Source organism: Onychostruthus taczanowskii, unplaced genomic scaffold (assembly GCF_017590055.1).
Source record: "Onychostruthus taczanowskii isolate IOZ18803 unplaced genomic scaffold, ASM1759005v1 scaffold15, whole genome shotgun sequence".
NCBI classification, from domain to species: domain Eukaryota; kingdom Metazoa; phylum Chordata; class Aves; order Passeriformes; family Passeridae; genus Onychostruthus; species Onychostruthus taczanowskii.
Window position 1 is genome coordinate 4,930,367 of NW_024498685.1, and position 140,241 is coordinate 5,070,607.

The 140,241-nt window shown below is 38.9% G+C and overlaps 5 protein-coding genes and 1 long non-coding RNA gene across 17 annotated transcripts; 3 read left to right on the forward strand and 3 right to left on the reverse strand.

Annotated features, from left to right (window-relative positions):
• The first annotated feature begins 1,255 nt into the window (after positions 1 to 1,255).
• Positions 1,256 to 22,088, forward strand: CHPT1 (choline phosphotransferase 1). Of its 3 annotated transcripts, XM_041398481.1 has the most exons (10): positions 1,256 to 1,711; positions 10,208 to 10,355; positions 11,243 to 11,384; positions 14,805 to 14,889; positions 16,447 to 16,578; positions 16,957 to 17,115; positions 17,974 to 18,099; positions 18,589 to 18,699; positions 18,927 to 18,968; positions 21,952 to 22,069. In XM_041398481.1, the coding sequence occupies exons 1-9, from the start codon at positions 1,448 to 1,450 to the stop codon at positions 18,966 to 18,968; spliced, it is 1,209 nt and encodes a 402-aa protein (XP_041254415.1). In that variant the 5' UTR covers positions 1,256 to 1,447; the 3' UTR covers positions 21,952 to 22,069. The 3 variants fall into 3 exon arrangements, 2 of the variants coding, with proteins under 2 accessions (XP_041254415.1, XP_041254414.1); XR_005952192.1 differs by lacking the exon at positions 18,927 to 18,968 and having other exon boundaries at positions 1,257 to 1,711; positions 18,589 to 18,865; positions 21,952 to 22,059; XM_041398480.1 differs by lacking the exon at positions 18,927 to 18,968 and having other exon boundaries at positions 1,258 to 1,711; positions 21,952 to 22,088.
• Positions 21,890 to 30,819, reverse strand: SYCP3 (synaptonemal complex protein 3). Of its 5 annotated transcripts, XM_041398485.1 has the most exons (10): positions 30,498 to 30,819; positions 29,070 to 29,106; positions 28,847 to 28,993; positions 28,195 to 28,270; positions 27,110 to 27,144; positions 25,308 to 25,425; positions 24,272 to 24,371; positions 23,420 to 23,518; positions 22,161 to 22,265; positions 21,890 to 22,031 (listed from the first exon to the last, which is right to left on the reverse strand). In XM_041398485.1, the coding sequence occupies exons 3-10, from the start codon at positions 28,974 to 28,976 to the stop codon at positions 21,978 to 21,980; spliced, it is 717 nt and encodes a 238-aa protein (XP_041254419.1). In that variant the 5' UTR covers positions 28,977 to 28,993; positions 29,070 to 29,106; positions 30,498 to 30,819; the 3' UTR covers positions 21,890 to 21,977. The 5 variants fall into 5 exon arrangements, with proteins under 5 accessions (XP_041254419.1, XP_041254417.1, XP_041254416.1 ...); XM_041398483.1 differs by lacking the exon at positions 21,890 to 22,031 and having other exon boundaries at positions 22,035 to 22,265; positions 28,847 to 28,990; XM_041398482.1 differs by lacking the exon at positions 21,890 to 22,031 and having other exon boundaries at positions 22,035 to 22,265.
• A 116-nt stretch (positions 30,820 to 30,935) lies between these two features.
• On the reverse strand, positions 30,936 to 70,432 carry GNPTAB (N-acetylglucosamine-1-phosphate transferase subunits alpha and beta). 4 transcript variants are annotated; one of them, XM_041398478.1, is made up of 22 exons: positions 70,250 to 70,432; positions 66,156 to 66,241; positions 60,121 to 60,240; positions 58,443 to 58,484; positions 57,493 to 57,698; positions 56,753 to 56,817; positions 56,384 to 56,518; positions 50,222 to 50,383; positions 48,386 to 48,565; positions 47,238 to 47,408; positions 45,417 to 45,540; positions 44,492 to 44,695; positions 42,444 to 43,555; positions 41,263 to 41,462; positions 40,777 to 40,996; positions 39,610 to 39,723; positions 38,804 to 38,889; positions 37,830 to 37,928; positions 34,876 to 35,043; positions 33,278 to 33,368; positions 32,632 to 32,689; positions 30,936 to 32,134 (listed from the first exon to the last, which is right to left on the reverse strand). In XM_041398478.1, exons 1-21 carry the CDS (start codon positions 70,364 to 70,366, stop codon positions 32,642 to 32,644), a joined length of 3,750 nt encoding a protein of 1,249 aa, XP_041254412.1. In that variant the 5' UTR covers positions 70,367 to 70,432; the 3' UTR covers positions 30,936 to 32,134; positions 32,632 to 32,641. The 4 variants fall into 4 exon arrangements, 3 of the variants coding, with proteins under 3 accessions (XP_041254412.1, XP_041254411.1, XP_041254413.1); XM_041398477.1 differs by lacking the exon at positions 32,632 to 32,689; XR_005952191.1 differs by lacking the exons at positions 30,936 to 32,134; positions 32,632 to 32,689; positions 33,278 to 33,368; positions 34,876 to 35,043 and having other exon boundaries at positions 38,804 to 38,902.
• LOC121332749 lies at positions 69,801 to 72,310 on the forward strand. The gene is made up of 3 exons (XR_005952193.1): positions 69,801 to 69,894; positions 70,798 to 70,909; positions 72,061 to 72,310. It is a non-coding gene; the product is annotated as an uncharacterized LOC121332749 (long non-coding RNA).
• A 10,814-nt stretch (positions 72,311 to 83,124) lies between these two features.
• Positions 83,125 to 98,316, forward strand: DRAM1 (DNA damage regulated autophagy modulator 1). The gene is made up of 7 exons (XM_041398865.1): positions 83,125 to 83,540; positions 89,865 to 89,932; positions 91,099 to 91,241; positions 93,022 to 93,199; positions 94,219 to 94,277; positions 95,580 to 95,672; positions 97,008 to 98,316. Exons 1-7 carry the CDS (start codon positions 83,410 to 83,412, stop codon positions 97,050 to 97,052), a joined length of 717 nt encoding a protein of 238 aa, XP_041254799.1. The 5' UTR covers positions 83,125 to 83,409; the 3' UTR covers positions 97,053 to 98,316.
• A 24,377-nt stretch (positions 98,317 to 122,693) lies between these two features.
• On the reverse strand, positions 122,694 to 137,618 carry WASHC3 (WASH complex subunit 3). 3 transcript variants are annotated; one of them, XM_041398821.1, is made up of 7 exons: positions 137,520 to 137,618; positions 136,019 to 136,117; positions 133,713 to 133,778; positions 132,316 to 132,444; positions 130,671 to 130,778; positions 127,364 to 127,428; positions 122,694 to 124,451 (listed from the first exon to the last, which is right to left on the reverse strand). In XM_041398821.1, the coding sequence occupies exons 1-7, from the start codon at positions 137,568 to 137,570 to the stop codon at positions 124,367 to 124,369; spliced, it is 603 nt and encodes a 200-aa protein (XP_041254755.1). In that variant the 5' UTR covers positions 137,571 to 137,618; the 3' UTR covers positions 122,694 to 124,366. The 3 variants fall into 3 exon arrangements, with proteins under 3 accessions (XP_041254755.1, XP_041254754.1, XP_041254756.1); XM_041398820.1 differs by having other exon boundaries at positions 130,671 to 130,781; XM_041398822.1 differs by lacking the exon at positions 122,694 to 124,451 and adding an exon at positions 125,612 to 125,765 and having other exon boundaries at positions 130,671 to 130,781.
• Positions 137,619 to 140,241: the final 2,623 nt, after the last annotated feature.

Sequence of the window (140,241 nt, forward strand, 5' to 3'; positions counted from 1 at the left end):
TTCTACTATGCTCATTGACCACAGTGATGCACAGGGTATTAAATGAAACAGAGTTTTACCTTCTTCCAAATGTAGTGATTCTAGTGAACTGGGGATCTGACTGGTTGTGGATCTGTCAGATTTCCCTTTTGCCATTCTCCAGTTGGCTGTAACTGAACCTATGTTATATGTTACTTTCTCTCTTGCTAACAGTTTCTATCCCCTCTGCTTTCGCCTCTAATGACAATTACTGCATCATACTGTTTTTAGTGATCTGTAAATTAGATCAGCTGATGAATGATGTTGCACTTGGAATGCCCGCAGCACACTGGGATTTGGAAACCACCATTTAATATGTGCCAAGTATTCCTGACTCTTGCAATAAAGAAACCTACTCAAACACATAACTTTATCAGTTGAAGTGAATCAGCTCCCTTTGAATAACAGGAAGCGGCTCTGTCCAGGAAATTGCAGTGTCTGGACAGAAAGCTGCACCCTCTGGCTCACAGCAGAGTAACTTAAAAAAGAGAGTTTCCAACACTAAGAAGATGCCATTGCAGGTTGTATTTTGCACTTTCTACTTCAGCTACACAGCTTTTCCTTGGCCTCACCCAGAAACCACACACCTTCCTGGAGATTCAGGGATGCATCTAAAATCCTTCACATGACCAGTTCAAGTAACTTCATGTGCCACAATTTCTCAAAAGGCACATTTGTTTTGAAGCACCCTCTCTAAGCAAGCCAAGGATGTGAAGTCCTGCGTAACACCGTGTGCAGCTGCTCCATAACACATTAACACCAGAACTCTCCAGGCAATGGGTCCCCTCTGGGTGCTGGAGGGATCCTTGGGTGATGCCGTGGGGCCACCCCCCTGCATGCTCGGCTGCCCCGTCCTGCTGGCAGCAGGGAGGTCACCCGCTGCTCAAACCCTGCCTTTATGCTTTGCTCCAGCAAAAAAATCCTTCTGGCCACCTGCTGCGTGCATCCGCGCTGTGGCCACTATCTGCATGATAAAACTTGCGAAAGGGAAGTAAGCCGAAGGAGGCAAATCCCGGCTGAGAGCGGCACTCTTTCATCCCCCCGAGATGACAGGTGCGCGCACGGCCGCCTCTCCCCGGGGACAGCACCGGCCCTGACCGCCCGCGGCCTGCGGAGGCGGCGGGACGGGCCCTGCCGGCCGCACCCCGCCCCGACCGAGGGCTTCCCCGCCGCCCGGGCATCCCCAGCCCCACACGGCGAGGCGGGGCCGTGCCCGCTCCGGGGCTGGGGCCGTGAGAGCGCCCGGCACTCGGGGCGAAGGAGCCAAATCCGAGCCGGGGGCGAGAGCGTTCGCCGCGCGTCGGCCGAGGCGGGGGCGGCCGTTCCCCTCCGGCCAAGCCGCTGTTGGGCGTCGGCCTCTTCCGCCGCTGCCCCCGGCTCGGCTCAGCCCCGCCCCGAGCGGCGGCGGCGGCTCCTTGACCCCGGTGCCATGCGTCCCGGTGGTGTGGGCATGGCCGTGTCCTGGGTGCTGCCCGCGCCCCTCAGCCCGGCGCAGCTGAAGCGCCTGGAGCAGCACCGCTACAGCGCGGCCGGGCGCTCGCTGCTGGAGCCGTGGCTGCAGCCCTACTGGGGCTGGCTGGTGGAGCAGGTCCCGCGGGGGCTGGCGCCCAACGCCATCACCATGGGCGGCCTCCTGCTGAACTGCCTGACGGCGCTGCCGCTCATCGCCTGCTGCCCCAGCGCCACCGAGCAGGTACCGCCCGACGCGGCTGGAGCCGGGCGCGGGGGCCGCGGCTCGGCCCGGCTGGTGCCTCCCGGCAGTGCCCGGAGCCGGGGGCCGAGCCCGCCCCGGGTGCGGTGCCCTGTCATTCGGGCTCCACCGCAGCGACACGCGTGGCCCGTCCCTTGGCAGGGAGGGTTAAGGCAGGGCTGCGGGCTCTCCTCAGAAATCAGGGGAGCGGTGACGCGCGGCCCACCCTGTGGGGCAGCAGGGGTCAAGCTGGAGATGGGTGTTAAAGTTGGAATGCCAAAACGCTGTAGGGATCAGGTGGAAGGAAGGACGAGGGTCACTGCCCGGAGGGCCCTGTGGGGCCGGGGCTTTGCTGTGGTGGGCACTTGGCCTGCACTGCACGCTGTGCTTCAAAGGGCACGGCCGGGCTCACCTGGGGCTTGGGACCCCCGCCTTCCCCACAGCCCATCCTGCATTCCATATGCATGCCTCTGGTTGGGAAGGGACTGTCCCCCTCCTCGAGAGTGTGGTTGTCACACAGGGCCCGTGGACGTAGAAACAGGTCATGATAGAGGGTGCGGGATGCGCCCAGGAGCAGGGCAGGGCTGGACCAGGAGACGCGGCTGATGCCACTTGGGCATCAGAGCTGCGGCTGGGCTGGGTGGCAGATGCATTAGGTGACAGCTGCTCAAATGTATCCCTCCTTGTGTGGGAAACATTTAATTGCTTTGTCTTCTGGAGGGCAAACAGGTTTGTTAACGTGGGCTGGTGCTACTCTCACTTGACCTGCAGTGCCTACAGTTTCTCAATTTCAGGAGCTCCGTCAGAGCTTCCCAGCCTGTTGCAAATTTCCCATTGCCGAGTCTTTATGGTAGTTAGAGTAGAAGATAGCAGGGGGAAGTTGCTTTATGTGGGTAAAATACCTTGAAAGGTGGCCGTTGTTTTTCTTGTGTTCTGATGGGCTTAAATTCTAACACCAGAGGTTGGCAGTTGGTTGGGACTTTTTTAATACCATAGCTTTACCCTGGTGAGTGTTCTTGTCAGAAGAACATTTCTTTTTCTCTAGTTGCTTTGCCCTTTGTGTTAGCAGAGGTGTTTGTGGCAGACATATCAGGAAACTGATCCAGATCGAAATTAGCTTTGGTCTCACCCTAATCACTCCCCCAATACACATCACCAGCTAGAGGCACTCAGGCAGTAGAAGGGAAGACAGAAATGACAGTGAATGGTTGGAAGCTACAGATGGTCTTCTAGTCCCACTTTCAGAATTAAAATGCTTGTGTAGTGCTACCTTTAGCTTAGTTTTGTGATGAAAATATGAGTTGTGCCAGCTATGTGTCTGAATGCTCATTGTAGCTTTTTCTCTTTGCTATTCAAAACTAAAAGCAGAAAGTAAATTTTACTTATTTTTCCTTTGAGGACTCTTGTACAAAAAGAAAAAAGTTGTGTTGCAGATATCCAGGGAATTATTCCTTCCAAGAAAACTTAGGTTGGGCTTTAGGAACTTTTCCGTTTGAACTGTTTAATTTATTTTTTTTTAATTGTGGAAGCTGGATTTTATAAGAACCTTGTAGTTTGGACTATATATTTGTGTTCAAATATCAGTATATCCTTTGTAAACATGCAGTGTGGATCCAGCCTTATCCTGTTGTTTTGGTTTTGCCTCTGCTCTGTGAGAGTAGCCCTGTTTTTCTCTTGCTGCATCACTTAGAAGCATCATTCTCCCTCCAGCTTGTTTAATGACTCAGCTTGTCTTCTGCCTAAGTTGAGGTCATGTTTCTGGATGGCTTTTTGAAAAAGCTAAAACTGTTGCAACACTGAGAGGTGCTGCATGCACTGTTGTCATATCTCCTCTGTAGTTTTGACTGGGATGTGTAGGCTGGAAGGGATAGGTGGAGCTGACAGTTATGTTAAAGATAGTTGAAATCACAGACTGAACTAATACAGTAGTGCACTTCAACAGCACCTCTTTATATCACGAACATGTCTTGATCACCTGATGGACAAACATGCATTGTTCATAACATTGTTAGAGTCTCATAGGTAGGAACACTGAATAGAAGACTTAGATAAAGTAACAAGCACATTTGGGTTTTGGTGTTGGGAGTTTCTTTTGAGTTGGTTTATGCGGTTGTTTTTTATTCCCTAGCCAATCTTAAGTGGGCCATGTTGGTTAAGCCTTTATTGAAAACACGAAAGTCTTGATGTTTGTACAAACCATCCAAAACAAGTAAGACTGGTAGTTGAAATCCCTCGGAGAGCAGCTGCGAGCAGATGCTTAGAAAGGAGATCTTTCTCCCGTATATCTATACCTTTCCAGCTGCCAGAAGACTGTGGTTTTAGCAGTTTCTTTGCAAGGGATTCTGTTTGGGTTACTTACTAGAAAGCAACTGACAGATCTGATTCCCCACAGACACTTTCCACCTCATGATTTTGCCTTCTGAATTAGTTGTTCTGAACCTGTTTGTACGTTTGTACTTTCCCCTTCCATTTTGTCCTATTGCAGTGATTTCCATGATTTCCTACTGCTTATTCCCTTCCCCAATGAAATTAACGTCTCAAACCACAAAATGCTCTCTTGTTCTCCTAACATGGAGCTATTATTTCCCTATACACTATCCTTTTTATCTTCATCAGTATCAGTAGCTACTAAAAGCCAGTTTGTAACTGACTGGCACAGTATGTTTTGGAATTAGAAAATACTGTCTGCTTCAGTAATGTTTCCTTGCCTAGCAGGAACATGGGTTTTGCAGCACTGTCTCCTCTAAGTGCGTGTTTCGACACAAGCTTTCTTATTTACAGCTAAGCCATTAGCAGGTTGCACCCCTCAGGCATTATTGTAACCATGATTCAGGCACACATTTTTATTTTCCTAATCTCTGTAATTTAGGACAGCGGTCTATAAAAACAATATACAGGTGTGGTGATGGAGAGGACACCACCTGCACATTTCATGTTCTCTGGAGCACTGAAATACTGTTTTTACTTTGTCTGCAGCCTGGGTTGTGTTCCTATTTTCCTTTTTTTTTTTTTTTTTTTTTTTGACACCCAGGAAGTATTTAGGAATGAAAACTCTTGCTGACATTAAGTAAGAACAGTGTATATCTGGTGCATGAGAGTGCAAAAGGAGCACTTTTTAGGTGAGGATTTCTATTTCATCCCCACCATAAGACAGTGAATTGTTTTGCTCTACTGCCAGCAGACCACTGTGAAGCAGCTAGTTAATTCATAAGTCTTTGCAAGGAATCTTGCATATCCTTCCCCTTTCTGGGGAAAACCAGGAAGAAAACTGACTAAACATCATTATATTCTTAAAAAAGAAAAAGGAAACTTTAATCTTCTGCTTTCATGGTTGGTTGTGGAGCGGTCTAGCTTTGGTAATCCATCAAGATTAGCCACAGGTCTCTCTAAAATCATAGAATAGCTGGGTGGAAGAGTCCTTTAAAGGTCATCGTGTCCAGCCTCCTGCCATCAGCAGGGACATCTTCAGCTAGATTGTGTTGCTCAGAGTCCTGTCCATTCTGACCTTGAATGTTTCCAGGGATGGGGTATCCACCACCTCTCTGGGCAACCTGTGCCACTGTTTCATGACCCTCATAATAAAAATAAAAAAAAAAGTCTTCCTTGTATTTAGTCTAAATCTGCCCTGTTTTATAAAGTCATGTAATTGTAGAATGGTTTGAGAAGGTAGAATTTCAGACAGAAGTGCATGCTAACTGTAATTATTAGATTGTATTGAATTATAACTATTTGAAAATTAATCTTGTAGCACTTACAGCATGATCTAAGCAACAGAGGAAGACAGGAAGAGAAAAGATTATGGAATTGCTTTTTGGGCAGTGATGGGAAAAGGGGGCACGGGCCCATGGGTTCTCCTTCAGAGAGCTAAGGGAAGGAAGGGAGGCTTGTGGTGACTAGCTCTGTAGGATTGTTCAAGAAATGGTGTAGTGAGTTTATAAGGGTGTCATACCTTGCTGAAATGTGCTGTTTAGAAAGCCATATATCTAGGGAGACCAAAGAGCAGGAAGGGGCCTGAGTGCCTTCACCTGGCTCTACTATCAGCTGTTTGGAGGGAGAGGAACATTGGTGAGATGCCATCTCTGCCTCTCTCTCTTTTAAAAAAACTTCTGAAAAAACAACATAGCAAACCCAAACAAACAACCAAACCACCTTTAAAATGAAAGAGGCCTGCCAGAGGGCAGAGTGAGAGGAAGATATTGACAGGTATGATATTATGTAAACAGCAGGGACACAGCTGAGCGTTGTGGGGAGAGAGTAGAGAAGCAGAAAAGAAGTTAAACTGGAGGAGCTGGTATGAACAGGGCATTGTGTGCAGGGGGGGTGGGGGGAGAGCATGAAGGAAAAAGCATTACCTGACTTGGCAAATAAATGTGAAGCACTGAGTGGAGTGGGAAATTCAGCCAAAACCCACAAGAGGGGAACAGATCAGTTGTGAATGGGAGAAGGAGGTTATTTGGCATGAAGTAAGAAGGCACAGGAATCCTGACAGAGAAGGATGGGAGCTCTCTCAGACAGGGCTTGTTGGAGAGACGAGGATGCTAAAGGAATGCACAGAGTCCTTGGTATGCATGAAATGCACTCGGACTGTGGTACAAATAATTATTTGATTATTATTTATTTCATCCATGCTGTCTTCCCTGCTGTAGTTCGGGTTTGAACAGCCTCTTCCTTCTTCTTGCTATTGGTACAATTGCACAGTGGTTTGTGCCGAACAGAAGCGTGGGAAATGATCCATGTTTAGGGAGTAGAGGGGGAAGTCCAGTCAGAATGTCTCCCTCTGTTCTGGATCTGATCCAGAGAGGTGCCATGTAAACTAGGGCAGCACTATTAGGTGTGGATTGAGGAAGTGAGATTATGGCTAAACGTGATGAGTAATTAAGGAACTGAATCTTTAAATACTGCAGAAGCTTGGCCTGTTGAATTCTCTGCATTTGAGAGCTGTGCTTGAAACCATTTCTAAGAGGTTTCTCTGACACATGTAGTGTTTTTCAGATGTCCATGCTCTTTTGTGGGGTGGAATCATGGAAGTAGATGAATACCTGCTGTCCATTTTTTTCCTGAGGGAGAGGCATGTCACACATACCTGTCAAACACTTCATGTACATGGCTTTGTTTTGACATGCTCTGGGTTAGCATATGACCAATTCTGCTGTATCGAATCTGTGTGTGCCAGGATTCTGGGGTTGTAGTATCTTCAGACACCCCTTTGAGCATCCCCCTCTCCCTCCCTGCCTGCTCCCCCTCAGGTTTCTGCTCTCTTGTAGTTCTGTGAGAATAGCACCTGGGTCTGGCCAAATAATACATTGGCTTGGGCAGGATATAACTTTGGGCAGAGATAATAAACACCTCATCAGTGAAAAGCTGATGATTATTGGGAGCCTCCTGACCTTTCTGCTTAGCCATGTCAGCATTCTCAGATGCTCCCACTTCCCTAATTTGAAAACTACCTGGGTCCAGTGTGGGAAGCCATGAGGGGACATCCCTGTATGGACAGCCAGGCACGTGAGAAGGCAAAGGAGCTGGCAGCAGGAGCTGTATTAGGAGGGTGGATAGCAGAGAAAATCCACGGTTATTAGGAACCTTTGGTGATTTGGAAAACTGTGTTTTACCAATTAAAACATTAGAGCTGCTAAATGATAGATGATCACAAGTAAATTTTGGTTCTTACCACTCTGTTTTAGGCCTAGGGATGAAATGCTCCAGATAGTGTTTCTAAGCTCTCTGACATATGCTATTCTTACTAGGATCTTTTTCCTTTCTCTTTAACTGTGGGGGATACCAATACATCTGCTACAGATGCTAATGGATACAGATGATCCTTACTGGGAAACAGATGAAAGTGCTCACCCTTTGTCCAGATCAGCAAGGCGCAGACAGAGTGCTTGAGGGACTCTTGCTTTGATTTGTCCCAGTTGGAGCTAATGCAGACTTGGATCAGCCTGAATGATCATAGCTGTACCATAACCTGCAACTGGAAAAAAGTTACTGTTTTGTCAAAAAGCCCTAATAGGAGAAGTTTGAGTTAAAGCTGATGTATTTGTTTGGTTTTGTATATATTTTGTTAATCTTGCTTTGCAAGAAGCTAAATGTAGATCTCAAGCTATCTTTTCATAATTGATGGAAGTGTGTCATCATAAGGACACCTCACACTGCAGATGACCTTTGTGGCACTTCACATAAATATTGCTGATAAAATTGGTTGTGTCTTTCAAACACTCCTTTAAAAGACAGCAGTGCAACCAGTGATTTCTCATGGCCTTTCTGCTCATTGGTCTGGAGCTGCTGTGTTTGAGATTCTCTGTTATTCTCCATATAACAAAGTTATTCTGAAAGCCAGTGTATGTACTGTGATAACTTTAGTATGTGGATTGTATCACAGCTAAAATTATCTCAGCTTCAACAAAGTCCTAACTGGATTTTTATGTTCTGAAGTACCCGAGCAATGACTGACAGCTCTGTTTTTGAAGGGTGGAGAGCAAGTGGAGGTAGCTGCAGTTCCCCTGCACAGTGTGAGACCAAGTGAGCTCATGCCATGAGAGACCCTTGAGTTCTCTGTGCCTCTCTGGGGCTTTTGGTGATCCTCAGCCCTGGGGTAGCTATAGGCACCTCCTGTTCTCCACAGGCTCTATCCTTTTCCTTCATTAGAGGAGCGAAACTTTTTCAAAAGTTGGCTAAAAATTTCTTCCGTTTTTAATCACATCCCCCAAGACAATATTTCTTTGTTTAATTAAACTAAAAGGAAGAATAAACCTAAGAAACTCAACTAATTCCATCACTAAACATCAAACTTGTATTGCTGTCCTCACTTGACCTGGATTTCTGTAGTGTGATCATTTTAGGAGTTATCAAATACCAGTATATTAAATATCCATTGGAATAATAATATTTCCTCATCCTCTTTCACCTGCTTAAGGCTTCCTACATGATCTGTGATAACAATTTTTCTTGGTTTCCTTGGGTTAAGGGAGGAGACAGCCTTGCCAGCTTTGAAGAATGCTTTAAGTTTTCTAGATTTTCATTTGCGTACAAATCCAAAACCTGCACCTAAAGTGAATTCCTGATGCTTTGGCTGTCTTTTCCTTCAAAGCTGGGTGAAGCAGCCAACCAGTTCACTTTGATAACAGTGTATCAGCCAGCCTGAAATACATGACGAAATCTTAAACAACAGCAAAAATACTGTTCTGAACTGGACTTTCCTTAAGCATGTGGCTGCTTAGTGTGTTTTGTGACCAGTCTAACTGGAGGCATAACTTTTTTTCTAGCTCAAGACAATGAGTATAATGATGATGAGACATCAGAATGTCTAGAGGAGCAGCTGCACTTCATCTGCATTCTTACTGCTGCCTTTGAACTGACAGCTGCCATTTCCCCTTCTTCCCCAGCAGTGACACTGGGTTTAGTTGAGTGTGGGCAAATCTCAGCACACTGAGATCTGATCTGTTGGCTAATCTGCTTAATAGCCTTTACTGGTCTTAGGAAACACATGGACACATGTTGGTCAATTTGTGCTGCAGGAGAGGAGTTCCAGAGGTGTAGCAGCCCCAGAGCAGCTGTCCCTAAGCAGAGAGTGAGAAAGGATTCAGCTCTGTGCCTGCCTGTGGGTGTTCTCTTGTTCAACCTGCAAGTTGCATTTCCAGCATTTTTACCTGACTTCATTTTCGTGAACAGTACTTCTGAATTCTAAGGGAAATACTGAAAAATGGAAACTACATGAAGTAAAAATGTTGTCTGTGCTTTGTTTCAAAGATGTTTTAAATAATTTTAAACAAAACCTAATTCCTAGACAAAGGCAGACTGACTGTGCATATGAAAACAGTGCTTTTCAAAGGGATGACTGCAGAACAGTTCCTTTGAACCCAGGAGTGGTGTTAATGTAACACTTTGGTTTGAAACTGATGATGTATATTAAGTACATAGTTTCTCCTTCATATTTAGTGAATTACGTAATTTTTTAAAGCCCTGTCCAAAGTGCCTAGGTAGTCAGTTTTTGTGTGTTGGAAAAAATATCTTCCCCTAAAGGCTGAAGTCTTTATTTAGTAAAAAACTTAGTGGGTTTTTATATCTATATGTTGTAAATATGAGCAAATCATCTAAGTGTCTGTGACACAAACTGCTGAAAGCTTTAGTAAGTGCATTGCTACTAATTTTTTTTTAAAGATTATTTTTATTTTTATAGCATTTTTTAGCACAAAGAATGCAATTAATCACAGAAATACTGAGGGTTTAAGGTAGAAAAGAAGATCAGTTGATGCAAAGTTTTGGGTTTGTTTTTGGTTAGATAACTCTAAGGACCTGTGTTCCACTGATGTATCTGAAATAGTTCATTACAGTAGTACTACAATCCATGTAGCTATTAGTGCAAGGTGTTTGGTTTTCCATTTAGTAAGAAATAGCACAATTTTGTGGTAAAATAAAAACATTATTTTACCTTTAATGAAACAGATTATCACCTAAGAAGTTGGGAACTACCTGGTGACCTTTTATGTGAATCTCTTTCAGGCACCTTTTTGGGCATACATCCTGGGTGCACTAGGACTTTTTATCTACCAGTCTCTGGATGCCATTGACGGGAAGCAAGCCAGAAGAACAAACAGTAGTTCTCCCCTCGGAGAACTCTTTGATCATGGTTGCGACTCTATTTCCACAGGTAGCCTTGATTTACTGTCACCCATCCTAGTTTATAAAAGTTGCCTGTTTTCCGGAGCAGCTGATTAATCACAGAATTGTTGAAGCTGAAAAAGACCTCTGGAGATCATCTAGTCCAAACCCCTACTCAGAACAGGGTTTTTTAGGATAACTTCACCATCTCCTGACGTTTGCATCCCTGGCCAGTAACAGGGGGTATTTTAGAAGTTGCTTTGGCTGATTTTAGGTAAGATGTGTTCTGCTTTTACCCAACTGTGCATCTTCCTGTACTCCACTTTAAGAGTAAGGTGCCAAATATCTCTTTGGTAATAGGGCATCCAGCCTGGCACTTACGAGGAGGGTAATTTATATTCCTTAGAAGAAGTAGTTTTAAAAAAGTTGGGAGTCCTTAAAAAGTAAGCCTTGCTGAGTTTCACTTTCCATAACTGAGCTGCTGGTGGTGCCAATAATGCCTGTAGTTGTGTGAAGCTCAATGGCTGAGACAGTTGCTCTGGGAATTGCTACCTTCTTTATGTGTCACTTCCCAGAAAAGTGCAGCTGCAGTCTCCCTGAGCTTGGCCCTTCAGCTGAAGTTGTTGATGTTGCAAAGAACATGAGAGATGACAAGGCCAGGAGGAGGGAGAACAACCACTATAGGCTAGAGGGCAGGGCCCTGCCTTGGCAGAAAAGGAGTGCTGTGTTTTGGTTTCTCCTGCCAGGACTGCCCCTGAGGGTAAGCTACTCAGTGAAGTATCAGTCATAGCATTGCTTTGTTAGAATGATGTAAAATCTCCTATGTTTTTTATTTATTATTTTTTAAATTCTTATTTTAAAAAATAATATTTTTTTAAAATTCTTAACTTCAAGCAAAGAGCATATATGACTAACATACTCATTTCTGCTTTTCAGTATTCGTTGTCCTTGGATCCTGCATAGCAATCCGACTAGGAACAAATCCTGACTGGTTGTTTTTCTGTTGTTTTGTGGGACTGTTCATGTTCTATTCTGCTCACTGGCAGACATATGTATCAGGCATACTAAGGTTTGGAAAGTAAGTAGGTATCATTAGAACTACATGTGGCTTAATGTCTGAGACTGCTAGCTCCTTGATTTCTGTTTCTTCTTCATTTACACCCTGCTTTCTCTTTTTCTTACCTTCTTTCTCATCCCCCTTCCAATCCTGCAGACTTATGTTTTACTGGCCAAGAACTTGAAACTCTGCATAATACTGAACTGTTCTGCATAATACTGCTGTTCTTTTAGCAGCTGATTTTAGCTCAGTATGCTTTGTTTGCATGCATTTGGCTCTTTTTTCTGCAGATTTGTTGTCAAGCACCGTGCAGGCTCAGGCCAGAGAAGTCTTGTTTACATTGCAGGCAAGTGCCCTGTGTAGGAGTAGGGACAGAGCAAGCATCTGGGTACCTCCCTTTGTAATCTTACAGCCATAGAACAGTTTCAGCCCCAGGGAACCCTAAACCACGTGCATTTTAGAGAAATTCCCCTGCTAATGGGTTTCTCTTTCATAGACATCTTCTCTCTTCCTTGGAATGAACTCTCTGCACCCATAGCATCCTCAAGGAGTTCCACAGATCTGTGGCAATGCTTGAAGAATTACCCTACATTTATGTGAGGGTCTTTTTAAAATCTGGCTCATACTGGCTTTGATGTTCTTTAGGTTTTCTGTTAGGTCAGTTCTAGAGACTGCTGTGATGCTGTTCATGACTTGATAGCAATTTTAGCTGTTTCACTGCAGCATAGGAGGAGAAGTCATGACATTAATGTAGAAGACAATAATTTCAGTTTAACTGCTAATAATTGCTGCACCCTCCTATACTTGGGGTGCTGCCTGGCCATGGCCTTTTGCTGGTTTTAAGGAATGAGCTTTGCTTTAGTATAATTACTTCTGAAAAAGAGGGAAAGGTCTGAGACTTCTGTGGCAGCAGAACTGAAAATAAGGGACACATGAAGGATGTCCTGCAAATGCCAGTCACTTGCTAAATCACCTGTACATAGTCCTACTTAGCTCTGCTCTGCAAGAAGTGCCTTAGCAAATCAGCAGGCACACAGGCTGGTGACCAGCTATCCCTGCACATTGCATCAAATGCAGCAGTCTCTGTGATATTGATAAGAGCTCTTTTTGATTTGCTGGTAATGCATTTTACTACATTATTACATTTACCACTGTAATTCTTCTGCCTGCCTACATATCCTATTGTTTTTAAAAAATGTGTGCTGTAAACAAAAATGGCTGCTTTACAGTGGTGGCTGAAATAGGATGTGTTCTGTCCATGACAGTAGGCTGCTCTGAAGGGAGGTGGACTAGACCATGAGCTCTGGCCTTTTGCAGACAACATGACTGCTTTTTGTGCCTTTTGTGCAAAAAGCATGAGAATGATTTCCCCACATTGGGAAGGCAGTGAGACTCCTTCACCACATAACGATTTTGGTAAAAACTTGGTGACTTCTACTTTAACATAATGATAGTGCATAGTACAAACAGCTCAGAATGGCCTGGTGTTCCATGGTTACTGTTTAAAATTAAACAGACACAACTTTTCCATGAGATAATTTATTTCCGTCCAGTGTGGAAACAGGTCACTTTTTTTCTCAAGGCTCCAAATTTTCTTTCTCTTAAACACAGAGGTGTGAAGAAGGCATTGGTATAGTGCTCTAAATATGATGGTACTTAATAAAATGGATGGAAGTTTTCACTGATGCTATTTCTCAATTAGCAGCACTCAATTTTAGAAATAAATCACAAATGAGATTCCTAGTACTGATGGCCAGGAAGGATCTGAATAATGTCACACTGTCAAGTTGTGGGATACTGTACAGTGTCTGGGTAGAGTCTTTGGACTCTGATTTGGGGTCTGTTGCCACCAACAGTCTGAGCCACTGTAAAATTAAGTATTAAACTTTGGCACAACTTCAAGTTTGAGCCTCCTCTCCCCACCAGCAACAACAAAGGCAATGCAGATTGGAAATCGTGGTGTTAATAGTACAGAGTGCAACCTCTGAACACTTGCACGTGGGTGGTTTTGCATAAGGTAACCAGCAAGTTCAGTGGTGGCAGGGTGGATGTAACACTTCATCCCTGGCACAGAAGGAAGAGCCCACTCCCAGCCCCCCTGTCCTGTGGCACTGTCATTGGACCTCAAGCCCCTTCATTAAATGGGCAGAAGGTGAAAAGCCTACACTGGACTGGCAGGCTGGACTGGTTCACCTTACAGTCCAGTGAGCACTGCAGCAAATAAAACTGAGGGAATGCAACACTTTAGGAAGAAGAGGACTCCCCATTCTCTTGGCTTTAAGAGGTGAAGAGCACCTCAGTTTATCATTTAACTGCAGTCTAAACTCTGGATCCTCTAAGAGTCACAAAATTGTGATGAAATATAGCATATTTTATCACCATCTGTCTGATGAAAGAAGAGAGTTTTTACTGAGATTATCAAGTTCAGATAAATGTTTTCCATTACTCAAAAGATGATTGCTGTCTTCTTCTAAAAATCCACTGCTTCCTGTGCAGATAGGTCATGGGCTAAGTAAGTAGCAATACACATTGGCCATAATACCTTAAAACAGCAAATTTATTCCAACTGCTAAAGGAAATCTTGAACATTCATTACAGTGTTTGCTGGTAACTTTAGTATGAAGATAAGATACCTGTCTCAAAATTTTTGGTTCCATAAAAGGTACCTTTGATATGCACTTTCTTTGGTCATTATTTTAATTATTTGTGTTAAAGCTTAAAAAGTACTGATTTTTTTTTTTTCTTGAGCCTTGGCTTCAAGTGAGGTTTCATCAATTAAATACAAAAACAAAGAGTTGTCTATCTTGTCTGAGAACAAAAAAAAAGGTGAAATATGGAGTCTGGACTTCATATGGTATACAAGGCCATCTTTCCTAAAACAGCTTTTATGGAAGAAAGCAAGATAGCAATTATATGTTCTCAGATATATGGCAAATGCTTACCTTCCACTGACTCAGTCCTCCCTTGTTTTGCAGGCTGGATCTGTCAAGTTTTTATGATAGAAAGCTTAAAGAAATCCCTTCTTTCCCAGCCTGCTTGTTATAGTGTCTGCTTTTATATGCTGTGCTTTCAACAGAAATGTTTGATTGCATTCTCTGTGAGCTTACCTTAAACCTTGATTTGACACTTACACATCAACTTGTCTCTAAATTTGTACAGAATTCTCACAGTTAACAGTGTATTCATTAAAGAGTCCCCCTTTCAAAATTATATTTAGCTTGCTTCAGAAAAGGAGTATAGCTTTCATTTTAAATCTTAGCCAGAGATGTGTGCCTCCCTATTGAGTAGCTTTCTCAGTCAAGGAAAGTAATATTCTATATATATTTATATCATTTGAAGTACAGTTACAGGGGGTTTTATTCTGCTCTCCCTCCACATACACTTTACACTTACAGCAAAAAATCCTTGAACTAAATCACTTCTTTTTTTCCCCTTTCACAGAATTGATGTAACTGAAGTTCAGATCACCATAACAATGCTGCTCTTGATATCTGCCTATGGAGGAGCAGGAATATGGGACTATGAGGTGAGTGTGCTAAGTGCTCAGAGTTCCTGTTGAGTATCTTGTCAAGTGTCCGCAGTTCCTGTGGTATTTGAAGCTGCTCTGTGCAAGTACTATCAATACCTACTAGCTGTGTAATGTTGTTTAGCTTATTGTATAAGTGTAGGTTATTTAATGCCATAGTTAACTTAGATCTATTGGTGTGACTCGCTGTGCACAGATTTATAGCTACATAAGGAAAAAAGACCCCATCTGCCACATACAAACTTCTGATCTGGAACTAGTACTCCACATATACTTAAGCTTTAGCAAGTAGGGTTTTTTTCTGGTTTTATATATTTTGTATATTTTATTATAAGGCATATATTTCAGTTGAACAATTTATCTGAAAATTTAAGGGTTAAATGCTGCAATTTAATGAAACTGTGGGATGAAACCAGGGGGTTTTGTTTAAGTTATCCCTATTTGTATCGATCCAGATGTACTGATTTTTAAGAATTATGTCACAGCCATGTAAATGTAAATATTTACATTGCATTGTTTTCTGTCCCAAAACTTTTTCGTGTCTGTGGCTTTCATTCTGATCTTAAAAGATTCACTTTAGTGGACAGTATCAAAAGATCTTCAACTTTCTAGGGCTTTTATTCAGAAATTTATAGTTCTGATTGGTTATAGTGCAAAGAGCTGAGACTTACCTTTCCATACTATTGATAACCAATAAAAATGAAAACTAGTTCAAAAGTTTACTCAGCAATTAAGGAATGTGTAGCTAAACTTTGTTTCCTTTTCCCAGTTTTTTTTTTTTCTGTTTTCAAAAAGCTTGTCTTCATGTTGGAAAAAAAAGTAGGTGCATTAAACTTAAATTATGATTAATTTTTTCCTCACTATTAGAATCTGTTTTAGTTTCGCCGTATCACAAAAAACTATATATTCAAAAAATGTAGTAAACAGTTTCCATTTCTTACTTCTTTTTAAAATCCTCTGCTGCCTTTGGAAGTTGCCTTGACACTGCAGTTGATTCCAAAAGGTAACTGTTTAATTAAAATTTGTATCTGGAGACTTTCCATAATAGTCTCATGATATGCAAAGATACAGCATACAAATAACACACCAAAGCACACAGCAGGCAGATGGTGTTTGTTTTTCCTGTGGATCAGTGTTGTTTTCTCCAGTGGAATAGAAGGAGCTATCTCTCTTCCTGCTCCCATATCATGGTGATTGATGGCAGTAGTCTGTGTCATGTTTTTGCTTGTGTGGTGAAAATATTTGAAGAATATATTAAGGAGGAGCAGACTAAGATCTAGCTGAATTTCAAGATCAGAACTTAAGTACTCAGTAGTGGAGTTTAAGCATTACAAAAGATACTTGTTTTTTTCTTAGTAAGGAAACAAACTTTAAACACTGTTGTCCTGAGCTTGTTCCCAAGAAAGTGAGGGTTCAAACAAAACATGTGTTTAGTAGGTAAGAGTGGCTGCTTTAATCACTTCTTAAAAAAGGTGTCATGTGCTTATAATATCTTTCTCTTGTTTTGTTGTGATTTGTTTCTTCTTTTTTTTTTTGTTTCTTTTGTGTTCTGCTAAGGTCCCTTTGCTGGGCTTAGAACTGAAGTTCTTTGCAGTTATTGGCATCCTGTGTGGAACAGCACTTTCTTTTTTCAATTACTTCCGTGTCATCTTTGGTGGAGGGGTTGGAAAGAATGGATCTACAATAGCAGTAAGTTGCTCTAAAAATTCAAATGAGGTTTGAATAATTTATGCCTATAATTTATTGTGTTTCAGATGATCCATAAGGGGTTTTTTTTGTTTAAGCTTTCAAGCAGACAGGTATATGAGTGTTAGATGGCTAAAGCAAAGTTTATTATCTGCCTTCTCTCCGTTTGTTACTGGATTTCTTCTGCCAGCAGTGAATTCTTCTAAAAAACTGATTAGTGGTCACTGCAAAGGGTGTTGGGAGCAGTGGCATAATACTAATGGATTTTTACAAGTTTTGACAACTCTGGTTTTGTTTAATGGGATTTGAAATACGTGTAAAACTTGGACTTTACCATATGACTGAAGTTTAAGACAAATTTTCCATCCCTTTATATCTTAGGGAACAAGTGTTCTTTCACCAGGCCTGCATATTGGACTGCTTATCACGCTGGCCATTACAATTTATAAAAAGTCCACAACTCAGCTGTTTGAAAAACATTCTTGCCTGTATGTCTTGACATTTGGGCTTGTGAATGCCAAAATCTCACAGAAGTTGGTGGTAAGTCATTCCTAAACCTCCTAAAACTAATCTGGTTCTTGGCTAAACACTTACTGGATCAGGGGGCACAGTTTTCCCATTTTGCTTTGCTCCTGTATTAACAGATTCATTGTGCTCAATACACTCAACTAGACTCAGGGTTCCACAGAGAGATTATATGTGACACCGATGAAAACATGTATTTGTTGTTGAATGGACTGGTTAGGACTTTCAGTTTTGTTTAACTTATTCCTAGAAATGCACTTACTGTCTGTCGTTAACATGCTGACTGTGCTCTCTTAAGCCTTACTAACAGTGCTGTGACTTCTCCTTTAATTATCTGAAATAGAATTTACTGTGATCATTAAAATGAAGAGAGAAACTTTACTGTCTCTATTCTGTCTTTTTGGTCTTCGTCTTTTTTTGTACATAAAACACTCCTCAATGGAGTAAAAAAGTTGCCTTACTACATATTTCCTTACATCAGTAATCCAGCCAGATGCTTTTATTTTTTCTCCAAGGATGATATTTTTCAAACACTAGAAAATAGGTATTGTACAGACTTTCTTACTAAACAGTGAGAATAAGTGTTGCTACCTAAGGAAAGGTCTGCTTCCTAGTTAACTTTTGGCTAGGGAAAGTCAAAATTAAAAAAAAAAAATCATAGTATTTGTTTTCAGTAATACAATTGCATAGTCTTACTGTTTGAATACAGTGCTGGAAAACTAGAGTTGGGAGCCCCTGCAGATAGCTGAAATGTGTGGGTATAGATGTAACTTCCAAGAGCATACTGCTGGGCAAGAATGTGATGCCTGTTTGTGGTAGTTACACCGATATTGCAGGGATGCACTTTTTAATTTATTTTTTTTTCAAACATAGGTGGCTCACATGACAAAAAGTGAAATTTGTCTTCAGGACTCTGCATTTATTGGGCCAGGACTTCTGTTTTTGGACCAGTACTTCAACAGTTTCATTGATGAATATATTGTTCTGTGGATAGCATTGGTAAGAGTTTTATACTTTTTGTTTGGACCATGGTTTATGGAATGGATTGAGAACTGTTCCTGTCATTCTCTTCTGCCATTTCTGACTTCCTCACATTTCTGCTGTTACTGCAGAGAGAGTACTGGGTACCAAGTAAATGTTTTTGGGAGCTGACTGGCTTGCTTTCCTTGGAACAGAGAAATGAAAGTAAATTTATAAATCTCTCCTGAAATTATGCTTTAGTACATGTGGATTTTTAAAGTTGTTCTGTGAACTGCAGACAAATGTGTTTTTATCAGATCTTGTAAGCGTTTAGTGCTGTCAGGCTGCTGGGGTTTTGTGATGGTTTTATTTCTAATTCTAAACTAGACCACTCTGTAGCTGTGTGTTACAATGATTTATGTTATGATTGTCACTTGGATAAATTCTGATTAAAGTATAGCATATTTATAGTAGGGACAATTTTAAAAAATGAATTTTTTTAATCTGTTCTGTTTTGTTTTTTTGAAGTTCATATCCTTGTTTGATATGCTGAGATATGCCAGTGGTGTGTGCCTACAGATTGCTGCTCATCTTCATATACATGTCTTCAGAATTTCATCTCATCAAGCTCCTGAACAGGTTCAAAACCATAATGACTGATTAAATAGGTCAAGGACAAGAGAAGAAGCAGTTAGGGGAATGAAGCAGCCTCTGTGTTTTTGGGAAGACAGATTAAGCTTTTGAAGAAAAGTTTTATGAGAAAGTTCACTGTGTTTCAGACATTACCAGATGTTAGAATTAGTAGGTAAAAAGTTCTGCAGATGCTGTTGTACTTTTGAACCAGTGTGTATTTCCCTGTGTTTCAGATCACAAATGCCACATTTGAAAATGTTGCCATTTCCTATTAGGTAACTATAATTCTGTACTTATCTTCTGGTGAATGTAGATGCAAACCAAGGTGCTACCAGCCAGAATTCAAAGAGAAATTTCTTGTCTAATCTTGTAGCATTAGGTTCTAAAGTTTTGTTGGAACTGCTCTTTAGTGCTTGTCAGATGTACAATGAATTCAATCCTGCATTATTAACACTGGTAAAATGAGGCAGCCATGGCCTAAAAATCACTCAATCTCTCCTCTGGTACTTCTAAGGAACAAGCTGTTGGACCAGTAGATAAAGGAGGTACACCTCAGGAAAACTTCCTTCTGATTCAAAGTACTGTTACGAGTGCCTTTAGAATTCATGCATTCTCTAGTATCTAAGTACATAACCTACTGCTACCACATGAAAGAAAATGCAAGCTAAAGTTTTAAGGCCAGTTTCTGGTTCTGTGGTCATAGTAAGGTCAGTCTCATTGTATTTCATCCTTAGCTACACGACAGCTAGCTGTGTAAGGAGAGAACTAACTTTAGGCACCCTAACTTGTATCTGTAAGCCTATGCAAGTGAAGGACAAAGTTCATTGATAAACTCCAATGCCTGTAGCTCCAGCACTGCTGCCCACCCTTCTGTATTTCCCTCTCTGGTCTTTTTGCATCCCTATGTTCATTTACCTTACAACTGATCCTATTGTCTCGTAGCTACCACTGTATTTTATCCAAACAAAGGGCACAAAACTGAACCATAACGTAAAACTCTCCAGAACAGGAACTCAGGCCCAATATCTGCTTCTTCCTTTCTTTAAGAACAGACCCACTGGGTAACATAATATATCAAACAAGAGGGCTGTTGCCATTATAGAAGAGCTGAATTAAAAGTAGCTTGTTATCTGTATGAAAAATTGATTACTTGCACACAAACCCCATGCATAAGCTTAAGCTCCTTTCAAGAGGTACTACTTGAATATGGTTTATGTAAAAAGCTGTTGAATGTAAGCGTGCATTATTCCTTCCAGTTGCTGATATGTACCTGAGCTTCTGAGTTAATGAAGTCCTTCCTGAACTGTCCAATAAAGAATGCCATGGTGTGTTTTAAAAATACTACCAACTGCAGCTTCCTACCTGCTTATTAGTTCAAAAATACTTCCTGAGGCATTCAAGGAACTTTTAAAGTGGTGTATTGTCTGCTGGTCTGGAGGAAATAAAATAGCATCCATCACCCTCCTGCCTAAGAAGAATATAATGATCATTTTGAGGCTCTGTAACTGTTAACAGTTACTGCCAAAGGACTACAACTCAAAGTGACTAATATAAAATCAGAATGAATCCTGCTACTCCTGTTTGAGGCTGGAAATGACACAGCATCTGCATGTGAATTTAGCCTGAACCCCGGCCATGGTCAAATAGAAAAGAAGATGGTAATGACCATTTTACTTTGGCTGAATACTGTAAGCAAATTAACCTTCTGATGAAAAGACACAAGCAACATCTTCAAAGTGAAATGAGTGACAATAGTCAAAACTGTGTCCTGGCATAGTAGGTATAAGTAGTTTTGAGGATGTGATTGAGGTATGTGGATAATAGGAAACTAATACAGAAATCACTCAGAAAACCAGAACCATGACTCAATACCTAACAAATAAAACCAGAAGCAGGAGGTAATGCTAACAAATAACCCCCTATTGAAGATCTGAGGTAGAACCTGTCACCTATTTCATAGCCTCCTGTCACTGGCCTTAGAGGGCTGAAACTGGCTAATTACAAACCAGCATTGTTACTGGTTACCCATGAGAGGCCCATATTCTCATGTGTCAGTGTAGCAGTGAAACTCAGATGTTTGCTCCTGTCCTGAATTCTGGCAGGGGCAGAACAAGAAGTTCTATACTCGTTATAACCAAACAGCTGAAGTTACTGCAAGTTTGCCTTCACTAATCTGGCTTCCAGACCTGGAGCACCACCATCAAATGACCTGACTCAAAATGCTTGTAGACTGAGACGAAAATATGGTTTTGAAACACATTGTTGTGACAACATCACATTTGGTGTGCGTGGGTGTGTGGATGTTTATTTTATCTACTGTTGTATTAAATCAAAGCATTAAATCTGTTGGCAACTATCTAATTTTTAGAAGTAGATATTCAGGTGTAATGGTTTTCTGTAAAAACAAACTGCATGTGCACTAAGCCAACTGTTTAGTTTATACTTATTTACTGTAATGCATAAGATAAATGCTTTACCCTTAAAACTCAGGCCTCCCTAAATTGCTAGTCATTTGGAATTGCAAAAAAATAATATTCCATCTCAAAGGCTTGTAGGAGCCTGTACTAAATAAATGACGTCCGTTTCTTCTAGCAGTGGTTCTACAAAAAGTAGACCCCAAAATGCATAATGGTTAATTATCATTACTTGAGTGGATACATTAAGCTCATAATTTAACTAAAAAAGCCCAACTACTTTCTAGACAAATTACAGCAGTTTATAAATCTCATACTAATACAGCGATATTACAATGTGTAGAATAACAAAAGAGTTAACAAAATTTACTTTAATTTGCCATAATACACATCATTAAACAATTCTATCTTAGCTATGTCATACCCTGTGAATTTTTGTAACAGCTAATACATCAGCAGTCTAATTGAAACTGTGACAACGTGCAGCTTGTTAGAAATGCTTCTATTTGCACAATGTACCTAAAGGCCTCAAGTTACTATGTAGAATCTAGGTAATGCACGTTTCATTAATTATTCCCCTTGTTATAATTTCCTATAAAAAAGTGAAACTATTTAAACAGTCCAATGCTATTGGAAGTGGATATGAAATTTTCAAAAATCAACTGAACAGTCAGTGAACAGTTTGGGGTCCATACTGCCCCCCAGTAATAAAAGTTTACTAAGATATGTTCTTACAACATGAACAGACAAGATTAGAACAATTCAGGAAAGAGTTTAATAGGAACCTTGAAACATTTAAATCTCAACATCCTTCTAATGCCTGTACTTGTATCGTGTTACTTAGGTACATGTTGCTCCTCCACTGAGCCATCAGAATAACATGGACTGAAGAGACTTGCGAACAGTTGCCATCTCCTGCTGTTGCTGTCACAAGAAAAGGAGATAATGCTGAACAAATGCTGTATCAATATGATTCCTTTGAATTAAATGAATGTCAAATGACTTGAATGTTCTATTTTTGCATTTAACTAACTTCACAGATCTGATACTTACAGTGTCCATCATAATCTTCTTCTGCAACATCGCCATTTCCTTGCGAAGTTCATTTTGGGCACCAGCCAGAAGATTTTCATTGCTCTTCTCCAGCTCTTCCATGCTCTGAAGTTAAGGATAATATTGGTTCAGAACTCCTCAATGTCAAGCAGTTAATTTAAAACAACCAAACAAACCAATAATTATTCATACTACAGTTTAATTTTTACAGTGATCAAAGATAATTGATGAGTTTATCACAAACGTGGCAGAGGAATCATACAGGACTTCATACTCCAGTCTACATTCCTGTTTAAACAGTGTGTACCCTGGGAAGAAGATAGAGCCCTCCAGTCAGCCTCTGTGAGGTCTCAGCTACTTTTTCTGCATTTCAGTTCTACAAGAGGAGATTGAACAGACATGTGTCAGGAATTCTAGGGGTTCAATATTATGACAACCCTGCTGGACTTGAAGTGAGGAGTATAAACCCCACTGCATTTCTTTGCACACTTCTGCCCAAATAAGCCAAATAAAACTCCCTGGTTATCTGGTAATTACACTTACGTCTGTGTATGTGTCTAGTTGCATTTTCCTTAATTTGTATTTATTTAAGCTTGTTTGAGGTTTAACTTCTACCTTTTGATCTTTTTTGAGGAGAAAAATCAAAGTAATACTTGACCTTCTGTTAAGTTTTTCCTCTTTGATGAAGACATTTTTGACATTTTGGAACAGTTATTATTTATTAATGCTTCTGTAATATACTCAGTAAATTCTGACTATTTTAAACTAAGAGTTGCTCCATTTCAGATTTATTCTTATCAAGTACCAAACTTGGAAAAAAAACCAAACCAAACACCAAGCTTATCATAACTGAAATTTCAAAACCAGCTAGGAAATGACTTGAACTGAAAATAAGGTTTGTCAGAAATTGATGGACTTGAATCTGCCCTGTATACTGGGGGCTATGCAGCTGGTGAAGCCACACCTGGAGTGCTGGGTCCAGTTCAGACTCCTGAGGACACGACAGACATGGACGTACAGGATAGGTTCCAGCAAAGGGTCATGAAAATGATTAAGGAACAGATTTTCTCTTGTGAGGAATGCCTTTAACTAAAAAAGTAAATTTCTTGTGTGGTTGTACTCAAAACAGTTTTTTTGGTTGCTGTCTAGTATGTTAGTTACTTTGTTAAAGAAATACCTAACAACTTGAAACACAGAATTAATATAGCTTTCTTAAGTGATATGATAAGGATCAGCTGCTTTCCAAGAAAAAGATTTACCTTTAAGAATTGCTCATAGAGTTGTTTAATGGTTTTCAGTCTCTGACTTTGAACTATTCTTGCCTGTTGAAAAACCTTTTGTTGCTGACGAAGCATATTCTGAAGCAGAAGCAAAAGAAAAACATAATTCCATCAGTTGTTAAGCAGAGTGCTTGGACAGCACACCAGTTTCATTTTTCAGAATCAGAAAATCTGCCTTTATTGGAAATCTGTGCCTTGTAAGGTGAATCTCTGCCTGGAGAAGTTACCCTGGCTTTTATTAGTGAAAGTAAGATTGAAGACTGGATTAAGCTCCAAGTCACCTCCTGAGGTCTCTTACAGCCTGAATTATCCCTGTAAAATCCCATGAGGAGTGCTATGCCCCACAGCTTCTTAGGGTATCCCAGAGGAATGTGCTACCTAGGGAAAAGCAAACCTTGCAAATGTGTTGGAAGCACAGAGCAACAGCACATGTTTACATTCCATTGTGTAGCTCCTATCCTCTTTCAGTGATCAAATTCTCTTACATTTATTATGTACAGGCATATTTTTAAGGAATGTATGCTAAAAAACAACTACTTTCCTTTATTCCCTGAACACAAAGACTACGGATGGAGAGAAACAGCACATGTCTTTCTTCTCCTTAAATGGTCTTTGCTTTTCTCAAGCCATATGTGCTGGCCTAAGGCATCACTTCACAGTGTTTATAAACTTGTAATAAAGTTTATAAATGCACCTCTCTTCCTAAACTTAAACAACCACATATTTACGTTTAAACTACATAAAGTGTTTCTACATTTCTTGAGTATCAAAACAACAATATTCCTTCCTTGTGGGAAATGCAGTGTAACTCACACCATGCTGGAAACTCACAGCTAGTTTTTCTTCCTGCTCCTCTGCCTTTTGCACATCTACATCCCACTGCTGAAATAAAGTCAGGAACTGCTGGGAGAACTCGTGATTGAGCTTCTGCCTATAAACAGACACTGTCTGTAAGTATGACAAATGCTACAGGGAATTACAAGGAAAGCTAAGGTTCAACATACACATGGACTAGAATAAAAGCTGGCATAGATAAAGAAATAGGCTACTTTGACATCTGGCCCCATTTAAATACTGTATGTTTAAAAACTGAACACACACATACACTGAGTGGATGTGGAATGTCTCTATAGAGAGACAGCACTCCCATAAAATACTCATTAAAAAGAAATTCTAAAAACTCTTCTTCCTAACAGTGTCAGGTTTTCTGAGATTTACCATGTTTTTCTAATTCAAATACAGGTGGCTGCTTAAACACAAGGTGTTTACATTACAAAACTGATAAGCTCATTTCTTAAAATTTCGTCCATACAAGTTTCAAATACAAATAAATGTAGAACAAATCCAAGACAGTTACAACTATTGCTGACTTTTAGTTTTTAGCTCTTTTTTCACTTTGCTCTCTGGTATCAGATGTAGTAATTAAATATGCCTTAAGAGGTGCGAGGAATGTTAAGAAGGTGAAAATTATTTACTATCTTAACCAGAATGATATTAAAGTTTTACTGAACATTTTTCAGTTTTCAGGTAGAAACAGAAAATTCAAAAGTGAGAAAAAAAAAACCCCACATTGTTTTAAAATACATAATAACATCAAAGGTTACTTTCCATAAAGATAAAAGTAAGCCCCACTCTTTAATGTACCTTGCTCTCAGAGTTCCAAATCATAGATCTGTCTGTTCAATAGAGACTGTGCTAAACTTACTGTCAGATGAACACAGTGGACACAACGGAAGGCAGCAGAGGCCCTGGGCAGTTTAACATCAGATACAGTCCTTGCTATTGCAAGGTGACAGACCAGCCATCCATCGTGTGACCCAGAAGGGAATCTAGTTCCACAGGCTTGAAAACCAAGAGTAAAGGTCACCTTTGCTCCTGCTGCGTTTTCCAAACATGTTCAATCTTCTGGTTACTGGTTTTGAGCGAGGCTTTTGTGTACATTTCTAATCTTTTCCTCTTAGCTAAGAGAGCCTTGTTAATGTCAGCTGAAAGCCAAAGAATATTCAGAAATTAGGCATGCTGGATATGCATTAAAAAGGCTGATGTGTTACACTTGGAAGTGTGTTCTAGCAACAAGAAGCTGCTGTGATCTGGCCTGATGTGGTGATGTCCCTCAGCCTGCTGGTGGCACTGGTGTGAACGCTGCTTCCTTATGCCTGTCACACTCTCTAACCAACACCTGTTTCACAGTCATATGCAAATTTCTTGAATTTCAGAAATAAATTAAGGTTAGTATGTGGTTACTATTCCTGTGAACATACTGAATGAATGAATAACTATTTTTATACTTCAGAGAGACAGTACTTTTTCAGTATTAATATAAGTTACTGTGTTTGTTTCCGTTCAATTTACATTTGGAGATTTATCAAGTCACAGCCTAAGATTAATACAGTAATTTATTTCCTTTCTCACTGTAGATTTCAGGAAACATCTGTCAAACTTCTCTAATCTGCTGAGGCATCTGTCTCTGCTAATGCCAAACCCACTATTTTGTGCAGACAGCATCCTCTCTCTGATCCATTCATTCTCCCTCCTTCCATCCTCCCCTCCTTTCCTTTTTTGAGTCTTAAATTACAGACAATCATAACTTTTTAGCATTGAAATCCTGCTTTAATCTGAATTGCCAGATCTCTAATAACATTCTAATATATAATGCAAAATATGTAATTTTGTGACAGCCAAAAGTCCTAATTTGTGGATTAAAGAGTTACTCAAGCTTCTCTTTCACCTTAAATTTGACATGCAAGTAATGACTCTGTACAGGTTTCTTTTATTACATACAATGAAAGTATTATTCAGTTATTGAGTGTGTAATGCTGGCATTAAGATGGTTTCCCTTCCTTCCACGGCTTTTTGATGTTTGCTTACTCTGTGAAGGGTATTGTTCATTCTTTACAAATGTTAAAACTATTTTTTCTCTATCCTGTCACTATGTAGAATTCAGCTGGTAATTGAACTAGGTAAAGCCACCTGAGGATCTGATAATGACTGTAATAAATCCTGCTGAGTGACACACACAAATTGCTCATTACTGGATGACAGGCATTACTGACCCTCGTTATCTGGCTGTTCTGGAAACTCATATTCCTTCTGACTGCTGAAATTCTCTGACCTGCTGATTCCCTGTTCTCTAGATTTCTGGAAGTGCTAAGTACAGACTGCTCTCTCATTCTGTATCACAAACTCTACTTCCAAAATTGCTTGTCTAGAATTAGAACTGTTTGTTCTCTTTTGCTGCTTATATTAACATTTATATTTCCCTTATTTCTCACTCGAGTCTTGCCATCTCCAGTATCCTCTACGCCAGTGTAACAAAAAATTGAGTGAGAACAACAGCAAACTGCTATTGTCCCTTTTCTCTACAATATATTTACTAGCTCTTAAACTTCATCTTAAAATTGATTATCCAAAGCACTCATGCATCTTTCCCTTTGCAATTATCTACACTTACAAGCTGTGACTCATTTATATGCAGATATTCCCTCCTCTTCTTTCCCTTTGCTCTCCTTAGATATAACTCTTCTTTTTTCCTGAAAACTGGCTTTATTCAGAAATGCTGAAAAGTGCTACAGAGACTAGTCATGTTACATAAGTCTTGAAAGTTATTTTAATGGTGAGTTATTACTGCCAACTCTGCAACTATTTTTATTAGAATGTAAATGTACTTACCTCCAAATCTCTCCAACATATTCTGTACTTCACCCCTACAAAACAGTGGTTTAGATTTTTATTTGCCCATTTTCTGACTTCAGACCTGTTGAATATGCTTAGAACTAATTTTATACACATGCCTATTACTTCTAAGCAGTAACAGAACTGCCACTGCCATAAGATAATTTTACTCCTTTTCTTCTCCTGTGAGAGGTTTCTTTTTCAGATTAATTTGCCTTTTTTATTTTTAATAAAATGCTAGAATCTTAGCTAGTCCCCAGTAAAGAAGCACTGTTATATAAAGAGGCATTTATCGTGCCTTGAATAAGGGGAGTCAGTAAGTAAAACTGATTATTCCCTATGACAAAGAAAACAAAATGGGTATTTGGAACAGCAAATGAAAATAAGTCCTTCTCAGTCAGCATAACTGGCACAGTAAAAAATCCCATGGCAAATAATTTCAGGGCTGATTTTACAGCATCTTTAAGATGGTAACGCCAGTGTGTAAGGCAGTGTTACAATACAGTAAAAAGATACAATACAGTATCTTCAACCTAACAGTTATAATCTGCTTGAACACTCTTTTAGCATGTACTTTTTTATTCCATTTACACTGTCCATGAATATTACATTTTATTAATATTTATTCACTGCCCATGAATACTAAATTAAGATTTATCTGTAAAATAATTTCTTTTTCATGCAATATGTGGATCGTTTAAAGTATTGGTAATATCTTCAAGGAACTAAAATGAGAAGAAAAAAATTAATAGGATTTAATGACATTATCAACAATTTAGGATAAAACAAGTAATATTTTAAAATAAACAAATTTTAAGAACACACAAATATGTTAATTGTTTTCTGCATGTTCAAAAGAAACTACAAAGAAATGGAAGAATTACTGTTTTAAAATGCTTTGTTTTAAATTATTTTTTTACCTACAACTACTGTATTATCTGTCACTTGCTTTTTTTAATCAAATACTAAAAAACCCCAAACCAAACCCAAACAAGGCACAAATAAGCACAGTGAATAACTGAAATTGGTCTCTATTTAAGACCTGCTTATTTTGGAAAAAGCCCCCAAACATCTAACCTTACCCCACATCATCTGGAACCACATGAGCAGTCACCAGAGGTCTTTTCTTTCCATGCTTGTCCATTACTGGTATGTCACCTTAAGAAGGAGTATAGAAATATTTACAAAAATACATTTTGTGTTGGTGGTTTGAGTTAGTACAAGTGTAATTACTTTTCTGTAATGCCATTTCCCTGGCCATGTCTCATGGTCAGTTCCCATCAGTAACACAGGCAGCTCCTAACTCTGAGTCTGGAGCTGAAGGATGGTGGTGAATTGCTCTGCAAGGCCAGACTGGAGCTGGCACCACTTTGAGTTTGGTCCCAAACAGTTTTACTTTCTCTGCCCACCACTACACCATTACTCACAGCTCACAATACAGCAATCATCAGAAAGCTAAAAATAACATAAAAATTTATAAAAGTCCAATCTGAATTTACTGTAAAAAAAGTATTGTAATTCTGCATCTTTAAAAAGAAAAATCACAAATAGATATTTATATTCTTTTGAAAATTACCAATCAAAATTACACAGTAGGAGCCTGGTGGTCTTTGGCATTACAAACCACGCTGTGCTCAGTCCCTGGCTGACTCACAAGTTCTTCCCTTCTTTTCATAGTCACAAATGTGATAAAATTCACATTTTACAAATGTCCTAAAAATTTCATATAAGCACCTTCTCTAATATCTTCCTCTGATCCACTCAGTTCTTTTCTTTCCTCCTCAAAGTCAAAAGTAGATATGGTCTGATCTTCCTGTGCTGGTTTACCAGCTTTTCCTCCATGCTTTCTTCCTGATGGTGCCATGGTGAGATCTTTTCCTACTGAAAAACAGTATATTGTATTTGTGACATAACTTCCTCCACAATAAATTGAAAATAAATACGTTTCCATGCTTACCTGCACCTATTATGGGTATCTCTTTAACAGTCTGCACCTGTAAAGATATGCAAGCAGTCAAAGTGGCTTAGTTTTGAGGTATCCCACAGCATTACCCATCAGTGATGCTTTAAAAAACATGTTAAAAAATGCCAGGACTACTAGGAACATACTTGATTCTGCTGGAAAAAAAAAAAATATATATATATAAAGTACCCATTTTCTTAAGATGTCTGCCATTAAGGTTTATTACACATTTTGTCATATCCAGTACTGCATTCCCCAAAAGCTATGCCAATATTTTACTGTCCAAAACAGAGAAATGATAAGCCATAGAGAACAATGTAATCCTACAAGCCATCCCACATGTAAAGTCAAATATACATATGCTTATACCATTTTTTAAAGTCCTGAGCAACTTCCAGGTTCCAATTTAGCTTTCTTTGTAGCTATTACACCTCTGCATTCTATAATGTAGGTAATGCTATTTCTACACTGGCAAACATTTTACACATAGACTACCCTCTTAAAAAAATTATTCATTTATTTACTTTCGAAAACCTCTTGTTCTAGACACAATCCAACACTGCCAGAAATATCAGTAGGTTTTCCACAAGCCAGGGCAGGGACAGACCTAAAAATTAAGTTCACACATGGAAATTGAGAACTCCATTAACAATCTTTTGAATTTCAAGGACTGTGAGGTCCCCCCAACATTATCAACTCTCTCACACACCTCAGTTTCCTATTTCTGTTTTTGTTGGATTTTTTATTTTTAGTTATTTGTCAATCGCTGTGAAAATGGTTTTTTTTAATTGCAAATTCCATGGACCTGTACAAACACGGCCACACTATGCTAAGGAAAGAGTACATTTTAATACCGAGCTTTTTCTGAGGTTGCTGCTTCTCTACGTAGCATGTAGAATTTTAGATTTTACAAGTGTCTTGAAAAACAAGTGTCTTTATTGACTGGAAAATCAAAAGCCTTTGCATTAGCATTATCCTGAAATGAGAGAAAATTGTCAAGACTTAATCTGCTTCTCAGCTGCTGACTGTTGAGTACGTGATGTAAAGCAGGAGAGTGATGGTCCATAATGTCTAGCTGTGCCTGTCAAGGCACTTTAACTTTGAACTGCAAGCATCTGTTTTATCTGACATACTGACACTTTTCTTTGTATTAGAAATCAGTTTACAAAGTAGAACTTCTCAGTCCCCCTCAGCCAGGTGTAAAACAATCCTGCCACCTCACAAGCCCAAGCAGCCCCCACCCATCCCGTGTAGGTACCTGTGTTAGCCCATCTGAGTGTCTTCAATCCACAGCTGAGTATTTTAACAGTGGTTTTTAGAGAAACTCACCTCTTTTTTTTTCCACCCCGCCCCAAAAAGACATCAAACAAACCGGTGCTTGTGTGAATTTCGAGTGAGGGGCTTTTCACCGCGGGGACCCACCTTAGAGCAGCAAGGGAGACTGGGGCCCTCAGCTGCAGCCCGAGGGGACGCACAGGCGGCAGGGACAGCGCTGCTCGCACGTCCCGTCGCAGCGGAGGGAACCCCAAAGCCCCGTGGCCCCTGGCAGCCCTCACGCCGCCGCCGCCTCAGCGCCTCCCGCCGCCGGGAAAGGGCGGGAACGGGAACGGCAGCGGCAGAGCCGCGGCGCTGCCGCCCTCAGGAGCGGGGCCGGGCACGGCCTGCGGATCCTCCCGCTGCTCGACAGCTTCATCCCGCTTTGAGAACGGAGCCGTGCTTCAAATAACTATCGAATCATTAAAGTGCAAGGTTTTTATCGGAAAAAAATAAGAAGTTTTGACGTAAAGATTCATACAGATTCCTGGCTAATTTACCAAGATGTGTGCGCTTTGGTTGACTTTGAAACAGAAACGGCAGACAAAACTTTCATCACGTTTTAGTTAATTTCAAAGCAAGCCAAGTATTTTACAATACATATGCACATACATTTTGTACATCATTCGATTACAAAAATTAATGCTTTTTGAATACTGCTAATACAATTAAGTAAAGATACACGACCAAAAATTTCTGCTTGAAAAGATTCAGTACCCTTTCCCACTTAAAACCACAGTACTCCAGTATCTCGGCAACATACAGGGCCAAACCCTGTGAAATTTAAAAACACCACAGCTCTGTATGTCAGTACAAATATTGTTTTATGAAGTGAAACACTGCTCCCCATACATTTCTACTTTGAAACAGTTTGTTACCCATTCATATAGAGGCACTTTTGCTTTTTGATTTACAATGCTTGTAAAATATTTTACCTTGATCATTTTCCTTTGATTACAACCTCTCTTTGTAATCAAGTCAAGAAATAACACCATTTCTTTGTGTATTCTTTGGACCATAATACACCAGATATAAAACATCTTTCAAACAAACCATTAGATGTTGTTAGTGTGTAATTTTTTAGTAGCATACCTTTCTTTCAAATCCCAATTATATACTACAAATAGGGAGATGAATTGTCACTGTGCTTTAAAGAATGTCAGCAACTATAAATGTATTCTAAATTTAAATGACAAGTTACATAATTCTCAATTTTCCCCAGAAGGCTAAAAAAAGCAGCAATGACAGAGATTTGCAAAATGCTTTGGAATGCAAGATCAAGGACTTCTTAGGCTGATCCCAAACAACTTTTCCAACATTTTATCTAGTTGGCAACATCCACTGCAATAAATGCAGTTACATTTATTTAGGTAACCCTTTTTATAAAAAAGGATAACATGGCCATGAACTAAGAGTTGTAAAGTAAGATCTGTTGAAAACTGCCTATGTACAGGTGTCCTGCAATTATTTATTGTTATTTTGCATTGTCACAGCTCCAGCAGCTTTTATACCATGAAGAGTACTGCAGAGATTCGAATGTAGGTGCATGATTTTTTTTCTTCATATCAACATAGTTAAACAGCAAACCAGAAAAGACACTTATGAAAGAGACATTTAAAATGCTTAATCACAGCTTGAGGTAGACTGATCTCCAAAATAAAGCTCTTCTACACTTTGATTCGTTCATGACCAACTTCTTTTTGGATCCTTCTCCTTGGAAAAATCTTTCGTTTAAGTGCAATTAGCTGAGGAGAGAAAAAAATACAATATGTATTTTATGCTGGGCTAAAGGTCCACAGCTGGTCAGCTTTTCATCCTAGACACTATCAAATCTGTACCACCCATGGTAAATACTCAGTACTGTACTTGTTTTTTCTGATTATACCAGAAAGGCATTTTTTTACTCCAATTCATCTATAAGATGTGCACATTTCCACTAGGCTTCTCAATAATCAGAATACAAGCAGAAAGTGAAAAAATACACCATGCCTTTATTCTGATTATTTTAAAGGTAATTTGTGTATCTAAATTATCACCGGGCTACATTCTATTTTTAAAAGATCAGCACAAAGCTGGCATCTTAAAATGGTATTTAGATTCCTAACTGTACCACTGACTTGAGTATCACCTTCCAAAACCAAGTTACTAATGGAGTTTTCTAATACATAAAAAAGGCTGAAAATCAAGGGAAAGAGTCATGCAAAAGTTACAGGTGGGAAAAAAATAATAATCAAAAGCCAACCTTTCAAGAATTACACCCTCTTCATCAGACCACGGAAAGTGTTACTTAAGGCCCCAACCTGCAAAGAATTACCCATATGATTTGTTCCATTGACTCCCTCTGAGTTTAGCAGGACTAATCATGTTCAAGAAAGCCATTTTAAGCTTGCAGAAGTCAAGGGGTTTTTTTCCCTTTAGTCAGATTCAAAACCTTTTGAATTCAGTAGGAATCTTTGCAATCAATTACTTAGGGAAGAGATTCTGATAAGGCCTTTAAGTAACTTAAGATCCCCTTCTGGACTAATTTTTCTTCCTCTTAACTTATACACTTCTACCAATATCTGTGTTAACTGACCAAGAATTTCAAAAACAATTACTGAATTTGAGCATCCAAATTTAGCACACTGGTGATAGACTTTACTGTCACAAGGCACCTCAGAAGGTGCCACTCTCCTTCTCCCCATATGACTCTCTTTTCAAGGAATCTCAACATGGTGACTTAAATTAAAGCAACCTATTCATGAGTCATGTACCATCGTTACTTCTTTTATAAAGGGAAAATCCTATCTACTCTTCAAAACCTATTTAAAAATCCATCCCATGTTATCCTGAAGATTCCACAATCTGTTAAGTGTTATACATATTTGATAACAACAAATTAACTTTACCTGTTCAGCAAAAAATGAGATGACTGTAAATAGAATAAGTGTTATTAGAACACAGTGGGTCCAGAATTTGAGCTTGTCTCTATATGCCCTCCTGGACAAAGAAAGAAGGAAACAGAAAAACAGCTTCATATATCATAAATGCAAATATTTAAAGAGTTTCCACAATACATGCAAAGAAAGTTTTTTCCAGTTTTTAAAGGGTTACTAAAAAGAGGATGTAGGCTCTCTCCTCACAAAGAGCCACATAGAGAGGACAAGCTACAAGCTGGACTGGGAGAGGTTTTATCTTGATATAAGGAAATCTTCTTTACAGTCAAAACAATCATTTTTGCAGCAGTTTCCCCAGAGACAGGGTAGAGTCTGCACCACTGGAAGCTTCCAAGATATGACTGCTTGGGGTTCTAGATCATGGGGTCTTTTAGGTTAGAAAAGACCTCAAAGATTGAGTCCAATGTTAAGATAACACTGCCAAGTCCAGGCCTAAACTACATCCCCAAGTGCCACATCTACTTGTGGCAACTGTGGATTTGCAGTCACACTTTATCCTTTTTGACCCAACTGCAATTCCCTCACATGCTACAGTAGCCAGGACACTTGAGAGCTGGCAGGAGACAGTCTCATCAAAAGTACCTATTCCCATGAAATGTTGGACCAGATGATCTTTCGAGGTCCCTGCCAACCTAGGCTGTCCTGTGATTCTGAAAACACTTTGATTTCCACCAGCATTTGAACCTGCCTTAACACACCCTGCTAGAATCATCTTTGGCTATAAACAAGACAAAATAAATATCTTTTTGAAACTACAAAAAGACTTGATGGAGGGTCTCTAAAGGGAGCCAACACTGTTTCCTCCTCCAGCACAAATTTTAAAGCTAAAGGGCCCCTGCTCCCTCTGCCATTAATACAGCTGGTCTTGTAGCACTACAGTCACGCCTACAATCCTTCTGATTCCTTCTGGAGTTCCTCCAATGCTTTCTATTTTCTTTTTAACAGCTATTTCTCACGATTTGCTGATCAGCAACAGGTTTACTTATATTAGTCTTGTGTCATTTTTGTCACTGTATCTGTCAATGTTTTGCTTGTCTTCTCAAGTCAACTACTCCAATTTCTTCAGTTGTTATTTATGAAATGGCAAGCGATAAACACACACAAAAATTTCACATATTATACAAAAATGATACACACATATTTCGTTTCTGATTTTTATCCAGATGGTTATTGCTATGTGACAGATTGAAAAAAATCACTTAGTCAGAAATGCAATAGTGGTTTGGGTTTTTTTTTTTTTTAAGTTTAAAGAAAGCTAGAATTCCTATTTTATTTAAAAAAAAAAAAAACCACAAAAAACAAAGGAACAAACCAACAGCTTTTGTTTGCAGTAGGTTAGGAACAATTGATAAAATATTGATGACTATTTAAGCACTGGAAAAACCCAAATCCTGCAGGCCTCATATTTTATTCCATACAAATCTCACCACACTATTTTCACTGTTAACACTTTCATGACAATACTGGGGGAAAACCAGTTTGTTAGTAGCATCTTAGGTAATTATATATTACTGCACTACAGTAACTTGAAAAGAACTTATGGAACATACCATTCTTGGAGTTCATGCATGTGAAGGAAACGATTCCGATATTCTCTTGGCAGTTCAAACTGGGAAGGGATGGGAAACATCGACTCATAAAAATCTCTAAGCACTGCTTTTACTGTTTGTGCATCCTTATGACTGTGATCAATATTGTCATTTAGGCAAACAAATTTTCTAGGAAACAAGATGACATTGTTAGAATATTTCTTTGATAGTATGGGAAAGGTATTACCAAACCAATAACACAAACAATCCTTTAAAACAAAATTGAAACCATACCATTTTAAAAACAAACAGACATATTTTTTATTGTTGCATTATTTAAAATTAATTTAATTCTAAGAGCAGGAGGACTGACAGCAAGTCAAAACCTCAGCAGAACCCAGTGACAGGCCACATTTCTAGTTAGGTAATGCTGCCATCTAATGGGCACTAGAGTGTGCACCATCCCAGAGCCATTGAACACAGCATTACCATCTGGGTAAGGATTTTTATACTTTTGAATTATCTCGAGTAAAGTCTCTTAAATAACAAAGTGAGCTTCATTGTAGGAGGAAAACATACTAAATTATTAATATTTTAGTGTGAATGCTGAATTCTTTAGAGAAAATCAATATAACTATATTAGATTGTATAAGAGAGGGCAAAGCTTGGTCCCTAAGCTTTGGTTTACTGAGAACATTATATAAATTGGTCTGTCAAATCATAGACCCAAAGCTAGACTTGTATGACCAACCAAAATACAAAAAACCAATAATTTGGATAGAATTTACATGGAAATCACTGTGATCAAATAAGCACGCTCCCAATAATGTCTCCTGCAGACAGCTATTTCTCATGTAAAAAACATGGAACTAAATTACTGCAAATAATTGAAACTAAAGCAGCAGCTAGTGTGCTAGACTGCTATGTACTCTTGGCCACTCTGATCTGGTGCTTGACAACAAAAATTCCCCTTCCCACATTTGGCCAAGGCTACGTGCTTTATTTATATTGTGAGATACAAGACGCTACATTTTCCCCAGAGGCAGAAATCATATCTGATGCCATATGCCTTGTCACTGCTAACCTTTGTAAATAAGCAGTTCTGGTCAGCTGTATTCTCTATAGTATGGTGTGCTTCCCCAAAGAGCAAAGTTCAGACTTCTACAGGAATCTGGAAACAAGCAGAGCTCTGGAGCTTGTCTATCAGCCCACACAGGGAGTTAGCACTGAATGGCAAGGTACTGCATCTGGCATAATTGGTAACCTTGCTCTAGACAATTACGTGCAGGGCATAACCAGGCATTCAAATTGCCACATCTGAGAAGATAAAATATGGCTCTCCAAAAGCGAGCAGGCTGTATCCCCTGTATCAAGTAATACTATGCAAAGCAGCTGGTTATGGCAATCATGGCTACACTCTAAGCATTTTGGGAGTTAACTCTGGACTATCCCTGACCTCGTCCCTTGGACTGGCAGCTCATTAGCCCTGGGAATGCAGTAGCTGTATTCCTAGAATGTATATTCCTGTTTAGCTTCATGGAAAAAAAGATACAGACTGAGAGATTGCTACACACAGAAAAGTACAGGATTGATGAGGATATTAGCCCATTTCTAATGCAAGGACTGTTTAAATTCACCCAAAAGGAACCAAACATTACATTTTTTTGGATATTCCAGAATTAACGCCTAGACAATTAATGCTGACTTTACCTTAAGGGTGTAAACCAAACATTCCTGGGAGATCAGTAAGTGAATGACACTTTTAGTCCATTCCAAGACAAGCACTAAAAACCTGCTTTTAGAGACTGGTTATAACTACTGATTTGTATGCAAGTAAAACATGGCAAAGAGAAGGAAATGGCATGCCTACATAACTGTGCCAGCTCTCCTTTGTTAACAAGTGCAGTACTGCACTGTTCTTTGCAGGAACAGGGCCCAGGTAATCGACTCCTCCTCACTTTGTGAACACTGAAGGTGAGAAACTTACATTACTCAGGCCTCTCTGAGCCTAGCAAGATTTGAAATCACCCCTACCTTTAAAAAAAAAACAACTTGTAGCCAGCAGACTAAGAAATAGAGAAGGAAAAGGAAGCAGCAGGATGAGTTAGAGCATTGCCTACTTTTCTTTTAAAATGGATCATTGTGGCTACTGGAATGCAGGAGTTATGTAGCCAGAAGGCACTCTTTGAAAGAACAGCAATAGATACAAACCACCTTCAGCTGTAAAATGCCTCAAGGCTACCATTTCCCTTTCTCAACAAAGAACCCAGCAAAAATGTTGAGAGGAAAGCAGAAATCTACTCTTTATCCACAAATACAAATTATGCTATAGCTTTACAGGCAGCTGAGATTACCTAACAGCTTTCTGTGACCAAAAGAGGAGGCTTCACTTTCCCTGGCCCAGGGTGCCTGGTTCTACTTTCCTCCTTGCACTGCCTTTTGACACTTGTCAGACCTCTTCTTGCAGCCAAACTCATTAAACTGGCAGAAAACTCTGGTTTTCTGAAGACAGAAGCAAGATTCTTTCCATGTAGTAAAAAAGCTTGAAAGCACAATGAATATGCAAAACTGATTTAGTAACAAAAATCTACACCTAATTCCTAGTATAAAATACCTGCATAAAGCAGGCAAAAAAGTTCTTCCTTTAAAATAAAATTCCCTGCAATATAAACTGTATGCCCTCTAGAATGGCAAAAATGAAAGCTTCAAAAATAGCTGAAGTTTTTAAGTTTTCAAACATTTTAGGTAAATAAAAACGTAACAAATTATTGAGATAGCCCCTGGCATAAGAGAGAGACTAGTCAGCTTCAGTCAAACAGAAAAAATCAGAAGTACTTTTGGTTCAAATTTGATTTACCCGTAACACACAGTTTAGAAATACAATAAATTATCTTTTAAATACAAAAAAAAGTTTAAAGAGTCAAATCAGAAAATTAAAATCATCTCAACTTCACACAAATCACAAAACAGGGTACCTGGGATTTTTTCGTATGTCATCCAGCTGACCAACTACGTGAGAAACATTTGTGCGAATCATTTTGAAGGCAATTTCCTCTTCTCCCATGATTTCAAACCTTGTCAAAATAATATTTATACATTAATAAAACAGACTAAAGTCTGGTTCAATAAATATCAATCTTGTATTTAACATTATTGAGCAATATTTCTAACCTGACTGGCCAACCTTCATAAAAATTTGCCATTTGCTTTCTATCAATACATTTAAATTTTTCAGCTAATGCTCTTGCACAGAACCACTTCTCTGTAGATTTATTAGATAGGTGGTTACCTATCAATCAATCATAGATCTGAATTCTAAAAGAAAGCATATAATTTGACTCCAGGTAAACAGTCTTACTAGTGGTAGATACCACACTTATATTTTTCACTTCACTTATCTTAATATAAGAAAGTATCCTGAAGGCTTCTTCAAGTCTCACCTGAGACCTCCTCCACTTAAAAAGCTCATGCCACTGTCACTCCTCCATTTCACAGGAAACATACAAGGTAGTTAAAACTAAAATGCTTTTTTCTGTTCTTTTCTTTTTTTTAAGCTTCAGTAGAAGGAAGGATGAATTAGATTTACAACTTCTAGGTACAGGAAGGCTGTTTCCTTCTTATATGCCACTTGAACTGTATTCACTCTCTAGCCATCCAAACATACTCTGGCTTACTGTTGTACAACAAACATGAGGAAATGGCCCAAGATGACTCAAGTAACATGGAAGTATTTAGTCCACTAAGCAAACTATGAAAAAACCCACATCACTCTGCATGATGAAACATACATAAGTTAACAACAATATGTTTCTTTAGTTACACTGTTAAAATAAGTTGAGCTAAGACTTGTTAGCACACACAAGCAATCTTGGGTTAAGTGTGTATGTATCCCTTCTCCTATGGCTTTACAACACTAAGCATCTGTCTTCACACGACTGCCACAACATACCTGTATTTGTTTTTGTCCTTGTAAGCCTTACGAATCCTGTCAGTCACAGGTTTGCAATTAGTCACTAGGTTTTTGGTTACTGGAGGCTGGAAGAAAACACTGTTTAGATTATGGGTTACTGAAGATAACAGTGTTATAAAGGTGTACTTTGTAAGAAAACTTGTATTACAGCTAGAGTGGCTTGCATACTTGACTCTCCTGGAATCAAAAGCAATAGCTTTTTTATCAACTGTGGAGGGAAAAAACAAAAAAATACTGGTGCATAACATCACAATTTCCTATTTTACAAATTATTTTTGGCAAAAACATTGCAACTTCATTCTTAGTAAAATACTCAAAAATTCTAACTAACTTGACAGCTGTCTGATATTTCTCTGACAAAGGCCACCAGTAAAACTGACCAGGCAATCTCTTTACAACAGAGATTTTTGGATTTTAGTGCTTTTTGAATACATGGGTTATAATTCAGACAAAGACTTATTGGGAAGTTCTAGTCAGAGAGGTATTGGGCTTACTGTCTTTTTGGTTCACAACAGTAAATTTTCTTAACAAGGATGACACTCTTTTTAAATCCCCATTATAACAACATCCTAAATCTCAGCTTTTCTTTGCTTTTAAAGAAAATTAATGGTAGTAAGTAAGGAAGCAGCCTATAAAATTTTCATTTTGTAACACTTACTTAATGTACATACAACGCAGTAATTTCTGTAAATAATTTCCTTCTAGAACTCAAACTAGCTTTTAAAGTAAAGTAAATATATACTCAGTAAAGAAAGTAAGCATATTTTAAGAACAATGTTTCTTACCAGATTTGGATCATAATATGCTTCCTGAGTTGGAGGAATAACATGAATCTGAGTGATGTTGGCAGGGAGAGCCTTAGAGCAATTTATCAGCATTTGTTCTAGACCTGTCAAATCCTAACAGAAAGAAAGAACAGAAAAAAAAACATTTAAAATCCTACTGATTTTCTCACTGACATAGTTCTAAAACTGTAGGGTGCACAAATGCATTTAATGTTAACTACATAAGTTCCCATGCTACTGTCCACAGAAGAAGACCTAATATTCAGCAGACCCCATTTCAGTAACTGCTAAGTCAGTGGGACTCTCTATGAAGTAAAGCAAATGCTCAGTACAGAGTTTCATTGAGACCAGATAAGGTACGACTTCATGTCATTTTCATTTAAAATTAACAGCACACCTTTACTAATAATTTCAGGACAGTACAGAGTTCCCGAATCAACACTGGCACATTAAATCCCAAATCAAGAAAACAAACAGAAGCGTTAACTGCAAGGACAGGAAGACTTTCTGATTAAGGTACAGGCCAGGAATGCACTAAAGCAGGGCTGTGTTCTGACTATGCCATCGATTTTGAGCCCTGCATCACAAACAAACTGTTTCATTGGTTTGTGTAATTGCCTCTGTAAAGAAAAACCAGCACGCTTTCTTCTCTACATGTATGTTTCAGAATGCAAGACCTACAAAAACCATGTCTCTGTTTATGAGGTTGCTAAAAGAACAGAAGCATGAGTCTTTTTACATTATCCATACTATTTACTAGTACGACTTCCTTGCTATCCTTTTTCTCAGTTCTTTCTTTAGGCCACAAGTTCCTCAGGGCAAGAACTATCCTTTACTATGTGCAAAAACTGCAGTAAGCACACATCAGGATCCAACTATTGGCAATGAAATTTTTTTTTGGACAAACTCACACTCTTTTCTTGAACTCAGACAGCAGTGAGCCATTTTCCTGAAACTGCCAGAACTCAGTTTAATCACAGACTCCACAGAAAAAACAACCAAACAATGATAATTAGAACACAATGCTGTATTTTCCAGGTAATATTTTAAAATTGCCAAATGTTACTGATGCTACAAGCAAGGACAAAATTCGACTTGTTTTATTTTAACCATTTTGGACTTTAAAACTGAAGTTGTTCTAAAAGTTAATCAGCAAGGAAAGAGTACCTGCAAACTTAATGGCAGTTCATGGATCCTGGTGGCCAGTGTGCGAATCTCTCGGTCAGACAAGATGCCTGACTGGTCTGTATCAACCTCATCAAAGATCTGAGAAATGTTCAGTGGCTGAACTGCACTCATAAGATAGTAGAAATACGAAAAAGCAAACTGCATATCTTCAGAGTGACGCACTTTGTGAAATGATGTCTTGTCAAACTCCTCAGGAAACCTAGATAAAAATGAAAACTCATTTAGTACCCTAATTTCTTGAAGAAAACGTTCCTTACCTAAAAATAAATTATTATCCAGAATTTTGATAGTGCCTCAAAAATCTTGTTGTATCCCAACTATCATGCTGTAATAAATTTCTTATTTCCTTTTCCAAAATATGATTTTTATGAGTAGCCATTAACACACTGAAAATGACTACAGCAAAGCAACAGAAAGGTAGAATTTCCCACAGTTTTACATTATTCCAAGCAAAACCACACTTACATATCCTGGAGCTCTTGCATAACTGTACGGTCAATCATGTGAGGCATATGAGCAGGGACTTTACGAGATGTAAATCCAAACTTGCTGTTTAACAGCTTATTTACGTATCGAAGAGAATCAGCAAATGTATCTTTCAGCTGCCTTCTGAAATGTTTACCTTCAGTAAAGTATGACATTTGTTTGAGTAATGACTCTTCTTCCTAAAGAGCAGGACAGGCATAAATCTAGGTTACGTTACTGAAAAAGTCAGAAAACACTAGACATGCAGGAAAAATGGTATTTTAGCCAGTTGCCAACTCTTTCCATATCTGAAACTCGGAAGAGAACTTTTTAATATTTTTCTTCATATTTGTTAGACCTTCCTTTGAAAAGAAATAAACTTTTCCTTAAAGCTTTCATACTTTGAGGTAAACTACTCTATAAAGGCTTCCTTAATATTTGTGCTCTGACACCTCACACACACTTAGGGCCCCATTTATCATCAGATTTATTTGCAATACTGCCTTTTTTGCAGATTATTCATCCATATTTGATAAACTGAAATCCTATGAATATAAAGATTCTTCATGCAGAATTCAATCTCAGATGAATAGAAAGAGTCTTTTTAAAACATAGCCCTTTTCCATGTGAAATAGGGCAAAGCAGCTTCTACCAACTGAAGCACAGTATCTTCTAGATCTTTTCACAACTACCAAAATGCTTTGGATGGAAGCAGAGGAAATTTCCTATACATTTTCTTGACACAATATAGATAAGCAGTTTCTTCACAGACTGTCAATTTAATTTTTAGAATTATTTATCATCATACCTATTTTCTGCATTTTTAAAACAAACTGAATCCATAATTGCATAAATCCATAAATTTAACCTTTCTTTATAGTGCTATGTGTCTGAGCAATAGCCCTGTGGCAACATACAGCAAACAAAAAATTAATTTGACCAAGAAAAGGTAGTAGAAAGAGAACAAAAACAGTTATTTGGCTTTCACCACCTAGCTAAGAGAGGCACAGATCATAAACAAGTCACATTTTATGTGAAAAGTATCTTTCAAAAAAAAAAAAAAAAACAGCATTTGGCTCAAAGGCAAAGCACACTTCAAATGTATAAATCATATTAACAATACCCCAATAAATGCAGAAAGATGCAACTATTCCAATAAGGAATGACATTAAGATACTCACATCAAGAAGGTCTTTGAAATACTTCTTTTTCTCCCATGGCAAAAAGCCTTGGTAACTTCCAGCATAAAACTGTAATTTTCTTCCCACTAGTCTCTCCTTCATATTTGCATCCATCTGCTCATGCTCTTTTATTCCTTCCATCCCCCTCTGTGTGTCTTCTCCAGTAACAAAATTCCCAGGATGTTTTGATTTCTGTGTTTCCCTTAATATGAGTGCATTCAGTACTTTTTCTCGAGTTTCATTTTTCTTCCCCATGCTCTGGGAGGGAAGTGTGGCTTTAGGCTGTACTTTATAAATATGTTTATTTGTGCTCATTGTCACAACAGTCCCCTTTGCTCCCATGAGCCTCAAAGGAACTTCTTCCTTTCCTTTTACTCTTTTTATTTTGCCATCATTTACATCTTTATTAGGCTTTTCCCAGCTGCTCTGGGTCTTCTGATCTTCTGAATGATTATGCATGCTCTTTTTTTCCAGGCCTACAATACTCTTTGCTGTGCTTAAAAAGTGGAAAGGTCTCAGGAGAGCAGCCTTGGATAGGTTATATCCTTTCTGAGTTATATCACCATTTAGCAGTTTTAAGTCCAGTTTCTGCAGTGCTAGTTGGACATCTTCAGGAAGAAGAGACACATTTACTGATGGGATTATCAACTCTTCAGATACACTCTCTTTTGTGCCATTTCTACGTCTCCTGACTCTTGGAAAGCGTTTTTCTTCTGGAATATCCTCAAATATCATTTCAGCTTCTGGTACTGAAGTTACACTTTTAAAATCAGAGTCAGATTTTTGCATGGAAGTTGTGTTTTGCTTTGGTTCCTCCCTAGTATCAACTTCAACAGCTATTTGCATTTTAAACTCTTCATCATTTTTATTTAGGAATGTAAGGTTAAAATAGATCACAGTTGTATTCATGCCACTGTGCATGATTAGGTGGATAGTTTTCCATTTGTTAGCAACTGAAGCATGTCGGATAATTGGATTATCACTGTATGAACCATCAATTCCTTTCTTGGCTATTTCACTGAAGCTGAAGTAGGGCAGACATTCACCTTTGGGAATAACATAGTAGGTCTGATTAAGCTGAAGCATCACCTTGTACATCTCTTCAAAGTGATCTGGAAAAGAAAAAAACAAAACCCAAACAAAACAAATTTCTGTCAATTTTCAGCATAACATTTATCTTCCACTCTTTTTTTAACAGTAATATGCCCAGCTACAGTCACGATATTAACAGGGAGACAGCTTTGTGAAAGAACACTTACTCTAGTTTCCAGCTTCTTGCTCACTTATCTTCAGTAATGGATGAATAGAACATACTCAGATATATAATTCTACCAGGCATTCATTCCCATGCTAATTCTAAAAGCCAGTATAATTCATCACTCTTTCAACCTCTACCTGAAGAGCCTAAAGCGTCTTATTATCACATCACTTAAAATTCTGTATCAGTCACAAGCAACTTGCCCCTATTACATTTTTGCCACATTTTAGGACAGTAATGTTACAACAGCTAGAGTTCACTGCTACAGTGCTGCATCTTGATTTGAAATTTTCAAAATCAGATAGGCTGAAAGGAACTTCTCCCTCCCACAGCAGAACACAGATTGTCTGTCACCTCCTAGATGAACAAAACATCACTCCTAGCAATACAATCACCAGGAACACATTTGTCTCAGCTGAAATGCAGGGGAGCCTCTGCTCTTCCAAACAGGAAAAATCTTCTCCTGCATACACCAGACAACACTTTACATCACTTTATTCACTCCTTGCTAATCTTTCATATCCAAATGAACTTCAGACAAGTTCACTTGTGACTGAAAGCAGCCTTTGGCAAGAGCCCAGAGCCAGACTTGAACTCACACTGTCAGCATCAGAGAGGTTCTTGAAACTTCTTAACTGCTACAGGCATCATCAACTCAACTGTCCTTAGTCAGGTAAAGATGCACGTACAGGACATCTCAGCCCAGTCTGAGAGTAATGATGAACCAGGAAAGGTCAGGCAATTCAAGAGAATCCCCACAGGAAGTTGATCAGCAATGCTTTCTACATACCCTGGCCACAGTCACCAGCATCAAATCCACATGAGAGGACATTGCAGGCCTGGTCACAGAATTTGTCTGCTAGCCAGGAATTAGCACAGCCTTGGTTGCAGTATGAAACACCACTTATTCCTGCTCCAAACTGCCATGGTGGGCCATTGCCAACACCTCCAACTGCACCTCCACCAGCAACATAGCGATTACCCCCACTGTTACCTAGAGAAAAGAGAAAAAAACAAACCCACCAGAAGTAAGAATTTCAAATAACTGAAGAAAGGCACATTAAGGCCACCATGTTAAAGCAAGACTGAAGACTAAACAACCATCAATGAAATTAAAAAGGAGCAAGTCCTAACTGGACTTCTGAGAGTTTATGCATCCTATAGATTTTACACTCACTGTAGAAGCTTAGGAATCAAGTGAAAAGGTTATCCAAAGTGTCAACATATTTTGTCATAACTTCAAAAATGCAGGCAGAAAACTGACTTACTACTCCTTGTGCTTATAGTCTTGACTTGGCAGTCTCCTAGAAAGGCATCACTTCCTCAATCCAGAAGTACCACTTTGTTTTATTACACTGCAGTTCTGAAAACTTGATCTAGGAACTAATAGTGCAGCTTCATAATTCATTATATGGATTATGAGTCCAAGTATATAATACTGTATATTAATATATAATAATTTAAATTTCAAAACCCCTTCAATCAGCCAGTCAAACTTGATACCTAAAGAAAGATTATCCTATGCCCTATTATTTCCAGTAATTTTCCATAAAAACTTGTAGTTTGCAAGAAATAAGGTTTTAATGTGTAAGTCAACTTTTTTATTACTAAAGGAGGCAAATTCTGCAGTTATATGAAAAAGACAAATTACAGAATTATTCCTGTACGGAAAAACAAACAGCTCACTTTCCCTAAATTCAACACTGCTGTCTTACCAATGCAATCACCTCCATCCCAATCACATGCTGAGTTATTACAGGCTTTATCACAGTAACCATCTTTAATCCATGAGCCAGGACATCCCTCGGCACAGTTTGGCACAGGCCAAGTCAAGTACACCTGAAACAACATTAGCATTAAACAAGGACTGGCAAATAGAAGTCAACTGAGCTTGTTTCTTTGAATATGGAGACTTTCAATAATGTCTCCCTGTGTGCAGTGCCTTAAGATTTCACAGAGCTCTGTAAATAGAATTTAAACCCCATTGTCCATGAAGTAAATGTTATCCCTTTCAAAGAGAAGGAATAACACCCAAGGCCATACAACAAAGCAGCAACAGGCAGAAATGGAAAATAGGACTTCCCAAATCCACTTCTGCAAACCACACTCCAATTAAAATGAATATCTTCTCTTTTGTCAGATATGAAGGGTGAGCTGAAACTCTAAAATAGCTCTGCAGTTCACTCATTCTCCTGACTCAAAATGTTTCTTCATTACTAACCAGTCATGAGATAAGCAGCACATGTTGAACATAATCCCTGAAGCATCTCATCCTCTATGACTTAAATAATCCTAAGAACTGGCAGGATAAAAAAAAAGTGTGTGTGTGTGTGTTCTTTCAACTGAGGAGGCATTAAAAACCCCACATATTTTCCTTTAGACTTTATTGCTTCAAGATTTTAGCAGCACATTTTCCTACAGTAACACTTGCTGATCGGGTTATCACAAACAACACTGCCCCTAAGCTGACTTCATCATCGTAACTGGGATGGGTGACTAAAGAACAGTATGAATGCTGTAACAACATGGTTTTGCAGCTATATGCCTCTATCCTTAGAGACATAAAACAACTAAAAGCCTCCTAACATCCCCAGGTACTGAAACAGTTATTTTAATGTAGCTTAAACTCATTTTGCCCAACCCTTCTGTATTTGTGTGCAAGTGTGTATCTGCCTGCATAAAATGTTTAATTCATTGGTCTCTGGTGCCTTGTGTACACACTCCTTTAATAGAAAGAATAACACATAAATCCTCAATTCTTTCCTCCATGTCACTTTTGTAGATGAAGCTAATGGACGAAAACCCTGCTGGCAGCCAGAATGTTTATGCATAATTATTGCTAATGTTTCCTCAGCCTGCTTTCCTTGCTTAAATCCCAGTTGTTGACAATGGGTTTGTTGAAAGACTAAATTAGTTTACACTCATAAACCTGGAACAATATCTACTATTTTAGCAAACAACTATATATATTGTGTGTATATATATATATATATATATATATATGATTATATACAAATTGGGCAAAGATATTATGGGTGTATAAACAGAGGCAATTAATGGTAAAGTTTGATATTAGGAATGGTTCAAATGTCATTTGACCTCAGTGTTCCCACAGAAAAGACAATTCTTGCTTGTTTTGAGTATTTCCCACCAAAAAAAAAAAAAAAATTTGCAAGGAAGGAAGTCTGGCAACTGCCAAACACCACATTAGTCTTACCAGTGCTCTGATAGGAAGTAAGAGAATTAGAGAATAACACTGAAACTGAAGTGAATCCTGACAGAGGAACCACTATAACCACCCTAATGTAGGAGTGAACATGAAAAGGTAATCCTACAAACACAGCATACATATGAATACAGAGAACAGCCTTCCACACCCTGAACCTTAGCCAACAGTTCTCTAGTTAAGAACAATGAACCTTTAGAAATAAAAGGGGGAGTTAGTGCTCACCCTTTCAAAGTAGCATTCCTTTGACTTTTATCAACAGAGTAGAAAAAATCTACTTCTGCTAAAATATCTTGTAAAAATGGCTTACCTTTTGACCTTTAGAGTGACTGTAAAAATCATCAGGCCAAACATCCTTCCCAAACATAACATCATCATTGAGATAAATAAACTTCTGAGAAAGGCCACTGATACGATGAATATGACTTTCAATAGCTGGTGAACTGAAGGTAGGCAAGTGACTCACATTCTGAAATATTTCCTAAAACAAGAAAATCCCCAACAACCAAAAACTGTTTCAGTCAGGCACACAAATACTTGATACTTATCTAGTAAAAAAAAAAATAGCAAGCATGAGGATAGACACAAAAGAAAAAAGATATTAAAGCAAAGAAAAAAATACTTTAATATCTCTTTTTTCTCACACAAAAACATTTTCAGTTCTTCTGCCTAACTAAGAAACTGCACCTGATTGCTCACAAAGTCACAAACTTTCACACATTCCTCTTTCAGTGAGCACTGGACCAGGCTCAGAGTACACATTTCTAATTCTCATAATTTCAGGCTGCACAAAATTTCTAGCAAACTGAACCGGTCACAGCATTCAAAAAGTCAGGATTGCTCCATCTTTTGCAAGTAACTTCACCAGCAGACCAAGTTGAATAAATATCTCTTTAGCACTTTTGTTGTGCAGAATTTCTATGGCATGTCCAGATACCAAAATTAATCCTCAATTTGTAATATACTATTAGAGAATTTGGTTTCACTTATTCAGGAAGCTTGACGGATTCCTCTTCTCTTTTCAAATAACATTTTGAGAATGCACAGCTACTTTTTTTTGCAGCCATCTTCCTAGTTCCAGTAATTGTAATCCATCCTGTCTCAACACAAGCTTATTAGGTTATTACTGGTTCTGAGAGACTGTTTATAGATTCTGATTACATTTTCTTTTCCCCAGGTTTTTATAAATAGACTCTGTAAGGAAATTAGACATGGGTATATGTTAGCTGAAGCCTCAATATTTGGAAAAGCGTACTAAATGCAGGGTTGATACGTATTCAGCTATCTGTTCAGCCCAAATATAAGGACATACATAATAAAACCCTGGGTGAGAGAGGGAAGAGGCTGTCACTTCTTCCAAATAAACATAGCCTTTTACTGCAAGAGGATAACTGCACTTCAAATCAAACAGGCTATCTTTGCTGGCCCTTTCACAGTGGTAGTTCTGTTGAATTTTACCTGATGTGTCACTATAGTTATGCGAGGGTTGTCCAGGTTAAGCCAGGAAGGAATCTGCCCGTTGGTGACGATGAAAATGTGCCGCACCCAAGGGGCATGTCTCTCTATCGATCGCAAGGAGTAGCGCAGCTCTTCGTTGTCCTCAAAGCGGCTGGCAGAAACATCCTCATCCTGCTTGGACTACAAAAAGAAAAAACCTTTTCTCAGATTTTAAACAGAACACTAAAGTTCTGATCCAGCTAGGTAAGGACAGTGTGCTTCGGCATATGAGTGCATAAGCACTTCAGGACTTAGAAATTCAGAAATAAAAAGTACGTTGATAATAACTATTATTCTTATAAAGAATCACATTCTTCTAAATTATCACGGTGAACAATACAGTGTTCTGACACCACTGGCTGACCAGCTGGTGCCATGAGGATGTCTGCTGACCATGCTGAAAGAAGTTCTTGAAGAATGAAACAGAAAAAACAACCCCTCCTGCATTTCAAACCAGTAACATCACCTTTCAGAAATCCAGTTTCAACTACATTGCATCATGAGCTGTATATAAATGCCACCTAATATAGATATACTGGAAGTGTCATGATGGAGCCGCTCTTCAATTATCCCCTGCTCTATTATTTTAAAGAATTTAAGCAGGAGAAAATTAATAGAACTTAGCCTAATATTCATTATCAAGTAGCTAAATGTTTCCATATATTTTTATTAAATAGAAAACAGTTCAGTTAAAAACTTATTAGTTAAGTAACAAAATTAGGTTTAGAACACTGGAACATGCTTCTTTTCACTTTTATGAGAGCTTAATGACCTCTCTTAAAACCAACAAGTAAGGCTGCCTAAAAGGAACTTTTCCAAAGCCCAAATGAAACAGAAAACTCAGAAAATAGTTGAATGTTTAATAATTACCATTTTCACTGCAGATTCTACACACTGTACATAAGTTTTCTAGTACGTACAATAATGCAGCTTTCACATTCACAAAAGAGTAATGACTGAAAACATTTTAGCAGCACCAGCAGCTATTGGCTAGGTACCCAATCACAAAATTAATCCTGATTTCAACATGGGGAAATATAAAGTTTCAGCTCAGGGTTGGTATTAACCAGGAAGAACTCCCCAAAAGCTCAGGTCACAGGACACAAAGACAGACTCCAAGCTTTTCAGGAGTGGGCACACTAACCATGCCACTTCATACTTACTGTTAAAAATCAATTCCAGCAGGAGGAAAAACCTAAAGATTACAGAATATCTTCTCTTGAAACAGACACCTTGTTATTTAATTTCCTGTTCTTAAACGAAACATCCTTCATTGTATCAAAAGCATTTAAAGTAAACCTCCTTTCCTTACAGACATCTGTATTTCAGGATTTCAACATTTTTAAAAGAGAATTAGCATTAGCATTTGCTCAGCACAAATGATGATGCAAAGCAAAAAATGTTTAAGAAATAGATTGGGAATGAGGCAATCATGTTTGTTAAAAAAACCCTCTATGTCCCCACACAAGAAGCCTGCTTATCTGCCAGTCAGGATCAGTTAAGCCTTTGAGGACTTTACAACAGTTTTATAAGAATATGTGCAGAGGGCAACATATTTCACTTAGCAGAGAACATGAAAATTTCAATTAAGTATCACACTGTTTGATCCTTCTTTCCCATTGATTTGAGAACTGGACAGTGTTCCTGTGATGTCTTCTTACAAGCTAATAAATATTTGATTCTTCATACTTCCAAGCTTCTGGAAAAAATCCCATGTTCCTTGTCACTGACAAGTTAGCCTCTACTTGCAGTTTTGAAATGTTGTAGCATTTACCTGCTGTAAGAGAATTTACCCACCTGACTGACAGAGCTGAGGTCCCACAGCAAATAAGCAGGATTAAGCGTCAATTCTTTTCCATCTATAGTCATGTTCTTCTTTGCTTGCTTGCTCAGTTCGTGGAAACCCTTGGGATTATTCAGTTGCAAGAGAGCTACACTGGCTTCTGAATAGAGCTGCAACTATACAAGCAAAGAAAACAACTCCAGCAGCACTCTTCCATCTTTTTGTTGTGTTATTTTTACTAGAGTTACTTAGAAGAATGACTAGTAAGCACTGTTTTTAAAGAGCTACAATTTCATAAAAACACAAAAAGAAGTAGTAAAATGGAAACTAAAAACATTAAAAGATACAAAACTGCTTAGTTTTCACTTTGCAAAGTAAATGTCTCTTTACACAATGATCCAGCAACAGTAAACCTTTTCATGTTTTAAATATTCCAGAAGTAAATGAAGAGTAAGTCCCCATCCATTCTCTGTCACTCCAATACCAAAATTCATGTTTTATCAACACTTTCTTATGTGACAGAAAGAATTGTCCTTCCCCCCCCCCCCATCTTAAACAAGGAATGATCTTCCCAGAAAATTAGGGCATTGTCAGAAGTGTGAAACATTCAGAATGGTTTACAAAATTCATGTTTTATCAACACTTTATGTGACAGAATTGTCCTTTTTTTCCCCCCCCCCATCTTAAACAAGGAATGATCTTCCCAGAAAATTAGGGCATTGTCAGAAGTGTGAAACATTCAGAATGGTTTACAGTTAGTTCAACCTACAGCTCCGAAATCTGAGATACAAAGGGCTCCAAAGCTAATCCATGTGGGTCTCCAAGTCCCTAGTGTTGGTTGCCAATTTGCTGCTAAGGTCATTTCTCAGTTGTGGACTGTTTGATCTGTTGGCTGTTTTCATCTCCTGCCACCAGTAAGTCTGTGTATCAGATCTCATAATGCACAGGATCAGGGGCTTGCACTACACACCCTAACAGCGAGTTTAGTTTACAGATCACAGGGACTCAAAGCAGCTCCCTAGGAATATGGCATAACCCAATAAATGCTGTGTTTACCCTACAAAGTAAGATGAGCAGACCCAATCAAGCTAAAAGCAGGACTGCACTTTGATTTTCCAAGTGCATGCATTCACCAGTCTAATTAAGAATAAACACAGTTAATCATTAATATTTATTTGATGCTATGCTTAATTTTTGTTCCTTAAGGCAATATAAGACAACCACATCTACCAAATTTTCAGTGTAAATGCAATTCATAAGCGATCAAATTTGAATAATCATGTTCAAAAAAAGCAAAACCATCACAGTTCCCATTGTAACAACCCTAAGTGGTTTTAATTTTTTATTAAATTTGATCCTTTCTGCTCATTTTAAAACAACACTTGTCCCAGAGTTAGCAGCCCTTCCCTCAGCAAGACCAGCTGTTGCACTTGTGACATTTTAAAGCTGTTGATGCTTTGACTCATATGCTATTTGAGATCTTTCAATCTGACTTATGAGGCCTGTCATTAGAAAAATCTGATAAATCTCAGACCTTCCAGGGAATCATCTGAACTTATGGGTGGAAAGGACGGCTTCAGTAGCTGAATGGCTGAGGTATAGTTACGGACTGCAGGCAGCAACCTCCAAAAATATCAGCATTGAAATGCTGCAGATTGCAAAGCTGCCAGCACTGGCCATGTGCTTTATTTAGCAATACAACAGTGTCACACAGTCCCCTTAGAATCTCTCTCGTAAATCATACATACAACAAACCAAAAATATTACCGTGTTAGAGCTTTGAAAGCATGTGAGAACATTTAGATTCTCTTGAACTTGTTCCCAAAGTTGGCAAAATAAGTACCTGTACTACCAACTCCTACTTAGATTTATTACAAACGCTTACTCCCCACTAACATAGCATATATGCCATAGTTTTAGTAGTATCCAAGCATATACAGGAAGCAGTGGAAAAACATGTTCCATTTCTCAGCATCAGAGTTTAGCTAACCCCCGCACTCAATAGATCATTTTTATTACATCAAAGTGGGTTTTTTTTCCAGTAATAACTTTTAAAGAAACCAGTCTTTTCCTAAGCAGGCTATCAATAAAATTAGACTACAGAGAAGTTATCTGATGAAATAACTAATTAGATTCTAATAAACTTCAAGTTCTGCTCCAAGCATTTTGCTGCTGGTATGTGCAAAATGAACTTGTCTCCTGGCAGATTTTTTAACGTCTCACAGGTATCAACCTCGTCTCTGTAGGGATGGATGCAATCACCCATTCCCTTAAAATATTACTTTCCAGAGAACATCTACATCCTGCCATAACAGGTCAGCAGATCCAAAGGTATTGTCAAAACAGACCAGAAGAACAAGAAGGTAGATGCAGAGAGTCAGTGTGACCAGGTGAGCCTCTGCTAATGCAAGCGGGCTGAGAACACACCTTGCAGGCACACACCCAGACCACCACTGGGACACATTTTTACCACACACTTGAAAACAAGACAGGAAAACTGCATTATCTCCACCAGGGAGCTTGAAATGCATGTTCTCCAGTGTGGAGCCAGCATGTTTCACTCCTAGCTTACTAGACTAGGAGCCAGATGAGCTCAGACACCCCATGCAGAAGTAAACACCTTAATTTCCACTTTTTCAAGGTAAGAGGCCTCAAGAGCATTTTTTTTTTCCTGAGGTGGGACTTAGATTCCTAACCAACTGACTATTAAGGAAATAAGAAACTCCCCTTTTCCCACTCCAGTGTGGATATTGGGAAAACTCATATGCTTACATAGCAAGGGAAAGGAAGCATATGCTGAAAAGTTACAAAAAGCTTTACAAATATAAAACACTCTTGTCTTTACAAATGTCTCATGTAGTCTTTTTGAAATTACATAGTAGGAGGGTCATTTCTGAGTCAAAATTAATGCAATGCCTTAGGGTTTTTTCTACAAAGCTTACTTGCTAGATCTGTGTGATCATAACTCCACCTCCTGGAGCCACCTGTTTGCTCCAGAAACATTGATGAGCAGCAGTAAGGATCCCAAACCACAGATCCTACAGTGAGGACAGAAAACACCCAACATCACTGTGCCTGCAGTTTCCCATGTGGATTTACTTCCATTAATAAGACAAGGTCATTAAGACATCCCTAAGTTTGTAACATAACTTGTCTATATTATGTATGTGTGTGTGCATGTGGATTAAAAGAAATTATATTTTGCAAAGAGGGAGATCTACAAGCTCTTAGTTGTCCTTGAAGCTATCAGGATATTAAATCTTGAAGGAAAAAACCAACTTTCTCTAAAAATGTTGTACACTACTCTGTACAATTTCGGTGAAAAACTGTTAGCATGACAGTCTCAAAAACCCAAAAGCAAACAAATCAAGTTCTTAAACAAATGCAGCTTTTAAGTTACAAGCATCTCTTTAGGCTGGATAATAGTCTCCTTTAGAAATGTAGTTAAGGTTGGGGGCAGGGGGGAGGTGAAAATGAAATACTCAGTTGTTCTTCAAATATAGATCCAAGGTAAGGTCTTAAAGAAACAGCTCAGCAGACATCAGCTGCACAACCAGAGTAACACCTCCATCTAGTGGCTTTCTAACACTCAGTTAAGAACACATGGACAATAAAAAAAGCTGTCAAATATCACTTTCAATTTCATCTGTCATAACACACGACCTACAACAACAAATGTGACTGGGAGACACAACTCTGCCCCTCAACTTTCGTCTTGAAATAAACTTCTCTATCATTACATTACGGTGCAGGTCATAGGTACAAAAAAAAAAAACAGTAGACTCTTAACAGATAGAATTCACCTTCAAAATAGATCCATTATATAATGAATTTTCACATTTTAATCAGCTCTAGTTGAGCTCAGCTGCTTTACTCAGATATTGAGATTTTTAGAAGAACTATCTGGTCTAGATAAATAAGTTCTGGTCTTCCTTGGATTTAAGAAGTTATTGCAACCAAACTAAAGCAATCCAACCAAAAAAGCATTATCAACATTCAACACAAATGCACCAATAACTACACTCCTTCCTTTATCACTTTCCTTCCCTTCTGACAGCAGCATTGTTGAAAGCTTTTATTATCACTTTAATTGTGGTGTTGAAGTAAGACACAGCCACTTAAAGCACACATAAACTCATTAAGCATCAGGAGGCATCTATGAGACCAAAGTCTAGTTCAAGCTCAGGTGCAACTTTCTTCTTCTCCACAAAGCAATTCACATCACTTCAGAGATTCCAGGAATGATAACAAGAGAGGAATTGCTACAAATGTCAGTAGAGACTGTAAACAATCAATGTTTTTTTCTACTTAACTGTAGCATTAACCTAGCATCTCCCTTTGGTAAAAAGAGGAAAACCACACTTGGCTGTGTTTACCATTACTGCCTACCTACCATATCCACTGAAATAAGAACTGACTCTGAGCTCAGAACCTACCAAGGGCTTCTGTGGAAATAACCACATCCACACTTGATGTAAAACCCTGTATGCATGAAAATAAAACAATTCTTGCCTTCACATTCATAAGTTTCTCATAACATATATGAACTGCTGCTATCATAAATAGAGGACTGGTTGGGAAAGAATTCACTGCTCTGACCACACAGGGTATAATAATCCTGATCTAATTACTCTAAAGCATCCACCAGGAAAAGAAACACAGACAGCAAAGATGGCTGGAAAGAAAATCACAGAATATTGTGGATACCTGAGAAAAAATTGTGTTTATACAGATAAACACAATTTATATCTGTATATATAAACAGTATTTATGTCTGCCTAACCAAATTGCAAAAGAGGAGCTCTTAAGAACAATCACAGTGGCAACATTTACACACAGAAAAGGGGAACCCTCACAAATAGATGACACATGACCAATGACAAGTTAAAAAACACAACTAAGGGTAAGAAAAAATCATATAAAGGGAAAATAGGCACAGGATGTCACTTTCATAAAGATACACATGGAGATGGGAAACATATCTAAGACAGCCCAGAGATGCAGCCTTTATGTTCATCTGGACATCAATGAACCATATGAATATCCTCTGTTATTTAACTACTGTGACACTAGAGATGCAAAGTCAGAAGAAAATACCTATTTAAGCTTCAATAAGTGCTTAAAAACTCTCTCTATTAATCTTTTTAGGGCATGTAGCAAGAATGGCACAAATGTGTTTACTTTGCAAGGTTTCTGCCATTAGCAAGGCTCCAAGTCAGCTAACACAAGTTGAGACAAGAAAGAATTCCAGATTGCATTATGCTGGAGTGTGACCAGCCTAGGAAAGGAATTAACAAGATAATTTCTGCAACAGAGTACATGCGTTGTTAGCTCAGCCTACCGAAAGAAAAAAAAAAAACAAAAACAAAACAAAAGAAAAGGGGAAAGGGCCTTGTATTCATTTGAGCACCAAGAATAAGCCACAAAGTGAGTCAGCCCATATCACAGATGTATATCAGACTAATGAAAACAAAATTACTGCCATCCCATTAACCCTGCTAATTCCTTCTCTTCCACAAACTCCTTGGCCTCAGTCCTTTTCACCCCACGAATCACATCTGTCTCCAGTACAAAAACCAGTGATTTTAACAGATTTCTTAAAGTTCCACCTATCCATTAAGCCTTACTGTAACTTTAACAGGTGCCCAAATAGCAGGGGAGAACAGAAGGCACTAAATGGCAATCACACAAGTTGTTTTCTGCTGCCTTGCAGCTGGGTCAGCTGAAGTGCAACTTGTTCAAGACCCTACAGAGCACAGGGCAGAGAGAAATGCAGCGTTCAGTGCTGTTACTGTTAAGAGAGCTAAGAGGAAAGAAAAAATCTAAGAAGCTACAGAAACAAAATTCTGTCACATTAAACAAGCTAGTGATCTAGAATTCTACAGCAAGAAAACAGCCTCCAGCAAATGGTTGAGAGAAACTGATAAGGCTGCCTTTTAATCAGCTGCAGGCTAGCAAATGTAATGCCCAAGAACATGCAGTCACAGAATGGACAATTGGTTTTTGCAGGCAACTCTGAGTCACTATTTGCTACTCTTCACTGCTCAGGGAAGAAACACAAAATACCCCAGATTACTCTCAGAAATATCCTAAGTCTCCAAAGTGGGTGAGATTCCACACCTGAGCCATTCCAAAAGACCAGTACAACTAAGGCACTCTTTCCTACAGAGCCTTACCAGTTTTACTTTAGAGGCCAGGCTCTCTGGCAGTTTTGTTCGTAGCTGGTTTGTTTCTTTGAATGTAGCTGGAAATCCACTAAGAAAGGCCAAGTCTTGCATTAGTACCAAACCTGGAACTTCTTTGTCTGTAGTCTAAAAACAAGAAAACAGGTTATAAAGACCATTTTAAAGGTAGAATAATTCACATAACAATAAGGGTTGCTCTGAAAGCTTTCACTTTTTACCACATGTGAGTTATGAAAAGAGAAATGAATAGCATTCATGAAAATGAATGCTATGAAAAGAGAATAGCACAGAAACTTTCTAAAAATGTACAAAATGTTTAACACATACAAAAGCTAATCAACAGATAGCCAAAGTACATACCAAGTAACCCCTCCATACTATCTGTTTGCTGTTGTCTTTTAACATTCCAGAATGGGCACCTTCAACTAGAATACATAAGATTGCAAATCAAAAACTTCTTCCAGTATAAAGTCACTTCTTTTCTGTATTATAGTAACCAAGAACTACTTTTGCAAATTAAATTTATTCGAGTATTTATAATGTGAAAAGTTGTCTTTACAAATAGTAAATAATTCTCGGTGGTAAAATAAAGAACAGTGGTTGAACTAGGTGTCAGGCACTACATATTAAACAAAATATGAAACTCATACCTGCTCTAAGATGTTAAACACATGAATAATCTTGTTTTACAGTTGCCAATCCTTTGAACAAGGGCAGAACTTACTGGACATTATTCAAACTAGATATCATAGCAATTAAAGGATTTCTAAAAATAAATCTTCCTTAGCCTAAACCCCAGCCTCTTGAGATTATCAGTGCAACACAGATATTCAGATATCAAACCTGTTTTGCAATAGCTTTTTAAAGCACAGAACTCTAATCACCTGTAATCAGTTGTCTGGGAGGTAAGCAAATAGTATCATTAATGTCATCACCAAACAGTTTGAGGGCAAGAGAGACACTGAATGACTTGCTAAAGTCAAACAGAAAATCAGCATCAAAGTCAGTACTGGAGAAAAAAAAAAACCCAAAGCTAATTCACAGCAGCTTAAAAAACTTGCTCTGGAAAACTGGATGGAATCTGACAAAGAGCCTCTTACCATCCTTAGGGCTATCAAAAACAATTACAGTCACATTGGTGGAAGGATTTTTTGGTTTTGCTACAAAGAACATATTGTTAGCAGCTTGTAGAGCAGGGTGAATGGACGGCAGGTCTTTCAGTGTGATGTTGGCAGGCAGAGCAGGATCCAGGATGAGCATGGGCACTTTGATGCAGTGTGTCAGCAAACACTCCAGCTGCTTCTCACTACAGCAAAACACCAAAGGCAAATTTAACACCACTAGAAAACTGAAAATAAAAATCAATCTTGGATGCAATGGGAAAAGTTTTTGTAAAATCTGATTAACTGTAACATTTGCTGTGGTAAGGGGAAGTTATTGACGAGCACACTTATTTTCCTGCAGAAGGCAAATATCTGACTGGTAGTGTTTAGTTCATTCTCGTAACTGTTTTTTCTGAAGTTTCCAAGATTTCCAAGTCTGCCCATGCAAGAGACCTTATAGAAAAATCTCTAAATAACAAAAGGACCAAGCTAAATGACTAGGACAGACCACTGGCAGCAGAGCCACAGGAGGACCCTCCACAGAGGCACTGGACCCTCTACAGACAATTACTTGCAGTGCCACTTATACAAATGGCAGGTGAAAGTATATTGAATTTTTAATGCATATGTACCTGGAGTTTTATAATTCAAAAGCATGAAAAATTTTCATACTCGGAACAAGAGCTAACCCTAAACAGTGACAGGGATGTGTGTTCCAAACTGCAGAAACTGTTATCAGAAGCTCATTCATATATGTCACAATAACAATAATATCACTTGTATTCAAAGCAAATATATTATCATGCCATCAGCTCTAGAAGTGACACAGGAAAGCTTGCAAAGGTTATAGAAAACCAAACCACCCCCCCAGCCAGCATCTGCTTTCAGCTAACAATGAGTAGAATATAATTTATTCCAATTTACACCCAAAAATCCCAAAAACTCACCTCTTCTTTGTTGGTTCTGTTGCATTCTTCCCAAGGATTTCCCTATTACAAAGTTAAAAAAGGGATATTAAATAACACTGAATTGACAGTGTTTCTGTCAATTAGTCTAATTGCAGATTGTTAATTGAGTCAGGGACAAATTGTTAAAGCACCAATTGCCAGATAACAAGCTGCCAAGGCCTTGCCAAGGCAAGTACAGACTGACACATGCCCTTCACTGCTCACATGCAGTGTGGAGCTCAAAAATTCATGGCTGTGCTGAGAATTGTGGCAGCAGGACTCTTTCTGCTAACAGGAATTTATGGGGTTATTATTAGGTTATTAGCTTACTTATTACTATTATTAGGTTATTTAACAAAAGTGAAAAACACTGGTAAGAAACCAGAATGAAGTGACCTGAAACTAGGCTGACTTGATTGTTTTGCCCAACATAAATATTCTGATAAGATCTATGAAACAGCTCTTTTTATAGCAGTGCTCACTGATTTCAAAGGACATGAAAAAAATTATCTACATGGGAGGGAACCAGGTGTCCCTGTAGACAGCAAACATGGTATAGACACCATTCTTATTCGTAAGCTTAATCTCAACTTTCCAAATCAGTATTACATTAAAAAAACACTTGTTTTTTCCTTCCTGAAACAGGAATCATAGCATGAGTGATGACAAAGCTAAACCAACTAATATTAGCTATATGAGCTGCTAGGAAAATATTAGCACAAACTTGAAAGCTTTCTGGAACAGAGACTGTGTATGTTTAAAGCAAATTAATTTAAAGTTCTAATACTTCTGTGTTTAGGTAACAAAAAAAAAGATCAAGAATTTCCCTTGAGATCATTTCTCATTTGAACCTAAACTACAAGACACAGCATGCCAAAATTCAGATCAATCCACTAACTCGTGGACTTCTCATTATTCTGAACTAAATTATTGTAACTCTTAAAATACAGACTTGTCCTTCCATTTAGCATATTTACTGGCCAAAAGAGATTATTTCAGCAGAACTGCTTATCAAAAACTAAATTAATGATTACAAGACATAATCCAAGGTATCTGCAGCAGCTGTGTTTGAAGGCTTAGATCAGTAGTTTTGCAGAACTCTATAGCACAATCTACAACAACAAATGCAGCAATACATGCCTTTGCTTTCACAGATAAAGACCAACTCATATCTTTATAACATGCATAAATTATTTTCCCATTTCTCTGTTTCAGTATTTGTGAGACTAGGAATCTAATTTAGAAACAAGAACTTAAGAAACATATTTCAGACTTTATGAAGCCTGTTATAAAAAGAAATACCAGGAGGATGGGGAGAGAAAAAAAGGATGAAGAGAGGTTATATATTTGAGGAATAGTTTAATTATATTTACAAACTGTTATAGAAATCAATACAAAAGGACATACGTAACACACAGTTTTCCACATAGAATTTTACAAATTCATGATAGGACAGCCTTAATTATTATGCTTATCTTAAACAATTTTCTAATTAGACAGTACTTGACAGCTAAAAGTAGAACTGAAACAAGGTTTTGGGAATAATCAAATGAACAAGTGAGAAAATGAGCTTTTAATTTTCATGTTGAGTAACATGGGAAAAATAACAACAAAGAAAACTAGTACAGCATTAGATTGCTGCTGTCAATTAAAGGGAAAAAATATCCAAGATTATTACCTCATTATTTTCTGTTCTTCCTCCATCTGTTCCCTGACCTGTTGCAATTCTTTGATCAGTTCCACATCTGTGCCGTTCACCCAGGTGTACACCACATCAATTGGCATGGGTAAACAAAGCCTACGTAATTCAAAGGAAAGCTACATGAGCTGTTTAATATTACATTACAAGTGTTTGTGGCATCCTACAATAGCAGTTTCTGTCTAACAAGGGAAATACTTGGTGTTTGGGCTGCAAACAAGACAAAGCAAAAAGACTCTCTTTAGCTATATATATCATGTCTTAATTATACACAAGCCTTTGACAAAACAGCATGGACATCAACTAAAAGGACACAAAGTGGTTTTAACTGTTGAGTAACTAAAGGAAATCCTAGCTTTATGCTCTAAATTTCACTGACTCAGACTCATGGCCCACCTCCTTTAAACCCATCAAATATTTTTCAAGTCAGTACCAAGACCTGGGCACATTCTTAATTCACCAACTACTTCAGACAGGACAGCATGAAGCATAACTTAAATCATACTTACTGTTATTTAATTGCACAGAGCCAGTAAGATCTCAGCAGGAGCAGGTCTCTATCCTAGGAATGTCTCTTAGATTATATTAACAGGGCATTTCATAAAACAACAATCTAATTCGGGTACATGAATTCAGACTCTAGACATGACAGACAAATTAATTCTTGACACAATTGAACATCCTGGAGCTCCTTCTAGAGAGCTACATACTTCCTAGCATGCATAAGGCAGAAGGAAGGAGTTTGGGTACCTTTCTCCTACTTTTTTTATGATAATCTCCTCTCCAAGGCCCACAGCTTTGTGTCAGCAGGTACCCCAGGCTACCACCATGGGTGAATCTGAGTCCCATATAGCAGGAGGATAGCCCAGTTCTTATTTCCAAAGTTCCAGTGTCAAGCTATTTAATACCTTCCTAAACTGTAGATGGCCTAGCAAACATTGGAAAACATCATCCTGTGACCACACGGATCTCAGCATTAGAGAGGTTGGAAGATGTTCTCTCTCCACCCACTGCATCCCTCCAAAAGCATTCAAAGAGAGACCGAGCTTACAGGCAGGTGTTCTGTCCACCTGCCCTTGCACAGCATGCCATGCAGAGAGCTGGCACTCAGCTTTGTTTTCTACTGGCTCAGACTCAACAACTGAAGCACAAAATTTGTTAAAGGTCATGCAGTAGCTCGTCACAGCACAATGGGCAGGAACATTCTGTCCTCAATTTACCGATGTTCCTAACTGAGCTGCAACTCTCAGAGGATAATGCTGGGGCAATTCTGAGACGATCTGAACATCTCAGCAGCAGTGTTGCTTTGCCTAGCACCACTACCCAAAAAGTCTCTCACATCTGCAGGATGCTACCCTTCTATCCAAAAAAGTCAATTTACTGAACCCAATTACCCTTCTATTCAATTATTCACTTTTTTTCTCTAAGAGATAACTTCCAGTTCATTTACAAGGTACGTTTTGAACTAAAACATCCTCCAGAAGAACAGAAATTCAATGGCAGGAGCTCTTCCAGCTTTTCTGCATTTGTTGTGATCAGTTAAATTACTGGTTTGACAGTCCCTGGAATGCTACAGCTCAGAAAGGAGTGTTTTAGGTGGAAGCACCTGACTCAAGTCAGCAGATTTCAAAAATTTCCAAATTTCAACCTTCTGGGCAAAGTGCAGAGTTCATTCAGGCAGGCTTCATTGAAGAACATAGTATGTCCAAAAAAACTCCAGCTCTTTCTACGGTATGAGGCAATTTTGATTTCTGTGAAGCCTCTCTCCACTTTACCACATCCTAAAAGTGTGTCTCCATGCCGTAGCACATACACCTATGTAATTTCTTACATTATGCTACATACAGCCAAAACCTAGTGAATTCCACAGAGGAAAAGCATTTTTGGTCAGATGCAGGCATGTCAATTCAATCAACCCTGGCATAGTGAGCTCATGCTTCATTACCAGTGGCAAGAGAAACAGACCAGTAATTTAAAAAAAAAAAAGTGAATTGTTTGCAGATCCACTAGTCTAATTGCTTAAAATTTATCCAAATACTCAGTAAATTTCCTTAATGCACCTTTACAGCGCACACTGTTTCAGAAAGTAATATTTATCAAACATAATAATAAAAACCAGATATCCCAAGTCAATTTGTTGTTTCCAACTAACACTGTACAAACTTAAGCTAACACTGTTAAGTCTGTACCTTTCTGGACTTGGTCAAAGCTTTCTGGATGCTTTCAAGGCTTCCTAAAATACACTGGGAGCTTATTTCACAAGTATGTGTAGCAATTACACATCCTCTGAACAGAGAGAGACATGGTTTTTCCAGGAAAATCTTGGGAAGCTATGTAGAAGCTGTGGGAAACTTCGAGCACAGAATTCAAACAATTATTATCTCTTTTTCTGTAACCATTGTTTATATATATAGTTCTCCAGAGTGTGCTATTCATAGTTCACCAATAGTGTCAGAGAAGATTCCTAAAGGCCAATCAAGTCTCAAGTCCACCATCGATTCCATAAGAACTGTAGGTTTCTAATAATAAAGTCTTTTCATGCCTTCTGATGATAGAGTCTCTGTATCACCTTTGGCTGTCCCTGATACCCCTTCAGTGATAATTCGTGACCCCAAGTGTGTTATATCAATCATCCCTTCATAGAGTCACATAAGTATGTATTGGAATTTTGCTGTAAAATGGTTTAAAATTAAAAGCAACAGATACTACACTTCAGTAGTACTGTTCTCAAACACTATTTCAACATTCAGAGTCTTCTGCAGATTGTTGAAGTTCAGAGAAGCTCAAAAACTCTCTCAAATTCTGTAGCTGTGTTTCCTTCATATGGATTCATACATTTGGGCTTCATCAGAAACAGCAGTCTGGCAAACAGGTTAAGGCCAAGGTGACCTGAGTCAATTTACTACTTACAGCCACCCTTCTAATCAGCTATTTCCCCTCTTTGACATGACTAAGTTATGGTTCACTAACAGAAGTGACTCGACAGTGCAATTTGATTCCAAGTGGGAATTATCTTAACACCTCCATTGCTTTGGAAAATTCCTTGGAGACTCCCAAACAATTCATTGAGGTTTTTACATTTTTCTCCTTCCAAAGTGTATCCATTGCCCCTTGCAAGTCTAAAAACATCCATAGGTTCCTGCTTGAAGACAAAACCAGACCCACCAGACAGGACAGGATACAGTTCCTGGCAGGAACTTCTCATACCCATGATGTGTTTACATAAGAGAACTATCATCACAGCTGAGATTGCAGGTAGGGGACAAATTTTTGCCTCAACATCCACTCTTGCTGAAGGGATCACAGCTGAGATTGCTGTAGGGGTAGGGGACAAATTTTTGCCTCAACATCCACTCTTGCTGAAGGAGTACAGCAGATTTTGGATCTCTCTGAAGCTACCATATGGTGATCTCCAACCTTGCTGAGCCTCTTTGTGAACAGCAGAAGTCTAAGATGCTCATAAGTAAACCTCCCAGCCTTCCTGCCTGTTCCAGCTCTGTAATTATGCACTTTCAGTAACTCATCTGTTCCACTGCTATTCCTGCTCCCTGATTTGTACATCTTTTCCTCTCTTCAGCCTTACTCAGCTCAGTTAATGGCTGGCTGACCACTGACAGCTCTCATTTGCTGCACCATACTGAAATCAGGCCGCACATTTTAAAAGTTGGGGATTATTCCTTCGCATCTTTCCATATATATTTTTGAGTTTTAAACAAGACATCCTTCAATAGCAAAGTTACACTTTACAGTAAGTAAACCATACTTACTATACCATTTGCAAGTAGAGTAATACAATGCAGTCCTCATCCAAAACATTCATGCATGGCACTCCATTATTTAGTTTCCTTTTCTCCCTTTTTATTTTCATATAAAAATTTAGTCTTCAAAAATAGGTTTGAAGGACAAAGTGCCTTGGTAAAAAGCCCTGGCATTTCTAGTGCATTCTCTCAAGCTGTGTAAGAGCCTGAGCAATATAAGAAGCAAGTTTAAGGTGCCACAGTTGGGATGCCAAGGGTTTGCAACCGGAAGGAAAAACAATCAAAAGCTATTGCTAAACTCCAAGGCAAAACCAGAAGTCTGCCTTGGTGTGGCAGAGAACAGTGTTCAATAGGTGTTACTAATGATGTCATTGTTTTTGTGTGATGAGTTTATCATCATAAGGAGCTTGCCCATACACACAAATTTGTCTACAATTCACAGTGAGTTTTTTTTCAGAACAGAAAATTTCACTTGCAAGGCTCCTAGAGAAGAACACAACTCAAATTCAATTGAAGGCCCATTAATATTTCCCAAAGGCCATGCAGTTTTTACTTTCCACAACGCAGTACACCTGCTTAATTTTCTAACCAATTTTCAAGCCTCTTGTTCTCCAATTCTGAGTATTTTTCTCTAGCACTAAAGTAGGAACTGATTAAAATCCAACTAGACAAGCTAGATTCAATCTGGAAGTCCTCGTTTTATATGCAACTCTGTATGTTGCATTGACACCAGCCTAAAAAAACTCCACCAAACCACCACTAATGCAAGTGCCTGCTGCAAGACAGGGTCCATTACTGAATTTGTGAAGTTTGATAATAAAAATTAATTGAACCCCTGACCAGGGACATTAGAAGTTAACAAATGCCTGAAAGTACTGCCTCCACAAAGACTTCAGGTTAGTGTGAATTTTTAAAGGAAGTTGTTAGCTGCACACAAATCACAGCAAACTTCCCTGTTATTCCTGACATAAGATTGTTAAAGGCATATTGGGGAACTGGAATAATTTAAGCACCCATCATAAAGACCTTAAGCTTTTGCTCAGGCAGCCAACAGTTCCTCACCAGGCACTGGATGTTTTGCCCACAATCCTCAAAAATTAATGCCAGCAAAGGAGTGCTTTCACAACCACAATGAAGTAAGGAAACACTGCAGAAATGGGAAATGACTATATCTACACCACAAGAGTAAGATTTGTGATTTTGTTTTGGAAAAGTCAATGGTTTTATAAAAACGCTCCAGTTAATTATCACAAAGTCTGGGATTTTAGTAGTGACAGAACCAAACTGCCATGTTTTACTTCAGTACTGCTAAAACATGTACACATTAAGCTATTCATCCATATGAGCTGCATCACTCTGCTTTTATCTGTCATCCATTGTAAAATGGGGGAGAGGAGAAGAGACTACAAAAGTTCCCAGTATTCACCAACACCATGCAATGAATTTTACAGAGTTATCTCACACCAACTAAAGCGTGACAAATTGATCTGATCATTTCTACTGTTCCATGATGTAACAAACCTCAAGGCAGATTAAATCTCTGCTTTCAGGGTTAGCTTTTATCCCAGTCAAGTGTATCAATATTAAGAGTCAGATGATACCTGCTAAGTAGCTTTCTTCCACCTACCAACTCACAGTACACTTACTCCCTGAGCAACAGACCCCATGGCTATTCAGACATGAATGATGAAACCACAGGAAGTCATGAAGAAGTTAACACAACTGAAATAAATGACCCATATGACTTGGTTTCCAACTTGCTGTGAGAGATTCTCCCATCCACTCAACTTTTAACAGCTTCTTACTAGCTTTGGGATTTCTCTGCTAAATAATGAGCCTCATAAGACATCACAGAAAACATATGGTAATTTAAAAATAATTTCTAGAAACACCGAATACTGAAATGTTAAGCACACAGGAACATTACTTATGTTTTCCTATCTTAACTTGGAAAACATGGCATGGCCTCCCTTCATTGTTAACATTGTCATCATTTTGATGTTTCATTAGAGACTGGATGAATTCAACACGTTCAAGATATAAATTTATTACACGACTAGAGCTCTCAAAAGCCAATCTTCCAAACCGGGAGATTATGTGTTAACTAAGCATTCACTAATTTTAAAATTTGCTGCAGATTTAGAGCCCACACAGTAAGGTTCTACTCAACAATATTTTACTTCAACTTTCTATTTTATTGAAATATTTAATTAGAAAGTAAAATGTGCAATAGTGTCAAGTGCAGGTAAAGCTCACCTATTCTGAAATGATTTGCCAGCGACGTTGTCTCTGTATGAATCAAACATAACATGATACTGGTCTCTACTCCACTCCAACACAACCTACAAAGAAAAAAAAAAACAAAACCACTTGATGTCACCACCTATTAGACACTTAATTTTCGCCTTTTGAAATGTTTAATCATAACTGATTTCATTCAAATTGATCTATGCATTCATGAACAACTGAGCAGACCACAATCCCAACTAAATGATGACACTGAGGCAGCAACCAGACCCAGAACTGAAGAGCATAGTTAATTTAAACAATCTTTGCTTTTCTCTGCAACAAAGGATTTCATGACTTATGTATACTCTTTTTAAACTACTTTTTATTTAGGTCACCTCCCCCTTGTTTCTTCGCATCTAAAAATTCAGGAATGTTTTCCCAAAACTAAGACCTAAATCAAATACACTTGGATAAAAGCAGGAAACCCCTAATGCACACACACCCCTGCACAATTTTCTTCATTTTTTTTCTATTCTCATGCAGGCTATACTGAAGTATACGCATCTCCAAAATCTGAGCTTTGCAAACAAACAGCCAGGAAAAACTCCCACAATTTTTCAACAATAAAAGTGGTAAATATGCTTTGACATAATAAGGAAGTCTAGGTATTTTGAGATAGAAGTAATATAAAACATACATGTTCTCCTCTGAGATAAACTTGGTATGACATCTTTTACAGTGAAAAGTCCAGCTTTGAAAAGTAGTGGCATTTTGTGCTGTTTTAGAGTTGAAGGCACGGTGGCTGAATTTACTGGGATAAGTACACATTTCTATGTACTGGAGAGTGAAAAAAACCCAAAACAAATTAAAACAACAAAACAAAAAGAAAGAAAACCAGGAAAGCACAGTACTTATAGTACTTCACACCAGTCTGCCTAGATTTAAATGTTGTTATCGCTTATTTCTTGTACTGTGGGAACTATGAAATATACCACCTCTAAGGCCACCTTCAAAACCATAAACAAACTGTCCTCCCTCTAAAGAAGTTACACATTCCTCTACCCTCATTGCCGCTAAAGCAAATTAAATTCTTCCCCAAAGCAGGGAAGCTCCATCATGTGCCTGGGTGACAAGAGCACACATGAAATTCCTGCCACAGCTGCGAATGGTCTCTTTGTAACCAAGATCATATCAGCACACGCCATTCAGGACACAGATTGCCCAGGTAGGCATAAAAATCTCCTCCCTTAAATACCAAGGTCAGGAATTGTCTTAAAAACACACACTATTACACTTTCTTAATGCACAAGTCACTGAGTCCTTCTGCCAAATGCCAGGTTTAATATAGCATACATTGGAAGTTCATATCCACGTGGAAACATTTGCTCCTACTGATAATCACTCACTGACACATTGCGACTGATCTGTGTCTAGAAGAAATACAGAAGTATTTGAGTAAGAATATATGATATGAATAATATGTCTCTCCAGAACGACGCCATTAACCATGCCAGCCTTCTTCTTTGTCTTTTGCGCACCTATAGCCAAAAAGAAGTGGACAGATCTCCCAAGAACACATTAAGGTCAAAGTTAAAAACTCTTCCTACCCGATACCTTTTTCCCCTGCAACTGTTTCCTCCTGACACATGTATGCATCCTGCAATAATACCTAGAGGCTCTTTTGCTTCCCCTTAGCATACTGGAATTACAAAACCACCAGGGGAACATTCAAAAGGGGAGAAACACCACCTATTAGGAGATACTGTATCAGACCTGATAACAGTGTCTCTGGCATGTTCTGGTTATAAAGCATTTTGCAAAGCAGAGCCACCTGCGGAAAGATGGCCAAGAAGGGTTAATAATCAAACTGCCCTAATACCTAAAGCTCATCTTACAAACAGGGAACAGCATTGACTTAGACCTGGCTGCCCTGTATCTTTCTGCGAAAAATTTCTCACTTATGTTCAATGCCCTAATATTTCACTGAGCTCAAGGTTTTCCTTCAAATGAAGCTAATTTGCAGCTTCTGGCTGTGAGAACACCGTTACTAATCTCAAATTATTTGCCATAACCATCCATTTTTACTCCATCAGTAATACTGGTATTAGCATGAATCTAAGAAATCAGACCTAATTTTGCCTACTAGAAAAAAAAACAAAACAAAACAAAACAAAAAAGCTGGCTTTGGGGGTGGGGCAAAAGCAGAACTGTAAAAGCTGTTCAGACACCAGGGTCTGCTAAGTGCTGCCTCACGCTGCTTTTTATTGCTTGAGTTTCCTGCAGATGGCTAAAAGTGGTTAAGCTGTTAATTTCTAGCAAGATTTCTTGGTTTCATTTTCCAAACAGCTTTATAGTTTTTTATTAGTTGCTGCCTTGCAGATTCTGTACTGAAGAAGAGAAGCATTTTCCATTCCCACAGTAGTCATCAGAAGAGGTCTAACAGTGTTTATTCTCGTAAGCCTTGTCTCTTCTAAGTCACTGAACTACCACTGTGTAGAAAGTACAAAGGTAAAAACCAAGATGCATGCAAACATCTCTCCCCAGGCTTATCTACCACCCTTAGGAAGGAAAAAAAAAAAAAAATTCATTTGTGTTTTTAGCTGTTTTTTGGTTGTTTGTTTTTTTTTTTTAACCATTACTGGTCACTTTTCTTTTTTTCTTCATATATAATTTGGAAAATCTACTCCTACATGAATATTCCAGTTCTTTTGCTCACTCTCTAAATTGTATCTAAGCTTTCCAAGTAGCTTTTAAAGGGCTGGAAGCAGCAAACTAAGATTTAGCAGGAAATCAGCCGTAACTTAGACAACTACTGAAATATTTTTAAAAACCTTCAGAGTTCTACGATATCCTAAAGTTGTGGTTTAAGTCCCCATTCTGAAGAAACGCAAAACTATGTCAGTTTCACAGCAGCACAAAAACTACACCAATCCAAGTCGATACTCATGTACCAAGAGGTGCCTATGAGTGCTTTAAAACTACTTAATTTGCTAATGACTTTGAAGTGTTTCAGGAACTTGTGGTCTCCACAAGACAACAGAGATTAGTACTTTATGTGAAGATGAGTTAGTACACAAAGTTTTGGCTGTGGTACACGCAAGAGTTTCAGATCATACTCTTTATGGCTCTTCTTTTTTTTTCTTTCCTGTATCTGAAAGAGCTGATCAAATTAAAACAGAGAAGGGAAAAAAAAAAGCTTAGGAATCACGAAATTCCAGTCTGTTTGTTGCCATCCTTTCAGACTGAGAAAAATACTTCATTTCCCTGATTCCTCACTATATTAACAAACACTGTACTCAAGCAGGATTAATTTTCTCATCTCCACATCCCTTCAGTGATGACTTACCAAATCGACAGGACAATGTGAAATGAAGATTTACACATCCAACACAACCGTGTAAAATCATATCTAGAAGAACTGCAATTACATTGCATCATTTACAAAATAATGCGAGCGAACTAAGTAACAAGCAGCGAGCTAAGCAGACTCTGCTGCGCAGCTTGGAGGGAGGATACATTTAACTCCTTAAACCCCGGAGAGGGGAAAGATTCCGTCACTCCCAGTCGACACGCGAAGGTGACATCCAGCACAGGCTTTCAAAGACTCCAACAAAAACACAGCGCTAATAAGTCACCTGATGAGGGAAGTGGAAAAGAATTGCACAAGAGCAGCGAGCAGCAGCTGTCCGAGCACGCAGGGCTGTGTCACCTGTCAGACCCCAGCTCACCCCGAGGGGACACCCGGGCGCTGCCCGCAGCCCAACAGGTGCGGCCGGGGCGGCGCGGGGAGCGGAGCGGCCGCGGGGCTGCGGGCAGAGCCAGCCCGTCCCCGCGGGCACGGCGGGCCTGCGGCGGCGCCGCTCGGCACAGCCGGACGGGGCACACGGCACCGCGATGGGCGGGACCTGTCACCCGCGAGGCGCCTAGAGAGGGACCTCGCTGCCCGCGGGACAACGCAGCTACCCGGCTCCCCCGAGGGAAAAGAGCCCCACATCCCCGCGGGGCCGTGCAGCCGCGGGGCTGCGCCTGTCCCGCCGGCACCGCTCGGCTCGGCACGGAGGGAGGGAGGCAGGCAGGGCAAGGGGGGCAGCCACGCCGCGCCGGCGCGGCGCCGTACTGACCTCCCCGAACTGCAGGGCGGAGACGATCATGAGGACGAGGCCCCCGAGGCAGAGGCAGGGCCCATACCTGTGCGACAGGCAGGTATAGGTCTGGCGCTGCAGGAGCTTTAGCAGCATGGCCCGCCGGCGGCCGCCGCCCCGCACGGCCCGGCCCGGCCCCGCTCCCCGCGCTGCCTGCGCCGGGCGGGGCCGCCGGCCCAGCGCCCGCCCCGCTTCCGGCAGCGCCCGGCGCCGCCTGGCGGTGGCGAAGGGAGCGCGCTGAGGGACCGGCACCGCCGGCCCTCACGGAGGCGGCCAGTTGGCCGTTCCGCAACTGAGGGCTTGCGGGCACCGCGCTGACTGATACAGCCGAGCTGCGTGCTGAGATTTAATTTAAGCGGTTCGTGCGTGTTATGGCACAGAAATGAAGTGCGGGGATGGGTTCGTGGAATGGGAATCAGCAGGCTAGAGAGGGTTACTGATTGAGTTCTTCAAGACCGGCTCTTGAGGAAAAAACAACAGGAAATTAGTTAGCGATCGGTAGCTGACAGCTACTCTCTGTCTGGCAGCTGACACTGGATTCTACCATGAAGTCCAGTTGAAGAATCCCGTTTCCTGGGCTGTTGGGGTCCACTCCGGCTAGCTATAGACCCTTGCCCACACGATACTTCATAGACAAAGGTAAAAGATTGAGAAGCGCTCTCCTCCACGTGGGAAACGTTGTCCTTTATTCCAAGACACACATCACGTGGACAAACCCGTAGGAGAAAAAGAGGCCATTCCCTGGCAGCAGGGAGCTTTTATACCCCCGGGATGGGGACAGAGGGAGAGATCCACAGGCAATGGATACCAGTGAGGAGTGGCAACGGGAGGGGTAACCCAGGGGAGAGACCCCCGGGTGGTACCGGGACAGGTGAGGGAAAGACCATGTGATAGGGAAAGGGGTAATAAACCACATAATGTAACATAAGCTACACAGTGCAATATAAAACTATTCTGTGCAAATTCCCAATCACCCAGTGCAAGAGAACAACTAAACTGGTGCACCACAACATCCAGCCACCTGCTTAGCACGGACGCTGTTGCCATTGAGGGCAGAGGCACCAAATGATGGGGTGTCAGAGGCCTGCAGGAGGCCAGGCATGGTAGCACCTGTCTCTGTAGTCTATCCTGCATCCAGAGGTCTTCTAAGTATTTCTTAAAACTGCCTGCAGTGACTTTTCAGAGTCACAACCATCATCCTTGTGAGCCTATATTTCCTGTGGGAAATAACAATGCCTGACGCTTTCCAGAACTTTGTCCCAATATTGGGACGCTGGTAGTCTGAGAGGACTACACATGGTTGTACTTTAAGAAATGTCCCAGAGGGCACGGCTCTTTGGCATGTCTCTCTCTCCTCCTATTTACTTTTTATCATCACAGCATTTGTCTTTCTCCAGAGTGAGAGGAAAGCTAATGTCCTTACAAACAATTTGATGGGTGAAGGGATGGGTGTTCACGTCTTTGAAATGGGGCTTAACGTCCCTCCTGACTTAGGGCAGGTTTGCTGCAGAGCCCAGTCAGCTTGGCTCCTGGAACAGACAAGGGTCTGCACAAGCCCAAGTTTCTGAACTTTGGGGTAAAATAATAGGTTCAAGGGGGAATACGTGGTAGGTGATTATGGAAGTCTGTAGCTTCCCTGTGCCTCAGCCAGTGGAAAGGAAGCCAGGAGTTCAGGACAAAAGGAGGCTGTGCCCTGTGAAACCTCGAGAGCAAATCCCGTGGCTGTGTGTCCCGGTGCACTCTCTACCTTTATTCAAATAAAGTTGCAGGACTCCTCTGTCTCCTTTTAGGACATAAACCTCTGGAATTTGTGGATTTTCCTGACAATGGGCCATGGGGCAGGATGACGAATTCACCAGGGGTTACCTGAAGAGCCTCAGAACCCACCTCATAGTGCTGTGTTCCTCCTCCTTATGGTGTGTTATCAGCCTAATGATACTTATTTGGCCCTTCATGGTAATGCAGCCTTCCAGCCTTGGTACACAGAAGACTAACTAAACTTTTCTCTCCTTTGCCTTCTCACCCATGTGCCAAAGTACTATCCTGGGGGAATATAATCTTTGTGTATTCCCTCACCTGCCCCTCCTGCTCAAGCACTGTGCTATTATCATTAAACTATTATTACTCAGCTATTATTACTGCCTAGCAGTGCCTCTTTACCACTGCCTACAGCCCTGTGCCAGCAGTACCAGTGACGGCCTGGTATTCTGAGTCAGCAGACTGAGGTTTTCATTGAGAACTGAGGTATAGCACATATGCAGATTATGAGAAAAACACCTATTTCTGGTCAAAAAAATCTGTTTCAGGTCAACAATCCAGTGTAAATGCAGAAATGAAACTGACCATCCTGCAAAGATGAAGATGAGAGATATATCACCAATGTAAAGCAGAAAACCAGTCAGGGGAAGCTGAATTACTTCAAGACCTGGATTAATAATTAGTACAAGGTGTGAGATAATGCATTTATACAGACTAATAAATACTTCCATGTGATACCAATGTGATAAAACCATTAAAAATAATGGTCACATAATCTTTAAATAATTTTTTTAAGTATCAGGCAAAGCATATCATTAGACAGAGATATTAAAAGGTGCTGAACAAATCATGATGGCACTATATCTGTCCTTTCTTGTAGAATACTTATATTCAAGGAATATAAATTAAACTGAAATTGGTGCATGAAAAGGAACAACCAGATCCTACTTTCTAAAGAGACATTAAAAGGTTTTGACTTGCTCACATCACAGAAATGGAGATCAGAAACTTACTTAAACTAAATGCAATACTGTCACAAGGTTAAAACAAAACACAGGAAAACCCAAAGCAAACACAACTAAACAAAAAAAAAAACCATGTTCTGGAATATATTTCAAACAGAAATAGCAGGAATACCTATCAGGCCTTGAGAGACAGCCTAACCAGATTGTGACAGGACACCACAGGGCACACAAACAGGGTTCTATACTCCAGATGTTCCCCTATACTCCATTTTGCCATGGACTCCTAGTCACTTCCCATCTTCTGTCCACCAAAGTTTTAATTATTCCAGATGAATGAGGTTGTTTGAGCTGGAGAAGAGGAGGCTCAGGAGGGACCTCATTGCTCTCTGAAAGGATGAACAGGGCACACAAACAGGGCTCTGTACTCCAGATGAGGGCTCTGTACTCCAGATGTTCCCCTATACTCCATTTTGCCATGGACTCCTAGTCACTTCCCATCTTCTGTCCACCAAAGTTTTAATTATTCCAGATGAATGAGGTTGTTTGAGCTGGAGAAGAGGAGGCTCAGGAGGGACCTCATTGCTCTCTGAAAGGATGTTTTAGTGAGTTGTGAGTTGACCTCTTCTGCTATGTCTCAAATGAAAGGATGAGAGGAAATGGTCTCAAGATGTGCCAGGGGATGTTCAGATTAGGTATTAGGGGGAAAAAAAGAAGTCACTGAATAACTGGTCAGGCACTGGAAAAAGTTGCACAGGGAGATGTTAGGGTCACTGTCTCTGGAAGTGTTCACGAGGCATCTGGATGTGGCACTTGGGGATGCATTTTAGGTGTGCTTATGGTGGGTTGATGGTTGAACTGGGTGATCTTTAAGGTCTCTTGCAACCTTGACGATTCTGTGATTCTGTGAAAGGTGTGGAATAGGGATGAAAACAAGGCCACCCTCAGCTTGCTAATTAATGCCAAGCTATTAAGATACATGTGCCAGATGCAGGCTCAAATAACTTTTGAGAAAATCTATCAAAGTTGCTGGGATTATTCTGTGTCTCTCACTAGAAATTATTTCCAAGCTTAAAACCAGAAACAAGATCAGGGGCCTTGTATCCCTTCACAGCTCTCTTTGTGGGCATGTGTCTGAAAGGAGCAGGGTTTAGGCCAAATTCTTCTGTTTTCACATTTTATCTAGTAGTGTGCTGCTTGTGCAGTTCTCCAGGTGAGAACTTTATAATTGTATCCAAGAACAGAATACTTAACTTTCTTCATTTCTCCATTTCTCCCAGTCATTGGAGATGCAAATGAACACAGATATTCTGCTAGGAGCAATAAATTCCACTAGATGTCAGGGTATGTAAAAATTAGACGCTGTCGTTATAATCCAACTTATACTTAAGGGCCTTGCCAAGTTGTTATCCATGTAAACCACTGGGCTCTTGGAATGATCTGCTTGACTGTTCTTGCATTTGTGTTAACTCAAAGGTGCACATAGCAGCACTTAACACAAAGGCATGCCTCCTGTGGATTATGATGTAATCTAAATAAGCAGTCAAATACTTATAAACACACTTGGTCTTGATTTTATGCAAGTTGTCTTCACCAATATTTTTTTCTCTCTTAGCTCTTAGAAAACTGATTTTTTGATGTTTTTCTTACTACAATTAGACCTTTCTAAGAAGGGGTAGAAACTACTTTGAAAAGGAAAGTGATATTTGCTTTCTTTTAACAGGAATGGAGATTCTGTAATCCTCAAAATCTCGAGGAAGGCAGAATTTCTTACTGGACATGGTAAACTTATCCAGAAGTAGCTCTTTCCAGGTCTTTTGTGTTCTCATTTGCTGGGAAAGGAGAAGAGTAGGAGCTAAACATCTGAGATAGCAGTGTAATTATCTTTGGTTGAGGCAAAAGACCAGAAATAATCAACTGAGCATCTCAAGCTTTTCTGTTAGCCAAGAATATTATTTCCTGGACATTTAATGAATCATGTTCTAAAAAAAAAAAAAAAGAGAATTAGCATCAACATAGGTTTCCTCTATTTGTCTCTGTATGGTGTCTTTAACAAACATGAATTAAACTTGTAGCACTTCTGTGAGGCAAAAATTACTGACCACAAAGGTAAAGACAAAATTCAGCAAGTTTGATATCTGTTCCACTTGAAATGTGAATTTTCACAATACGGGAAATAACTCATAATGCTCTGAAGGTTCAGCAGTTCACTCTTAGGGATTTTGGTTTCATTTATGAGTGCTCTGAACTTCTGAGCATTCAGAGGTGGCTCAAGTCAGGCAAGTAAAAGTTCAGAATAGAGGGGTAGTGGGACTTGCCTGGGAGAGTTTGTCACTACTTTGAAGAGATGAATAAGCACTCTCTATGGAAAGGAACTGGGAGAAAATATGGCATTCTAGGACTTTTCTCCCTGCCACTCCACCCTCCCAAAAAACTATAATATCTATGCTTCTGAAATTTAAATAGTAGCCTTAGGCACACTGGAATTAATAGCTTGGTATGGCACTGTGAATTTGGTAGTATCACTATCCATCAAAAACAATAATTAAATCACATTAGTCACTCAGAACACAAAAGAGTAAAAGATGGTGACTGAGCAGGGTTCTATCCTTCAACACATAATCTCATTTTGACTCACATTTATAGAGCTCTTAGGCTTTGGTGAGACTCAATGCCACTGACATTACCTCTAAAACAGAGACTGAATACAAGTTATAGATTTCTGAGAGGCACTGCTAGACCTCGCTGCTGTGTCTTGTAATGGATTATCCCTTAATCAGTCTAAAGTAATTTTAGACTCATGAGCAAATGCATTCTAATTATGTGCAGCCAGTGAGAGTTTTCACTTAGTACTGCAAAAGTAGAGATTTTAAAATTCTGCTCAGTATTTCAGTACTTTTGAAAACCCTCAGATGTTCAGCTCCCAACCCTCTGGATGCATATGCAAGGAACATTTATGACTTTTTACTTGAAAATTCTTTTCATAGAATATGGAATCTTTTTTTTTTCTTTTTTCCATATCCATTTCTCTACTGTACCTATTTCTCTACCAAAAAAAAAAAATCTCTGAAACATCAGTCAGTTCCTACCCTTTCCAGTTCTTTTTTATTTGTGCAGATACTGGGAAGAATATTTAAAATAATCTGAAGAGCGTGGCTGGTAAAAATGAGGTATAACTAAAGAGAATACAGTAGTATCTCAGAAATAGATGAAAAAGCTGTGCCTAGAGAGCAAAGGACTGGAAAAATGCCATTTGAAACATCTCTAAAAGTGAGCATCTAGATGAAGCTGAGGCAGCATGTGCACCTGGCAGCAAAATCAGATTTTCTAAGCATAATATTCGCCAACATTTTACTCTGAAAGATCTGTTATTTCCTGCACACTTCAAGCTAAAATAATAAATGCTTGCAGAAAGCCAGAAGAAACCTTTTGAAACTCTGCAGAATCTGGAATTTGCTTTTGGTTTTGATTGGTTTGGGGCTATTGTTTTTTTGTTGAGGTGCTAGGTTTTTTGTCCTTCATTTTCTTTATAGCAAGCCCTTGCTTTTTAAAGAGATATGCTCTTAGCAATGGTAAACTAAAATTTAAATAGACAGTGGCTTTCAAACCAAATCATATCTGTATGTCTGTTTCCAAGGTCCCTAATGAAGTAGATTAAATATCCTGGAACATCTCCCCAGGCCGTGATTCAATGTACTTTATATATATTAGGAAATATATTAATGAAACCATATTTATAAATACTAAATTTCATCATTCTTTTTGAAAATATACAGTTGGAGTTCATTATCCTTGATATTTAACTATCATTTTAACTAGAGTAGACTAGAAGAGGGTAGAATAGAATTTCTCACAGTGGTCTGCTTCTATGAAATGTTTGATTATTCTAAAGGTTAAGAAGGTATTATTTTTTTACTTTAACACTGGAAACACAGAGTCTTTAGTATACTGATGGCATTGTTACATCATAATGATGGAATTTATGTTTCTTTTGTTAATCCTGCCAGGTTGCAATGGCACAGAGAACAGACTGTACAGATTTGGTGGTTGAAATGGGCAGGGTACTCTTTTAAATCCACTCAGCAGCACATAGCAGAAAATAGTGGAGGTGCTTTTAGTGATTTACAGTGGTCAGTAGGATTTTGTGGCTGTATCAAAAAACCTGCACCTTTTACATCACAGTAGTGAGATGGAGACAGAACATTAGACGAGCATCTAATTTTGGTTAGTTAGCTCTCCATCATTTGGTATTGATGACAGCATCAGACAGAAGGATTGAATAGATAAAGGACCTCTTTAGGATGAACAATTTCCTTCGATGGTTGAAAATATACTTTTATGTTTAAAAGTGCTTAAGAGACTACATAGAGAGTAGAGTGGGAATAATTGCTACAATATTTTTTTGGAAAGCCATATTAGCTGTCCTTCATATCTATTTTATTTCAGAACATAGAGACATAGAATTGTTTAGGCTGGAAAATACCTCTAAGACCATCGAGTCCAGCCATTAACTGCTGCTCAAGAGTGTGGAGGAGCTGGTACAGACAAGACACAGGTACAGATCATGAACTTTGCTCTGGGACTCCCAAGCTGCACCAGCTCTTCCTCAATCTGAATTTCCTCAAACAAATAAGCAGTGGTGCTCCACAGGTTATCGTAGTGCTCATTGCCAGCTGTTGATGACTCTCCATGTGTTGAGACATGAGGCTTGACTCCATTTCAGAAGGCTGATTTATTATGTTAAATATTATATTAAAATACTACATTAAGACTATACTAAAAGAACAGAGTGATCAGAAGGCTACAACAAGAAGAAGAACAGAACAGAATAACAAAATCCTGTGACCGCTCACAGCCTTGGCACAGGTGGCCATGATTGGTCATCAATGCAAAACAATCCACATGGACCAATCCCGGATGCACCTTTTGCATTCCACAGCAGCAGATAGTAATTGTTTACATTTCTCTCCTGAGGCTCCTCAGCTTCTCAGGAGAGGAAAAATCCCAGCAAAAGATTTTTCATAATATCATGGCTACAGCCAGCTACAAGGCTGAGCATTTGTTTATGCCTCATGATGCTGATTTCACTGCATTTTTAGTGAACAAGAACAATCCTGCTTTTTTCATATTATTTGTATATTTTTGTCATAACACATTTGCTGTGTAGCATGACTCTTTGATATTGAAGAACTATGAAGGACATGGACAAAGGCCAAGAAAGGATGTAAAGAACAGTTTGTTAAAACTGAAAAGACAAAATTGGATGCAATATTTAGGTTTTGGAAAACTACATTTTACTAGGTATGTCTGTTTGTTCAGTATGTATCAGCTGGAATCAAGCAGTTTCAACATAAACAGATTTCACAATATTCCCTGAAGCACATGTGGCAGCTCCCTCTGGCCCTGTTAGACCTTGGTGTCAGCTGTGGCCAGACACAGAAAAAGGAAACTCATGAAAGAAGCAAACAGTTGTGCAGTGCAAAGCATGGTATACAGGAAGAAATAATTGAGTGCCCTATATTTAACAATATGATGCAGTAAAGGTAGACAAACCAACACCCCTAAATTGTGCTGGCAAATCAATATTAACCTATGGAAATAGAATCTGATTTTTCAGGAGTGAGTACTCTCCATTTCCAGGAGGTTTTGTATTGGATGTAGCTACATCATTAGCCACTTCTGATATTGAGAAAAATATTTTTTGATAGCTTTTCCTAGGATTGATCAAATTCTCTCTGTTTAGAGTCTGATTTCATTAATCCCTTTTCATTCTAATTTGACTCAGGTTATGAATTTCATTACTTTCTCCTAATCTTCAGCAAGCAACTTACTGCCAGCTACTGTGTACCACTAAGAAAACTGTAAAGGTATTTCTTTCAGATGACAAGGCCACATAAAAAGCTCCCATTTCACTTTGAATGATTTACTTTTCACTAAAAATGTGCTTCTACAAAAATGTACTGCCAAAATTCTCAAAATGCCAGAGCCAAATTCTCCTACTAACTGCTTCAACATGTTCACTACCTCATCTAGAGTGAAGGACAAACAAAGCCACTGGAGAATGGTTCATCTGCAGCTAAACAGCCTCTCTCTTGCTCTTTATAGCCCTTGTCAGTCTACAGCTCACACATTCTGGAAACAAAGATTTCTCCCAATAAACACTTTATTTGAAAAAACATCACCCAAGAAGTAACTCAAAATGCAGAGTGGAGTAGTAAAAAAATACATTTTGAGAGCTAATTTTCTTTAGAAATTATGGAATAAACCTTTTCACACTTCATCACTATTGCAAGATATTAATCTGCCCTGCACCAGAGAAAGCTTCTATTCATTTTTTGGTTTTGGGGTTTTTTGGTTGGTTGTTTTTGTGTGTGTGTAGTTTTTTGGGGTGTTTTTATTTGTTTGTTTGCTTGTTTTTTGGTTTTGAGTTTTTTTGGTTGCTTGGTTGTTTTTTGGTTTTGGTTGGTTTTGGGTATTGGGTGTTCATTTTGTTTTTGGTTTTGTTTTTGCTTTTTGGGTTTTTTGGTTTGGTTTGGTTTGGTTTGGTTTTTTTTGAGAGATGAAATTACACAATTTCAACCCAGTAGTTAACCTCTCTTCATTCTTAAGCGATCTGTCAGTTTTTTGATTTGTCCAATCTTTCTGACAGCTGAGACATTTTTTACCTGAATTTTGGTTAGATATTTATATATAATCTAGCTATCTACAGGGGGGACCCAAAACAAAGGGAGCAAAATAAAGCGTCTCTTAAACAGTAACACCTGAATACTGCCTTATAACTAACTCCCATTACCTTTTAGAAATATTAACATCATGCCATGGATGCCTCACAGTGTAAGACTTCACAGAGGATGTGAGTTGTTACTATTGTTACTCCAAACTTCCTGTCAGAAGTGAGAATAGTTTGCACGTGCTTTTATTACTGAGAGAAGGTTACAGATACTGGCACATGACCAAAGAGGAAGGGAAGAGGTACCACAAACCAGCTTGAACTCTTCACACCGTAATTTGAAGAAGTTACAGGTAGTGTATTTGATTACTTCTGTAAATGTATTTCTGGTGCAACCTGTGTTAATAAACCAGTTATTAACCAGTTGTTAATAAAAGAATTTAGGCATTACATTCACAGATTGACTGCCTTTTTTTTCCCTAGAGCTTGTGTGTAGCAACAGCTCTCAAAAAGTAGCTGAACTGCATCTCTCTTGCTCTCATTCCAAACTTTTACTGCTTACCATTTTCTTGTCTCACTTGTTCTTCCATCCTTCCATCTTCCAGCAGGTTCTTTACCAAATCAGGGAAGTAAATGCTACTGTAACTATTCTGTACAGGTTCAATGTAAAAATCATGCAGAGATATTAAGAACCAATATGTTTGGGGAAGGAGATTCTTCTAACTGGGTCTTTCATGTTACAGGTAATTTCATAATGAATGAGTTTGGAAAACACACATATTATAAAGAATATTCATACATAATAAATTAAAAATCCACGGAAATCATATTTTGAGTAAAGCAGGAGAAAAGAGGAGATACAAGTACCAGCAGCATAAACTATTTTAGATTTCTTGCATTATTATTTCCTTACCTTCATATATTTTCAAATCACTGACATGGATGTGTTATTATTTGCATACCTTGACATATTTATTTTCTAATAATTCTAATTTGAAGTAGTCTGATGATTTTGTTAAATCACAGATTCATAGAATCATAGAAGCGTTTAGTTCAGAAGGGACCATAAAGATGTCCTAGTTTCAACCCCACTCCCATGGGTGTGGGGTTGAAACTTCCATTAGACAAGATTGCTCAAAGCCCCATCCAGGAGGGCCTTTAACAGGGCATCCACAATTTCTCTGGCCAATCTGTTGCAGTGCTTCATCACCCTCAGAACAGAGAATTCTTTCCTAATATGTAATCCAAACCTACCCTCTTTTGTTTAAAGCCATTTCCCCTTGTGCTGTCGCTACAGATCTTGGTAAAAAGTCTCCAGCTGTCATTCTTCTAAGCCCCATTTAAATAATGAAAAGATGCAATGTGCTGTCCCTGGAGCCTTCTCTTTTCCAGACTGAACAACCTCAGCTCTCTCGGCCTTTCTTCAACAAGGAAAGGTGCAGCATCATCTGATCATTTCTGTGGCCCTCCTCTGGACCCCCTGTAACAGGTCCATGCTTGTGCAAGAGACCTCAGAGCTGGATGCAGTGTTCCAGGTGGGGTCTCACCAGAGCGGAGCAGAGCAAGGGGGCAGGATCACCTTCCTCAACCTTCTGGTCATGTTTCCCATGCTTTCATACAACCCAGGACAAAGCTGGTTTTCTGGACTGCAAGTGTGCACTGATGACTCCTATCTAATTTTTCAATCCCATGGAGCTATATTAAAATCCATAGTTATTTTATGTTTCTCTACTACCAGAGTTTTAATATAATTTATCGAAAACAAAATTAGTTAAAATACACAGACTTTCTTTGGAATATCACACTAGTGTTCTCAAGTCAGTAAATAAAATTACTCTTCCCAAGTTTGTGAGTAACCTGTATTTGTTACTCCATGCAACTTCTAATGATCTTTAAAGAACATGCTTTTGATAAAAAAATTATCAAAGAACACTGCTCAAATTTTACAATAAAATGATAAAGAAAATGAAACATCACGTGAGCTGCAATAAATGTTTACATAGCAACGAGAGCCTTTGCTAGTGATCACCAAACAGTCAATTGCCACCTGCTTGAGCCAAATGTGTCCATTTTTTTCACTCCAAATAGTGTTCAGGCACTTCAAAAAGTCATGTGAGTAATGTAAATACTCAACTCACACTTTAGAGTAATTTATTTACTACTTACAAAACTAAAGGTAGTACAAGGAACTTGCAGAACTGTGGATGGAACATTTTTCCAACAATGTGACTTAAATGCTGATGGAGTAAAATAAAGTGAATTCCATCCTCTTTTTGCAAGGGACCAAACCAAAATAATAAATTACTGATATACTAAAAATTAAAATTCTACTGCTATAAATATAATTACCATCAATATGTTTCTGCCATTTATTGACCAAAGAGATTGGGTTTCATTCCTGTATAGTGGTTCTTTAATTTTCTGTTTCAAGATGAAAAAAACCCTAAGATACCTGATATTGAGGCATAATTACACTGAATTTTTTAAACCGACGTATTAAGATAGCTCAAATATTATCTCCCTTCTATTATTTTTGCACCTTTAACATAAAGAGAAATAAATCTGTTCTTCCAGTCAGAAATTTCTGTCACTCAAATTTACTAGAAAGCAGATTAGCTGTGGAAATGTGAAGTATGAATTTGTGCCATGTTATGAACTATTACGCTCAATTTATATGTAAAGAATATGAGCAACTTGCTGCTGCCACGAAGAAGGTCGTCGACTACCTCCAGTCTTAGGGGTAGAATAATTTTTTTAATTACTTTTCTGTACTTGCATTAAGATGTACTGTCCCTGGTCCTTTTATGTAATTTCTATCTCCATTCCTAATACCTACAGAGTCATGGCAAGTACTCACCTTGTGTGCATCCACCACAGGGAATGTGCACTGAAGGCAAACCCCTCAATACATTCTCAGGGAGAGGGGCAGAGTAAGCACACACACATCTTTGTAGCAGAATGGTGACCTTGAGTTTAGATGTTGGTTTGGAGAGCTGATAACTACAAACAATCAAAGGAAACAGAAACACCCTTGGCAGATTGTCCGTGGCTTCAGGCTAAACAAAAGCGAAAATGCTGAACACGGCATGATTTTGAATTAAATTATGGTTTCCCTCTAAGCATGTGGAAAAGTGAATTTCAGGGGAAATTTGGAGATCAAGGCTACATTATATGTTTGAAACGAAAGTCCAAGGCAGATGAGGTGTGTGCAGGACTCTGGAATGGGACCTGCACAGTTTCTGGCCCGTTATCCGTGCCCCTAACACCGCTCCCCGGCCGGCGAGCTGCAAAGAGCCCCTACACGCTCACACTGGACCCATTTTTAGCCCTTTTGAAGAATACTGTCAAGGCGCAAGCCGGCGGCACGACCCGCAGAGCCGGCGAGCAGTCCAAGCAGCATCTCACCGCCCGCCTCCCTGCCCCGACGGGGCGTGTGCGGCCCGGAGAGCCGGCAGCGACAGGGACAGGGCTCTGGGGTGAGAAAGTTCTGCAGCCAGAAACTCTCCGAGGCGCGCAGGTGCCGCCAGCGGTGAAAGGCGAAGGGGCCCACGGCGGTCCCTGGCTCTCCGCCGCCGTCGGGGGCGGGGAGCGCAGCGGAGAACCGAAAGTGAAGGGAAGCCAGCGCCCGGCGGGGCATCCCCGGGGCTGCGGGGCCGGCTCGCGTGGGTGAGCGCGGATGCGCCCCAGTCCCGGCTGCCGGGCCGTCACTGCAGGGCGCTGCCGCCCAGCCGCCGGTGCCCCGGGCGGCGATGCTGTGCTGCATGCCCGGCGTGGCTTTCGTGCCCGCTTTGCTCGTCAGCTGGTCCTCGGCCGCCTTCATCATCTCCTATGTGATCGCCGTGCTGGCGGGGCACGTCGAGCCCTTCGTCCCCTACATCAGGTGAGGCGGGGGCGCGGGGGAGCGGCCGAGCTGCGGGGCTTGCGTGTGTGTGAGCATGGGCGGTGTCCTGAGGGGCTTCCCGGAGGGAGTGTGGGGTCCCCAGGGGAGGAGAGGCAATGGCGGCGGGGCCTCCCGGTGACAGGGGGACACGCTGGGCGCTCCCGGCACCCATCACACCTCTAGCACCTCTGAGAGCTTCAGGACACAACGCTGGAGACACGATGGAAAGGACATGAAAGTTTTCTGCTGCAGCCAACGCAGGCCTGATCCTAGAAAAACTTTACTGTTACGTGGTGGAAGTGTAATTTTGTTTGTATAACTCCAGAATTAGGCCAAAGTGCACCAGATGAGGACTGGACTCAAAGCCCTGTGATGGCTTTCGCAGCACACACATCCCCACAAACATGCAGTTTTTATATTTCATTATAGGACCAATAGGTTTTAAAGACTTCCCAAGAGATGCCTGGCATCTCTTTTTTATAACCTTTTTCATTTAAGTGCAATTCTGTGTAAATCATTCTTTAGGCATGCCTTATGTTAACATTTAAACCTAAACTATGAAAATGCTAGTATTTATCTCTCAAGAGATTGAAGGTTAGCCAGAAATCCAAGACTGTCTTTGATATACAGAATATCTAAACAAGGTTTTAAAATATATTTTTCAAGATGCATCTAGACCTAATGTCTTGAAGGACTTTTTGGACATGAACAATTTCAGAAGACTGCTAACCTGATTGGCACATAGAAGAAAATTTGATTGAAAATTAGGGTTTGTCATCATAGGCAAGAGCAAATGACACCACAACCCACAAGACAGCTGAGCTTCATTTAAATTGAGCCAGAGAAAGTTGGGCTTCATGTTTATATTAGCAAAACTTTTTAGGACTCTGCACAAATCTGGAAAGCTCTTGGAAAGCCTTGTTCTTGTACTTGAACAAATACCCTACTGCTCATCCTTGATTACACACAAAGATTTACTAACACAAAAGTGCTTGTGATCAGTGCAATTTATCCAGTATTAACTAACAAAAATTAAACATTTGACATAATTGTACATGGTTTGTGTTCAGAAATATTTTGAGATCCTGTAGTAAGAAATTTGACCAATTATGTTCCTTATGTTGAAGCCATGTCATAGAATAAAATATATGAAAGAGCGGAATGTGGTTTTTATGTATAGTTTTGTTTCCAGTTAAGTTTTTGACAGCCCAGATATCTCAATTTTGTCATTCTTTCTAAAAGGGATGGACCAAGCCTTTAAGTTACAGCTGTACAAGTCTAGTTAATGTATCACAGCTGCCACACTTATATCAACTTACTGGAATAGCACCCATTAAACACTGTTCTTATCCTTTAGCTATGGAATCACAATAAAAGTCCGTATGCCCTAAAAAACCTAAACAAAACAAAGACATAAGAGGCTGCACCAGTGATTCCCACTCACATTTCGGTGCCTCTGCATTTACTAGTAAAGCTTTTAAAAGTCTTGTTTATGTTATACCACCACATTTGGACTAAGAATATATGGAGCTATTGGTGAAGCACCTGCAACAATTCTAAAGGCATGTGGTCTAAGCATAAGAACTTCATAGAATATGCATTGGGAATAGCACAAGGTTTTCTTCTAAGTACTCAGGACAATAGTTATACCATATTCAATGCTTAATTTGCAGGTCATTGCTTTAGCCTAAGAATATGCATCATGTGATTGAGAATGTGATTTAGTAAAACTAAGAGTGTTAAAAAAGGAGGAAGAGTGTTGCAACCTTTCAGTTGTGCAATATCTTAAAATGAAGTATAAAAATTAAATAGAGCTCATATGGGGAAATTCCAGTTACACAAAGGAGAAGAATACTGATATACTTGAGTTCAATGTTTCTGTAATTCTTACATTCATTCCCCAAGTACTCTGTGTATGCCTTGAAGTGACATTAATTTTATTTGCTTACAATGTAGCAGCTGTTACAGCGAGAGACCACATGTAAATTTGTCATTGCGACTGTGCTAATGTCCCATCAAGTAAACCATATAAATACAATTCTTGGTAAATAAAATAAATATGATTTTGTATTTTCTAGCAGCTGAGTCCTAAAAGATGATGATGTTATGCCAAAATTAGTCCTGTTACTCATGCTGCTCAAAATCCAAACCAATTTGGATGTGCTGGGGTGGCTGTTTGCTTGTTCAAATTCTCAGTGAAAGAGGAAAGGAAATTTTCCTGAAAGTATTTGCTACCAGTTGGTACCTCTGGAGAAATCAGAATCCCTGTAGGTGGAATAGAATCTTCCTATTTTAAAAATTTGGGACCTCAGTTTGTAGAGAAATAGTTTATGATGGCTCTGAAGAAAATTTAATGAAATTTAATGAAAATTCAATGAGTCTTTTGGCCCTAAAATATTTATTCCTTGTCTCCTTCACCTTCTTGTCTTTCCACTCTTCAGAAGACTGTTCATTTTTAAAATTCTTCTGCATGGGATGGTGACACAAATGCTGTCATTTTCATACTGGGTTCTTCATCTTTTCCATGGTGGTTGAGCTCCCCTATGCACCAGCTCAAATAAGTGAGCACATTTTTTGTTTCAAATATGCCATTTCCTTTTTTCTTTCTCATAAAAAGGAGGGGACTGTCACTGATGCTTTTTTTGGTAATCTTTTTTGTCAAAGCAGCAGACTTAAAGAAAAATGAGTATGAATCCAAGTATTCATTTAGCTTTTTTAATGCAAAATATAGCATTAAGAAGATTGTGTCCTTAAAAGTCCAGTGCAGTACTTTGTAAATAGATTGTGATATAATATTCCTGGTATGAATTTTGTTTACAACATAATCTAAGATTGTTGAGTTTAAAAATTTGCAATAGCAAAAATCACCTATAACCTTCAGCTTGAGAAAATACTTTGTTAAAAAATGTAGTTCAGTGCAATTTCACGTTATTTGGTTTGCTCCTGCAGTGTGTTCCAAGAACTTCAAATGGCTTTCTATATGTGTGCCAATTCCATTCTCTTCTCACCTAAAGCCCTTCAAAAGCTTTGAAGTGATTACAGTCATGTACTTACCACAGAGTGGTTTCTGATTTGAAAAAGTCCTTGAAGATTGTCACAAGTGGCCCACATTTTAAATGGACTCCTTTGTCGTGTTAATGAAAACACTCCAGAAACAAAAGGAAAACATGAAGTTCAAGTTTAAAAAATGGGCTAAATGAAACACAAATTAAGATGATTTTCAGGTGTATCAAACAAACAAACAAAAAGTCTTAGTTTACTGTTTTCATCAATTTCACTGTCAAAGAGAAACAAGATTAATACAGACTACCAGCTGGAACAAGTCCTCAGAAAGCATTACAACAAGAAAATTCAGGGGAATAGGGATTCCCAATGCCTGACAAGTTGTAAAAACTTGTCTAAAAGCTTGGTCCAAACTTTTGCTGTCTGAGAATTTGAAACCAATCAAGTGAAAAGGAATATATGAATTTTCTCTATTTTTTCCATCAGCTTTTCATAGAAAAAGATCCTACCTTTATCCTAAGCTTCCTCCTATTGATGATAAATCATCTTAGCAACTTTTGTTAAACAAGTCATTCTATAACATAGAAAGGGTTGGAGAGCAAATATGAATTTCTAAAGTAATCAAGTCATTTGAGATGGCCATACTCTTCTGTCCTGAACTTCACAAAATTGTCAAAATCCTTGAGAGTGATTGCTAAAGTAGAGAGTGCTTTCTCTTTTGCCTGTGGAGAGCATTCATGCTGAGGTCATTTTGGCTGTACTCAGTGGTAGCTTCAGAATCTTAGCACTGAAACCTAATCCAGCCTCACTGTTGGAATGAATAGTATTATTCTTCTTGCATGACATAAAAAAATATCCCTAGCTAGTACCTACTTGTTTCATTATACACAGAATCACAGAATCAACATAGGTTGGAAAAGATCTCTGAGGTTACTGAGTTCAACCTATGACTGAACTCCACCATGTCAACCAGACCATGGCAGTAAGTCCAGGCTTTCCTTTAGCATTTCCAGGGATGGTGACTCCACCACCTCTCTGGGCAGTCCATTCCAATGTCTAACCACCCTTTCTGTGGGGAAATTTTTCCTAACATCCAGTTTAAATCTCCCCTGACACAACATTTCCTCTTATCCTATTGCTTTTTATCTGAGAGGCCAACCCCCACGTGGCTGCAGCCTCCTTTCAGGTGGTTGCAGAGAGTGGCAAGGTCACCCCTGACCCTCCTCTTCTCCAGGCTAAACACCCCTGTAGCTATGATATTTTCTGAAAAATCCTTTTGCCAGGATTCTTCTCCTGAGAAGCCTCAGGAAAGAAATGTAAACAATAACTGTCTGCTGCTGTGGAATGTAACAGGTGCATCTTCCATTAGTTTATGTGGATTGTTTTCACTTGATGACCAATCACAGCCACCTGTGCTGAGGCTGTGAGCAGTCACAAGATTTTGTTATGCATTCTATTCTTATTCTTTCAAGCTTTCTGATCATTCTTTTCTTGCTGTTCTTTTAGTATAGTTTTAATATAGTATTTTAATATAATATATATCATAAGATAATAAACTAACCTTAAATAGAACCTGAAATAGAGTCAAGCCTCGCGTCTCCACACATGAAAAATTCCCAACACACCCCCATCTCCCTCAGCTGCTCCTTATCAGACTTGTGCCCCAGACCCTTCCCCAGCTCTGCTGCCCTTCTCTGGACACACTCCAGCCCCTCGATATCTTCCTTGCAGTGAGGGGCCCAAACTCACAGCAGCATTTGAGGTGCTGAGTCAAGAACAGAGAGTCAAGCACAGAGAGACCATCACTGCCCTGGTTCTGCTGGCCACACTGTTGCTGGTACAAGCCAGGACGCCACTGGCCTTCTTGGCCACCTGGGCACACACTGGCTCACGTTCAGCTACTGCCAACAGCACCCCAGGTTCTTTTCTACTGGGCATCTCTCCAGCCACTGCTCCCCAGCCTGCAACGCTGCCTGGGGTTGTTGTGGACAAAGTGTAGGAGCCCAGGCCTTGGTCTTGCTGAACCTCCTACCACTCATCTTGGCCCACCAATCCAGCCTGTCCAGATGCCTCTGCAGAGCCTTCCTACCCTCCAGCAGGTTGACACTACCACTCCAGGAGAAAGATTTGTTCTCAGAAACTTTGCTCAGTGTCCACTAAGCTTTGGCATTAGCTGAAACCCTCATGTGTTCACATATCTGACCGTAGAGTTTTTGGGTGCCTCTGTTCAAACACACTATCCTGCTTCTTGGTACTGCCCAGTAACTGAAAACTTAGCTCACACTCAAATTATGTAAAGATTGAAGAACTAAATGTTTGCCATTGGCTTGACCAACAGAACCTGATCAAATAGATATCAACTGGTTGTATGTTAAACAAGAAAAAAATGGACATCAGAGAAGAAAAAATAGTAAAAAGAGGTGGCAAGGTCATAGTACTGTTCTTTCAACAGAGCACTCACCTTCCGTAGAAGACTTCTGCTTGAGGGAGCCTGAGTACACACACTCCCAGGAGTGTTCTGGGATTCTGTGCATTCTCTGGGGGAGGTTTTTGCACTTATGTAGGGAAAAGAGGGGAAACGACTCTATGGTGAAGGTGTTCCATTTTCTGAAAAACTAATGTTTTGTGTACATTATGCCTTTCATATATATATAGATGAAGACATTATGTCTTTCATATATGTCTAGACATGTATAGCCATATACATGTAGATATGTATATAAATTCTGTAGATATTCTCACACTCATGCTCCCTCTCCATGTCCCAGTGAACTAATTATTCCCTGTAAGGATGAAGTGTTTCATCAGAAGAGACTTAAAACACCTTGGAGATAGAGTACTCTTAAGCTGTGTCTACATCAGTAAGTTAAACAGTTGCTAGGAACATTCTTGGGCATGGAACACAATTTCTCTCATAGGGTTAAGTCCTTTTAAAGAAATTAAATCAAATTCTCTCATCTCTTCAGACAGTGATTGCCATTAGATATCTTTTACACTATCACAGTGTTAATTCAGCAGATAAAAGAAACATTAATTCTGAAATGTCATTTATGTAATCATGTCATTCATGAGCAAAGTACAGGTCTGTCACATCTTTGCATACTGCATACAGAAAAAGAAGAAATGCAGTTCAAAGAGTATGCTCTTAAAATATGCTTTCTTTTGAAAAGAAGGATTCCCTACTACAAATGGTGCAGCAGAAGATGAATTGCCTTACACACACAGCAGCAATTCACACAAGTTCTATTTCTCATGGAATTTCAATTGTCTCATTTATGTTTGTCTCAATTGACTTTTAATTTGTCTCTCTTCCTGCTTTAGCGACACTGGAACTAAACCTCCGGAGAGTGGTGTCTTTGGTTTTATGAGTAATATTTCAGCACTTCTAGGTATGTATCAGGTATTTGGGTTGACCAGAATCAAGAAATCAGAATTAGTGAAAAATGTCTGCTTTCATTACAGAAATGTATTCAGTATTCTGCAGAAAAACTTCTCCACAGCCAAATGGCAGTATCAGGTAGATGTAAGTAATACCTGGGGAGTTGGGTCCTTAGGAGGAGTAAGTGCAGGCTTAGAGGCACTTGTGTCTCTTCAGAGCACCTCATCAGTGCAAAGTAGTCAGCACACTGGAAATAAAAGTGGAGCAAAGATGGGATAATTACTCTGCAAAAACTCTGGTGTAGGGAAACTTTAGGTTCTAAGATGCTGCAGTAAAGGGAAGAACAGTGTTGAAGCAACGCCTGGTTTACTCCACAACGTGCCTACTCCACAAAATAACTGATGTGAATCAGGAAGTTTGGCATTTTCCATTATCTTTAAGAGGATGGAGGATCAAGAGCTGTGTATCTCTGTATGATGGCCTTAAGGCAAAGTAAACATATTTTACCTTTTATAAGAGCCTTGTTCAGTCACAATCTTGGAGTGTTTCATGTAACCTCATAGTGCCTGGGCAAAGCTACCTGATTTCTTTTTCCAATTGCAGATAGGCTGAAACTGTGTTATGTGTTATGGAATTGTGGAATTCAGTCTATAGCTTATTATATCCTGAAGAACCATGATTTCCTAATTCAGTACTGGTGTTTGCCAGGAGTGAACTGCATATTAGCGCCAGGCATGCAGTGACTCTACAAAAAGGAATGAATTCTTCAGACAATCCATCATAATGAGATGTAGTTCTTGCACAAGACTGCACCTCAGAGCAGAATAAGGCCTCCCATTTGCATCTTATGGTTCTTATCTCCCTGTAACATCTGTTCCTAATGTGGAATGGCAATGCCTCTGTGCCCAAAACACCCAGGAGAATGAGATTTAAATTAGTGCTTTTCTTGAACTGATGTGCATTTAGTTCCACATAGCAATAATATGCAATTTTAAGACAAAGATAATGTTGAAGTCCCATCTGAAAGATCATCTGAATTAACTTCTTCATTCCATTATTTATTGTATTATGTTTATAATTTTGTTCTGCAAGTCATGTGTTAGAGGAAAAAGTTGTTAAAATGTAATCAATATGTGATCATTGAACAAAATACTTTTTTTTGTTGTTTTTTTTCAGCTTCAATTACAATGTACATCAGATATTTATTAATAGAGAAGCAAAATGAATCATCACACTTTGTTAGGTCTTCATGCAATATATTTACATTATGTGTGGGATTGATGGGCTGCACTGGAATGGGCATAGTTGCAACTTTTCAGGTACGACCATAAATTTTGTAACAAAAATGAAAATAAGATAAGATTGTTTTATCATTAAAAATTTCAACTAGATAACAGTGATTAACATTATCCCCATGTGGACTCTTGGAAAATGGAGTAAGAATGCTTTTCTTGCTCTTGCCTTTTTTCTGTAGCTTTTCAGCAACAGACTTGGTTCCTCCCTATACAAGAGAATTTTTGTTTGTGCAGTTATGCCATTAAGGAGTTTTCTGTGTGCTTGTCTTGTAACAGGTCTGTACTGTATGGATTTTTTTTCTGTAAATTTTTTTCCTGTGAAAACTTGAATGTAAAAAATTTTGCTATTCCAAGTTTAGTTCACTTATAATCAGGTAGGGCAGAATAAGTCAGACTAACAAAAGCATCTGCATTTTTGGCTGAATGATGGCGCACTCACCAGCAGAATTTTCTACAAAATAAGCTAATCTTATCTGACAGGTTTTTATTTAGAAAACTGAGCACAATATCAGCCTGTTAAACTTTTGAGTCTGTAGGAAATGGCATAACAACATGTTTTATCATTTGATAGAGATGTAGAACTACTGCTTACTTTGCCAGAAGTAAGTATCTCATTACAAACCAAAGCTCCTCCACTCAGTGTCTGAAAGAAAATTCAATAGGGAGAAAAAATACTGAAAAAAATTATTCATTTCAACTTTTCTAGTGAGGAAGTGTATAATAAGCTAGATTCTGACGCAAATATTAGGACAATTGCACAGAAAGCTTCAACCTAGAATCAAGCTAAATTCAATTGGCAGGTGGCTTGAGATATTGCCTTAAAATCTGTGGAAACAGCTGCATTATTTCTTTTAAAGGAACATTTGGAACATTTTATTAAATACCATTGTGCTCAAATAGTGACATGATGACATACACAGAAATTGAAAATAAAGATTGTTGGGCCTTCAACAGCCAGTACGGTTTTACATATAATGGAAATAGTATTTTCAGACAAAAAAACCCTCTGCTTTAGGATGATAACTTGCCCTTTTTAGCTTTGCATCCAGGCAGTGTGTGTGGATTGCAAACACCACAGGTACTGTAGTTTATTCTAATCATATTTTATTTTAAAATATCCCTGTTCTTATTGATAAAATTTATATGTGGCACAAAAAAAAATGTTGGATGATGCCTGACTGAAATAGAAACCAAACTCAATAGGGAAAAGACAAATCAGGAATGCAAAATAATTTGTGAGAGTCTGGGATGCAGAAACTTTGATCCTACTGTTTCCAAAGGGATTCCTTGACAGTTATAACATGGGTTCTTATCTAATCTCTGTTGTGTCTCATTGCCAGTCCATAAACTCCTTCCTCACTTAATTTGTATTTCCTCTGCTTTGACCCTGCTTTCCATGTTAAGTGCAGTTTGTAGAAAGGGTTCTGAGCATAATAAGGATCTAATCTAGCTAAGTATCTGATCTAGCAGATTTTCAAGCATCCTTAATTGGCCGAGAAGCTGGAAATGGTGGCTTGCAAACCTTCAATCTTTTCACTGTATATGTACAACTAGTGAACAGTACATTCTGATCCCTGATTGCCAATTGAATAACTGAAACATGAAGAGGATGTGAGATTTACTCAAGGTTGGGTGATGTTTCAAGTCAGGAGATCAAAGCAAAGCTGGAATTAGTAATTATTCCCTTAGTATTCAGTCTAGTTCCTCTAATCAGTATGTCATGCAGTAAATTTACATTCATGTGCACTACCTGCTAGTTTCTTCAAGTAACAGCAGCAAACCATTGCGCTGATTCCTTTTCCAGGAGCTGGCTGTTCCCAGTGTCCATGACATAGGAGCTTTGGTGGCCTTTGGCTCGGGTGTTGTGTACATCACACTTCAGTCTATAATCTCCTACAAGTCCTGCCCACGATGGAACACTTACTTTGTGTGTCACATAAGGATGGCCATATCTGTCATATCATGCACTGCTTTCATTCCCAGTATCCTTTGTGGTGTATCCCATGGTTTTCCCTTTATGTGTTCATGGTTTTCCTTTTAAGTTAAAACATTGCTGATGAAAAATAAAAATGAGGTCACACTCTTTACTTAGGGCTCTCTAATGTGTATAGTACAGCAGGTTGAGACACCATTAATAGCATAAAGATGAAAAAGCTTTATCTCTTCTTTCAGTGGTATATTTAAAAAAAAAAATCCCAGTGTTTTTCACAGAATCATACACTGGTGAAGCTACAGCAGCTTTCCAACTTTCTTCCCTCAAAGGAGAGTAGGGAGGAAAGTCTGAAAAAGGGAGCCACTTCTTCTACAATGAATCAAACACACAGAAGTTAAAAACATGGGTGGCATACAAGCCTAAGCAGATGATTTTGACTGTGCTGCTTGCTTCTTCACCTCAGTAGTCACCTCTCCTAAAGCCACGCTGCACAACTTCCTGGCTTTTCCCTTGGCATGCTGTAATTAGTCATCTCACTGATTTTATTTGCCTTGGGTGGTCTGCCAGTGTTGAAAAGTGATTGCAGCAGCTCATCACATGAGCCAGCTACAGCCTGCTTTTGGTTCCAGCAGCTGTGAAAGGGCTTTGGAAGAGGGCCTCAGTCCCGAGAGGAAGTTGTACAAACAGATCAAGGCACTTATTGTGCATCACTGGAAACCAACATTGTTCTACTTCCAGCAGTGCAGGACTCTGCTTCCATAGTTCTTGATCACAAATGACACCTAAGTTTGGAGTGCCTCCCTTACTCTCTACACTTTGAAAGAACCTACAGAAACCTTCATTTGTGCAGAAATGCATTTTGATTGCTGCTACCACTTGCCTTGTAATAAAGTGTTTCATTTACTTGTATTCTTAATACCTTGGTTTGATATTCTGGCTGTTCAGGGTCTCCTGTGCTACAGAAGGGGAAGATGGTCTGGGTTTTGTTTTTTTTTTTTTTTTTGTAAGCAGATATTTTCATTTTTACTCACTGATATTGTATAGTTTCCTTTACACTGTTTTTCCCAGTGATTGTGTTTGCTTCAAAAATTTCCATGACAAGAATTGATTGGACTCCAGGTGAAAAGGTAAAATCATACCAGGCAGCCAACTTACCCAGTGTGATGTTATTTGGGGAATGCTGTTATATTTATCTTAAAGTACTACAAACATGTCAGAGACTTCAAATAGCACATTATCATGAACAGATTTGTGCAATGCTGGTTTCCAGTCACTTCTTCATTAGAAAGATGTCTGCGGCGTGGGTAAGAAAACTTGTCATGGGTGATCAATCTTGAAAGAGTTAGACTTTCATTTTGACTAAGAATTTGAAAGTTTCCCATAGAAAAAGACTACCAAACAAAATTTCTGGAAATTAGTTGTTCTACTTCCTTTTATAGGCAATTTTCTTGAAAATGAAATTTTCACATGAAACAATAAGTGGAGCAATTTAATTCTGTAGTTTTTGAGGTTTTTTACAATATTGCTTATCTCAGCTTTTAATAATTTTTTATTAAATAGTCTTTGATACTGTCATAAATATTTGGAATTTTGGACCTAAAACATCCTAAAGTTAATTTTAGGTAATTGAATTGATTTCAGTGTTTTCAGAATGACAACTATGAAAGCTAATTTTTCTTTTTGGGCAATTTTGCTAAAAGGAGGTATTAAAAAAAAAAAGGTTAAATAATGCAGAGAGTATATCCTGCTTGAAGAGCTTAATAAGAACACATTTAGCAAATGTACCACAACCAAACATTGCAAGGCAGCTGTGAGATAAATCTTTGCAAATTTGACAATCTTAGAAATATCTTCAGGGGTTTTGTGGGTTTTTATGTGATGCAAAGATGAAAAAATGGTTTTACTGAAACAGATGGCATATTTGGTGATGGCATGTTAAGAAACACTTTGCATTCTGTTTGTGTCATGTGACAAACGTTTTCAATGACAGTCTTAAAAACAAAAGTCTTGTCAGGAACTGCCATTAAGAGTAGCCCACCATTTCAAAACATGGTAAGGATTTGCTCAGAATTACTGAGCTCAGTGGCTCTGAGTGACAGCTTGGAGCATGGGCATATCAGTAATTTTAATGTAACAACTGGATGATTTCAGGTTTATATTACAGTCAGCCTTTGTTTTGATACTGTGCCAGTTGTAGTTTTCTTCTGCTGCTTTTGATGGTACTGCACAAGACTTAATGTAAAACATGCACCTTCATAAATTTACTCACCATTCTGTTAAAACAAAATGTGAATTGACTTTTATACAACAGGGATGACAAGTCATAAATCTTACTTGTTGCATTTACAGAAGGAGATTTCTATATCATTTCACCCATATTTTATTTAGCTGTTTAATCTGAAAATTTGTTTTATATCTCACTCCATCAGGATTATACTTACCATTTTATAAGTGCAATCTGTGAATGGACTGTGGCCTTTGGTTTCATCTTCTTCTTTTTAACATTCATTAGAGATTTTCAGGTTGGTATCCACATATTTTAGCAGTGACTAAATGCTATGAATTATATAACAATGCAATAGAAAATTACCATTCTTTACCTACATAGATGCATCAAAGCTATACAGAAACAAATGTTACCAAGGACAGAACTGATTTCTGTCTACATAATGAATATTCACCCCCTTGATTATAAAACATAAAATTCAGTTTAATGTTCAATGTGCCTGTTCTTCAAAATTAATAACAGTCAATTATTTACTATTTTCTGTAGAAAGAGTCCCTCTAAAGGTGATATAATAATAAATAAATGATGCAACTAAAACTTCATTTCTTTCAGACTGAAGGATTTTATATGATAATCCAAAGCTTTTCAATAATTGATGTTTTACACATTTTGCTGTATGTTTCCTCACAGTGCAAAGAATATGAAATAATTTTTGGAAAAGTATTGACACAAAAGCTCTCTGGTTTGGGTAGCTGGATTCAGAGTTAACATATATTTTGCTAACCAATAGCAAACATTTCCATGTCTGTTTAGTTTTGACTTAGTACTGAATAGATCACAGCTGCAGGGCTTTTGCTAAACTAAAAAAAAAAAATTAAAAAAAATAATAAAATAAAATAAGCTAGGTTCAGCAGAGAAAAACACATCTTTCAGAAAAAAAAATAGTTGTTCTGAATTACACAACACATGATCTTAAAGGTATATAATTGCCTTCTAAACTTGATAGAATTATTGAAGAACCATTCCAAAATGTCTGTATTGTTTAATGCATGATTTTTGGGGGGAGGTATTTATAACCAGTCCTCTCTGGTTTATAACCATCACTCTCTGATGTTTATATGTGTGATGGCATCTCTTTTACCAAAGGTCAGACTTTTTTTTTGGAGACAGAGATTTGCAGGACAATGCAGTAATTCTCAGAATATTTATCAACAATTGTTAGTTGATAATTCTGCTTCAGACACATAAAAACTTTTACTAAATATAAATATTTGAAAATAAGAGAAAGTGATGAAATTAAACAAAATGGAATTGTGGCCATTTTAAATTACAGGCTATGAAATAACATGAATCCAATGTTAGTGTTTGACAATGACAGAAAGATTTTTTAGATTCTCTTTCTTAAATCATCTTTTTGTCATAACCAGTTCTCAGAGAAAACCAAATTATTAATTCAGTAAAAAAGTCCTGCCACACTTCAAGAAAAATAAGATTTTTTCCTAATTTTCCTCCAGTATTTATTTCACTTTAACACTTGTTTCTTTTGTGTTGTTTAATCTCCTTGTACTTTATATCACAGAACTGTGAAATTAAATTATCCTAAGCTGATCTTGCTTTATTTTTCTTTTAGAGATTTTCTGTAAGGATATCAACAGAAATACATGAAGAATCCTGATAGTGAAAGAACAATATTTTATATCTATGAATATTCTAGGTTTCTTTTTACTTATAGAAAAAGTGACAGAGGCACAAGGATTGATAAGATTGTATTAAGAACACATGCCATTAACTCTGCACCAGCAAGCACTAAAAGATTTTAAAAACTCGGAGCAAGGTTTCTCCTGCCTTTTTGTAATATTTTGTAATTTTTATATGGTTTGGTATATTAAAAATACTGTAATGAAAGCAATATCTAGAAGCACCAGAAAATCACTCAAGGACTTGATCTCCTCAGCTCTTCCATTTTGGACATATCTGTACTTTTTAAATTTGCTGTAGTGTGATCAGTAGCATTAGTTTTAAACTTGAGAAAGTACATTTTGCAAAGAGAGAATTGTAAAGGCAATGGAAATCACTAGGACTGAATTCCTACTCTGTTAAGTTGCAAGGGCTGGAGACGATGGTGAGAGCAAGAGTGGGATCTTTGTTTGAAGAAATTTGAAGTTAATAGATGTCAACACTATGCTACATATTTCTGATGCTGAACACTGTAATGCAAATGCAAGTACTAAGAGAAATTTAAACTATATTGCTTGAAAAATGTTTTCTAATCATCACTGCAGTACATGTTGTAAAAATCCACCCCTTTTTCCCTTTTATGCACTGATGGCCACAGGAAACAAAAGACGGAAGTGGGAATAGAAAGCAAATTGACATTTAAGCACGATGTAATAAAGAGAAATCTTATTGCAATTTTGTTAATATAAAGCAGAACTTTCCAGCCTGTGTTTTGATCTACAATGGAGTGAAGAAGGTCTCAAAAAAAGTCTTGGGAATTAATGGAAAATAAGAAGAGGCAGTAGTTTTCAGGTACTTAGAAATAAATGTATGAGTATTACATACATAAAACTGAATTAAAAAACAAACCTGGAGAGCATCTGTAATGAAGATATTTGCTGCTACAGAGTTACTTCTGTAATGAAAGACTTGAAAAGGAACTGATTGAGAAGTCAGATGTTACAAGTATCTGCAGGTAAAAGGTTCTTTCATGGACTGATTCACCACCTCCATTCAGTGCATTAGCCACTTGGTTGTGAATTACGTTCTCTGAAAATTACATTTTCCACACTATCACAGTTTATGCAGAAATATTGATGATTTTCAGTTGCTAATATCCACTAACTAATGTTTGTTTGGAGAGTGATGTCTTAAGATTAATCATCTGTTAATATTTCTTTTAATGTGTATTTTAAACTGTATTAAATTCAGCTGTTTCACAACTTAAAGAGTTGATGTTTTGTTTGTAAGTTCTTCCAGATAAAAACAGATAAAAGTGTTTGTTCTCCACTGGAAAATTTGCTTTCCATAGAATTCAGGTTAACTTGCAGAGGTTTACAGCTACAACCAACTTAAAAATCAAATCTAGTACTGATTAAGGACGGATCTTATTTCTTGCTGATTGGATATCCTGTAAGGGACACTCATTCCTTCAAGTGAAGATCATAAAGGAAATGTGTATCAACCACAAAAAGTGACATCATGTTATTTTCAAGGCTCTGTTAAGAAAAGACCATATTTCCTAGTGCACTGTGTATTAATTCTTTTATTGCTTTTTATTCTTAGCTTTCATAAAGTAAAGTATAAGAAGCAAGAAGTTGTTATTTTAAATAATAGCCAACGTTTAGAGTGCTTACAGTATCCTAAAGAGAAGAAAAACAATTTCAGAGAAAGTGGCTGAATCAAGATCACCTTATCCCTGAAGTCAAGAGGTAAATTCAAGTACTGAATTAAATCCTTCCCATTTTCCTGAGCTTTACTGTGATACACAATATGAGTTATATTCATGACCAAAAGAATGCACCAGTGGTGCACCTTTTATTAAATCTGTTAGGCCTAAGACCTCAACGTGCATTGACATGCAGACAGAGGCAATGGATTTTTATTTTTTTATTTGTGCAGTGAACAACTATTGAAAACACTTTGATTATTCTCTGTCTCAAGCAGATTTTCAGTCAACAGCTTAACTATTTTTTCAGTAGAAATGTGAGTTGACAAGTTGCAATCAATTGCCAAAATAATATTCTAGCAAGGTATAATTTAGCTGTGGCTGACTCTTGTTAAATACTGCACTTTAATTTTTTCAGGCAAGTGATTTCTAGAGGTTAGCACAGACAATGTCACAGCACATTTCTGTTGCTTTGCTACAGGTCTTTTCTATATTTTCATATTTCTTAGCAACAATAAATAGCTTTTTTGTTGTTGTTGTTGGAAGCTATGCTACAAATATTTTCATCATCTACTCTGCATGATGTTCTCTATTTGTCAGCCCATCAGAAGTGATTGAGAAATTCCTTTTGCATAAACTCCAGTAAATCACATGATACTTGCTGTTATTTTTAGTAGTTATGCTAAATCATTCTACTGCTTCCAAAAGTGCAAAAGCTAATTTTTCTAGGTTGCATCTTGATCTGCAGGTGAAATACCACTGTTGTGGTCTCTTTCACAGTTCCAGATTGTGTAGGGATAAACTCTATCAACTCAAAATACCTAAAAGCCCCTTTGTCTTAGAACACTGTCACTTGCTCTGCTTTGCCTTCCAGTGCACACTGAGCTAGTGATGACCTCATCACTGGCTTTTCTCTTAAGGCAAACTAAACTTAAATTTCTGGTCTGCTCAGTTTGCATACTGCCTTGCCTCTGACAGCAACATACGTTTGACAGTAGTACAATAATCTTGACATCAAGGCATTTATTTGTTGCTCTTAATAATGGTAGCAAAACTTCCAAGCAGATTAGAGGGATTATGGCAACACATCAGTGAATTTTGGACATTCTAGAGTGAATTTTGTAAAGAGGTTCAAGAGCTTGGTATTTAAAACTCCTCTGTAAATACAGTCTTAGTCTCAATATTGACCACATTTTCACAAGTCTTCAGGCTTTAGAGCGCCTGTTTGCAGACTGCAGAGGGTGTGGGGTTGGTTCCCCGTGGTTTACAATGTCCACTGGAAATATTGTCTCTGGAAGAGAGGCTGGAAGAGCTGTTCTCCTCCTAGAGACAGTGAATGGCAGCATGGTGCATGTATTTTAAGAGGGGATAATATTTGTTTCCTTGGAAGATGAGTAAATGCCCATTTATTTGGGAGAAATGTGGGCAAGTAGCAATAGGCTTTAATGCATAAATTTTCTGTCGCTTTGACTAAAAACTGTCAGAGCTGGGTCTGTCTTTCACTGCATTTGTGTGTGTGCCAGTGCCCACACGTGCAGACACAAGCAGTACTGGCATGATGAGGCCTGGCAGAGTCCTGCATGTTGCTGCAATACACAGAAATAAAAATACATGCTGTATTTTATAAACAATCACAACAATTTAATGAGCTTTGGCTATACCTTGGATTGGTAAATATAATTCAGAAAGAGCGTTTCTCCCATCTTAAGGAGAAAATAGGCAAGTCCTACATGTGGTATCTGTATTTTTCCCCGTACACAATAGATGGCACTAGCAGCCCACATGATTTGGGTTTATTTCCCGCGTTCAGGCAAGCAAGTACAGTAGTTTTGTATGTAGCTTTAGCTGATTTTAATAGTCGTCTGGAGGTCCAGTTAAATGAATTTTGCCTTTGTGGAAAACAAATCGGATCTAAGTTTCTTTGCCATCCCTTCCTGCCTTCGTCTAAGTAAATATGTTTTGCTACTGCCATGTGTAGTCTCATAGCAACTTTAATTTTGAATTAATTTGTCTGAGTCAGAGGAGCCACTTGCTGCAGTCATCACTGGCACACGCTGACATCCAGCTCTCATTACCTACACCACTTCTCCTGGGAAGCTTTTCCTACCCTATCACAAAGAAGGTACATTTCCCTTGGTTGCTTCAGTAGAATCCTGTCAGTTTGCAGTGGGGCTTTAGGACACAATGTAGACCTTGTTTTCATGAGACAACAATCTAGAAAGAACAAGATTTTAACATTTCAAAATTGCAGCCAGTCTGCACCCAGAAAAAGTGACATGGCTGATTGTAAAAAAATTTCAAAGGTAGCTGCTGTATCTATTTAAAAATGCACTTTGCATGCAAAATGTCTTTTTTCCAGTTATTTCCTTGCCTAACAAAACAGTTAGCATTGTCTTCTGTGAAGTGTAGCAATAATGCAGGCTTCTGAACATTATCTTACCTGGAATTGTGCAAGTTTAGCATTCACAGTCTTAAATAAACTATGCTGAGCAGCATGGATGTTTCTCTAGAAACTCCTACCAAATGTTGTATGGATTAAAAAAAAAATAAAATAGAAAGTGCTCTGACAAAGTATGAGTGATTCATTACTGATAGACATCTTTAACACAGTAGAACTTTCTTACTCCACGAGCACTCTCCCAACACACACTCATAAAACTCATTATAGGTACATTTCAAAGAAGATTTCTCTGATGAACGTTTTGACTTCCATCATGAGACCTGCAGGAACATTCTCTGCAGCTTTTCTTCTATTAGAGATATTAGCAGCTGATGGATCTCCATGCAAAGAGGTGTCTTTCCTTCCTCTCACACTGCATCAGGTGGCTGAAACGTATTAGATGGTTTGCAGGGAGGTTTTTCTTCTGGTTTGAATAGCTCAAGAGGATTTTTTGATAATAAAGCAATTTGTGGGGTTTTTTCCATTTAAAAAATTATAAATATAACTTTGTGCTCATTTGAAATTTCAATGGGATTACGCATAAAATCTTGTGTACTACTTAGAAAGGATGTTGACATAGGTCTTGCTCTTCAGGCAAAAATGTAACGTTCAGAAATTGCACCAGATGAAATATCCCTCTTTTCTTATCTATTAGCCTTTTAGATCTAGTTAGCCTTTGACAATACAAAAATTCAACAGGAGATAAGAAGCTTCACTTGAAGGAAAAGTGATATTTTAACCAACTAAAATCAAATGACAAGACTTCTACTGACTTTAAATGTTAGTATTTCTTCCTCTGTTGAGCAAGTGCATATGTTGTTCACAGAGCCTGGGGATGTTTCCCGGATAGATTCTGGTGTCAGCAGAATAATCTCAGGGATGAATTTGGAAAATAAGTTATTTCCCTGTAAGCAGTTTGAAGGAGACACCAAGCTCTAAGACTCTGCTTGTTCTGCCTCTGCTCCTTAAACCCAGCTTGATTTTTACTGAAGAAACACAAAGTGAGAGTTCAAAGTGAAGTATTTAGACCTGAGTTCTCAGAACCAATATCACAAGTACAACAGGATATAGTTCTGATTAAGCCTCTAATGACATTTAATTTGAAATTCAGTGCAACTGTGTGAAGATGGCACTGTGACCAGATCTGAGACATCCCCAAGTAGCTGTAACAGTCTTAGAAGCAACTGAGGAAGCAGGATCCAAGCTTCAGCAAGCACTTGTTTTCTCAGGATTGTGGAAGCTTTCCATTGGCTTGGTTTCCTCTGGGTTTTGGTGGCATGGAGATGGCGCCATTTCTTATTTCTCCCTTTGTCCTCTGTCCTTCTGTGTTACCTAATACTCAATTCACACAAATTGTGTTGGCAAACAGCTCTCCCAGTATGTTAGTATTAGGATGTGGTTTCTGTGATTCTGTTCCAGAAATCATCTTTCTTCATGACAGTCAACAAATTAGCCTTACTTTCCTCCATTTTGTGGTCTCAATCTGATGTCTGGGGAATTTGAACGTATGCAGGTAGTAAGTCATGGGTGCTCTCTGACCTGACTGCAGACCAAAATCAACTCTCAACTGAGATCCTACCGACAGCTGGCATGGCTGGTTAGCTTAAAAGTGTTTAAACCAAATATTTGGGGTAATTATAGTATTATAGCAGATTTTAAAGGGTGATTGCCAGTGCTGTCAAAGGGTGAAGCTGACATTTTTTCAGTACCCCTCCTTGCCAAACAGCTTTAAAATTTGAAGACTATTATTGTATTAGCATAGTTCTTTAGTCTTGAACTGAATTTAAAACATGCTTACTTGTTTAGGATAGGCAATACAAAATCCTGATCGCTACTTTCCTGGAATTTCAACCAAAAGGAATGGTACAACATTATATAATCATGTTTTTTAAAAATCAACTTGCAGTTTTACATGGCATCTTGTGTCTGCTCGTGGCAGCCAGAACTGAGCGTTGCCATTGAAAACAGAGAGTCATGGCAGTATATTCACTCCAAAAATACCTTCTGGTTGCAAAAATATTTAACAATGTTAAGACTAAAGAGGAATGAGAGAAAACTAAAGAAAGACAGGATTGGAAACTGTTCATTGCACTGTCAGATAAAAATTCACCATGGAAAAAGGCACAAATTGACAAATAAAAAACAATTTCTGGAGTAAAAATGCAATCCGGCAGACCACTGAGTCTTCCTGAGTAGGGCTGAAGGGTGAAAGGAGGCTGACCCTCAAACCACTCAGTTAAATTCAGTGAGCAGAAAGCACTGGGCATCAGGCATTCAGCTCGGGACTGGGGACAGATAAGTCTCTCATGCATTTCTAGGAAGAGCAGAAACTCTGCCTTTGCGCGTAACTCTTTTGGAAAAGACGTTTAGGAAAAAACAGAAGTCTTGGAAACCAAAATCCTAACAATACCATAGATGGGTTATTGAAACTATCCCATAAATCACAGTAGCAGTTAGACACTAAGGATCAAGACTTTGATAGGTTTCTTGGGAGTCAAGTTATATCCAAACCACAGTCCCAGGACCTGGAGAAAAGATTCCTGCTCACAGATTGCAGCAGGGGGAGTTCCCCTTTCTGTGGATTTTCAGTGTAGAATTTGGAATAACAGGAGGTTGTTCTTGCTTCTAAAGGTCCCCACATAGCTTCTGGTGGGAAGACACCAGATTGTTTGGCAGTCCCACAGGGAACACAGGAGATTTTTGCCAGCAAAATCGCAGACTAGAAGAGGAACAGAGCCTCTGTCATGAAACAGTGAGGGGTGAGCTACACAAGATGGTTGAGGTTATCTGCTTTTGTCCACAGTGTCATGTAGAAGACTCTGAATAGGGTGTCACGGTAGGTGCAAGGAGGATTTGCTTGATTCAGATGGGTTCTCCATTCCCAGCAGCTAAGTGACGGCTGAAATACATCTCAAAGATGCATGGGAAGACTGAAATCTAAGTGAGGAGCCCTGTGGTTGTCACTGAGATATAAAAAAAAAAAAAAAGAAAAAAAAAAGAAAACCAGTGAAATTGGAAATACAACAGGTGCAGATCTACAAACCTCTGGTCAGTCTAATGGACAAGTACTGGTCTGGAGAGACGTAAAGGGAAGAGAACTATGCTGAAGCAACTGGAAGAGCCTCAAGCTAAATGATCACCCACCAAATAATATGTAATGAATTCTTAAAACATCTGTTGATGATCAGGAGTACAGAGATTCTAGCAGAAAAGGGTGAAGACAGCTCTTCTTACCAGTGTTTATACTGGCCTGCATTAGGATCAATCAAATGTGCAGTGATACTTCACCCAACCAAGCCTATGGATTTAATGCTCATCTATGAAATACTCCACAAAGGAGACTGTTCTGTTGGTCTACTGCTAAAGCACTGTTTATTGCTAATCTGAACCCACTCCTTAGAGTATGTTTGTTGCTGCCCTTATAATTTCTTTTTGGGTTGTTGTGAATTTTCAGTATAATTTTATTTAAACAAAAGAACACGTTATTCAGAAAGTGCCAAACAACATCTTTATAATGATTATGAAATCTCCTATAGAGCGTTTCCTGTTAATTTTCATAGTGTTTTGAAGAAAATTCTTTTGAAGGCTTTTATAGGCTCTTGTCCAGCATATCTGGGGAGTCTGTTTTTCAACATCTAGTTTTACTCTTTAACATTTATTTATGGCCACTTCAGTGCTTTTAACTTCCTAGGATTGTAAAATATTTTTTTAACCACCTTACTGGTCTTACATTTGCACAAATTTGGACAAAGGCCAGCTGATTCACTAGTAATTAAGGCATTGTTCCTAAAACAACTTCGTTTACTGCTGGTGTTCTGCTTTGCAATGCTGTGTGTGAAGAGGCGCACAGAGCTGGCTCTGTCTGGGCTGCCTCCAGCTACACCAGACACTCCTTGTGCAGGGTACAGGCAGGAAGCTATGGAGGCTGAAGTTCACAGCAGAGATTGCAAACAGGACATGAATTCCAGTGCAAGTTCCTTTTAGAAACCTAGTCATTTTTGTCACCTTTTTCCTCACTGTTTTTTTACTTCATTTTTATGCCGGCTTATTTTTAAAGAATTCCAGTTAGTGTCATCTTTTTCCCCACCCCCTTAGCTGTGAGTGCTTATTAGGGCTGCAACGTAAGATTTAGAACAAACTGGAGTGATTTAGGCTTCTGGTACTTCCTGGCTGCTTATAAAAGTCAAAGTAGCTGGGAACATCTTCTATTTGTATTTACAGTCATGGGAGCAACTGTTTTTATAATGGATCCTCTTAAACTTGAAATATAAATGGAAGTGTCTGCTCCCTTGAGATCATGTCCTGTTTGCTGATGCTTTTTTTTCTACATATTGTTCATGGCAATTCTCCTGCTGGTGCAGTAAAAGCTGGTTCTCCTTTGCCTTTCAACTCTGCCCATAACACACTGCTTTGTACACAGCTCATTCTTTCTTTACATCTACTTCTACAAAGGGACAGTGCTGTTTCAAATAGGGCAGGAATGGATAAGCCCATCATCCGACTGCCCAGGTGTCCTCAAGACAGTGTGTCTTTCTGCAGGTCATTGTGCAGCTGACATCTGGCATCCCACACAGAAAGAGAGGATTCTTTGGGTGAAATGTTCTCAGTCAGAAAATACTTAAAGGTAGCTGGAAATTGGAAGAATATGAGGGGTGTCCTGCTAAGTAGGACAACTGTCTGTAGGATATTCCAAAAGAAGGCCCTAAGGAAGAAAATTATGAAGTGAGAAACTGTTTGTGTAAAGGATAAATTGTTCAAAAATTAGGTATTGTTATTAGTTCTGAATTAGCTCCTCTGATGTTACATCAAGCCTTATTAGCCTTCTTTTAGCAAAAAACTGAGGCTGTTGCTTAACTTTCTGGAACAAGACATGAATTCCTGAATTCCATTGTTTTTCAGAGGCTGTGGTTTGATTCCCAGAACCAAAATGAATCTGATTCTTGAGCTGGCATATACCCTTAAAGCATTCCTAGATCAGAGTTCTGAAAAGAGAGGCTTTGGTTTCAAAACCTCTTCCACATTAATGGGTTCCTTATGCCTGATAATGGTACAATTATGGGAGATGGCAAACCAGACTGAGCAGTTGCCCTTTTCATGTTCATTGGAGGGGAAGGAGTAGATATTGGGGGTCATGGTGGGGGAAATTTGGCCTAAGGAGGAAAACAAAATCTTCTAACCATATTACATGGCATCTACCATGTTAAGAAGGTTGTTTACAAGAGAACTCATTCAACAAATCAAAATCTTGTGGAATCTTCCCATGCTGCTTGAATTTAAATCACATTCTGTTCCTGTCATGCTCATCTGCTCAATGCCTTCAAGGGACATTTGCAGAAGAAGCCCTGTTGCCTACTGGTTTTGGTTGACAGCAACTTGTGAGGCAGGTAATCAGTGGCTACCAACACTACTTTCATCTACTGAGTACTGGAGTACTCAGTGCACAGTTGTTACTGATGGGGCTGGGCTGTGTAATTTCTGTTTTCTGTTCGTCATCACCTGTCAAGCAGTTGAATGCATCAATGAAAATCTGGCTCCAGCTGTACACATTTATATGGGTTTATCACTGCCCCTATATGTGTTTGAATGACTGGCCATGAGTTCTGTACACGGCTTCTCCCGGAAAGAATAAACTACTTGTACTATACAATGACATAACAGTAAGGGTATCACAGAGATCAGCTTGGTTGGCACCAGGTCCCTGGGCTATTCACCCTGACACACTGGGTTAATTAGCAAATTAGAACTGACAATTCATTTATCATTGTATCCAACTTCTTATCCAGAAATGGTGCTCCATGTACAGCAAGACCAATGACAAGTATTCATCATGTGCAAGAAGACCCAGAGCCAAAGCCAAAAAATGTTTTGTGTTCCTTTACACTCTGCCAAAAACTACAGGCTTCCCTAAAGAGCTTGCTGATACTTTCATGGCAGCAGTGTGGAAATGACCAGCAAAGCTGGCAGGCCAAGGGTTTAGCATTCATAAGGCTGCAGATGTGTAAGTCTGGGACAGCTCTCTTTGTCAGCCAGCCTGCACACAGGACTCCTTATTTGACTTGGCTGTTGGAGCAGTGTCAAAAAACATATCTTACCTCACAGGTACCTATCAGAACTATCTAAATATGTTCTGGACCATGTATCCAGGTACAACAGTAAGGACTCCTGGATGGAAAATTTCAAAGCTATCCTTTTTTGTGACTGATACTGCTCCATCAGCTGTAGTCTAATTAGTAGAAGCTTGTCTTGGTTTCATGAAATGAAATCTCCAAATGGTTGTTTTCTCCCTTTCTAAAAAAAATTGTTTTAATCAGTTCTGTGTTTAAAATTATACTGGATGGAGGCAGAAAACTAGAGAACAGATAGCCAAAATCAGTGTATATCAGCTTTAATGGCATACCCAAACTTCACAGACCAACACTGTGATTATATTAGATTGGGAAAATTCTTTTATCTGCCGGGATGAAAACTGCTAAGTTCCTGACTACTGAAGCTATTTGGGGCAGCAAATCTTCAACATTTTTATGGGAGAAGCCCTGGAAGGCTGCTAAACAGGTGGGCTTCAAATCTTGCCTTTTTTTAGGGGGCATTCTGAAAAGTAGAGCTGCCTTTCTCCTTTACTCAGCACTTAAGCTCTCTTGCAGGCTCAGAACAGAGCCATGAGGCACAGGTATCCCCTGTGAACAGAGCAACTAATGCCCTCATTCAAAGATCTTGCAGTCTTGTTGCACAAGGGTGGAAGTAGCAGAGAAAAGATTCTCACTGGTTGTTATGTTTCATGTTGTTATGTTGGAATGCCATTCAGTGCCAAACCTTCTGTTCTTGTCACAAAGAAGCAGAATAACATAGGTGACAAACTTTTCTTACAAAAATCTGCGCTGTCAGCCACCAGCATTTAATTTCCCTAGAATAGAAAAGTACTGCATAAGACTTTTTAATAAAGCCAAGGAAAGTCTTCCCTTGGAATGAAGGAGGATTTTTTTGGGATGATAACACAAGGCTACACCTCATGAGATGAAAAAGGAAAGATGTCCTTACAGGAATCACTCTGGGCTTTTTGAGGAACAAGTGGCATCAATCTGGGCAGAAAAGTCCATTAATTCTGAGTGAATACACCTAAACCCAAGAATTTTTCTGGAGACAAGCCAACCAAATGAAGAAAATCAAACCATAAACTCTGTGAACTGTGTATGATGCTGAGATTTGTTTATTTATAACAAAATGGAGGAAAAAAGAGGCAGGAACACCTATCTGGTAACATGAACTTCAAAGTGCAAAATAAATATAAAGCTAAGAATCAGTCAAGCCCAGGAATCCAAAACAATGTTTGTTCAAAACGTGAGCAGAGGCCCAGCTGTCACAATGCTGACTTAGCATTCTTCAGGTTTCACAGGAAAGTCAAGCCCATCAATATTTCCATATCCAAGTAAATCCATACCTAGTCTTAGCTGCAGACACTTCTCTCATTCATCAGAGAAAAACACAGAATGTCAGTTGTCCTTAGAGATAAAAAAACCCCAACAAAACCAAATCAACCAAACAACATGTGAATAACTGCACAGTGATATCATATTTCTGCCTGCTATATAGAAAGAGAATTGGACTTAAAAGTTGTCATAATTTCAGTTATGATTTGGAAAAGTGATTCCCAAGGAGAGTTTGTGAACCACCAGTCATCACAGCAATCCTCAGAACCACTGATAGTCTGTGCTCCTGACAAAATCTGCAGTTTGGCAATAATTTGTTGCTTTAATTTTTTTAATTATTACTGACTTGGAATATTTTTTTCTGTCAATTATTTTTCATAAGAACAAATTTTTTTTCTGCAGTCAGTTAAGTATTTCACTGAGTTTGATCCACAGCATGCAGTTCAGGGATCACAATCTTTTGTCTTTGCTGCCTAAATGACTACGGCAAATTGCCTGCAGGAAACTTATAGAAATAACACAGGTTTTTCATAGATGAGTAATGATTTACCTGGAGAAAACAGGCTTTATTTTGCACTGGATATGTAATGTCTTTGAAAAAATGGCTGAAAGTCTACAGAGTGTATTTCCAAAATGTTAATATGCTGACAGATCAGTAAATACAAGAGTTGAGAAATTAGAATTTGAGCGATTCACTCCATTTAACTGGAAAGAAAATTTGCTCCCTGAGTCTCTTTGAAGTTAGAGGTCAGTGAGGTTATTTTCCACAGGCTTGCTGACACATGAAGGAGGACAGGTGTTTCCATGGCTGGCCAGACTAACAGTGGCAGGAAGGATGGAACCACGCTACATTGACTTTATCTTAGCTCACCAAAACAAGGTTTCAGCTGCGGTTTTGAAGAAGCAGAAAACTTGAATGGCCTGAGGCAGCAGCAGCTGATGAGAAGCAGAGCAGAGAGCAGCCTGCTGTGAGATGGATGGATGGATGGATGGATGGATGGATGGATGGATGGATGGATGGATGGATGGATATGTGGGGCTGTCTCCAGTGGAATCTCATAAAACTGTGGCTGGGACAGACACCTGTGGGCTCCAGGTGTCAGAAAGGTTCATGCCACTTGTGAAAGCTGAGCACAGGAAGGACAAAACCCCAAAGAGGACCCACTTTGGGCACCATGGAAAAAAGCCAGTCTCCCTCACTGCTGCCTTCGCCCTCACTTCAGTTCATCACTATAGCAGTCTTGGCATGGGAAGCTGTTACAGTGCAAGACTTGGCATTAATTCCCCTCTCAGCTCCCATTCTTGCTCCTTGTTGCTGTTTCCAGTGTCTTCCTGACAACACTTAGCTTAGTAAACTAGCACAACTGCTCTATAAATCTCAGGTACAGCTCTGCTGTCTGCAAGTTAGACCAAATGGCAGCTCAAAATCTGGCAATTCCCTGCAGCCTGCCTGCAGGAGGACTCCAACTTCTCCAGCCTTTGGTGGATTAAAATCAGTGGGAGGTAATTATTGTTATTTTTAGCAGAAGGCTAAAGTACAGGAACCATAAACTGGCTGGAAAAGTCTGAAGTGTGGAAAATCTGAAATTATTCAAAGGCTTGTTTCCAGTCTCCAGTTATTATCATAAAGCAGCAAAATCTGATTCTCTATCACTAAAGTTTTCTTACTGACTTGTCTGCCACATTTCTGCTGGCACCTCTCAGCACATGTGTCCTTGATCCAGCATTTGTATCTCTGATTCAAGCAGTAACAAAGGAATGCAAGTATTTCAAATTTGACTTAGTTTGGATTGAATATGAATTTTTGAATACTTTTGGACAGATTGCCCTCTAAAAGAAGAAACATAGAAACAAGGAGGAAAAAAAAAAAGAACATTCCCCCACCTTTTAAATTCAGTTTTCTGCACTGAGGTGGTTGTCTATCTTCCATCCCACTCCCCAGTCACCCTGTGTATTTACTCTAGTATTTGTTGCACCACTTTGAGAGTAAGGTCCTTATGATTTTGCTTTGTGGAAAACTACATGCCAGCTTTAAAGCTTCTACAGTAAGTTTTTATTTATGAGTCATTTGTACCAAAACCAGACGCTTTTGGAACTGAATGCTGCCCAGTTAGGACATTTAAGGAAAACAAAAATGAAAATTTAATATTATAACTTTTAAAAGTTCCTTATAATGATGTGACAGCAGGAAAGCCCCTGCCTCACATGACATCTAGAATTTCTTATTTTATCATTACTCACCTAACTATATTGAAACTGCCAGACGTGGTAATTTCTATTTAGGCAGCGTATCTGCACTTCTGCAACAGCTCAGGCATTATTATACTTGCTATTTTAAAACAGGTGATACCAAGAACATTTTTGGAGCAGTCACCCTTTGGCCACACGTCCACACGTGCTGGTGTAGGACAAAGGTTTGGTCAGCTGGAGCTCACACCTTCTGCTCTGCCCTTACCTACTGGGGACCTCAAAGAACTTTTATCCTGCTGGTCGGGGTTGCTCTCTCTCCTTCTCTCTTGCCATGATGGGTATATGACCAGAGCAAGAGATGGAAAGGATGAAAAAGTTCATACTTGCAACACACAGGGTTCCACTTTTTCCTCGAGCCTTTCTCACCATGTGGCAAACCATCTTCTACATAGAGGAGAAAAGGAATGAGCGCAATAATCAGCAGAACTGTGTCAATCAGAAATACCTTCCAGTGCGCAATCCAAGCCATCCTTTTGCAAGGACAAGCCTTTTTTTCTGTAAGGGTGCTGGTTAATAAGCAGATGTTGCAGATCTTAGACTGATGGTGTTAATAAAGACTAGAAAGACTGGCAGCTTTTAAAATAGGGAAAATCACATGACATGAATGGCACAAACTTCCATCTCTGGCAGAGTTCAAGGCCAGGCTGGATGGGGCTCTCAGCAACCTGGTCTAGTGAAAGGTATCCCTGCCCACAGCAGGGGCAGTGGAACTGGGTGATCTTAAAGGTTCCATGCAACACAAACCATTCTGTGATTCTATGGCTCGATATTTCCTATGTGCATGTTTTAAATACGAGACAAAATCTGGGCCCTCTTGATCATTCAGTTCCTCTTTGGCAATAAGATGCTTCTGGATTAAGTGTGAATTATTCTAAAAAGCTACATATGCAGAACAAATATGAGTGTCTCTACTTTTATTTTTGAATTTAAGACAGGATTGGGATGAAAAAGAAAGCCAAACCAACTCACAGGATAGCATAAAGAGAAAAAAAATACATAATATCTTCATTAAAGTGATATTAACAGCTTTACACAAATATTTCTCACTGACCATAAGGATTTTCTAAAGGGAATGTGACAAAAATATTCTGAAAGTAATATGTCAAAAATAATTGCTTTAAAGTTTCATACATATAAATTACACCTCCTTGCAAGTAGTTTTAAGTCTTTCAAACCCAGAAAACTGGTTAAAAAGTGGGTTTTTTCCCAGAGCTTTTCATTACATTTTTACGTCAAGTCTTTGAAACTCACTGAACACAAAATAGCTGCACAAACATAGATGAACATCTTCACCATTGTGGAACTCAAGGTATTGCCCGCATAGTGCTCAGACAAATGATGCAGAGTCATGCTGACAGTTGTTTTGGTAGACCTCTTGTTTGTTTGTGTGTTTTGTTATAAGGGAAGCATGAATTTTTCATATCTCCATGGTTCCACCTAACCAGTTTGAGAAAATTTCCTACCATATAGGGCATATGTCACCATTTCTGTGTTTAATTATTTGCTATTATCTCTTTTTCCTCATCAGGAATCCAAGTTACTAACCATGTCAGATGGAAAAGTACAAGTTTACTGACAGCTGCAACTGAGTTTTGTCTCTGAGGAAATGCAGTTCTAACACTTTGCCTCAAATGCCTGCCTATATATTTGGAGATGGCCAAGATACACAATTTATACCATTCAGGCACTCTCCAGACATTCAAAGTGGAACAGAATTTTCTTTAATCCTAAATTTGCCCATTTTTCCACTTCACCAGCCAAAAAAATGTGTTTAGAGGATGCATTGTAGGTGCCTGTGGTAATTGGGTATATTTATCAGGACATCAGATGTTGCACCTTTTTATTGCTCTGTCAGAAAAATATTTCCTTTTATTACAATTGGAGTTTTAAGTTTTCTGTCAAGAAACCCCTCCAATATTCAGACAGCCTTTCGGGGCGTACTACTAGTGCCAGAAAATAAAGTTTTACCAGACCTCTTCCCAACATCTAGTTTATATGCATCACTGCCTATTTTTTATTAGGTGTTATTTGGTGTCTTTTCCACACTATCCCTCCTCACACAAGAAGAGTGAGTCAACCCTTTTCTCTCAGTCTCTGCTGCATATACATATTACAGTTTCAAGCCAAAACTGGGCTTTGAGACCATTATGCATTTTTTCCCCTAAAAATGCAAGCTGTAAATTGTCAGTTTTAAAGCTACCTGTGCAACAGTATAATCTGAGATTCCTCTGCAAGTGCAGTGCCATTTGTGTTTTATTTTGCATTTATGCTCTATATTCCCATAGGGAAGCTCCAATTTTGTTATCTTTCCTGGGTGGTGGTACAGGGCAGCCATTACTTCCACCATTCTTGGACATGGTATTTTTATGTTTTGAAGCTGAGGGGAGCTCAGCAGAAAATGTTGTACCAGAAAGGGGGAGGGAAATCCCTGCTGTGGGCTGCTGCACAGGTCCTGTCCCCCTGTCACTCTTGCTGCTGTGGTGCCAGCCTGGGGGCTACCAGGGGCACCGTCCTCACTGCACAAAGGGAAAAAATGGAGTTTGCAAAGATTTTACTGAAGATTGCAAAGTTCTGGTGGGACCTCGCTGGTAGGAGAGATATAACTGAGGAGGCCAATCACCAGTCTTGAAATTATTTAAGAAAACCTCTGGTCTGATTTTCTAGCTTGGCTCCCTTCACACAACGAGCATGCTTGGTGATCAATGTGCAATGACTCAGTGTTCTCTGGACTGGAATGTGAATTGCAAAGTCAATTTCACTTCAAACCTACCTCACCACTATGGATCTGGACTTTTGGCTCAGCTTGGGCTCAGTGTCTGGACTCTGCCTGCTCTCCTCCTGCATGGTCTGTGGGACTGTGCTGGTGCTGAGCAGCTCTGCTCCTGCCTTGCCACCAGCCTCAGTTCCTGTCCTGCCCTCCCTCAGGGGAAGAGAACCTGCCCTTGGTGCTGCCTGGCAAAGGCCTTCTCTCTGATCTAAATGTGAGAACACTGAAACGTTTAAAAATTAATATTTAAAAATACAGAAAAAAAAATTGAATTTTTTTTTCCCCCCTAACTTTCTCAAGAAAGAATTTTGAATCAGAAGTTTCAGAAACAAATCATCCCAAGCAGGGCACCTGGTCTGGAATATTTCATCCCAATGATTGGAACATGGCAGGTCTAAAAATCTGCTTCAAGTGGGTCTGAAATTTTTATAAATACTTTTCTGACCTTTTGCAGGAAATGGATGCAGGGGATGAGGAGAAGCATAGAAAGAGAGGACTAGGCAAGTCAGTGAGGCATCAAGAAGGAGCTGGAGGAAGCAAGAGGAACAGGTCAGTCTTTCCTCTCCAAGGGCTCCAGTCATTCCTGCAAAAGAAAAAAGAATTGAAAATTGAATCAAGCTGCTGCAATTCAGATTCAGATTCACCACCACAGTGTAAGAGGTGGCAGGAACTTCAAATGGCATCTTGACCACCTGTGCTCAGAGCTGACATTCTTTTGGGGAGTATGGGTAAAAGCTCTGGTTTAGAGACCTAAATATTATTCCTGCTATTGCCATGGGACTGTTTATGCACATTAGTGTCATAAAGGGTTTCGAAGGAATAAAAAACGTGACAGCCTGTAAGACAAAACACTAGGGGTAGTAGAAATGGAAGAGACTCTTAAATCAGACCCCTGAACTTCAGCCTTTGTTTAATCTCTGTGACTCATTTAACTATGGGGAAAAGGAAGCATTTGCTCGTGCTGTAGTCTTTATCTTTTACTGAAAAAGCTTCTACATATAAGACACAAAAACCACAGAGAAACACTGAGAAATAGTAGCACTGGAGTTTCTCATATTTGCAGTCAACTATAAATTCAATTTGTAAGTGTGTCATCTTGGGAGTAAAATGGAGCTGATAGTGGTTAAAGCAGCTGTAACCTTCCCCTCCTCCTATACTAGAGAACCAAGAATGGGAGATGTCCCTCCTTGAAAATAAAACATTTTCAAAAATACTGACTTTATTGGGTCTTGTTCAACAAATTTTTTGTGATTTTTCTTATTGTTTTGTTTTTTCCTCCCGTTTCTTCCTTCCTTGTTTCACGTGCAGCACAGACAATTTACATAGAGAGTTACAGGCGGCTTCTTGAGAATAATGATCCAGGAGAAGAGGAAAGGGACAGCAGCCCTAGCATGTTTTCTATTTACAAATACTAACCAAGAGGTTTCTGTTCCCTCTCATGCAACTTTACAAAGCTGTCTTGTCTTGAAAACAACAACCAAACCACAAAATTATTCTGCTACTGCTTTCCCAACACTACCATGAAATAATTCAGATATTGAACACCCTTTGGGTCTTGTTTTTTTGTTCTTTTTACTTGTGTTTTGTTAAAGAACAATTTTTGTAAGGCTGACCTAACATATCTGTGATTTCTTCTGGGAATCTTGAATGGAGGAGAAAAGCTTTTATGTGGTTTTGCCTTCTCCATTTCTTCTTTCCTGATCTAGAACCATCCAGTCTTGGCTTGTGCCTTAAGGCAAATAGGGCAAAGCTGTAACTGCAGTGTGATGGTGTCAGTGATTTTACAGAAGGTTTCATCACAATGTACCCCCTTCTTCCCAAATCTTGAATAAAAAACCACTGTAAACCAAAGGAAAAACCACTTCACAGCAAGGTGAGGAGAAGCCAGAAAATGGTTTGTGATGGCAGGAATTATGGAGAATAGTAATGTGTATTGCCATCACTCCCTGGCTTAATGAACTTCAACTGAGTATTGTTAAAGACCCTTGGGACAGCAGAAGAGATTTTCTGATCTCTGAAAACACCAAAGAAGTTTACTGGGAGTGGTTTCCATTAAATTACCAGCTGCTATAGTAAAAAACCAAACCTGCCATAATCTATTTTTTAAATTCTTTGTTTTTAAAGAAAAAGAGTAGTCCTTGTAGACAAAAACCTCATGTAGGTCACTAAGGTTGCAAAAAATACTGTGTAAATGCTGTCATAAAACCAAAAAAAGCAAAATTATTCTGCCGTGAGTAACATGCGGTTACCATTTGTTTACAATTTAGTCCAGCTATCAAAACAAGCTAAACATTTTGCTAAACAGTTCACAGTCATTTTACAAAGAACACAGATTAGGGGAGGTAAGTGCAGGGTTTGCTGTGCTGGTGTCAGCAGAGCTGCTGGAGCTGTGCATCAGACAGGGCACTCAGGCTGATTGTATCTGCTGCTCACTGCGCTGCCCACCGAGCAGCTGACCCCACTGCAGCCTCCCTGACATCTTAAAGGAAAAGAAAGAAACGCAACTAATTAATTCCCTCTTCTTTTCATTTCATTCTTTACAAAAGAAAGGATTTAGAAAGAGGAGTGGGGTCTGGGATTGACAACACATCATTTTTCTTAGTACACAGATGACTTAAGACCAGCAAATGCAATTTGTCTGGAGGATAAACAGGGAAATGTTTTGCACGAAAGAGCTGTTGGAAGTGATGTGCAGAAGGGGAATGTCTGGTTGCCTGTGGAGGCTGAAGGGAGGCCTGCTTCAAAGCCAAGTTCCAAATATCATCTGTTTTCACTATAACACTATGTAACAAAACAAGCCTCCGTAAAATTTTCATATAAATGGGGGAGAATTTAATTGTTTTGCTTTTTTTCACTGTCATTTCTTCTCTGATTCAAAAAGATGTTTGAAGGAATTTTGTTTGCTTGATTCTTGAACATAAATAAAGAATGTGCACTGCTCAGGAACAGATGAAGTGTTACAAATTGGAACTGAAAATATAAACACGTTGGGAAGTTAGGAGTGTGAATGTGAGAATGTGTATGTGTGGATGTGTTTTCTTTGTGACGAGAAAGAGCTCATGTAATAAAAACTTTCAAAATCTGATGATAAATATTCTGTCCATAATGAAGTTAAGCATCAATTAATGTTTTTTTTTTCTCCACAGTTCACTGTGTTTGCTTATGTAGCTAGAGAGAAAAAGATCAAGCAAAAGTATTAAGTAAAGACTGCCCCTAAAGTGAATTTGCTATGCAAATCTAGAATCAGAAAATCTGCCTATCCTCTAGCTAAGCTGAGGTGCATTGAAGAAAGGACATGAAATGCACTGGTGGTGACTGCTTGCAACTGACAGATAAAAAAGCTGGAAGAGCTAAGCAAATGACTGTTAATCCTAAATTTCTCTTGTATGACAGGGCATTCCCTTGGCAGGTGATTCCTTTGTGATAAGGAGTCTCCCACAGCGAAGATACATGCTGGAAAATGGCCAAAATATGGCATCCAAAATGGCATGGCTGCTACCTCAGTTGACTGTGTGACATGAATTGTGGCTCTAGCTGGACTGTGTGCTCAGTGTGTGAATGCAATGGTAGGTGAGCTGCCCAACAGAGACATACTGAAAGCTAACACACACACACACACACAAACAAACCACAACCTCTTTTCAGACAGGAAGCCCTTTCGGGGAAGGTGGGGCTCAGGGCTCCTGAAGTCGTTTTTGGGTCAGCAGAGCCCCATTGTGTGTCATCTGGCAAAGCCTGCTCCTGACAGCCTGTCCATTCATTACTTATCACACTGTCCCAGCAAAGGCATCTGACAAAAGAATCCAGTGTCAAATATTTGGGCAAGATTGAGCAATTCAGCCCCCGGAGAGGTGAGATTAGCAACACAGGGAGCAGCAGCCAGCTGGGGCCTGCCACGGGGAGCTGTGTTTGGTGCTGCTGGTGGCTGAGGCTCATTGCAACGCCGGGACACCCTGTGGAGAGCAACAGCATGTGATGGAGCGAAGGGATGGATGCCCAGGAGAGACGGGGCCTGGAAAAAACAGCTAGTGCAGGGTGGGCTGCTGTGTGTGACGATACAGACACATAACTGAAATGGAAAAAACCATCCCTAACAGCAGAAAGACAAGTTCAGTTATGCAACACACTCTGTTTATACGGCAAAAGGAAAGTTTGTACTCCCACCTGATTTCCTGAGGATTGCCTTACACAACACCAGCACAACATGGTCCACTTGTAACATATGAAGCACAATAAAGAGCACAAAATAACTAATTCCCAAAGAGAACTGTCCTATTGTTCCTGTCCTCTCTGCCAAGGCTCCAGTCACCACAAAAGCATGGCATGTCTCCTGATCCAAGCTGGTCACATTTTGAAATGTTTTCTGGTAACTGTATACTTAGAGCAAGAAGTTCAGGGAAATGAACAGAATTTGACTTGCTAGGAAGCTTGGGCATGTGCCTGACTGGCTTTGGTTTCTAAGATGCAAGTTCACCTGTGCATTTCCTACAGCAGGGCTACATCCACACTGCCTTATGCTCATAAAATGTTTCAGGAGGCCCTGGAAAAAAGGAAGCTCTGTTTACTGCACCTCAGGGTCTATCTGCTAGTCAGACCTCACTGACGATGAAGCAGTGCTGTGGTGTTCTGCTGACTGACACATGGCTTGAATAAAGAAAATCCAGGTGACCATCCTATAGTTGGGTTTAGGGCTGTAACCAGAGGGAGTTAAAGGCTTCTGTTGAGAGGACACAATCTCAGGGGAAAAGCATGAATGGAGTAGTGGGTATCACCTCTTTGTGGCATGGACCACTCGGGGTATAAGAAGGTTTCAGCTAAGGATACTTCAGCTCAAATGCTGTTACACCATCTCTCCTTTTTACTTGGTTATTTATTTTTTATCAAACCCATGACAACCCCACTCTTTGGGATGCCTTCCTCTCGTCTCTACCCAAATGTGACTGAAACTACCCAACAGGTTCTGAAAGTTGAGGGAAACTAAGGACAGATGTGTATAAAGTGAGGTTTTTCCACAGTAAATCAAGCTAAACACTTTTCACAATTAAAATATGCAGAAAGCATCACAGAGTTATCCTGTAAAATGGAAGAGCTCAAAAGACAGTTTGATTACAAATATGGTAATAGGCTAGCTCAACAATGATTGAAGAGCAAGGATGCCAGGAGGCTGAAAGAACAGCAACAAAGCCTCACATTTACAACAGAAGAAGAAGCAAGCACAAAAGCCAAGTAAGAGACAGGGAGAAGCTACAGTAACAAAAATACTACTAATAAAATCCCACCCATGATATTCTAACTGAATTCAGCTGTTTTGAAATAATCTTCTTGACATATGCTTTTGTGCAGGCAAGCATCAGTTTCCTAAACAACACATGATAAAGCATTATGAACTGTTTTTCACCTAATCCGTTTTTTACAAAAATACTGGCTGTCCCCTGAGGGAAAAGCAAATGATGAAACAGCTGAGAAAAAGACAACTCATTTTCTCTGTTCATTTCCCTCCCTACCTCTGATCTACTTTAAAAATAGGTCAGCTGGATCCTGAAGACCAAAGAATCGTCTCAGCACACAGAATTGTTCTTTTTCAAAGAGTTGTTGGGAAATAGTAAAGAGAAAACAGTATTGCACGATGTTAATTGTGAACAGTTTGGCTCTCACTGAGGAAGGATTCCCCAGGTCCAGGATTGCCATATAGGCAATCACACCAGGATTATGCAATCTGCTGGGAGCATAGAGTCAACTGAACACTATAGAGATCATTTGCTTGAATGCAAAAGGATCATCACAGTTCTTAGGAGAGCTATTATTTAAAACAGGCCTTGGAAGTTTATGTCCAGTGTCCAATTCTTCACAGCAGGTTGGTCACGTGTACTCAACTTCTCACCCCTACAAATGACTTTAAGGATAAGGTTTACCAAACAGTTGATGGTAATCAACTATAAAAAGAACTTTTCATATAAATGTCAAAAATTACTCTCAGATCCCTTTGTTCTGCCTTGTATTTTCAGCACTTGGAGACATGCTCCTTCCAGTGAAAGACTGGGCTAGCATTTACTTTACTGCAACTTCTGATTCCACAGATCAGGGCAGGAGGCCATAATGAAACCCAGGAAGGGATTTCTAGTCCATATTATAGAATATGCAGGAGCCTGAGAGGCAAAGGGTGTACTACCTAAATCAGAGAATACCATTATTTACCATTTCATTCCTTCAGGGAGAGGGCACCAGTTTTGAAATTTGAAGCAAAGCAAACCAACTCTCTGCAAAGTGAATGTTTATTCAGAATTTTCCTTTCCACCCATTAACCTGAAAATGGGAAATAAACTGAATGACAAAATAGTCCATTAGTTTAAGGTCAGGACACAGATCTAACTTTTTTTTTTTTTTTAAAACAAATAAAATTGAGTGCTATGTGCTGCATCTGTCCACACCCAATGACGTGCATTTTATTTTATGGCTATTCAGACTTGTTTCTTCAGAATTTGACATATCCTATGCTAAGCCTGTTGCTGTCACTCATTTTTTGTATGGCATGAGGAATATTATTTGAATTTTCTGCTTCGTTACCCTCATAATGAACAAGCCCATGAAACTCCCTTAAAACAATATTGTATTAGCAAAGTTAGTGAGCCAAACACTAGGCAGGAGTATCCACAGCTTCCCAAATTAATGAAATTATTTTTGGAAGCACCAACAAACTTGCAATTTTGTACTGAACATCAATCTCTGCTCTTGGCTGGAGCGAAGTCTTGGTGGCAGGAAAAGGGACTGCAGGAACACTGTGGTGCTCCTCACATCTTCCCTTAAGGCACTCAGCACTGACTTTCAGCACAGACACAACTGCTGGCAGTTCCTGTTTGGCCTGTGCTTTGCAAAGTGCCCTGAATGGAGACCCCATCACATGAAGCATCAGGAGAGGAACACTTTGGACACCAGTGCAGGCATTTCAGACAGCAGGATGCCAAATTTTCAGAATAAGAAAATATACGTTCCATTCTGCAGACAAACTCATTGTAAGACTGTTACCTCTGTCTGGCTTTTCAGAGAGAAAACAATCTCCAGACAGATTGAGCCCACGATGAATTTGAGTTTCTTGCTATGTAACACTATGGAAAGCAAAAATGACCTGATCACACACAGCTCAAAGTGCTGATCTTAGTGATATTCTCTTTTTCCAAGTACAGGCTATAGTTTGTTTTTTTTTTTTTTTTTTTCACATAACGTCCCTCTATACACTTACTCACTGGTGTAAATAACACACACTGGAAAGAAAAACAAGAGAGAGGAAGAGACTCAGCTTGGAAAAAGAACCACCAATTTTCATTTCAAATGTAGCTGAACAGAATACTTGAGAGGGAACAGATTAATGATTACAACTGCTAAACCAGGACTTCACTATAAAGTTATCATGTCCAGATGTTGTTTTTGCCTTTGACAGGTTTTGAGGTTTTACTTACAAAAATACAGACATGCATCTAGTCTAAGAGCATATACATGCATTTAAAATGCCTGTAATAGCATTAAGAAACTGACCTTTATGCATTCTGCACTCCCATTCACCTGCAGAATGAGGAATATGGTGACGGGGTTAAAAATGTTTGCTTAAACTAAGAATATACAGTTTACCAGTAGTACATAATTAGTATTAACAGATGCATTCAGTGGTTATCCCACCAACACTCTGCTGCAGTTTTTATGCCTACAAGTTGCAATACTGCCCCAGATGATGAGTTCAAATCCATGCAAAATTGGTGTATATTAGATGTGCATTACTGACACTTTTTAATGTGTACTGTATCTTTTAAAAGTTCGTTGCTGTTGGAAACTTTTAAAAATAAAAGTTTCTTAAAAATGGACTTTATCCCTTGAAAGTATTACATATATCTGATTACTGTGCTGCCAAGCTGAAATACTCCCTCCATCCTCTATTCCAAAACAGATGGCAAATAACGAGCGCCTTGGAATATTCTCCGCTTACAGTATTCAGCTTGCGGTTAAGGACTTTCCAGCTTGCTGGGTTAGCACCACATCTCTAGAAAGCTGCTGCAGATCAAGGAGCACCAGCAGAGCTGACATAATTCAGCCTCAAACCAACCTTCCCATATTTAATAGCTCCTTGTGTCAGCTGAAACATCTCAGATTGAATTTGGCTACACTTAAGAGCAAAGGCATGTGTTTAGGAGCAGAAGAGCCTAAAGTGGTCAGAGGTTCCAAAGGTAGAGGAAGCACTATGGTGCTGAGATATTGAATGTACAAAGGGATGGTTTTATCTTTTTCCCTCCCAGTTCCTCACAATTCAGACATTTAGACTTCGTTACCACTTAACTGGGAGAGGAGACAAAGTGGCAAGATTTTTCTTAATGTTTCCGCAAATTTACCAGTGTTGCAGTACTCCACAGTAAACGTCTACCCTGAAAAGATCATCCAATTCCTAAGCAGTTAAATTCACAATCCCTACTAATGAAACTGTTATTCTGTGACATATATAATTATTGATTAATTATCCCTTATTTTAACAAGTGTTTGTAAGCCAGAGGCTTTCTTTTTCATTCCACATAAAAGTGTATCTGCAGTGGTGTAAAAGACAATTGATTTTAAGATGTTTTTTCAAACTAAAATTATTTTATATGAAAAGTTCTTTAGAATGTTAAACAACTGAAGATATTCCTTCTTTACTGTCTTTCGTTAACCTTGCTTGTTTCTTTAGAAAAATAATAAACTACTATGTAGCAATTCAACTCTTTAAATCATGCTACTTCCTTACATAGGTCCATGTCAGTACAAAAGTATCAAACATATAATGCACATTAATTTCAGCCTTCGTTAAATTTGCTTCTTAGAACAGTGGCTCTGGGATACTCAGTTCTCCTGTAGTCAGAGTGCCGCCATGGGTTAACTTTAACTCCAAACCCCAGTTTCCAAAACTGTCCCCTTAGGCTAGCAGGTTGTATCAGCAAAGTTAGCTCTGGAGAAACCTGAATTGCAGAGACTTTGGAAGAATTTTCAGTGTCTTAGAACAAGATATTGGAATAAAATGAAACCATAACTTTGGATACAAAGTATAGCTTTTATTTTACAGGCTGCTTAAATGAGTTTTCAAATATAGATTTTAAAAAGTCATGAGTGTTTCAGTATATACATTCTGAAATAACATTATCACATTTACATTTGAAATACTTATTGCTAATATGTTAATATTTTTTGTGTTTTACCAAGTGTTAACTATTAAGTACATTTTTAAGTGTTCAATAGCAATTAACCCATCATTGAAATACCATCTCTCGACCTTCTCTAGTGCACATATGCTTTTGTAGGGACTCAGGCATTATTCTGATTTACAGGTTACGGAGAGCATAAATATGTCTGAATAGGCTGAAATGGGAGCCGTGCTTAAGCTACAGGGAAAAAAACCCCACCAGGTAACCTACTGAAGTGGCAGAAATAACTGAGAGAAATAAAAGAGAGAATGTACTGACTCAGTCATAAAGGCTAACAAACTTATACCCTTGGAGCTTCAGTTTTAGTCTTCTCTTGGTCACAGCAAGAATATGAAATACCAGAAAGCTACTGACTGCCTGGCACACAGCATTCTGGTATAATCACAACAATCTGGGGAATTCAAACAAATTGCAAAGGATTTCAAGTGCAACAAACTGTATTAAAGACTCTTCAATGAAATATAATTTTTGAGTCACAAAGTACATCAAGTAATTTTGAGGGAAATCTTCAGGGCACATCAGGCATTTCTTTATATTGTTCCTCAATGAGTGCATCAAGAGGTGCCAAGGTAGTTTTATCCTTATACAACCTGAATTTTAGCTTCTTTGCTGAAATTATCAGCAAAGGCACCAACTTGGAGGTGATTTCTCATCCTAAGCAAACTGTTCAGCCACAGTGTCTTTCAAGTAAGGCCAATGAAGTCAGAAAACGACCCACACAGCAGTGAACAAGTAGTGAGATTCCATTAATGATCTCCCAGTCCCTTGCTTTTTTCTCAGTGTCATTTTCAAACCAACTTTGCCATGTTTGTACCTTTCTACAACACTGCAACCTGAATTGGATAAATCAACCCTTCAAGAGCAGGAGTTCCTTTAACAGCTTCATACAGACTCTAATGTGGCACTGAATAGCAGCATATGCTTTGAAAATAGATTCAAAATGGTTTTTAATATATTTTTCACTTGTATTTTAGTTCTTCTCAAATCTGAGTATCACTGATTTGCAATCACCATAAGAGAGCTGACTTATATGTAATTCTTGCTGCATCACTGCAAACACAGGATATTGTAAAAAAGGTACAGTTTATCAATGAAACACTTTCATTTTCCAAAGTTAATTTACCTTTAAGTTAAGAGGCAGAAAGAAAGCAACATAGGTTAAATGTTTACACAGAAAATCTAACAATGACCAGAACGCAATTTTAGTGACATGGAGGTTTAGAGGTGTGGAATTCTTAGAGCCCTACGAAGTAAATTATAGCAGAACCAGAAAAGAATCTGACACAATCCAGCATAAAAACTGCAAGGATCTCATGATTCATTTTCATGGGAGAAAGGTTCAGGTTGAAACATGCTGCCTGTTCAAACTTTCCAGAACAGAACACGGAGGATCTTAGTTCTTAAAAACACCATAAGACAAACCATGTCATCCATGTGATCCACAGAAAACCATTTTCTGCCAAAGCTCCAAACTCATGAGCACTTAACAAAGGATGGAATCAGTCTCTTCAGTCACTGAATGAAGATTCACTATCAGAACTGTCTTCTGCTTTGCCATCATCTCCCCAGGCAGGCACAGGGGCATCTGGGGTCCTGCAGCAACAAAAACATTCTGTGCTGTAAATCCAGCTAAGAGCACAAGCAGCTCAGCACGTAACACCACTGTCCTTGCACAACAACTGCAGGCACTTTATTGCCACAACATTTAACACATTAACTGTTTATGGTTCACAAACTCACACCTTAGTGCTATTGCTTCACCTACAACTGGAAGGCAAACACTAGAATCTGTAACTCACTGGACATCAAAACTCTGTAGACACCAGTATGAATGCACACCTTTGATGCCATCAGAAATGATGACAGATCATTAAGAAGTGGCAAACACTTGTAGAAAGAGTTGAAAGCAGGCAATAATGATTAATTCAATTTTTTTCAATCTTCAGAGGTTGTTGGGCTGAAAGGAACATTCTGTACACCATTGAGCAGTGTAAATAGTACATGAAAAAAATAAGACAGGAAATGAACAATATTGTATCCAACTAAAACTGCAGGGATAATTTAGTGAAGCAAAAAAGAATTACTCAGAGTGGAATTTGGCTAGAACATTGGGTTAAATTTGACATGCAAGAGCAGCCATGGGATTTTTATTGACTACAAATGATCAGACCTCTTGTATTTAGTTTTAAAGAGAATATTTAGGATGGATCTTAACATTGTGGCAAAATGTTTGCTTGGGGAATCTACTGGAAATGAAGGTGAGAGAAGCAAGCCATCTAAAGACTAACTAGCATTACTGCCTGAAGATGCTGGCTCTCCATGGACTCTCTTTCCTAAGTATGTAATTAATTTGACATACAAGCAATACAGAGCCTGATAAAGGCTGAAAGTGAGGTAGAAAATACAAACATAATTATACTTGGGGGAAAATGACATTCAGAGAAACTCACTTCCTGTATGACAGTTAACATCTCTTGGATAAAATATTGCATTTTAAACTAAGCTGACAGTAGTATTAATCATCCTGTTCTTATTTATCTTGGGAGTATAGAATTTCTTTTCCAACATTAGTTCTGTTTAGTATAATTTCTCTGTTGGGAATCCCTAAGGTAACTTTAAAGTGTTCCTAAACATTTTTGGTGCAAAGATGAGAAGTGTGTGAAAGAACTGCAGAAGAGCCTTCTCCCTCCCCACTGCACACCTCTAAAACAAATGAAGAAAGCATTTGCTTTCTCATGCAAATACCACTTCACAATATTATTCCTTGTTGCCGTGGTAATGACAAAACAGAAGAGCTGTGCAAAGACGTGATCTGCAGAGACCAGAGCAAAACCTCTCATTTATTAAGAAGAGGAAGATGATGCTGAATTCCTTTAGCTCATGAGAGCAGGACAAGCTCTTCTGGAACTGAAGACAGGCAAGAGAGGAAGGATAAGAAACAAAAGTCAAAGATAGGTAAACTGGGAGCTTGATAGAACAGGCAGTTACCAAACACTAAAAAGCTGAGAGAGGAGCATTAACAGAGGTGGAAAAGCCAAGAGGAGAGTGTAGAAACAATATTGTATCATTAGAATTAGCACATCTACAGCCACAAATAACCCATGCTCAGCCAATGGCAAGGAGCTGGGGGAGTCTGCAGTAAGTGACTGAGCACACAGCCCTGTGTACATTTTCCTAATTTTCTCTGGGACTGAGTGAGCAGACCTAAGGAAGCTGAAGACCCAGGAAATACAGGGTGAATGGCAAGACACATATAAAAGAAGCCTATAGTATCACGACAGCAAGAAAATTGAAGTCACCTCCGATACCTTAACATGTTCCACATCATGCACCTTGCCAAATAATTAGCTTTCTTTAACCAGTTTTCAAACCAATAACATTTTAAAGAAAATCTGGCTAAGCATTACTGTTGCACAGATCTTTGAACATGGATTTTGAGATCTAACCCCAAACATATTCTGTGAGCCTCAAGCCACAGTAATAACATTTCTGTCTTAATGCAAAATAGCAATCCAAAAGCAGACACTTTTTAAAAAACAGCTTTTGAAATTTTAACTTCTTATCTTTTTGTTTTATCTACTATAAAAATCCACCCAAACATGAAGAAATAGCAGCATTTATAGAAAGGTATGGACTTGAAAGCACAGCAAAAAATACAATATATTTAACACACATATAGAAAACCCACATTTGCTAAACCTATGTCCAACTTGCACAGGGTCTTTTTTTTTATTTCTCATTCAATCAGTAAAGAAAACAACTGAGGAATAACTACTTTAGTTTATCTAGACCAGGAAGCAACTGGGAGCTAAAGTCATACATCATATGATGATACTTCAGGTTTATTTTATTTAACAAGTATCTAGTTTCTGCATAAGCCTTTACAAAATGTAAAAGGACTTCATTGGAAATGAAAAATGGACTTTTTCATACCCTGACAGTTTCTGACAAGAATGCAAAAATACTTCAAACATTTTGGTGTCTATAATGTAAGAATGAAAGTTAATACTTTAATCAGTTTAACAAATTACCATTAATGGTCAGACAAGAAGCATTAGAAGTTACTATCTATTCTTATAGGGTTCACTTCAGATTAACTCAATCAACAGCCAAAATTTTGAACTGCTGACTTCAATTTACGCTGTCAATTTTGAAGTCAAGTTGTACACTACATCTACTGAGGAAATATGGAACAACTGTGTTGTCCCTCAAGCATTCAACAAAATAAGACTGAGTTTGTTCTTACTACTCTACAGTAATGACAATTTCTTATTGGAGTGTTGAAATCAAGTATCTGGGAAAAACCTCATAGTCTACACAGGGCACTGAAAATGGCTACTGACCTTTTATTTGAGTCCTCATTGCCAAATGCACATTGTCAGATGCTAGATTGTCACTGATATAGCTCAGAATACCTTGAGCAACCTCTTCTAAGCACGTGTTTTTCCAAGTTTTTTAAACACACAGTTGCACTGCAGCCCTACTGGGAGTCACAAATTACTTACTCGAGAAGGTCTGGATTTAGCCCCTCAGAAATCATTTTGTTTCGTATTGCCATTACAGGAACACCCTGTGTAGCAGGAGGAAGAATAATATAAAACTACTGGACACAAACAAGTGAGTTAAATAACACAGGTACTTTTAAACCACATTTTCATATAAATTTATGCATGTCACTTGTCAAACAACAGCACGGAACATTAATCTCAGTTCCCATCAATGTGAACCTAGAAGCAAGAAATGATTGAGATTAAAGGTCCTTTTAATCCCTCTTATATTTATGGCAAAACATCTGGAGAAAGTTGAAGAGAGAGAATCAAGACTGGATAGATATAACTGCAATTTGTGCACACAAAATTATGAAGCTGACATTATCTGTATGGGTAAGAACGTGGAGAAAGCACAAAGTAGCACAACGACAGCAGAGAAGTTGTGCTAGGAAAGACTTGAGCATGCTGAAGGTATGTGTACCCAGGAGAGAGAAGAAAACCAGGGAAGTGCATCCAGAAGGATCTCGTGAGGCAGTCCTAAAAGTAGGAGAAGTCTAAAAAGCATGGAGAAAAAGGCAAATAGGACATGAGAACAGAAGCACAATTTAGAAGTGAATTCTCTGAATACAACTGCTTGTACAGTCAGGCTTGAATCTTCTGTGACTTGTGGACAGATATCAGCCAAATATGTACATGTTAAAAAAATTCCTTCCCTTTACTGAGAGTCCTTCCACAGCTTCTGCACTTTATTTTACTCATCAACACCTAAACATCCTCTTATCTTGGATCACATATCCAAGACCCACATCCTCTCACGAGATACATTCCAAAAAACTGCTCCTATGTTTCCACCATAGTTGCTCAAAGGCAACTTGCTGCTTTGCCATCTCCTGTTGGAAACCATCAGAAATACCATCTGGATCACTCCATGCCAATATAGGATATGGAAAAAAAGCCCCAAACCAAACGAGGATACAATTTCTGATTTGAAAGGGACAAAGTTACTGGTGGTCTAAGAAATTCTAAATGAAAAGTGGTGTAGGACTATTATCTTTTGTCCAAAAGCAAGTAAAATGGTGCTAAAATAAAGGCCAGGCATGACTAACGTTCCAGAACAAGATGTGATTCTAGTGACAGCTAAAAGGTAAGAATCACAATCAAGGCTTGTGCATGAGCACTGTGGAACAGCACACACACAGATACATAGCTGTAGCAATCTATCAGGCACAATGTCAAAAAAGGTCACTCAAGTAGCTGCGATGTAATACCTTGAAATAAAAGAGTATCTCAGTGCTTCACAACTAATGTGTATTACAAAGGTGAATATTTTGAATATTTATTTGAATATTTCATGTCGGTTTAAAAATTCAGTTGTTCTAGTGTAGATTTGGACACCAGGGATTGTGTGTCTACACACCATCTTGTACTAATGCTTCTCCCCTGCCTGACTGCTCTTAGGGTGCTTTTCCCCACCTCAGAAGTCACTGATGAGTTGTTTATGCATCAATTCAAACCAGGTGAAAACAGAATTGAGACAGATCAGGCAAGGCAGAATTCATATTTGATTTCAATCAAAGGGAATTTGGTGTAGGACTTCTAAGAACGGGTTGTTTTTATGTTCACACTTGGAGCATGTTTTATTCCAACACTGTGTGCATTAAACTCTGCGAGAAAAAAATCCTCTCAGTACCCTCATATATCACAGATTCACAAAACTAATCTGAAGTTTAATCAAAATGCTCTTTTAGGCTTCTTAGCTGAAGGAAAACAATTAAGATTATAAATATCTGTTTATAATACAATCAGGACATTACAATTACTTCATGCTTTCCTAAATTTTAATCTGCAAATATGGTACTGCTTTTGTGTGATTTCTTGGAATATTGTAAATTTTAAAAAGTAAGAATTTAGTATCCTCAATTGCACTCCACCAAAATGAGTTTGTCACAATTTCATGGAAGAGCTACTTTTAGTTTAGAATGGTGCTCTTTTATTCTACAAACATTGTGAGTAATAAATAAATTATCAGTTCAAACAAATCTTCAGCTAGAAGCTTAATTTGGGCAAATAAATGACACTAACTGAAATACTTGACCGGACAAGGAGAAAAGTTTGGCAAATACAAAAACACACATTAATTTGTAGTATGTTAGTTTGACTTTCCTACCACACTGTTTACAACTGGCAGAGGAGTCACCAGGAACTGCCAGTACACAGGAGAAATGTGGAAAGTGAGATCTCACTCCTCTAGCAGTCACAAAAAAAAAAAAAAAATCAAAGTAATTAGACCATCCAGCACTTTCAAATACACTTTGAAGTCTGGCATTAAATCAATACAGTAACATAGTGTTCTACTCTCTGCTACTATCCCACTGCTAAGTTTTCCAAATAGTTTGTAATAAGCTACCCATAAAGTGCCAATTTGTGATTCAAGTGAAAAATTAGGTTTGGAACACCCTTCAAGGGATGAAGCAGACCAATTGTAATAATTTCTTTGAAGACTGAGTGAAACCATGAAGTTAGTTTTAACATAAGCAACATTTTATTAATACTATGACATAGTCATACTTTCCAGAATTATAATATGCATTTTAGAGGAAAATTTCCACTGACAAATTGAAAATAAATTGAAATAAACTCTTTGTTTCTAATCTTTGTTTCAATAGTTGATGTGAAACAACCTCTTAAAAATATCACAAATAGTCTCCCATTCACCTTCTCATTCCTTCATTAGATTTCACACATGTTAATATTGAGATTACAATAATTTATTTCCTACTTACTGCAGCACAGACCACAGATAAAGATGTAAATAAAACCTGCATCATGAATAACAGGAAACTGGAGTGGAAGCAGATAATGAAGCAATCCTTGTACCTCCATTTTGGTCCTTACAGAAATATCAAGTACTCCTGTTCTGGACTATACTTGCAAAGCTGTATTTTGTACCCTACAGTAAAATCAGGCTGTAATCAGTCTGTATGCAGGGAATGACTCCAATTTGCCAGGACAACTCCACTTTCAGTGGCATCTTCTGTGCCTCCGGCTAATATCACTTTGCATTTACACATTTCACACCTTCAGTTCACAAGTCTACCAGCAGAATTTTGTAGAAAGATCTTGCCAGAAGCTGTCTGAGGGAATATATTACATTAATTCATTCATTAGAGAAGATGTGCTAGAATATTATGATGTTACCCTACCTCAAAGGTTACTGTTGCAATATATGTTTTTAGACATTTAAGGTTCACTTACAGCTGTGTGGTACTTTCCACCAAAAAATAACACGTTAGCCAAAAAAATGACATGAGAACTGACTTACCACTTGCACCATTTTGAGGTATCTGGCATATCTTGGATCCTTGGCCACAGTTGTGACATTTTCTGTTACTACCTCCGTTTTCTGTAACCCTTCCTCTTGTGCATTGTTCTGCTGTGTGTGAAGAACAAACCCTTTAATGGTTAGATGTACACACCACACCCATGGAGAGATTCCAAACAATAAACTACATATTTTAGGGTAAAGTGCAACTCTTCCTCATCAAGATTATTCTGATCCACACTCACAAAATTAGGGGTTTCCTAGATGTATGAAATCACAAATCCAGCTTTTTTGTTGTTCAATGTTACAAGAGTGTCTTTCTACTTTTAGATACAATTTTAAGATATTGAACAACACATAAAAAACCAAAAATGCCCTAATACCCCTGTTAAGTTGCATTTAATAAAAATCACAGTATTCAATGTAAATGGTCTTTTTATCAAAAATATTTATAAGGAGTATATCTATAAATCTCCCCCAGTAGTCCAATGCCTTTTTTCCTCAAAATATTTGATTCCTTGACAAATGTTTCATACATATCATGTAACTTCTAAACTATACTTTTGAGTATAAACCATTACTCAAAGGATAATGTAATGAAATCAAAGATTCCTTGAAAATATTTAATTTAAATGAAATGAAAAATGACAAGAAGTTCTAGTACTTTTAAAAGAACACAGAAAACTAACCACCTGAAAGCATGGAAATATATGAACTTTATATACTTAAACATACTTTATATACTTCAATATCTGAGAGGAGGAACATTTTAAAGAAAATGAACTCATGATGAGTCATTCTCTAAAGTGGCTGGAACATGCAATGCTGTCCAGGGTCTCCCCTGCTGCTGCCTGCAAATCAGTGTTACAGTCTTTGACAGGCAGGCAAAAGCAGCAGAGTGCTCCAGCTACTGCTTTTCCACAGCAACTTCCACCAAATAAGAGAATGAGCAGAGATCAGAATTGAGGATTCCATGAGGAGAAACTGTAAGGGGAAACCGGGAGAAGAAATCCATCTACAAATGGGCCTGAAAGCCTCACTTAGTTGTGTGGTGATCATGGGACTCAAATGTCTGGGTTAAAAAAATCAACCAATCACACACATTAAATTCCCCAAAATGACAAGAAGTTAGTTGCAGGGGTAGTATTTTAATGCTGATTGCTAGTAATAAGCTGGCCTTTAATGTATGTGGAGGATAACATACAGAAAACCTTCAATGTAATAAACTCTTTAGAATTAAGCATGGTAGAAATTCCAATTTGAGCTAAAAGCTCACACTCTGAAGAAAGGAGAAAAGAGTTGCAATGACGTGATTTGAAATGTTATTTTCGTTCATGACTTTCACAGCACCCTGATGCAATTCATGTTCATATTTCAGTGTGATTGAAGAAAAGGAAGGAGAAATTTAGCACTAGATTTGAGTGAGTTCTAATTATTTAAGTCACATAGCTAATAAAGGGTATAGCCTTTTTTGTTTGAAGTCACTTGTTAAAACAGTGCCAGTAGAGAAAAGCCTAGTCTTAGACTTTTACAGTGATTGCTCACTTCCAATAGAATTGCTTCTTCTATCTACTGCAAATTACATTAAAAACTTGACCTGGAGAGCTCTATTCCTTCAAGGTATGAGTTATGCTTCACTACTTACTCCAGACTGAGGTGATCCAGCTGTCTGCTGGTCTGTAGCAGCCTGTGCCACAGGACCATTTGTAACACTATTCACATTTGCACTGGACGCTTCAAATTTGACATCTTCTAGGCCAGGAATTGAGGACAACTGAATGCAAAAAACATCATCAAATAAGCAATGAGCACTTTGTAAGACTACATGTACAACAAAATCTGCAGCACTCTGCTTACAACTTATTATCCAGGTAGGTTTTACATTAGTAAAATTGTAACTTTCTGCCCCTAGTTTTGGTATTTTGATTGGGGAAAAAATCTTTCTATCCAGCTGCCTTCTACAATAAAAAGTTTCACTGTTAACACAGTGCTGCAGAGCAGGAAAGGCTTCCACACCTTCCCAGCATTTTGCTACTGCATTTATCAACCACACAAGAGCCATGCAATCTCTGCTACTTCCCTTACAGTGAAAGAAATCATGGCAAGAACAGCTCTATCACCTAACAGATGGGAGACTGGTTGCAAATTTTTCAATTTTCTACATCTTTCACTTTTTTAAGGAAATTATGTGAGTGGATATTAAACACACCACAAATCTATTTGAAGGAAATTCTATTTAATATGATTCTGAAGAATTCTGCAAAAACCATCAATTCAGATAATTCCTAAATATTTTGAAATAAATAAGAATTAGTAAGCTCTGTTTGTATTATTACACTATTTTTTCCTCAAAAAGATCTTAATGAACCCTTTCAAAATATCCCACCCTTGCTCCCAGAAAAGCCAACTGAAATTGCCTCCATCATTATTGCAAGAAGAACTTGTTAAAATTTTATAGTGCATGATTGATTGACTTTGGGATTTTGTTGGGTTTTTTTCCTAGTAAATGATATACTATATTTCCTATCTAAGACCACAGATTATATCCTTTTGTCATTTCAGCTAAAGAAGATAAATCAAACTAATTTACATTAGCTTAGATCTAGTTCAGGTCACAATTCAATACCAAAAGGATTTACAAGGCTTCTCTCTAGTTACTTATATCAGCTGAAGTCCTTACAGTCCAGTAACATACAAAGATACTTTTGTTTCACAAAGGAGGAAAGAATTTCCTTATTAGCCTTTGTAGGCAAAAAGTGTTCCTTTCCTTTTTCACATGCTTAACAAACTCAAATTTTCCACTAGGTACTGTTGTTTCCCTTCTTCTGTATCAACTACATATTCAAATGTTACACAGTACAAGTAGTAAGGCATTAACTAGAGAAGAGAGTTAAAGAGAATTTTTGATATCAGGATTTTATATCAGCTTCTTCAAATCATTATGAAAACTTATTTGCTCAATTCAGACTCTAAAAAGGAAGCTAGTTCATATAATCTAGGAGGCTGTCACAGTTAGAAGATGAAGTCTATATCCATACAAACCTTTGCATCCAGAATATTGAGTGTGGTTTCAATTTGCTGGATACGGAGAGAGAGTGCTGACAATTTCTACAACAGAAAACAATTAGAATGTGTAAACACTCCCCTTTGCACTTGGACATATAAAAGAGTTTGCAGCTAGTTAAAAAAAAAAATCACTTTTTTTAACTTCTCCCTGCTGAAGGCAGAGTACAGTGTAAATGAGATTATCACATTATGAAATAAATGAAGTAATGACAACCCTTTTTAGAACAGTAGCTACAGTGGTACAAATTTTAAATAATTTTACTCTGCAGTTGGTTTTCCCATATAATGACAGAAATGAAGACAGACTATTTACAAAAGAAAGCCAAAGTAAATAGGGTATTACTTTGGGCAATTGGAGAATAATGGTAGACACATTGTACTCTCCCAGTTACTGAAAGATCTTTCTTCAAAGCTTTTTCCAAATGTGGAAGATGAAAAGAGATGATGTGTGTGTATGTAACTGAGCAAATACAAAGAGAAAATCTGATAATTAATACAGCAGGTTATTCAAAGTCCTATACAGTCAAAATCCACAATTAATCAGAACTAGCCAGACACTTTATATGCTCCAGGTGCACCTCAAATTTTGACTTTTTTTTTTTTTTAAATACAGCTTAAGTTTTTCAAAATTACTCCATAAGAACTGCCAGTCTTTTAACTAATCACTACCATACTCCACCAGACCTGTCCAAGTGAAGTTGGCTAGAGTGCTGGCTGGCAGATACGTACCATTCTGACAGCTTTCTGGCACCTTGGCAAGATTCTGCCTGGCTCTGAAGCAGAACTTTAACACCCTAAGAAAATGGCATTTCTGCCAATATGCTAGAAAAAGCAGGAGACTGACAGGAGTTAGTCTTTTTGGATAGAGCACTGACTTGTTTACAGATGGTCCTTTGTTCATGAAGAGGAGTCAGTTCCTATTGGAAGGAACTATGTGTCCTACATTTAACTGGATAAGGGGGAGGAAAGATGCACAAAAGACAATTATGCAATTTTATGGGTCTATTTGACTAGACAAGAGCCAAGAAATTTAGAGTTAAGGATGGTGTCAGCCCTGATTTTGAGTTTCTTGGCTTCTGTTGACTTACACTGCGACCTTTCACATTAAAAACACTTCTGTACTCAATAAATACGAAAAGCTTCTCAAGGAGTATATAAAGCAACTATTTAATCTCTTGAGTGACAACACATTTTGGTTAACTAATAACTGTTTTATTAGGCAGACTTCACAGTGCTGCTGTGTGCTCAAGGTGGCTTTGAATGTAGGTGTTCTGATTCCCACCGGGCCCATGGAAGAGGGAATACTGATATCAGGTGACAACTGACTTTTGGACAACTGACAACAGCATCATCAGGCAGTTACACTGTTCCACCTATCAAGTTACAAGAAGTTTAAAAACCTAGGAAAAATTACTTTTTTTCCTCTGAAGCTCCATATGCTCATGTAATAGCCAAATATTATACTTGTCACGCGTCTGGCTCTAAACTTCACCAACAAATAACAGAATTTCTCAGATTACATGGCTTAGTCTAATTGGATTTGACTGCTGCCCTGATCAGCTGCCTAGAGCTGTATAGCATTCTTTGTTGAATAAACTAATGAAAAAGTATAAAAAACCTCTAAAAAAAGTTACCCTCAAAGCCACATTAGAAAATACCCTTTTTTTACAAGGAGGACTCTTGTCCTGTTCAGTGGACAATTCTAATCTTGTTGGTCTGGTGTATTTCCATTTACTCTAAAGTCATCACATAAACTTACTAATCCTAAATATTTTTATTTTTCTCTCTTTTTTGCAGGAAACTGAAGTTAAAGGCTTCATGTTCTATACTAATCACTTGCCAAAAATGTCCTTTTTTCAACAGTAAAAACTATTTGTATTCAGCGCTTAGTGTATGACTCTCTTAAATTAAAGGTGGTAAAATCTGAAAGTAAGTTTTGATGGACCACAAGAACAGAGCATCCTTCTTTCATAACAAGATAAGAGCCAGAGATGAAGCTGCTCAGAATAAATTCCCTGTATCAAGAAGTTCAAAGACTGTTCCAAATGCAAACATTTAAGAAAACGGGACAGAGTGTGGCATAATCAGGAGTTCATGTGGATCCTTTGGGGAGAAATTCTGTCTTAAGCACTTACTAAAGAGAAACCTTCAACAGAAAGCAGACTACATTTTTGGTTTAAGCTACCAGTATTACTGCATCAAAAACATTTAAATGAATGGTTCCCATTTCTTGAATTTTTAAAAATTGTATAAAGGGACAGCTGGGAAAATAATAAACATACCTCTTCACAAACAGTAGAAAAGCGGTTGAGAAACTGCACTGTGTGAACCACAAACTGGTTTAGAAATGCTACAGTTCTTTTCTGCTGAATAGCAGGAACCTGCATTAAAAAATATAAGAAAACTAGGTTACACATCAATGTCAACTTTCACATTTGAATTGAAATATCTGTTTTTTAGAATAAATTATTTGGAAATTTGTCTTAAGTGTGCCTGCTATGAATGCAGTACCATTTTCTAATACACATATGCATCCATACAAATCCTTTGCCACTAAAAATCTACTAACACGAGAGCTGAGAATTTACAGCACATACAGAAAAGGCAATAAGACCCAAGAAATTAAGGATTGTTATCTTAAAGAAAACACCTTCATATGAAATTGTGAATATTCCTGAAAATCAGAAGGAAAACCAAACTTGGCCAGCCATATTAACAGTCAGTTACAACTAACACCATGACCAAAACAGAAGTGTAGTGATGTTGCTGTCTAAGTATTTAGTGGCTGCCCTACTTGTTCTCATTTGCAAGTCCAGACTACCCTAAAATAACCAAAATTATCTTCCAAATCAGTTTTGATGCTCACATACTTTTCAGACTAAAATGTAGAATCTTATGTTTGCCAAAAAGAATGGTGGTCATATTGTAACACAAAGTTGTCATTTTTATTTAAACCATTACAGAAGACTGAATTTGCACACAAAAGTTTACATATAAAGTTTTAGTGCCTCAGGGTTAATAACCTTGGACAACTGCTTTAAGTCTTAACCTTTGCAAAGGAAATTAGCCTATGAAATTGTCACTAAGTGGAAGATTTACAAGGAATATTATTGGCAGCCAGGATTCTGCTGCACTTTATTGGTGACTACAGTGACCCTCTGATCTTCACCTCTTCTTTAGTTGCTGATTTATCAGTGCATTCTATATACAATTCTCTATGGCCATCTTAAAACATCCTGACTTTTTCTGAGACTTTTGTTGCTACTATCTCGAGCCTTCAGCCTGTGCACAGCACAGCAGCATCAGCTGAAGTTCAATTCTGTGGTTCCAAAATTTGCGCTTATGACCTTAGCAGAAATCTGAGGGGTGGCACAGAGCATGGAAGAATCACTGGGTGAACTGGAACTGCCCTTACGCTCTCTATTGAGAAAACTAAGTTTAAAAAGAAAGTTTCTGCAACATTTAAAGAAATTAATACACAGCTTTGCACAGGATTTGCCTCCCAGATCGATGTTTGAAACGGCTTAGTCTTTAAATACAAAGTTATGGCAGAACTTGCAGCAAAACGCCCCAGGAAAACAGCTGGAGACACAGGTAAGGACCAGAGCCCGCTCGTTCCCGGGTGCGAGGGCGGCACCGTCACCGCACGGGGAGCTCCCCTCGCCCGCTGCCGCCGGGCCGCGCCGGGAGCCGGGGGGACGCGGGGCTCGCCCAGCACCAGGGCCAGCGCAGCCGGGGAGGAGGAGCGGCAGCCCCGGAGCGCCGGCCGAGCGCAGCCCGTACCTTGGTGAGGTCAATGCCGGAGCCCACGATGGGCAGCCCGTCCTCGTCCATGCTGACGGGCCGGGCAGGGCAGGGCAGGGCAGGGCAGGGCAGGGCACAGCCCCGCTCCGCAGTTCGGCCGCGCTCCGCAGCCGCGGCCCGGAAACAAACCCCGAGCTCCGCGGGGCGGGGCGCGCCCGCTGCACCGCGCTTCCTCCTGGGAAACGCAGTCCCGGGCTCAGCCCTCACGGCTGGCTCTGCGCCGGGGATAAGCCCCGACGATAAACCCCGAGCTGCTGGGCTGCCTTCTTTGGCACCCGCTTGGCGATGCTGGTGGTGGCCGCCGCTGGGGGGCCCGGCCATGCCAGTGGGGTCACACTGACACCCAGCTCTCCACAGGCCTCAGGACAGGGCCCTGCATGGTGGTGTTTGGGAAGTGTCGTCCCCTGCGGTCAAATGTCAAGGAAATAATGAGAAAAGCCAGTGAAGGAACTGTTCGTGTGGTCACAGGCATAATTTGAGTGTTGAAGTGCCACACTTTGGATGTGGGGAGTCAAAATAAGGAGCACTGAATGGCTCTGGGTTCTTCTGAAAAAAAAAAAAAAGACAAATTTGGGGTGATCTGAAGTCGTAGTTTACAGCAGTAAATCCAAAGAGACTATAGTGGATCTCCAAATTTAGTGGAAATTCTCCATGGTTACATCTAAATACTGCTGCATTTAATGAAACCTTCTAAATTCAGGGCAGTTAAGAAACCATCATAGTCTGAGGCTGTCAGGTGGAAACTTCTCTTGTGATAAGATGAATAAAGACGCATTAATTACTGCAATACTTTGAAGACTAGATCCCAAATGTACTATGCTAATTTAAAATTTACCAAAATTCTCAGTTTACTTCCAAATAATCAGTTTGCCAAAACATTCTACAAATCCATATACAGAATCAATGGTGGCTGTACACAGAGCACTTAGTTCTGTTAGTCCAGTTGCCATAAAATTCTCAATTATTTGAAACTGAAGCAGTTTTTTGGCTTTATTACTTTCACAATGTATTTATTACTAACCTGCTGTCATATGTACATCATTATTACTCTCTTACTAAGATAGTATAGCAATGGTTTTTTGTGCATGCTAATTGAATTACCGAACATTTTCTCTGCTTTGGAGCACTGACACATTGTTGGCTCAATTTCTCACCTCTCCCAAAGGATGAGCAGCAAACTAACCTACAAAATTCAGTGAGTTTAGCTTTCAATCCCTAGCTTGCAGGAGTTGTGCAAATTTGTGTTGGGCAACAGAGCTGTTTATTTAAATTTAGTTATTTTGCCACTAATTTATTTGTTTATAATTACCTTAAAATTCCAACTAAATTATATTCAAGAAGAATTAATCTCGTTTATCATTAAGTGTCTATAAAACATTTTTTCCAGGCAATGGCACTGAAAATTAATGTAAATGCATAGCCAGATCTTATCTAAATGTCTTGGTCTGTAAAGCTGGATAAGAAATCTCCCAAGAATATGCTATTTTATGAACTTTCTGGTACTTCCTGCTTTTAATTTGCCCAAAAATACTGCATAGAAAAGTGCAACACAGCACTTTTTCCTCCCAGCTGGAGTTAGGAAATGCAGGGTATGAGAAGTGAAAAACAGAAAAGAGGAAATGATCCAAATTTTCCAAAAGCTCTTAAAAAAGTTTAAATTGAACTAACTTGTTCAGCTGTAAATATAAATGCCTGAACTTCCAAGGACAGGATTTATAAAAAATAATTGAGTGATAATAACCAGATTTATAGTGTGTACGATTTGAAAATGTATTTTTTACCAGCACCCATGCTGGATGATAAATGTCAGACTGCAGAATAAGTACTGTACAGTATGTAACTGCTGGCAGTTTATACCATATATATATATATATATATATATATAGTCATTTAAAGGCCCTTTTGTGTAGCTCCACCTTCCAGTGAAGGAAAAGAGATTAAGGAGAGTTTAAGAGTTACCAAAATGAAATTTGGTTGACCATTAGTATTTTGAAGATGTCAGCTTTCCAGATGCTGAGGCTAGCTTGGAGTGGAAAAGCTGTGTGTACAGAAAACCGATCAGAGCTCTGTCTTCATCACTGGTAAAAAAATACCTGACTTGTGATTAGGGTACACAGAAAAGTAAAGGCAAGAACATGGGTTTCAAAGCATTGAAACTGATCTGCTCCGTATACTGATCCATAACTCATATATTGATTCTCTGGAATCAGAGCTTCGGGTCAACTGCAAAACACAACTGCACAAGCTCAGAAAAACTGGCAAGTGCTACTGAAGCTTACAATGATCATATGCATCTTGTGTGCTTATATACTGTTACAGGTCCCAGGACACCACATTCAGGTTAGAATCAGCCCAGAACTCAAATAGATATACAAGTGAGAGACAAGTTAAACAGAAACAAAAAGCTGATCCAAAAAAATTTCCAGACATGGTGTCACCTGATCCTCCACAAGGGGCAATAGTTGTTTTTAATAAGGTGGTCCAATGAACAGCTGAAAAGATCAGTGTGGATTAACATTTGCTTGATTTCCCATGGAGTCTTCTAAAACGATGCTTGCAAAGGGTATTCTAGTAAAATTTTCTCTATTAAACTGATATTGTCTCAATGATTTTTCTCTATGCTGAATTTAAGCAATGTCCCCTCCAATCTCAATAATCTCAGTGTGCCAGGATTTGTACAATTCCTGCAAACAGTTCACAG

Coding starts and splice junctions, on each gene's coding strand:
- WASHC3 (XM_041398820.1), bottom strand. CDS start 137,570: ATGGACGAGGACGGGCTGCCCATCGTGGGCTCCGGCATTGACCTCACC. Junction 136,118..137,519: donor CCGGCATTGACCTCACCAAG/GTACGGGCTGCG, acceptor TTTTTAATGCAG/GTTCCTGCTATTCAGCAGAA. Junction 127,429..130,670: donor ACCTCAAAATGGTGCAAGTG/GTAAGTCAGTTC, acceptor CCTGCTACACAG/GGTGTTCCTGTAATGGCAAT.
- DRAM1 (XM_041398865.1), top strand. CDS start 83,410: ATGCTGTGCTGCATGCCCGGCGTGGCTTTCGTGCCCGCTTTGCTCGTC. Junction 83,541..89,864: donor CCCTTCGTCCCCTACATCAG/GTGAGGCGGGGG, acceptor TTCCTGCTTTAG/CGACACTGGAACTAAACCTC. Junction 93,200..94,218: donor ATGCACTGCTTTCATTCCCA/GTATCCTTTGTG, acceptor TGTTTTTCCCAG/TGATTGTGTTTGCTTCAAAA.
- CHPT1 (XM_041398480.1), top strand. CDS start 1,448: ATGCGTCCCGGTGGTGTGGGCATGGCCGTGTCCTGGGTGCTGCCCGCG. Junction 10,356..11,242: donor TTGCGACTCTATTTCCACAG/GTAGCCTTGATT, acceptor TCTGCTTTTCAG/TATTCGTTGTCCTTGGATCC. Junction 14,890..16,446: donor CAGGAATATGGGACTATGAG/GTGAGTGTGCTA, acceptor TGTTCTGCTAAG/GTCCCTTTGCTGGGCTTAGA.
- GNPTAB (XM_041398477.1), bottom strand. CDS start 70,366: ATGCTGCTAAAGCTCCTGCAGCGCCAGACCTATACCTGCCTGTCGCAC. Junction 56,519..56,752: donor TAGTATGGAGGGGTTACTTG/GTATGTACTTTG, acceptor TCTTGTTTTTAG/ACTACAGACAAAGAAGTTCC. Junction 33,369..34,875: donor ATGCATGAACTCCAAGAATG/GTATGTTCCATA, acceptor TTCTTTGTCCAG/GAGGGCATATAGAGACAAGC.
- SYCP3 (XM_041398483.1), bottom strand. CDS start 28,976: ATGGCACCATCAGGAAGAAAGCATGGAGGAAAAGCTGGTAAACCAGCA. Junction 27,145..28,194: donor GTGGTTCCAGATGATGTGGG/GTAAGGTTAGAT, acceptor ACTGTTTTGTAG/GGGTGAAGTACAGAATATGT. Junction 25,426..27,109: donor TATGTTGGAGAGATTTGGAG/GTAAGTACATTT, acceptor TTTGGCTTTCAG/CTGACATTAACAAGGCTCTC.